The sequence below is a fragment of the Miniopterus natalensis genome, chromosome 4 (assembly GCF_054644295.1).
Source record: "Miniopterus natalensis isolate mMinNat1 chromosome 4, mMinNat1.hap1, whole genome shotgun sequence".
Classification (NCBI taxonomy): Eukaryota; Metazoa; Chordata; class Mammalia; order Chiroptera; family Miniopteridae; genus Miniopterus; species Miniopterus natalensis.
The window spans coordinates 80,727,185-80,853,735 of record NC_142084.1 but is presented as its reverse complement, the minus strand read 5'-3'; the positions used below and the strand labels follow the sequence as shown (position 1 = coordinate 80,853,735).

Sequence of the window (126,551 nt, the reverse complement as noted above, 5' to 3'; positions counted from 1 at the left end):
ACCAGCAGGTTAATGAAAGGCCGGGACAAGGCTTCAGGGCTGCTGAACCCAGCTAGCACCCTCTGCACCACACAGCCCTGATTGGGGAGAGGGGCTTACTATCCTAGGTCTTGGGAAGCCAGGCACCGCCCACCCACCCCCAGCCTGAGTCAGACTGTGGTCACTGAGGCCCCACTGGATGTGAATGTCACCAGGCAACCGTGGTCCACGTAACCTTTGCAGAAACACTGAGACTGGAAAACCTGGTACCTGCCCTCAGGCTCCCACTGCAGACTATGGCTCTGGGGTCATGCAGGCTCGGTTCCAAACCCGTTCTGCCACATACTAACTCTGGCAGGTATGACTTAGTCTCTCATTTTTCAGTAAAACTAAGACAGTAAATAACAGCTACATCATAATACTGTTCTGGGGAATAAACATAAAGAGCTTACCACATAAACAATAAATCGTGATAATTATGCTAAGAAATAATACCAGGTAGTATACAGGTAGAATTAACTTATCAGAACTGTTATGGAAATCACAAATAATCTAGTTCAGTGTTGCCTAAATTTCTGTTGTGCTTACCAATTTTATGATTTTTGCTCTGATAGAATACCACCTGTGCTATTATTTAATATTTTTCTTTTAGTGTATTTAGATTTTTAAATTTCTTACTCACCTTAAAATGATAATATCCATAAGCTAAAGGATTTGAAAGTTACTATTTCTTCTCGCACACTTGAAAATACATAACCATTCAGGTTTTTAAAAAATGACTGTCCAGGGACCCCCTAAATCATCTTTGGGAAACACTGATCTAGTCCATCTCCATTCCCAATATTACTCACCCCGAGGCCCACAGAGGAAGACATTTTTGTCCCAGGTCCCATGGCTAGAATTTCACGGGGATGAGACCCATATTCAGGTCTGACACGCAGCCTGGGGATCTCCCTACAAAAGCACTCACTCAGCCTCTGTCCACCCAGCCATCCCTCCATGAAGCAGGCCCCTTCTTCCCTTAAGCCTCCGGAGCCTGCACCTTCATGTTTGAGTCACCAGAGGGCTCTCTGAGATCAAGACCCAGCCCACTAGGCTGCCGAAGACCCAAAGATTTTCAGGGAAATCATCCCACCAGGCCACTGGGGCTCCAAACGCCCTGAGAATGACACAGCATAACAGTGGCAGAGAAAGGCATAGGCCCAGGTCTCCTGACTTCCAGGCTGGGCTTTTTTACAGTTTACCATAATCATCCTCACTACCACCTCTTACTGACACTTGCTATATGTCAGGCACTGTACAAGCACTTGGCATATCTTGTTTTATTCAATCTTCACAAAAACCCCAGGAGGTAAGTACTATCATCTCTATTTTACAGATGGAGGTACAGAAACACACAGAAATGAAATAGCTTGTAACTTATGTTGGTAACTTAAAGTGAAGTCACCAGTTGATGAGTGACAGGGCCAGGACTCAATACAGACAGGGCTGTCTGACTCCAGACCCATACCTTACATTTGGGTTCATAAAACAAATGATAATAGTAGCAAGAAGGACTGACAGGGTTTAGTCCAGTGATCCAACTGAGTGCAGAGGCCAAGAACGTCCCTAAAATTCTAGGAGGTATTCACAACCAGGGTGTCAGGATTAGGGAAGGTGGAGTCTGCTCTAACCTAGGGTCCAACTCCAGGCTACTCCTATAATCCTGGTTCCAGTTCTGAGGCTGGCCTTAAGAGCCACACAGCAACCTTGAGCACTGCTAGAGAAGGGCAGCCAGGAAGAGGTGGGGGTCGGACGCAGGACTTACAACCAAGTCCTGTAAGGAAGGGCAGTGGAATTCACCAGGACAGACGGCAAAGGGACCTGAGACGCTCCTCCAGGCGGCAGTGGAGTGAGGGTGGCCTGTACAACTGTGCCATCACATAGGGTTTCTCAAGGCCTTATACAGAAGGCAATGTATCTTCCAGAAACCAGAGCACTGCTGGAGGGAGACACGTGAGGTCATAGGGGAAGACCTGTGAACCTTGAAAAATGAGTAAGAAGGGCAGAGCCTAAGGCCTTGGGAGAAAAACCACTCTCTTTTAGATGAAGATTATGGAGATTCTAAAAGATGGGGGAGGGGAGTATACCGTATGTAAAACTTGCAGACATGGAGTGACTTGTCAAGGGCCCACAACGAATTCAATATAGAACAGCCGGCCAACCTTCCTTACAGTACATAATTGGTGAGATGCCACCTTTGAGGGTGCTAGGCCCAGGTGCTCAAAAATAAGCCACATTGCAGTGCCGAAGGACAGATTCTGGAAGTCCTCAGATGTCCTCTGCCAGCTCCAGCCTGAGGAGAGGCACAGGCTGTCTCACTGAATGAAGAACAGGAACTTTCTCAGGGACCGGGCTGGAGAAAGACAAGCTTTAGAATTTTCTCAAGATTCCTCAACAAATCTGCAGGGTCCAACCAAGGAAAGTACTCAGTGAGACTGGTACAAAACTCAAAATGAATTACACTGATGTCAACTCCTTATAGGCCAGGGCACCACACTCCCTACTGAAGGAAACTACACTGAATTTGGTAACCAACCAATTCCAGATACATCATGAGTCCCAGGGACAGGCACTGGGCAATCAAGCCTGATCGGATCAATGTTTCATGCAGCTCATGATCTCAGGAAGTGGCCAATTTGTCACATCTCTCTAGCATAAGTAGGGATGAGGCTAGCCAGAGAAGGGACATTACAGCATTGCTGGGGAGGGAACCATAAATTCTGACTGAGAAGGCCAGGGAAGGTTCTAGAGAGGAGCCGCCATCTGAGCTGGGTCTCAAAGTTGAACTTCAGATTAAGCACTAAGAAAAGCCAGAGAGGCCAAGAGAACAACTTAAAGTGAAGGCCTAAATGTTTTGAGTGGGCAATGGTGGGTTTTCTGATGGGCTGGGTTGGAATATGGGAGGACTTAGGTGCCCAGATTAGGTCTGAAAATGTGCTGTGTTCACTGGGGGGTTGGAGGGGAGGGGTGACAGAATCAGGAGCTGCGAAGCAGAGCTCAGGGGCAGAGACATGAGGTCTGGAGTCAGACAGGCCTGGCTCCACTTAGAAAACGTGATCTTGGGCAAGTTAATCAACTTTTTGTCTGAGTTTGCAAACTAGGACTATTACCAGTACCTTCCTTCCCTGGATCTGAGCACTAAAGGAGATAGTACAGGTAAAGTGCTTAACATAGTTGGCAGAGTAAAATGCTCAAGAGATATTAGATATTTTACCATGACTATTAAAAAGGAAGATGTTTTTGTAGTATATATGACCACACACCTACCTTTGTCCCCCAGACAAGATGAAAGGACCTCTCTCCCCCCCGCTAGGGGTAGGTAGAGGTTCTCAATGGGAGTGGGGGGGAGATTTCCACCCCCCATCCCCACCCCACCCCCATATACAAGGAGACCTTTGGCAATATCTGGAGACATTTTTGGTTGTCCCAACTGGCAGGGTGCATCTCGCATCTAGTGGGTAGGGGCCAGGGGGCTGCTAAACATCCTATAGTGCACAGAAGAGTCCCCACAACAAAAAATTACCTAGCACAAAATGTTCATAATACTGAGGATAGGAAAACCTGACCTAAGGAACCATACTTGGCCTTTATATAGCACCATAGCAGCTGGGAACCTGGCCTGAGGCCAAAGTACACTTATATCAAGAATAGCAGTCATGGCAGATGGTTTTATGCATTTATAAAATGGCACCTTTCTGGATTCTACATTTGTCAGAGTAAATATCAGGGTGAGTAAAAAACAAGACAATCCAACAGTATATAAGAAGAATATACCATGACCAAGTAGGATTTATTCCAGGTAAGCTAGGCTGGTTCAATATTCCAAAATAAATCAATGTAATTAATTCACCATATCAATAGGTAAAGAAAAAAATTGTATTATTTTATTAATTGATGCAGAAAAAGCATTTGAAAAAATTCAACACTCGTTCATGATTTTTTAAAAAATCTCTCAGTACAGGAATAAAGGAGAGCGTCTATAAAAATCCTATAGCTTACATCATACTTAAAGGTGAAAGACTGATGCTCTCCACCTAAGATCAGGGACAAGTCTAGAATGTTCACTGAAACCACTCTTTTTAACATAGTACTAGAAGCTCTAGCCATTGCAATAAGGCCAAAAAAAAAAGTATGTACATTGGAAAGGAGAAATAAAACTATCTATTTGCAGACTACATGATTGTTTACATAGAAAATCCCAAAAAATCTAACCAGAAACCCATAGAACTACTATTGAGTGCAGAAGGGTCAGAAGATATAACATTAACACTCACAAATCAATTTCTATACACTACCAATGAACATGTGGAGACTGAAATTAAAAACACATTACCAATTACAATTGCTTCAAAGAAAATTAAAGACTTCAGCATAAATCTTAACAAAATGTTTACAAGATCTAATAAATGGCCAAAAAGGGAAAATAATGACAACATCAAATGCTGACGAGCATACAGAGAAACTATCATTTCCACATTACTGGTGGAAATGCAAAATGGTACAGTCATTTTGAAAAATGATTTGGAAGTTTCTTCTAAAACTAAAAATGGGCTTACCATACAACTCAGCAATTGCACCCTTGGGTATATATTCCAGAGAAATAAAAACTTATTTTCATGCAGAAACTTGTACATGAATATTCACAGCAGCTTTATTTGTAATAGCCAGACATGGAAACTATGCAGCTTTCTTTGCATGGTGACTGTTTAAACTAACTATGGTATATCCATGTCAGGGAATACAACTCAGCAAAAAAAAGGAACAAATAATTGACACAGGCAACAACTTGAATGATCCTCAAGGAAATTACACCTAGTGAAAAAAAGTAAACCAAATGGATACGAATAGCATAACTCAATTTATGTAACATTCGTGAAATAAGGTAAGAGATAAAGAACAGATTCACAGTTGCCAGGGTTTAGGGATGTGGGAGAGTGCAGGAGGTGAGTGTGTCTATAAAAGGGGTCGAGTTTTGTGGTGATGCTGGAGTTAATCATCTTGATTGTGGTGGAGGAAGTTATACATGTGACAAATTGCTTAGAGCTATACACATATACTTGTAGACACACAAATGCGTGCGTATGTAACTGGGGAAATCTGAATGAGCTCTATGGATTTTGCCAATGTCAATTTCTTAGTTTTAATAATGTGCTATAGTTATGTAATATGTCAACACAGGGAAACTTGGAGAAGGGTGCACTGGACCTCCCTATACATTTCTTCATACCTTCCTGTGAATCTATAATTACTTCAAAATAAGAAGTATAAAATTTCTTAAAAAGACTAAATTTTAAAAGAAGAAAAGTATTTGAATAAATACTTCATTTAAGAAGATAGACCACTGGCAAATAAGCCCAGGAAAAGATGTAGAACATCATTAGTCATTAGGCAAATGCAAGTTAAAACCATAATGAGGTACTACTACACACCCATTAAGACAGCTAAAATCAAAGAGACCACAATATAAAGTACTGGTGAGGATATGGAACTTTTATAAACTGTTGGTAGGAATCCAAAACAGCACAGCCACTTTGGAAAACAACTTTCCAATTTCTTATAAAGCTAGTGTATACTTACCATACAACCCCACAATTCCACTCTTAGGCATTTAACCAAGAGAAATAAAACATATGTTTACCTAAAAAGATCTGTACATGAATATTTATGGCAGCTTTATTCATAACAGCCAAAAGCTAAAAGCAATCCAAACATCCATCAACTGCTCAATAAATAAATTATGGTTCACCGGATGAAAGGTGAAAGAAAGTAAAGGGATTAAACAAAAAGACTACACACACACACACACACACACGCAGAAAGACACAGACAACAGAATGGTGACAGCCAGAGGGAAAGCGGAGTGAGAGGTAGGTGGAGGTTGGCAAAGGCGGGGAGAGGGTATGGGGACAGAAAGGGGCTTTGCTTGGGGTGATGGGGGCACAATGCAGTGTGCAAATGATGTTTATTGAGTTGTACACTTAATACTTGTATGGTTTTATGAACCAATGTCACCCTAATGAATTCAATTTTTAAATAAATAAACTATGGTTCATCCATACAATGGAATATTATTCAGCAAAAGGAAGAAACAAACTACTGATACATGTACCAACAAGGATGAATTGAAAAAGCCTTATGTTAAGTGAAAAAAGCCAGACAGAAAGGACTACATGCTTGATGGTTCAATTTATATGACATTCTAGAAAAGACAAAACTAAAGACAGAAAATCAGATCAAGGACCAAGGGCCAAGGGCCGAGTGGCATGGGGATGGGATTGACTGCAAAGGGGCACTAGCCAAAGGGGCACTAGGGAACTGTTGGGGTAAAGGAAACATTCTGCATCTTGATTAAAGTGGTGGTCAAATGACTGCATGCATTTGTCAAAACTCATCAAACTGTACACTTAAAAAAACAGGTAAATTTTATTATATGTAGATTATACCCTAATTTTTTCCAAAAAATGGTGGAGGGAAACTAATACCCAAGGGTCTAGCAAAGCACACTGATTAAAGACACACAGTTTCTTAGTTCAGGTCTATAACGGGCTGAGTCTAAGGAAGCCGGCCTACATAGTAAAGAGCCCCAGGTGTATCTATGGTCCAAATTCAGTTCACTGTCACTCGAGTTTATGCCTCCAGCAGTGCAGTGGGCTTACCATGATGGCCCTGGTTACCCGGAAGGAAGGGCATGAGCGGAATAAAAACTTGAAGAGGTAAACAATCTAAAAAATGTTTCTCTATACCAAGGAAGTAAGACACAATTATAATATATGCATAATCAAAAACCAAGTAAAACTGCTTCTGAGTCTTGGTTTTCTTCAATTCGGCTAATATTTTTTAAAAATGTTTTATAAGCCCTTCATTCCAGGCACCTTACAACATTGTAACCCTCTCAACAGTCCCTAAAGGAGACCACCCTCCTGAAGCTGCAACAAAGGCGGGGAGGGAGCCAGTACCTTGGGAAGCGTTGGGGATCTGGAATCACAGGGCTTGGGTGTTCTACCACTTGCTGGTTCGTCACTTGGAACAGTCACTGAATCTCTTTGACCGCTCCCCCCAGTTCCAGTAATAATATTGATAAGTGAAAATGATCATACTACATGCCCTACCATCCTCTCTTGGAAATATGTTATACTTTAACAGCGTTCCTTGAGGGCTCTGCTTTTCAACAAGTCTAATTCAGTAGCCAACAAAAATCGGTTTCAAATCATCTCAGAATCAGTAAGATGGTCTTGTTTTTCTTCTTAAATGTGACAAAAAGAAAAGGGAAGTCATCTTTTCCACTGCCTTGAAATCAATCCCCCATTTCAAGAAAATTGGGTGTTACATCAGTCAGGGTTCCTCAGAGAAACAGAACCAGTAAGATGGAGATATACATACACATACATACATGTATACATAGAGGCAGAGAGGAGTCCAAGGAATTAATTGACTTATATGATTGTTGAGGCTGGTAAGTCGAAAATTCATAGGGCAGGCTGGTAAGTTGGAAACTCTTGGGCTGCAGTCTTGAGGCAGAATTTCTTCTTCCTCAGGGAAATCTGTTTTGTTCTTAAAGTCCTTCAACAATTGGATGAGGCTCACCCACATTTTGATGATATGATGATAATCTCTTTTATTTAAAGGAAACTGATTATAGATTTTAGCCATGTCTACAAAATACCTTAACAGAAACACCTACGTTAGTGTTTGAATGAATAACTGTATTATTCAACACTATAGCCTAGTCACACTGATGCATAAAACTAACCATCGCCCGTGGTATGTGTGATCCTCTGATATGCACAGGAGGGTTGAGAATTCCTACTCAAGTTTTCAAGAGAAACAGGAGCAGACAGGAAGGGCAGGACTAACAGAAAAATTACTACCTGGCCCCATTTTTGGGAACTCTCAATTCCATAGATGGTTCTGTTGTTGACACTACTCCTCCAATGAGCTCTGTGAGATAATAAACTAGAAACAGCCCGGCCGGCGTAGCTCAGAGGTTGAGCATCAACCTATGAACCAGGAGGTCACGGTTCGATTCCTGGTCAGGGTACATGCATGGGTTGTAGGTTTAGGGGGTGTGCAGGAGGCAGCCGATCAATGACTCTCTCATCATTGATGTTTCTGTCTCTCTCTCTCTCCCTCTCCCTTCCTTCCTCTGAAATCAATAAAAACATATTAAAAATAAAAATAAATAAACTAGAAATATTTTGACCTAAGATCAAGTAAGGGGATCTGAGTGACATTAAAAAAAAAAAAAAGTAAAGACAAAGATACAGGCCACAACCTTCAAAAATAAAAAATAAAATTCATTTATTGAACAGGAAAAGTTTAACACATGATCCATGTGCAGACCCAAAACAAGATCTTCTATGAGCTCCTGCATCCACATCTCTACACATACCATGTGGAACATACACTCATGCAGGCACACAACATACACACACAGTCCTGTGTGGTTATCAAGATCTGCTGGACGGTAGTTTTTCATACTCCTCTTATTCACACATCCACTGACACGTTTTACAAGTCACATAATTTTATCATTCACTAAAACAAAATAGCTTCCCCAGTATCACCTTGATTTAAACAAAAGAACATAGTTTATGACAGGCATCCTCCACCCTCATTGCCCCACCCCCACTCTGATAACCTCGTATCAGCACCATTTATGTCCCCTGGCCAAGGAATGACCCAGTGGTACAAAGGACAGGGAAGAAATACAACAAACTGATGCTGTCAGAGCAAAGCCTTACAGCCAGCAGAACTAATTGCCTAAAAGTATCGACCATGATTTCAAAGACAAACCACACTGTCTCCTCTTCCCCTAACAGTCTTGGAGATCTGTAATGTACTTGGGAAAATTAAATTCTAAGGCAGCCTTGGAGCCAACTCCCTAATCACCAAGTCATGCCTGCTCTACTCTGTCTCCACTGTGAGGAGCCAGCTTTGCATTCTGACAGGGCCAGTGCTGGGGCCCGCTGACTAGCTACGAAATTAAACTCACTGGTACAACGCCCCCTGCTGTGAATAGTGAATACAGAGAGCTGTAGACAGACATGAACTGAGATGGTGCACTTCCAAAAACACATAAGGAGAACATGTAGTGTTAAACAGAAGTGATATTCTACAATTTTGGGATAAATTGGAGGAGAAAAAAGCAAGACAGGAGTATGGGAGTAGGGGGAAGATTTCCCTAACATACCAGTTTGGTGGGATCATCACTTTAAGACAACTGCTAAAACTGCAAATTTTACCTTTCGTGAGGGTAGAAAGCAAGCAGTGAGCATCAGCCAATGAAGTTGGCTGGGGAGGTGAGGGACCAAGAGGGAGGGCATAAGCAGAAGGTTTTCAGCTGTAACCTGCCATACATTCACATATATCTGGCCAGGGTTTGTACAGATGAAGGTTTCCTAGCAGCTGGACAGCAGCACACTATAAATAATGCCACTTGTGAATGGTGACTTCACAAGTCACCATTCTAGGCAAATTGAATAGAAGATGCCAGGTCATGCTCTTCCCAGCAAGCACCTGCATTTAAGGGGAGGTACACTGCCGACAGGGAGCTGGAAACCAGCTCCCAATAGTGAGTGGCATTTGCAGGACAGAACAAGGGGCTCTGAGTAGCTACTTCTGAGTTAATAAAAATCTGGGGTTACATTGGGGAGGCTAGGGGAGGGACACAGAGCCTAACAGTACTGGGCCAGAAAATACAGGATTTGCCTTTGGTTTGGCAGATGCAGCCTCACACTCCAGAAAGCCTTTGCTTTGCTGCTCCTGATCAGACTCCTACTTATGCTGGAGCTTTTTTTCCAGGAAGGCACAGGAAGGGGCTGGCAGCTGGTTCCTACTGAGTGATGAGGAGAAACCAAGGGCTCCTGACTACAGAAGGCCCACAGGCAGCAGAAGAGGAAGCTTCCCTCAGCTGGCCTGGAGGGCTGGTTCCAGAAGGGGAGGGGCTCCCTCCCACTGCCATCCTCTGGCCAACCCTTTTACTCCACACCTAACTGCGGTGCAACTGCACAACCAGAAAGGCCCGCTGACTGGGTTCGCCTTGCTTGGCCTTCTGAAGCAGCCATGCAATCGGGCTGTTGAAGCAGAAGCACAGGGAAGAGATCAAACAGGGCGAAGGCCATGCCAAATCAGCTTCCAGAAGCCCCAAAGCTAGAGCTGCCTCTCCAATGCATCACATTCTCCGGGTTAAGGACCCTGAAGCAGTAGCCTGCATTTTGCTAAGACCTGGGGCTAGAAGACCTCTGTATTGTGCTATCCAGCCCTCAGGTCCCAAAATCACAGTCCCAGTATCACTGCCTACCTGAACAAGACTGCTTCTAGCAGCTCCCTGCATGCACAGAAGCCTCCACCGCTGAAGCTGCGGGAAGGAAACACGTCTGACCCCCTCAACTGGCACGCACCTTCTCCCTGAAAACAGCTCTCAGGACCACTGTGGGAAGGCTGCAGGAGCCCAGACTTGCAAATAGGAGATGACAATTCCTGAACCTACTTTGGTAATTTCTAAGCCTGAGGCTTCAGAGGGCAGGGCTGCTGCCACCTCCAGCTAGAATCTTGGTCAAATAAGCACCTGTTAGTAACCACCAAAGAGCAGAAACGGTGGATGAAAAGTGTCATTCACTAAGGGAAACCAAATAACCACCAATCACATCTTCCTAAGTTAATAAATTGTTAGGTAGCTTAGGAGTCACCACAATGAGAGAGTTCGGCTTTGGAACAGAAAAGGGAGGAAAAAACTGGGGCTGTAAAGGTGGGTCACAGCCCTTATGAGCTTTGGTATAACACAAAAACAAAACCCGATAAAACTGTGCTGCTCTCCCAACTTTCAGGACGAACCATAGCTCCAGGTAAGTAAGCAAGAGCCTGGTGACAGGAGTGGAGAGCAGGACCCTACCACATATGCATAAACACACACAACATATACACAGCTCAGCTCAAGAAATGGAGAGTTAATGACTACTGCCCCTTTGAAAGACTTCTCGTACCAAGAGGGAAGAAGCGGCAGACAAAAGCAAGGCAATGTGCCGTCCTCTGCCTTCTCTGCGGTCTGTTCCCAAAGCTGAAGGCTGACCTTGAGGTGGGCCAACCCTGAGGCTATTTCTGATACCCAGGGGGAGGGACAGGCATCACAATTAGTGTTTAGAACACAGGAGACCAAAATCCCAAGCAAGTGGTTCCTTCAGAGTCCAGGTCATCTAGGCAGCCAGAAGAGGAGGACACTGTGTCTGCCCTATCACCCGCTGACTGTGAACAGCCAAGCACCACACTTAGTGTCAGACCAGCATCTGTAAATTCTCTGCACTTAATATCACACTCTCTGTGCACAATGACCTCATCGTCGCAGCCATGGCAACAGTGTGGGTGTCTTCCTGGCATGACAACAACTGAATACTGCCATGCTATTTGCATGTCAGAAGCCAAGGCTCAAAAACAGGCCTGAACACACAAAGCAACCATTTTATAAGCCTCCCGTGGGCAGAAACATATCCCACTCGATCATCCTTTCCCTCGGCCTAGTGCACTGGCAAATATTTCCTGAGTCCTTCATATCTTCCCAATATGAAATCAGGCTGGTCGATGGGAGGCAAAGTCCATGCCTCCCCACAGAGGTACACATTTCGATGATCCTGATTAAAATCTTTGGGGTACTCAGCCACACGTGCTGAGGACCTAAGCAGACATTTCCTGCACCAAGTTCCTTTTCAGAAGGAGAAGCTGAGTACAAGTATAGTGATGAAGGGACGATTCACAATACTCCTGATCTAGTGAGTCTAAAAACAAATGCTAACTTTAAATAAATATAAATATTTTCAATTGAGGCAGCACTTGATATCTCTTGGGAGATACAGCAACTAATAATACAGTATTGTGACCCACACAAGGAATCAGAGAGGAGAAGGTGTTGCCCAGAATCACAGCAAGCCAGAGAGAGTAAAGATTAAAAACTCCAGCTTTGGGAGCTGGTTTTACACTACTAGGTAGATCCAGACACTTGCTGGAGCCTTGAATAGGTAGGTAAATATTGAGGTAATATATTTGGGAGAGATATAAGAGATAGAACTAACTTTATAAAGAAGGGAAGTGCTCACTTATTTCATCTAGGCCTGGATCAGGAAAGGAGATGCTAAAAATTTTAAATAAAGTGAGTTGTGCAACAAGAATAATTTTGGAGAGGTGGGTCAGAGGAGAGAGGCAAGTAAGGGAGGAGGCATGATGAGGGAAAACAGTTGTAAAGTTTTGGGTTAAAATAAGTACAAATGAACAATGAAAGCACTGCCATTAAAGGTACCTCCTGCGTATCTGCTACCCACTCTCCCCCCTGCCCTCAGTCCTACCTGGCCCAGGGCACCTAAGCGCCAGGTAGTCGGGTTCCTGAATAGCAACCTTGCTTTTCCCCAGAGCCTGGACCCTCCCTGAGGCTCTGGGGTCAGGTGCTAGGGAACACACGGGGGTCAGGTGGGCAGGTGCAGGGGATGCACCCAGATGGCTATGCAAAGGCACTGGTGGAGTTGATAAAAATGGGAGCAATGCTTGGCTGTATCAGCTCAGCGAGAGCCACATACGTCCCCACTACAAAGCCCACGAAGCCCAGGATGCTGATCAGGGTGTCCTTGGCGATGGTGAGGGGGCTCATGCCCTCTGAGTAGTAGGTGGTGATCTCCAGGAGGGGCGGGATGATGAGGGCCAGGGCACTGCTGCTCACGGAGCCCACTAGGGAGATGACCAGGTCCAGGCGGGGGATGAGGATTGCCAAGATGCCTGTGGGAGAGAGGACACGGATATTCAAGACTGCCCAGAGCTGGAAAAGACTTCTTCCTGTTCTACTGGTTTAGCAAGTGTCCTTCTCATAGAATGGACAGCTCTAGGGAAACTTAGACATTATCTGGCTCAGTCTTTCATTCCACAGATGAGAAAATAAATGCCCAGAGAGGTGGAGTAACCTGGGTCTTGCTGTAAGATTGGCAAACTGGGACTGGGACTGGGACCCATATCTCCTGGCTCCAGTCACCTAGTTTTCAGCTTTCCTGCTACCATACACCACTTCCATCTTCCCGAGGAAAAGGAACCAAATGACATTCCAGGGCAATCTGGTCCTCAAAGGAGACACAGTGTGGAGCAAAAAGGGAAATGGACCATTTCTGAGCAACTGCTCACTCTCTTGCCACTAAGGATACTTCCAACACAACCATCTCTATTTGACTGACAAGAAACAAAATAGGGGAAAAACCCTCCTTCGTCCAAATAATACCATGGTAAATCCCATTTCACAGAACATGGTCATATAGGGAAAGGAGTAGTAGTTTTGTGTGCAGGCTGACTGCATACACAATGACACGTCTCTGTGCCAGGACAAGCTAGTGAATGGCTCCCACACCTGAAACTCAGGCACGGGTGTATGTGAGGAAGGTGGAACTGAGGAGGAAGAACAAGGGCTGCATTAGGAAATGCCATTGGCTTCCATACCACACCAGTGATTACCACTGTCAAGCTGGTCGGACAGTACTGTTTAAAACCAAGGGGAGGCGGCTTCACTGACCACACTGATCCAGTGCCCATTGAACCCACTATTCCCATCTAACTCAGCTTTCCACTGGAGGTGAAGGCCAATGCTTCACAAATCTATAGAAGACTATGGAATTAGGCTCTTGTGTTTGAACCCTGGCTCTACCTGAGTGACGCTGGGGAAGTTCTGGCTCCTTTCTATTCTCCAGTTTTCTTGTGGGCAAAATGAGTATTGTAATAGCTCCTATGTCACAGAGATGCCAAGATGATCAAAGGAGGTTGGTTAAACAACACCTAACAAAAGGCCTGGTATACAACAGGCATGCGATACAGTTAACATTATCATCGTTAGCAGATATTCTGCTGCTCATGAAAAGGACATCCTTAACTCATTAGTAATCAAATGTATTTTCATGGATTGTCTTTCCCATTGCTGGCCAGGGCACATCTATTACCTCCCTGAGCCCTCACGAGAACTACAGTTGCCATGGGGTTTTCAGTTCCAACTTCATAAAGCAAAAATGTAGTCAAAGGCATCACACTGGTGAGAGACTGTCAGAACATCTGTTCAGTGCAGCTGATTTTACCCTTCAGAAGGACTAAATCAATCAATTAATCACTGCCTCTCTGGCTGAGTATCAGACGAAAAGTCCTGGGTTTTATTTAGAGGCCAGGTTTTATGAGAAACCCTTACTTCTAAACTGAATACCACTTCCTACAGTAAGAGGAGAGGCCTGTAGGAACCAAGATTTATCAGGGGAGGAGCAGATTCACATCTCCTGCCTCACACAAACTTTGCAGCAGTGTGGTGGTCCAATACGTAGTCACTATTTAAGTTTAAATGAATTCAGTTCCTCATTCACACTGGCCACATTTCAAGGACTTACCAGCCACCTGTGCCTAGTGGCTACTCTCCTAGACAGCACAGACGGGGAATACTTCCATCATGGCAGAATGTCTACCCTAGTGACTTTCAACCTTGTTACCTCATGGCACACATAAACTAATTACTAAAATTCTGCAGCACACCAAAAAATATATTTTTTGTCCATCTACCAAAAAAATAGGTATAATTTTGATTCTTTCACACCAGATGGCTATTATTGTTTTGGCTGTTGTCATTTTTTATTTGACAACCTAACGGAGAAGAGGTCAGTGCCCCTGACTAAATAGTCAGGTATTGCATGTGTTAAAAATTCTTGCAGCACATAGGTTGAAAATCACTGGTTTAGTGTCTAGTAGACAGCACAGCATCTACTCATTAAGCTGAATTTGCCTCTACTCCAAGGGCATATAACTCCACAACATGATTATTGTCCCCATGGAAAGAGAGGCCCAGAGAGGTCACATTATATAAAGTGACAGAGCTGGGACTAGAATCCAGGACCTCAAGCCCCTGATACAGTCACATCATAGACCTTATGAGAAAGAAAGTACAAACTAATATACAGACCTGCAAAAGGAGGGAGAACAGGGGATCTGTCTGATCAGCAGAAAGATCCTGTCTGTGAAGAACTGGGAGTGTCAGATGTTGGGTTAGCTTTGCCCAGAAGGCACCACAGTGGTTTGGCAGAGAGTCTCACATATGGTCAGCCCTGATCTCTCTCTGCTTTGTGAAGGAAATAACAAAAGGGAGTACAGGAGTCCTGAGTCTCAGATCTGGCCCTGCCAGTGGTTTCATCACCCGGGGCAATCCTGTCCTCTTCTTCTAGCAATCAATCACAGTGGCAATTATCCATCAATATCTCCCCTGTTCTGAAGCCTTCAGAAAGTCTACAAAAAGTAGACTTTTTTAACAGACTATTTAACAATAGTCTGTTTTGGCCCTTAGCTATTTCCAAATAAACAGAGTTGGTGCCCTAGCCAGTTTGGCTCAGTGGTTAGAGCCGGCCGCACTGGGCTGTGGACTGAAGGGTCTCGGGTTAGATTCCCCGAAGGGCACGTGTACCGGTTACAGGCTTGATCCCCAGCTCCAGTCGGGCAGGGCACATGCAGGAGGCAACCAATTGATGTCTCTCTCACATTGATGTTTCTCTCTCTCTCCCCCTTCCACTCTCTCTGAAAAGCAATGGGAAAAATATCCTCAGGTGAGGATTAAAAAACATTCATACACAAAAACCAGAGTTGGTGATATTCCTCAAACTTTCAGGGTTGAATCTGGAGGAAAGTTGAAGGAAAAGTGTCTGTAGGCTGATGACAAAATGGCCTTCTCATCATGGATAACCTAATGCCCAACAAGAGTTGATCTGCTGTGCGCCCTGGAGTAAGACACCTGCCGTCTCTGGGGTCTGGGTTTCCATCTGCCCATACAGGAATGTGGTTGAGAGTTCAGGCTCCTTACCAGGGGTGGGGAACCATTTTTCTGCCTGCAAAATCATTTGGTTTGGCCCTGCCAAGGCAACTGCAGGTGGGACTCAAAATTCAATAAATTCAATTAAATATTTGACCAAATATAGCAGGCTAATTTTTAAGTTGATAACTTTGTATGGCAAGACAAGACCAAATGATTTCATGGGCTGTATATGGCTCACAGGCAGACGTTCCCCACCCCTGCTCTAGACTCAGAATGTAAGCTCCAATCCCAGGTTCACCACAAGCTGGTCAGTTACTTAACCTTTTTAAGACTCATTTTCCCTACTGCTAAATAGAGACGGTCAAATGTAAAGATCTTAGAGGATTAAGCACATAATGAATGCTTCATAAATGTTAGCTAATATAATTACCAGTCCCTGCTCAATAGCAGGCTGTGATCCAGGGTAAACTGGCTCACCATTCTGAGACTCAGTTTGTTTACCCATGAATTGGTGATTGTACTATACTGAATAATTGCTGAAGTCTCATCCAAGTCTGAATTATAAGGAACTATACAGTGCAGATTCAGTAACTTAGGAATGTGTTCTGGGATATGTACCTCAACTCACTGTCAGCTAGGAAGCACCATGTGCTGCTCAAGAGTGGCACAGCAGAGCAAGAGATGGGACTCCTCTCCTCAAACACATGGTTGTGCCAAAACATAGCTTCTAGCCCACCTGGTTTTTGTACTACTTAAGGGAGTGTGAGTAATTCCTCTGGTGCCAGCCCCTGGTCTCCATGGCTATTCCAGCCTGCTCAAGAGAAAGGAGGCCTTTATGAGGGACAGTGAGCCCCAGAAGGAGACAAGACAGATGATCTGCGTGGCCCCTCCCAGCTCCAAAAGTCTGTCATTTCCTCTCCATCTTTCACATTAACCTGAAGGACAGATGGACACTCACGATATGAGTGTGAAGTCAGATGTGCTCCATCTACACTGAGATAAGAATGAAGTGGAAACAGAAACAGAAGCTTGTGTGATTAGAATCTTTTCTCAGATTTGACAGAGATGTTCCACTTCATTATATTTTAAAAGCAATCTAAAAATGTTTTTATTTTTACTACAAAGGGTATACAACATAAGCATACTTAGCAAAAATATCCTTAATAGAGATTTTTTAAACAGGCAACATTTTTCTCTTAAAGCCAGGACCACATGGCTGCAAAAGAAGACCCTCTTCCTAGATGGACCATATACTACATCTGGACCCTAAATAAAGCCTGACATTGGAGAAAGATAATGGGGGGAGACAGCAAAAAGAGCGAGCTTCCCACTAATATGGGGGAAGAAAAAGAGAAGCGGACACAAATTAGCATAAAAGCCCCAAGGGCTCAACAGCAGGGATATCTGTTTTGCCACCATGCAAAATGTGGCAAACTAGTTTTAACTAATTCCAGAGGTAAGAATCAGGTACTCAGGAAAAATATGGGAGCAACTAAAACCTTTAAATGTCTTTATGAGTTAAAGCCCTTTAGAAAGAGAAACACAAGAAGGTAGAGATCTCAGGGAGCAGCCAACTGGGAATATCCTCTCCCCACTCTCTCCACACTCCCTAACAAAAGAACATGCCATAAAAGAGGAAGACAGCAGACTCCCAACTGGCAGGTCCACAGCCCTCTACAGCACCTTAGCTGTGGCATGTACAGAAAGCAGGGGTCGAGGAAAACTCAGCTGGACCACATGATTAGTTAAGAGGCTCCAATGGTATTACAAAACATCTTTCCTTTGGGTTAAAAGAGTACAAACATGATCTTTTAACGGCTGAAGGAACATGAGGCAAATGGCCACGTTCAGAGAAGGAACTGATTAGGATTCTGGAGTCTGTGGTTTTAGACCAGCAACAGAAAGAGCTGACTAATGCACAAGAGAAGAAAGTACTTAAGAGAACAAACACACACTAAACAGAAATATGATATAAACTCATATCCCAACTGGATACTTACAGCTCTGGTGTCTGGAAGCTCTTTCTGCTGTTTTATTATGATTGATGCTGGGAAAGCTCACCTGTGTTACTCTTAAATGTCTAGAAATCTACCTTTAAATTAATTAGACTCTTAGAATATATAATTTCATTTAGTGGGGGTATAAATTTTTAAAAGTACAAAAGCACAGGAAACAACCTACATGTCCAACACTAAAGGAGTAGTTTAGTAAATACAGTCCACCAATATAATGGAATATATCACACAGTCATGAAAATATTTATGAAAGATATGTATATTCATTATATAATATAAAATAAAATGCAAAAGACAAAGTTATGTGTATACTATGATTGAAACTATTTTTAAAATGCACCCATGAGGGTTAACACAGAAGACAAAACACAAAAGAAAATTATTTTGTTAAATCAGTGGGATATTGGAAATTTCTTCTTCAATAACCTCAGGCCTAGACATTCTCCAAATATCTTTACATTAACTTTATTTTTTCAAGCAATATTTTGGTCAAAATCTAAAATCAGGCTCAAAGTAGTTCTGCAGAATCACAGAGGTTTAAACTTGAGAGAAACCTTAGTGATCGGATACCCTTCACATCTTACAGTTGCAGAAACTAAAATCTCATGAGGGTTCCTGGGGCTGGGGCACAGGTACAGCTAATTTATGCTGCTACCCCTCTTCATTTAGCTGCAAGACCGAGAAGTGTGAAAGGCCAAAAGGTGCTAAGAAGCCACTCTGTTTGTACCTGGAAGCTTTGTGCTCTAAAGGGTCTGGCTGCTGGAATGTTTTATAGCATTCTGGTCTGAACAGGCCTCTCAGTCGATGTGGTTTTATGTTATTACATCTTCAACAATAGGTTTCTGAAATTCTCATAGCTAACTGAAGTGAAATGTTTCACATGGCAAATGCCACAATTAGTACCAACCACTGAAGGCCAGGTTAGTGTCTCATGTAATCCTGAGAAACTATTCTTCCTGCAGCCTCTTCCAGCCTCTCCTTCTACACAAGCTCTGGACATAAGGTGACTGCAGAGCTGACATTTCTAAACATATGGGCTGGAAGCAAATACTGTTCCATATGAAATCATAACAAAATGAGCACCATTCTCTGACATGCTTATTTTTCCAGCCCCTCCTCCCCAGAAGTCTGAAATTTAGCATCAAAAGTAGACAGAGCAATCTTTGGAGATAGAGGAGAGCGGTGAGAAAGTTCAATTCCAATTGGGGAGAAAAAATTGAGGCTGGACCAAATTGCCCTGCTCCCTTTGGCGATGAAGAATGAGGAAGAAGAGGAAAAACTGGAGAAAAGACAAGAAAATACCAGAAATAAAAATAAAACAAGCTGCCATTGAAATTTATGGGTATAATTAAAAACAATGAGTTATATCAAAACTCTAAAATCACATACCAATTAACCTTGTGTAAGATCTGAAAGTACAAAGAAACAAAAACAAAATGAACTCACATAAATACATTTAAATTAGTACTACAGTAAAAGGCTTCTCCCGAATCCCACAATTACTTCAGAGTCTCCAGGGAAGGTTAGAGAAGCCAGAGTGCTCAGAGATGAAGGGGCTGCGCCCCTTAATAGGCTGACAATGCAATGCTAAGTCACAAGAGATCAGACGGGGGGAAAAAACAACTGAACCCGCTTAAAAGATCAAAAGCAGCTCGAGTCCTTTGAGCATGATGCTGTAGAAGATAGGTGAGACCCACAGACAGAACCAGGAAAATTTAAGCAAAAACCAAGAGGCATCTAAGGACAGCATGAGGTCTGTGAATCAGAGCTTGGTGGCTCCTGTAGGGGAGCAGCGGAAAGAAAGCTGGCAGGAAGCAAGACATATGCTACTGGAGGCTAAAGCCAGACTTGAGGAGGAAATGAGGCAGAGACAGGAATCAGGTCCAGCATCACTGCCCCAGATCTTCGGTCAGGGAGAAGCTGCTATATAGGCAGTGACAGCACATTTCACCTAGACAGACCTAGTTTTTCTAGAGGAACCACTCTGAAACAAAGCTGATTACATGAACTATCCCCACCCTTTCTCCCAATGCCTGTTGGATCCAAGATTTGGGGCCCTGAGAACTGACATTATAAACACCTGCATGTGGAATCCATGTCCTCAATACTGAAGGCTAATCCATTCACAGAACATCATACATATCTGAATCAAAGCATCCAGAGTTGCTGGCAGAAGACAGGGGTAAAATCTGGAGTCCAACTATCCTATCAGCACGCATTAAGGCAATTTACTAGAAAAGCAAAATATATCACCTTTCTTCCTTTGCAGTAGCTCTGGGCCAGCAGTGACCTGTGGGCTGCCCTGGATTAGCTGCTGAGTATTTATAGAGCTGGACTAGAAAGAGACTGAAGGTCTACCAAATAAAGGCTATAAGGAGAAGTCAGATTCTTGGTTGCCATCAAGTTCTCCTGCGCCTGGAAAAATCAAGGTGTCCACCCTCTGCCCGGCTCCTACCCAGCACCACCTAGATATAAATCCTCAGGAGTGCTGCCCAAGATTAAATCAGAAAGTCATGGAAAGGCCTTTAGTTCCTTACTCCAGTGAGTTCTTTCCACACAGATACCCAGAATGGTAAACTTCCACCCACTATCCTTGAAGTAATATAAAAAAGAACTACAGGTGCCTTGAGGAGGTCCACTCTGGGACAGGCACTAGGCTATTCCCTTGAGGAGGTCCATTCTGGGACAGGCACTACTAGTCTGTTCACTATATTTTGCTTAGGTGGTTGAAGAGGATGGATAGTCTCTTGCCTGCCCTTCTCTTGCTAACAGGCAACCAATAAAATCATTTTTTATTTCCCATACTATGAGTGAAAGCCAGACAACATTCATGTATTTCATCCCTAAATGCTCAATCCTGGTTCAATTAAAAAATCATAGAGACCTGTATTTATTCCAAAGACAGAATGAATAATAAGAAAATTTCTGGGGCAGTCTCAATGTACTAAGAAAGACATCTTGTCCCCAAAGACTAAAAATTTTAAAAATAAAATAAAAAGCCAAACATGGCCTAAAGAGAAATATATGATTCAAGCACTTCAATTTGGAAAGCAATTGCAAATCTCCTAGTAATTTAAATTAAATAGTATAGATCAATTCGTTGGGGTTCTCTTCTGTATCAAACGTTTACCTGTTTCAACCAACAGCAAACAGGGTGACATTTTGTCTCTTAATTCACACCCCTGGGCATGTGGTCCAGGGAAGAGGAATAAAACACAAAGTGATAAACACCTGATTAACTGACAGACCGACATCCAAAAATGTCTAGCAAAGTATCACGCAGCTGAAAGAAATCTAAGGAACACTGCAAAACTGATTATCTGAAAAAACAAATAAACATGTACCCACTATCAAAGTAATGTGTACTCATTACCAATATGGTTAATTGGCTCTCTTTTAGGCTTTTACTGTATTTTATATGGAATAATAATTATACATCTTTACTATGACTTTTGACCACCTCTGTAGCATTTCACGCCATATTGACAAATAAATGACAGTCCCTATTCCCATGACCTGTAGAATACATATGTCATCAATTCACCTCACTATCTGGACACACCTCAACTCTGAAACAGAGAGCGTGCCAAACTTCCTGTTCACCCAGTCCAGCAATTTCACAGCAATGCAAGCTCTCCCTCGTGAAAGCCCTGGAGACTGGGTGCCCTTGGGAAAAAACAAACAAGGGAGTGCTCCTGTGTTCTACTCACATGTCAGGCAGACCAGTATGGTTCGCACTAACAGGTCCACCGCCAGCTCCCAATGCTCTGGCACGCGGGACACAAAGAAGGGGATGATGATCTCGGCTGGGACGAAGAACTGGATGGCGTAGGTGAAGAAGATGCCAATGGAGTACAGCAGCTTCACCGACTGGTACAGCCTGCGGAGAGAGCACAGATACATTCAAAAGCTATTCTGCGCACTCATATGCTAGCAGGAATAGTGCAAAATGGTCCTGTCCCACTGTGATTTGGCCATATCTATCCAAGCTACAAATGGATGTGCCCTTTGGACCCAGCAATTTCACAGCTAACAATTTATCTTGCAGATATATTTGCACATGTGCACAAAAACTTACATTCAAAATGTGTCATTGCAGCATTATTTAAGTATGAAAGACTGAAAACAGCTGAAATGTTAATCAGTGGGGAACTGGTTAAATAAATCATGGTGTCCCCATATAGCAATTAAAAAGTATGAGGCAGAACTCTAAGTGTTGACATGGAATTAGCTTTATGATATTCTATTAAGTGAAAAAATCATGAAGCAGTACAGTGTCTATAGTGTGCTACAATTTGTTTTAAAAAGAGCCCTGGCCGGTTTGGCTCAGTGGGTTGGGTGTCATCCCATGTACTGAAAGGTTGCCAGTTCAATTCCTGGTCAGGACACATGCCCGGGGTTGCATGCTGGATCCCCGGTAAAGTGTGTGCAGGAGGCAGCCAGTCAATTCTCTCTCCCCCTCCCCTCCTCTCTCTCTCAAAATTAAATAAATAAATAAATAAAAAGAGAAAAACCATCCCCCCAACACATACACATATATGTGACACTTACATCCATGAAACATCTCCAGAAGGAAACACAAGAAACTGGTTAGTATGGTTGGTTGTCTCTGAAATGGAAAACTGTAGAACTGGGGACTACAAGTGAGTGGGGATTACACACTTTCTGTATACCCTTCAAACATTTAGAATCTTTACCAGGGGCATATATCCTTTCAAAAATAAAAACAATTAAAAATACAATTAAATGTAACAAGTCTCTTTATTTATATCCTCCCATCCAATTCAGAGCTCCCTAGAATCAAATGGTGACCATGCAGGACCAAGAGGTAGGAGCAGAATCCATCTTTCCACCTGACCACAGCAGTCTTCCTACCACTGCTTCATGTGTAGCTTCTCAAGAAGACCATTAACTCACCATGAGATACCACTATCTATCCCATGCCTAGGACTGTGCAGAGTAGAAAAAGTCTTTAAGTACTTGTGGATCTCACAGGATCATTAAAGGGAAGACCACCCGGCCCCTAAGCAAAATTCCACATCAAACAAGACCCTGATGCAGTAAGCACAGAGAAACACTGACCTCCCTCCCTTGCTGGAAACCTATTTAAAAGTGGTGATTATATTGTGCATAATGTGCAATGAATTTCTTGGTGGTTGAACTTAATACCTAGAAGATGTTCTTATGCTAGAAGCAGGAAAACACTCCGAGAGAGAATGAGTTTGACTAAAGGTCTTACTTGCTCCAAGAATAGATCATAAAAACTCTTTGGAAAAATCAGCTGGTGGCTCTATAATTAAGCTCAGCGCAGCACCAAAGCCTGCTGGAATACAAGGGAAGTCCGTAATCAAGATAGTCACCTGCAGGGATGGCCAAATAAATTGCACCTGAATGGAGGCAGAAAGATTAGAATAGCTGGGTTTGAAATATCAGAAGACAGATGCTCATCTATGGCTTTAGATTATGTGAGCTGAGTCTGCTGCTCCTGATCCATTTATCTTGTTATGCCAAGCTACCATCTGATTCTTGACAGGGCAAGAACATTTGGAAATTTAAAAGCAGGCATCATAGGGCTAGAGAAGGAAAGAGTTTCTAAAAACAGTGACCCATTTCAGGGCTATCACTTGGCTGGACACACAACAAACTTAGCCTCCAGACTGCTGCTGGCTAGGGTGTCCTTTGCTAATCACTGACAACACTACCGAATAAACATTTTCTCAGTTTTCGCAGCTGGTCTTTGCACAATGCTTCACCAATCAGAGATCTAAAAAACACACAGGCAGATCAACCAGCCAGCCCAAAAGGTTATTCTGATCAGAAGCATCTGTGTCTGCTCAGAGCTGCTCTCCACAATGACATTTTAATCTACAAAATAGAATTGTTGCTTAGGACATACCCTGTGACATCTACCTTTTTAGGAAGCATTCAATGTGTTTCAGGGTTTCCCTATAATAAAGCAACCAAGAGTTAAGGAAAATGAGATATAGATGGGCTCCCAACAACCCCTGGTCCACAGTGAGAATCCTCCATGTGCATATCAAGTGAGTGACTGCACAAGAGAGGCACAGCAGAGAGTGGGAGCTAAACAGATGTGCCCTCCCTTCCCCTCTATTTGGCATGGTTTAAGGTAAATGAACTAGATACTTGGCCCTTCTAGGCTCAGATTTCCAGGGAGAAATGATATATCAGTCAGCTGATCAACCAATCCATTCAGGATATGCCTCCATTGGAATTACTCATCCAAACAAAGAATAGAGCTCAGGGCAGCATCCTACTTCTCTATCACACTGGTAAACTATTACAAAGCTTTTTCTCACACATATCATTTGATCTTCATGGGAATTCTGGCAGGAAGAAATGACTACTCCTTGTTGCCAAAAAGTGAGAACCGAGGCAAGAAGCTGTGATTTGCCCAAGGCCACAGAGCTAGGACACGGCAGATGACCTCTGTCCTCTATGCCCCAGTTGCTTCCCGATAACATCTCATTTAGAAAATGCCTGTCTCAGCATTTATTCCTCACTTTTATTCAAAAATCATTCACTGGGTGATGATTACACTGGGAGCTAGGATAGAATGGAGAACTGGATGGTCGTTGTCCTCACAGAGCTTACAGTGCAGGGAGATCACAATACAGGTAAACAAACAATTGCAACACAATGGAATGAAAATTAGTATAGGATCCTAATGGGATCCTATGGGAGCAGAGAAAAGGGGCATCTCGCTGAGACTTGAAGTTGCGGCCAGAAAGATATCGGAGAGTTTCTCAAAAAAAAAGACTCCTAGACCAAGTGGGAATTAGGTGGGAGTGGGACTAGAGCCTAAATGTTCCTGAGGCACATTAAGAGGGCAAAGGGAAGTCTTTAAGGAGTTCTCAACAAGGGAATATATGATTACACTGTTAGGCAGCTCACGCAGGTAACAAGGGGGAGCACATATCTGGAGAAAGATTAAGACTCAGGCAGGGCGATGGGTCAAAAGCCTTGGTGGGCAGCCACAGATGGTTGGTGCTGGACTGGGGGTGGTGGCAGTGGTGGGCTAAAGTGAAGCGAGCTGACTTAAGAGATAAGTAGGAGAAAGAATTGACATTCTAACCTATTACAGTAATTTTAAAAAATATCTAGTACTCCCAGGTTTCAATCCTCCCCCACATACCAGCAGTTGGGCAAGTTGAGGGTGATACTGCCTTGAATATCAGCTCCAAATTGCAGGTACCCCAGACACCCCAGGCTGATGTAGAGGGTAGTAACGATGGCCATTCCCACATACAGAATGACTGAAAATTTCCCGGGATCCTTCATTTTGTTTTCAAGGGGCAGAACCTATGAGAGTAGTGAGAGAGAAGAGAAAGCACAGCGAAGAACAACATTAATGGCCAAGAAAAAAATGTAATACTCTCATAAAAAAGTAATTTCTTTATCCTTAGACTTCCCCAAAGGCACATTCATCCTTTATTAGATAACCAAATAATGCAAGTTGTTTTCTCAGTTCTCCTCGCAGGACTTGAGACCTAGAGCCCACTGTCTCAACCAGGAAGTCCTGAGAGGTTAAGGTGGGAGGACTGGAACCCAGGAGTCCTGGTCCAGGCTAGCACTCTGCCTCCTGCTATGAGATCCCTGTAGGCTGGGAGTTCTCTCTGCCCCTTGAATGCAGCCACCTGGCAACTAGCAGGCCATTTTGCATCATGCACACCTGAACAGCCGGTGGTGGCACAGGTCAGCTGTACCTCACCTGAGATCACAGCTTTGCTAACCCGTCCAAAGAATGCAGCACATAGGTCAGGGAAAACTGCCACTCTAGTCCACAGAAATGGTTTCCTTAACTCAAAAGGGGTAGGCACCAGCAGTGACAAGTCAAACCTCCAAGTTAGAGAAACTGAGGTCCTGGGAGTGGCATGACTTAATTAATAGAGGATCTTGCATATTCAGGATCTCAAAGATGTATAACAAAACCCAGTTTCCAGACTATTTCAAAAACTGACCCTGGCCATCTCCTCCCTCACAGTTGAGGACATTCTTTAACCTTCACTAAAGCAAAGATTAGGAAAATTGGTTCACTTAGGAACAAGGAAGGCAGCAGGTATGACTGACAATCTTCACAATCTGCCATCAACTGCTTCTGGCATGACTATCAAGGAAAAGCAACTCAGGACAATGACAACAAACTATCTTTGACCTTGTCATTATACTCATTTGCTTCCAGTGCCTGTGGCCACGAGGCAGAGCAGGTCTATGCCAGACACACCCCAGCAGAAACAATAAGCCAAAGCCCGGTACTCTGAGGGGAACCACAACTCTGCATTTCCAACTGGCCTTCAGCAACCCCCAGGCCACCAGCTCAAGGGTCTCAAGCTACAGTTGATCCATATCCAATAAGAGTCAGTTTCTAAGCCTTCATTCGGTTTCCTCCCATGGAGAATCTAAAGAGATAGGCAGGGAGCCCCTCTCCTCCATGTCCGCCAGGCCTGGGCCAGCAGTGCAAACACGGAGAGAGCACAGTGAACAGAGAGCAGTGGCACTTTACCCAGATATGCTCAACAACCCACAAATCCAAACTAAGAGCATAATAGCAGTGTTCTCTCTATTGTAAAAATAGAAAACAGAAAAATCTTGAATAGAAGATCATAATTACAATATGACCCCGTATTCAAGCCTTAGCTAATGAAAAGAAGCAAAGAATAACTTCTGCACTGTGGTGTTAGGGAAAACTGATAAAGTCAGTACAATGCTCCTTGAGAAGCAGGATCTCCAGGCATCCTTCAACATTTACTCAGCCTCTTCTATCCAGTCCTGAGTACTTGGGACCTCTTTCTCACTGCTGCAATACGGGTCCATTCAGGCGTCTGCCCCAGCAGCAGAGAAGCCACTGGTGTTTGTGAATCAAGGTGAGACATTCTTCCTGGGTGATGAGAAGCCCCAAGAACACAGGAAAGGTTTAAAACCTCAGGACAACAACCTATACACAATCACTCAAAAAGCCTCCCCCATGATGTAAGAGCCTTCACACAGTCCATCAACACTATGGGGTGGGGACAATTCCTATTTTGACAAAAATCTGTCAGGCTTCTAGGTTTTCTTAAAAGCATATAACATGGTAGGGAAATCAAGTGGGGGCAAAAAAGAAATTCTATAAAAGGAGAAGTGCCTTCTCATTTCCTAAGCCCTTGGCCAGGACAGCTAATAATTTTTTTCAGAGAAGAATTCTGTACCTTTATTATGAAAAATACAAATAAAAATCAAATTAGGTACAAACGAGTGGCAGATTCCTCTCTTTAGGAGAATTTGGTGAAATCATAGCAACGATGAGGAGAAGCTGAGCTAGGTGTGAAAGCTATTCATTCACACAAAGAAAATGCGGCACACCAATGATCCAGAGCAGGGAAATTATTCGTATGTTTATTGATTTAATAATAAATTAATAGTATTATTAATAAAAATAAAAATTATTTAATGCTCATATGTCAGGGACTGTGCGAAGCACTTTACACATATCTTATTTAATCCTAACAATTACTAATTATTAAAATCACTTTTCAGAGGCAAACAGTGAAGGCTCAGAGAGGTTAAGTCCTTGTACAAGGTCACACAGCTACTCTTTGGCAGGAAGACTCACCCAAATCAGTCTGACTCCAGAGCCTGGATTCCTAATTATGATGTACTATTGCTTACTGCACATACAGAAGATGGGTATGCAAAAGAGCTGGTTTGAATGTAAGCATTCTCAAATTACATACAATTTATTTTTAAAAGTTGGAGCTGAATCACCAGCTGGCCATTAAGTCTCAGAAGATCATTTCCAATAGTGCCTCCTCAGCATTCCTTAAAGCAGACCTCAAGGACACCCATGGCACCAGAGAATCACAGTGCATCTCTTACCATCCCGATACCTTCAAATGCAAAAATGGCCGTGCCAAAGAACAGAGGGAAAGTCTTCCAGGATGCCACCAAGGGGAGGCGGCTGGGGTCTGGGATCCTCTGAAAGAGAGAAAACAAAACAAAGTAAAGACTATACATACAGAGCTTCGAGATTTGAATTCAAACATCAGACAGATCATACTTCTCCTAAATCCTAGATTCTCTGAAGGGAGAAAGTCTGACACCTGACAGATGACTGGGGGACATTTAGCCTGTGCACATTTTTCCCTTCAGGCTGAGAAAACCCACTTGATTCGGGAAGGACTAGCCCAACATACCATAAGAAACTCAAATGTTGAAGCTTGCATAAAAATAGTCACGTTTTTCCCTAGGTAATCCCATCCCTAGAAATTTAATCCAAGTAGAAAAAACAATCAGAACATTAAAAAATTTGAGCCCTAGCCGGTTTGGCTCTGGTTAGAGTGGTGGCCCATGGACTGAAGGGTCCCTGGGTTAGATTCCAGTCAAGGGCGCGTACCCCAGTTGCAGGCTGGATCCCCGGCCCCAGTCAGGGTGCATGCAGGAGGGAGGCAACCAATCGATGTGTCTCTATCACATTGATTTTTTTTCTCTCTCTCTCCCTTCCACTCTCTCTAAAAAAATCAATGACAAAAAATATCCTCGGGTGAGGATTAAAAAAAAACATGTTGAACACTATTTATTAGTAACTAAAAACAATCTAAATATTCTCAAACAAATGAACATTTAGTTTACTTACATCAACTATACCCCAGAATATCATGCACTATTTAAAAAGCAAAAACTAAGATAACTAAAAGTAGCACAGGAAAAACTGCCTATGAAATAATAGTAAAAAAATAAAATTTAAATTTATATATTCACTATCATACAACTACATAAACACTCCACAAAGATAAAGCTGGAAGGGAAGATGGTAAATTTTTAAGGTGCATTTTTTTTCTACTTTTCTTCGTTTTTAAAAAAATTCTTATGAATAAGTTTGAGTACTTGGAAAATATTGACAGACACATAACAGGAATGTTGAAACATTTGCGGCAGGGGGAAATAGCAAAAAGAGCATTTAAAAAATAGGCAAATAAAAACCAAGGCAACTGTCAACTGCAGGTACAATGTAAGGATGTACAAGCAAGGAGGTGTAGACACAGAATCCTACTGGCTCACCACTGGACAGTAGTACCCAGTAATAGCACCAAAGGAGCAGGATGCAGAGTGGGGCAAAAGCTGCCATCCTTTTAGAATTTGGCTTTTTAAATCATGTGTGTACATTGCTTAGATTAAAATAAGAATTGACTTTACAACTGCCTTTTACAATGTTTTAAAAATGATTTAATTATATAGGCACTTAGATAAATATGGGGCATGTTCTAACAGTGTAACAGAATAATATTAATCTCTGTAATAGGTTTCTCTTTGAAAGCTTTCAAAGGAAGTATCCTATGGTCTTCCTAAAACATAAAGCATTTTTAAAACTTTTTTTTTTGAGCCACTGCTAAGAAATCAGATGTCTTCACAGGAAGCATTTCAGTAACTAGAATGAATACAAGCAATAAATCTTTTTGCTCTACAATGAGACAAGAGAATGAGAGTGCCCTGTAATTATTCCTGAGTGACAGTGTAACTTAAGTTCCTGGAAACAGGAGCGATCTGTCTGTTAGGGGATGACTACTGCTCAGGTTCATACATCAGATCAGGTTGTATCTGACAGGGAATTTCAGAATTCATGTCTGGGGATACTGGTATGAATGAGACCAGCAAAAGGAATTAAAAATTCTACATACTTAATCATTGCTACTGACTTATAACCCAACCATCTAAATGAAAAAAGTTTAATATGCAAAGAAACATACAAATTAAAATCAGCTCACTATCAACATATTATCTCCTCAATTCTACACTACTATCAATTATAATAACAGCTTTTTGAGAAAGTGCTGTTAAATGTATGTAAGGATTGCAAGATGTACTCCAATTTTGGAAACATTATAAGCGTGAAAAAAATGCACCTCAGAATTAAGGATATGCAATGATAAAATATTTATTGGGAGTCTCATGTGGGCAAGGCATTGTGCTCAGAACCGTGCTGCCATCCATTTGTTCCAGAAAAACCTGCCCAGGTGGAAGACCTCGGTCAGCTTCCTATGATGACATGTGCATGAGGGCAAGAGCACCAGTCACATACATGCTCAGGATTAGGTAAAAATTCAAAACATCAAACAGCAGGGGAATCCTATGGTAAACAGAGCAAAATGCCAAGACAGCAGCAAAAGCAACAAAAACCCAGAGGGAACATCTTTAGCAATGTGCCACATCAAAATGAAGTTGCTCAGCACAGCCGAACCAGCATTCTCCCAGCTGCACCCAGGGCAGATAGCACTACTTGACCACAACACACCTCCTGGCTGAGCCCAGAGGCAGGCTCAGAATTGCTCTCAAGAAATCAGCAGGACTGCCTCACCCAAAAGTGCAGGTTGTACTATGCACAGACTATGCTCTACAGCTAGAAAGACACTTCCTGCAGCTGGGACTGAGATGCTATCACAACTCATATTCCCATCCCAGCCCTCTGATCATGGCAACAACCACAGTCCAACTACCTGCACTGGTTTATAATTAAATGCGGTATGTGTATCACTCGCCTCATCTTTCATGTCCACTACAGTGTTTCCTAGGCACTGATTGAGATCTCTAACTACAAAGTTAAATCAAGAATTTATTTACCCTTCTCTGTTTTAACTTAATTTACCAGAGGGGGGGGGACTCTCTGGAAATGATCCATCCTGCATTCATAGGCCCTCCTTCCAGTTTCATAATAAAATGGGACATAGACAGCTGTTTATGTTTTAAACAATAATTCTGCAGAAGAGCCAGTATCTGCCATCCATCTGACTTACTAGGACAATAAAAAAACAGTAAATGCTCACTAAATACAATCTAAATTCATTGTCATTTCTTCCATACAGGAAGTCCCTACTTTTTATGACACACTGTTTTCCTAGAAACCACACCAGTAGATAACTGTGTGAAAATGAGGTAAAGTTCACCTGTCAGATGACCATAATTAAGAAAATATCAGTGTTGGCTACGATGGGAAACTTATGTACTCCCTTAGAAGAAAGTCTATATGAAATCGGTAAATCATTTTTAGAAAAAGCAACTTGGCAATATAAAAATTTCAAAAGTGCAAGCTCTTCAGCAATTGCACTCCTAGATAAATATCTTGGAAAAGTATATACATGTCCACAAAAAGGAAGGCACAAGAAAATGCATTGTCATACTGAAATAATACTAAAGATTATAAATGACCTGATAGTCCACTAACTGGGGACTGGTTAAATAAATTAAGGCACATTTATTCTCTGAAATACTATGTAGAAATTTAAAAGAATGAGGTAAAACCAGGGGTATCAATGTGGAAAGCTCTATGAGGCACCATGGAGGGAAAAAACCCAAAGCAGACAAAAACTACATATAATGATCTTTTTAATTATGTTAAAAATATACATGTATTTTTTTGTTTTATATATTTCTGTACATGCTTATATAGTGTGTAATGCACTCATAGGACCTATAAGGAGACAGTTAATCACACCCAGGGTACCTGAGTGGAGGAGACTCAGGGTGGGGATGTAATGTTCAACAGGCATTTGTGTTGTCTGCACTTTAATGAGTATGTATTGATGAGTTATTGGGGAAATTAATTTTTTTTAAAAGAATAGTTTATTGTTTTAGAGAGAGAGGAAGGGAGAAGAGAGAAACATCCATGTGAGAGGGTAGCATCGATTAGCTGCCTCCTGCACACCCCCTACTTGGGATTGAGCCCACAACACAGGCATATGCCCTAACTGGGAAGGGAACCTATAACCTCTCAGTGCACAGGACAATGCCCAACCAACTCAGCCACGCCAGCCAGGGGGGGCGGAAATAAATTTTAAATGCTTTTTTTTTAAGTTATGCTTTTATTCCCCTGCTGTCACTCTTTCCCTTTTCGCAAGTTTTGGCAAAATGCAATGTATTGCCCACAAATAGCCAGTGTTTAAGGGCACATTTTTCTCAGCCTGATCTTCTACCCATCTATATACAAATGTCCTCTTGTGTACTACCCCACATGTGGGAGGGGGAACAATAACTGGATTTATAATTTGGACAAATAAATATAAAACTGGAGTGGTAAGGAATTATTTTATCTAAATATAGGTTAGAAGAATTGGTTTTTATTTTTATCTTAATATTTTTCTCTATTTCCCAATCTTAGAAAATGATCCATGTATTAACTGTCTAATTGGGGAAAAGTTTAAATCAGTGATCTCAAGGGGAGCGACTTTGCCCCCCACCCCAAGACGTTTGGCAATATCTGGAGACATTTTTATTGTCACAAATGGGGAGGAGGGGTTGCTACTAGCACGTAGCAGGTAGAGACCAGGGAGGCTGCTAAATATCCCTTGAGGCACCGGACAGCCCCCCATGACAACAATTTATCTGGCCCAAAATGTCAATAGTGCTAAAGTTGAGAAGCCCTAATGTAAATATACCATGCAAAGTAACATATCCCTGTTTACGTTTCACTTTACTTGTTTGTTTCTTCGATTAGTTAATAGGTGGGAGGAGAGATCCTGGACTCGTACCTGAACAATGAACTGGTAGATCATGACCAGGCTGACCAGCATGGTGATGTTGGCCAATAAGGAGAAGACGGACAGGACTCGAAGGTTCCTGATGAAAACCAGCAGCACCAGGAATGGCAGGAAGGTGAGCATGTAGAGTCTCGAGTCCATGGTGGGTATCAGAATCACTGTCTCATTGTTGAAGCAGTTGGAGGTGGTTGCATTGGCTGCTTCTATCACCTAGAATGAGGGAAAGACAAGAAACAGAAAAAGCTTCTCAAATGACAAAGGCCAGTTGACCTCCCACCAAAAGGGGTTCCTGATTAACAGTTCAATGTGTGAAAAAGGCTGTACAGAAGTCGTGGTTGATGAACTGTCTTTGCAGATCTTCATAACTATCATAGCAAACCAATTATTTGAGCTGGGTTTGATCATATTTTACCTAAAGACAGGAAAATGAGTAAGACATTTTCAGCTTCTCAATGCCCTAAGTCTTTAGATGAAATCAAACAAAAGACACTGTTCTGTGTAAAGAATCTTAATTCTTTTGTCAATCAAAACTGGTTTTAAGCCTGGCCGGGCATGGCTCAGCAGGTGAGCATCGGCTTATGATCCAGGGGATCGTGGTTCAGTTCCTGGTCAGGACACATGTCTGGGTTGCAGGCTCAATTCCCAGTGGGGCATGTGAAGGAGGCAGCCATCAAGACTCTCTCATCATTGATGTTACTATCTCTCTCTTTCCCTCTCCTTTCCTCTCCCTGAAATTACAATAAAGATATATTTTAACAAACCAAAAAACCTGGTTTTAATAATAATAATTTAAAAAAACTGGTTTGGAAAAAATCCTACACAGAAAAGTCCACTCATCTCTTGCCAGTCTCTCTCTCTCTCTTTCTCTCTCAACCAGGGTCCTACCTGTTTAAAGTTGTCAGCCAGGAAAACAAAGTAGACACAGCAGAATCCCAGCTGCGTGACAATCAGGAAGAAGTCCACAGTGTGCCTGAAGGTGGAGAAGGAAAGAATACAGAGATCATGATGATAAAAAGCAACACTCCCAGGGAGATGGTGTTTGAACAGTGCTTTTGCCCCAGTCATCACAGACCCTTCCCATCAGGTGACAAGGAGAAGTGTGCCCTGGTGAGAGGAGAAACTGTGCTAAGTGCGACCAGTCTGGAGCTTTGAAGAAAGGTGAAGCAGGTGGTACCTGTGTGGTTTTCAAGATTCCCTTCCTGACTTCTTGTCTGGAATGCTGCACAAGGTCAGGCAATCCCAAGACAGAAATGGCTGGAGAAGAGCACACACACCAGGACCGCTGCCCAGCACCTTGGTTTCCCCCTCCCCATGGCCCGCCTCTCCCATCTCACACCGTTTGTTCTAAAGCTACAGGGAACCCTCCACATAACAGCCCAGGAAGTGTGGACCCCTTCACAGTCTCTTTCTATAACTTAAATCCAAGAAACAATCTACTCTCACATAAGTACACAGAAATAGATGTACCCAAACAGACTGCTGGTTGAAACCTGTTACAACAACAGCTGGCAACAACCTAAAGGGTCGTCAAAAGAAAAATGATTAAATTATAGACCATTCTTAAATGGAACAGTATAAAGCAGGTAAAAAGCATATGTTAAATCTATACAGGCTGATAGAGAAATGACTAAGACCTCTAAGAGGAAAAATAAGTTTCCAAACAGTTTGCATAGTATTGTCAATGTATATTTTAAAAATTTTAAGAAGATGTACATTTGTATATATACCGATATTCCAAAAGGATATCCACGCAACTGTGACCAGTATACATACTTTTACTTTTCACTTTATATCCTTCTATCTTGTGCAAAAAAAAATTTTTTTACCTCAAGTACACATTAATTTTATTAAAGCAAGGAAGAAAGAGAGTGAGAGGGTAAGAAAGGGGGCAGGAGGAGCCATGGGGAGAAAAAGAAAGAGGGAGAGAGAGAGAAAGAAAGAGAGAAGAGGGTGAGGGGGGAGAGGAAAAAGGGAGAGGGAAGGAAGGAGGGAAGACTCATTCAACAACTAACCAACCAACCAACAGTGGTCACTTGGCAACCTGGGTTCTCGCAATCACAGAAAATGATTTTGCTAAAAGAATTACATAAACCTGTATCATAGGAGGAAGCTGACGATGCGTGAAGGTGAAAGTCCCCCTTTAACCCACAAAAAGGAGTTTTTCTGAAGAATATAGTTTTAATGTGGTTCAAAAAAGTATTTTAAAAAAGGACTCAGCCCTTGATGGTATAAATCCCCCACATCTAAATGTACTGTTTCCTCAAATAGAAAACAAAAAGTAGGATATTTCCCTTCAGGCATCTGACAAGTTACCATAAGGAGAAATTTCCAAAATACTCCCCACCTCCTGAAATGTCCCTTTCCTTAATAAACCCATTTGTTCTAGCTCGCCTCACCAGCTCACCTCGCCTCCTCCTTGAAGCCTTCCTTCTCCTGCCCAGTACCATGCTCATAAAGTACCTATCATGTGCACTTCTCATCTGGCACAGCGGGCAAGAGAATCTGGAAGCTTCTCTGAGTGTCTAGGATGTATTTATAGCTCAGGACACTCTTCCTATTAATTTATACTATTTCTGATCTCTTGTTCACAAGCTTCTCACACACCTCTCTCCTTAGAAAAACAAGCCCCCGCAGTGCCGGGACCACATAGTTTACCTCAGAGAATCCCCCCTCCCTATATCTAGAATTGTTTTGTACACTTATGAGAGAGTGCTTATACATATTTGTTGAACAATGAGGGAATTAAATGTAATCCCTGTTCACAGACTGTCAAAACTGGAACAACACCTATAGAGATCTTTCAGGCCAGGCCCCTTGTTTTACCAATGAGGAAACTGAGGCCCAGAGAAGGGAGGGGTCACACAGCCTAAGGTCACAGAGATTATCACTAAAAGTCTGAACTGGAACTCAAGTTCACTGACCCAAACAATGGTCTTTTCACTACGTACACTGTCTCCCACATCTCACCCCCCTATCGGAAGGCCTTACCACTGGGCAGCCACAGCCGCAATGAGAAAGGAAACCAGTTACCTTCCCCAGTGTGCGTGGTTCCGGAGCCAGGAGATAGGGCTGGATTCCAGTCCGTACATCACTGTCTCCCCATAGTCCACAAAGGGCTTGTTCAGTCTGGAAGGAGGGGAGGGAAAGAGGAAGGGCAGAGTGTGTGGGTTAGACAATGACAGAGCCAATGTAGCTCCCTGAGACCTGGGCAAGTTACCCACCTGTCACCCTGGAGATATCACTGAGTCCTGGGTCAAATGCTTTCAAGGATCAAAAGCAGCAAATCAATAGGATTGTTACTTTCACTATAATTAACAACCATCTGGTACAGTAATTTCAATGGGTAAATATTACAAAGCATATAAAATTGACATATGACACATGATGAAAAAGGACACAAAAATAACAGGGCAATGTTACCAGCAGCCACTTTCAGCTAGCATAAAAAATTTAGAGTGATCTGTGTAAGTGCTCACTTTCAGGTAATGAGACCTAAAAGGACAAACTGTCACTCAAGAGGCGGCTCAGAGGGTTCTCACCTGCGGCAGAAGTGGTGAGCACATTTCACCAGGATACTCATGCAGTGCACGGCCACGATGCCTATCACCAGCAGGCTGAGGGGACCCATCTGGGGACAGGTGTTGCAGGCAAGAGAGGGAGAGACAAGCAGGGAGAATTAGGAGTGAGCCAACAGAGACTAGATTTGCAAGTGATCACAACGCTATGCTACTAAGGCACTTTCCAATGACAAAAGTTCTGGCACAGCATTAGAAACAGAAATGTGAGCATGGAGATTAGCTCGGTGAGACAAGCATCATCTGAACCTTAGCATGTCTCCGAGAGAATTAATCTCGTGGAGAATGACACAAGATAAGGCTGTTCCAAGACTGTGGCCAATCAGTAGAACAGGAGGCTATTGTGACCGTTTGGGAAGAGATGGGTTAAGGGGTGTGGGGGGAGGGCAAAAGTTCTTTTAAGAGCAATATCAGCCTGGCTGGGCGTGGCTCAGCGGTTAAGCGTCCACCTAGGATCCAGGCGATCAGGGTTCGATTCCCGGTCAGGGCACATGCCCAGGTTGTGGGCTGCAGCCGATCAATGACTCTCTCATCACTGATGTTTCTATCTCTCTCTCTCCCTCTCCTTTCCTCTCTCTGAAATCAATAAAGATATATTTAAAAGAAAAAAGAAAAAAGAGCAATATCAGATCAAGAAAGAGAGCCCTTAGCTAAGGATAACCCACATCTCTGAGCTCTAACAAAAAACCGAATGGCTTTGGACAGGTAGTCTATGGGGGGCAAATCATAAAAGAAAAATATTCTCAGAGTTGGCCATCTAGAGATGGGGTGTGGAAGCATGAGTAGAAAATGGACAGACTTCTGCTATTAATTCATTAGTTAACATTACTGATAGAAACTGCCTGAGACACTCTAAGTACATTATTCCCACCAGAAAGTAAGCTCCCTGAGGGCAGGAATCTTTTTTTTAGTCACTGGGAGTATCCTAAGAGCCTAGAATAGTGCCTGAAACACAAAAGGCCCTCAATAGATCTCTTTAGATAAATGGACATCTGAATTTTGCTTTCTCTCAGCTGAATTTTTTTAAAGCTTCCCATTACAATGTTTTAAATAAAGTAAAAAACTTTTGCCTAGCCGGGTGTGGCTTAGCAGTTGAGAACTGACCTAGGATCCAGGAGATAGCGGTTCGATTCCCAGTCAGGGCACATGCCCAGGTTGTGGACTCGAGCCACAGTCGGGGCATGCAGGAGGCAGCCAATCAATGACTCTCTCATCATTGATGTTTCTATATCTCTCTCTCCCTCTCCCTTCCTCTCTCTGAAATCAATAAAGATATAGTAAAAAATAAAAATTAAAAAATAAAGTAAAAAAATCTACTATCTTCTGAAATTGTCATGAAACTTCCTTCTACCAATGCAGACCCTTACCAAGATGCCTGCATTTTTCACAGCCAGGGGCAGCCCTAGGAGTCCTGTGCCAATGTTGCCTTTTAACAGGTGGATCAAGGTCTGGAACCATCTGAAGTGGGAAGAAGTAGACAAGGGCATGTTAACAACAAGAGCTAACATTTATTATACACTTAGCACTGTCCTAAGTGCCTTCATGTTTTACTTCATTCAATTTCCCCAACAACCCTATGGGATATGTATTAACTTCATTTTATGGATGAGGAAACAAGTTGCCCAACGTCACACAGCTAGTAAAGAGTTTAACCAGGATTCAAACTCCAGTGGTCTGATCACCAAGTTCACTCTCCTAGCCATTGGGCTACAAGCTCTGCTCCCTGTGGCATCTCCGAGAGCTCCCTCTTTCTTAGAGATGAGACTAGAGGGATGGTAGGGTTCTCTCAAGGCACTCTGTCCTTTCCTAGTGTTTCTGGGCCTGGTTTTTACCACAGACCTGTCTACTGTAAAGAATCAGGTCCTATACTGTAACAGAGGATGACAAGCTTAACTGTGAAGAACAGACACTATTATCAGAGAACAGAGGAAATAAAAAAGAGAAACCCAAAACCCTTAACAGAAAGTTTTATGGAGGAAATTTTCATGCTTATGTGAATTCTCCTTGTGAACATATTCAAGTTTTTCTCCTATTAAAAAAAAAAGTTTTATGGAAAGTGAACAGAGTGTAAGTCATACAGTACCTCAACAAGCCACAGAGTCCTAGGATTGGAGAAGTCCTCTTCAGTCACCTAGTTTATCCTTCTGCCTTGAGGGCAGATTTTTCCCTCACCTACTATACAGACTGTCCCCCTCAGGGTACAACTGTAAGGCCTCTCGCACTTCCTCATTTATTTTTTCACTCAGTAAATTACTATCATGTGTAAAACATTGTGTTAATGTAGTGGCGGAAATAAGTAAGAATCAGATATGGACCTCAGTCTCTAGAAACTAATAATGTCTCAAGATAGAAAGATTCCAATCTGAAGAGGAGCCAGGAAAAATGCCCATGGAGAGGAGGCAAGTGAGGGCTCGGAAGAGAGAGATCTGAGCAGAGCCCAGCAAGACAGGAAGCATTTGTAAGTGCTGGTGAGGAAGGCAGGCCTGGGAACACTAGCCTAGAGAGAAACATGGGGCACCAACATGAAAGAGTGCATCAGTTTCGTGGTCACTCAGGTGGGGGTGAGGATGGGTAAGGAACTTCTACTTTTTCCCTAGGGAATGGGAACTCATCAAAGGCCTGATAGCAGAGGAGTGGCCTCATCTTCAGTATTTTCTAATTTTCGTTACTTCCAGAAGGTCATATACAGACAGTATGGCTTTCACCCAAATCACACACTCAAGATTTGGCCCCTGGCACTGTCTTAAAATTCTTCTGTACAAATAATCTAAATCCCTCCTAAATGATGCTTACACACATTTCTTCAAATCTGCAATTCAGGAGGAACAAAAGGCAAATATCACATATTATTTGACCATATCAGACTCATCTTTACCCTCTGGAAAGGAATTTTACTTTTGGTAACCCTTCTCCTTCTACCTCCAGGAAGAAAACTTCTCCAATTTCTTACTGTCCCCAAGCTTTTCAGGAACAATCAAGGATACTGCTTCAAGTCTAAAAACAAAAGGCTGAGTGCTCTTCAGGATTATTCTGAGGAAACAGCTTAAGGACCAGACGGCAAGGTTCCAGAAGTGACTCCATTATCAGCAGCCAGTGACCAGGAGAGTATGGGCAGGATGATGGGCCAATCAGATTTCTATCTTGGCAAAAGGAAGCACTGTACCAAACCCACTTGCCTCCCAGAGTCCTCCCCTAAATGCCTGAGCCGGGTTTCATGGGAGATTAGGTCTTTCCAGCCCTGGCTCTGCCACTAACTCCATATGATAATTCCCTTCCCTTCTCTGGGCCTGTTGTCTCATCTGTAGAGTGAGGGGATTAGACTAGGACAACATACTGTCCAAGGTCCCTTCAGCTCTGAACCACCAGGATTGTAGGCAACTGACCAAAATTACTCTTTTTACACAATGGTCCCAAACTGGGATTACCCAAAACCATGAGTATCATGAAATCAACTCCAAGGACTGCTAAGTCTTAACTGGGGGTGGGGGGTGGGGGGTGGGGGTGGAGAAGCCAAATAATATCTTAATAAGCCTGGCAAATCTTTGTGGTTCTGTTTATGCTCCAACTCAGTAGTTCTTATACTTTTTGGTCTCAGGATCCCTTAATATGCTTATAAATTATTGAGGATCCCAAATAGCTTTTGCTCATATGGATTATGACTGCTGATATATACTATATTACAAATTCAAGCCAAGAAACTGTACAAATATTTATGAATTTAAAATAAAGCCTATTACATGTTATTATAAATAAATAATAGATTTTTAATGAAAAGTAACTCTATTTTCCAGAAAATAAAATGTGAGAAGAATGGCACTATTTTACTTTTTTGCAACTTTCATGTTTTGCTTAATAGAATGCAGCTGGGTTTATCTACTTCTGCATTCACTCTGCTATGATATGTTGTTTTGGTTGAAGTATACAGAAAATCTGCCCTCACGCAGACATGTAGTTAGAAAAGGAAGGAGCATTTTAATAACCTCTTCAGAAAATTGTGGTAACTTTTCTTTGATACTACACCAAAACCCACCATGTGGTCGTTTCTTGGAAGTTAGTTGTAATGTGGAATCTGAACGTTTCATCCTCTATTACATTAAAACCCACTGGGGATTTTGCTCTTTGAATGATCTTTTACCCATGCACAATTTTCTAACATCATACTTTGTTCATTTGGAAGATATTGGTTCTCTGGGTTACACAGGTCTTCCATATGCTGACGTATTACTTTATATAATGTAAAAAATAATAATGATAACATGTATTAATATCATCATTGATCTCATCAGAAAATCTTTAAGTAGAGGAAAGCTGTCCAGGTCACAGTGCTGGATACAAGGTTTTTTTCTAATTTTGAAAGCTCAAATTTTATTGTGGGCAACAAATACTATTGACTATTTTTCTTAAGGTGACAGTCTCCTTATGATGGGACTGTGATACCTGCCATCACTTAGAGATGGGCTTTTGGGCCACCTACCTTGTATCACAATATGAGGGCAGGATGCCCCTCAGAATAAAGTATACCTTGGAAAATGTCCCAATAAAAAGCCCAAGGAAGGTATCTTCTGACTTGATCAATTTCCAACAAACAAGAGTAAGTAATGTGGGGTTGACTACTAGTTATAACCCAATGTGGAAAAAAAAAAGATACTCAAAATAGCTAACAGGCATGAATTAGCTTCAATACATATAAAACCTATTCTAAAGTTGCTAGCTGGTTGGTACTGAACCACAGAGATGTCCCTTTAAAAATGAAAATCTAGACCATATGGCAAACATTGCATGGACAAGTTAATGCCTGAGAACAAGGAGCAAAAACTGGAAGGGGAACTACAGAGAAAGAAACCTGGAAGAAATATTTCACAATAAGGAGTGTGACTTCTGAAGGGAAGCTATCACATGTCACTGGCTACATAGCTAGCAATGCAAGCAAATGGGGGAATCTATAAAAGCATGTCACACAATAAATACGCTGTAGAGGCTGAAGCTTTGTGAACAGAAATCAGCTAGTGGTGGACAAGGGCTAGTAATATGAACAGTCCAGATCCTCTGGCTCTATCCCAGTTCACCAGAGAAAGTGCCCTACACCAGGAGAGACTGCAGCCAGAGGGACCTTCATTAGTAATGACCTCCAAGAGAAGCTTCCATGGTCTCCTTGGGCAGTCACAGGGGACAGCATAAGTCTAGGACACAAAGGAGCCCTCAGTAAGTCATACCCAACGCACAAAGGAACACAAAAAGAGTGATAGCTCACCTTGAGGAATAAACAGAAGGACTGCAAAAGATGGGATGCTGGGATCCCAAGAAAATGTCAGGGGTCTGCTGAGATTGCAGATCTAGTCAGAGATTTCGATGGAACAGAAAATCCTTCTCTGAATTTTCTCATTTGAGTGGAGGGCACCAGACAGTAAGCATGGCTTCACAGTGAGGTCCTCAATTTTATCTTATTTTTAGGGAAACTGAGGCCCAAAGAGGGCTAAACTCAGCCCAGATGAGCCTTGGGGTTCAGTTTCCAGGGATGAAATGTAAGCCCTTCTTAGGGAATGCAAAGATGATCTCTTCTCTGTTAACCCCTTGATTTTTTTTAAGTGCAGAAGGAGTTATTCCTCCCTCTTCCCACTTTGTCAGCCAAATGAACTGGCTATTTGGTGACAGGGACAGGGGCCTGAGGGAGGCTTTGAAAAGGAGGCTTCCAATTGGGCTCAGAGGTATTTGAGGTTCTAGCATGGATGACCCATGGTTCTAAATCAAGAGAATGTTCTCTCTACAAGTTTTTATGTTCATGCTCTTAGCATGAGTTGGTCCAGCCTTCTAGGACCAACACAGCTGAAATGAACAAAATAAGAAACAGACTATAGAGTGGCAGGCAAGGAGCTCAAATCTCAGTACTATTAATGTCCCAACCTTTTTATATCTTATTTTCATCTATAAAGTGGGGGAACTGGTAAAATGGGGAGCAAAAATAACTCCAAGGAAGACTAAATTACTAATACAGAACTCAGGAACGGGAATCTCCCCCAGGAGGAGGGAAGAAACAGCTACTTACGTTGTGCTGCTGTTTTCCCCAAATCTCTGGTAGGAGCCTGAGGAAGAGAAGTTGTTCAGACCTTCAGATGGGCTCTCATCCGGGCTCACATCAGTGGAGCTGTAGTCAGGGTAGTCCTCATTCCGAAGTCTCTGTGTGGACATGGTAGCTGTGGGGACAGAGTCAGTGTTAAGACGTCCAGTGGCTGGGGCCTTTAGCTCCAAGCCTGGGGTGGGCTCTGAGGTAGAAGCAGCCATTGTCACAGTAGCTCAGTGACGGCTACACTATGGATTAAGTGCAATGTGAGTGATTTTTCATTTATGAAAACGAAAAAGGTGCAAAGTTCACATGGGCAGGCTGAGCTGACTCAGTTTTTACCTCTCAGCCTTCCCAGCTGGTGCCACACTCACATGTTTCTAAATTTGTCACAGCACACCTGGACAGAGCAGAGGTGAGACATACTTGGGAGGGGGAGGGGCAGATGCAAACAGACAATTCCAGGAAGCCTTCCCTGTTTCTTAGGTGGAGATTAACTATCCAACTATCCCTTCCTTTGAGCTAATTTCTTGGACCTTGAACAACAGTTAAATTGTGTCTATTTCCATCTTCCCCAAGAGCAAGTTCTCAGAGGATGGGAACCTGAATATTCTTAACTGTGTCCTATTTTTCCTCTGCATTCAGGAAACACCCTTCAGATCATCCAGTACTGCTCAAACTCCCCACCGGATCACAGAGCCACAAATTACTTTCTCTTTCTCTCTGCTATGACCTCTGGCCTATCCTATACTCTTTGGAGGTCATTAGTGACTCTCACCCCCCCTACCAAAGGACTCTTTTCTTGCAACCAAGCCTGAATACAGAGAAATGGCAGCTGAAAGCAGCACAAGGAAGATCAGGAGCATGAGAGGCGTTCACCACTGGCCCTTGTCTCAGTAGCTCCCCTCCACAATCCTGCTTCCTTTTTATTTTTACAGATTTGGCAATTTTTTAAAGATGGTGAAAGAAGAAACCCTTCCTGTTGTGTGCTGGGGAAGGATGGTGAGGGTGGTATCCCCTGGGTGGACTTCCTCGGTAATGGTACTACAGAAAAGAGAACAAAGGCTTCTCTAAATTACATAATAAGGATACACTTTGGGAGTCATACAGGCTCCAGAATCCTAGAGACTGTTGCTAAAACGGCCTTCGGAGGTCACTCCAACTGCTAATTTTACAGGTGAAGAATCAATCCCCCCAAAAGATGAAGAGGCCTGCTCTGCTACAGCCAGGTAGCAGCAAAACACTAAATGTATCTCCTGACACCTTGCCTGAATCTGAAAAAGACTCAACTTCCTATCCTCCAAGAATCTGCAACCAAGTGAGGAAAAAAAAGGTACATGAACATTAAAAATCCTTCTGATACTTGGTAGACTAGCACAACTGCCTACTTATAAGGGGCTCTCCCCAGCAAGTGGCTGGATGCCCACACTGAGTCTGATGTGCTATCTCAGAGACCTGGTGAGGAGACAGGACCTCTGAAGGCCATCACAACCCGTCATCTACCCGGCACCCAACAATAGCTGCCATAGGCTAGCTTTGTGCTGAGTGCTCCCACAGGTCCAGTCCCAGGGGACTTCTCAGAACTTGCCCCGACCCTGGCACGTGAGCGATGCAGGGTGGCCGTGTTTTCTCCCACCAACTGTAATGGAGATGGGACCCCATGTAATCTCACAAGGAAAGTGCTTGATAGAAAGCCAATAAAGGGCTTGGAAGTCCCTGAGAGGACCCTGCCAAACTTCACACCAGAGCAACTCTGCTAAATATCTAAGAGGGTGTCATTCACTCACATGCTGGAGGAATTCAAGAGAGTCATCTAGCTCTGGGGCAGTTGAGCTCATAAAGGGGCCTGAAAAAAAATTATGAAGTAATTGAAAGCTACTATTCAGGCAAAAGCAAGTAAGCTAGTTCCTATGTAATTTAGAAGACCTGGGTTCTAAGGTTGTCTCTATCACCAGTTTCCTTAGTAACTTGGAATAATTCTCTTTGTATGTTTCCTTTCCAAACCTGCAGAAAGGAAAAGGGGTGAACTAAAATTTCTCTCAGCAACTCTCTAGCTCTAATATTCTGGGGATCAACTAATGTAATTATTTATGCAAACAGCTAATTTCTACTCTCTTTCAATATATCAAAAGTGTCTGAAGAACAGGGCCTCCCAAGTGAATTCTACATGTTACTGAGGGAGAAGAGACAGTATACAATCCTTCCCCATCAACCAAGAAACCACTGTGTTGCTTACTTGGTACAGATGCTTAATTCATTTCAAACACTGTAAAAGTGCCTCTTTATATCGTGTATAAAAACTGAAGTTACCCACAGCAGACTGTTGCTAAGAAAACTGCTCCAAAGGAGGCTGACATCTATAGATCTAAAGTCCAAGAAACAACAGCAGGATGTGGCTTAGCAACTATTTGTTTCACTATGTGAATGTTGAAAAGGAAAAAAAATGCTACGTATGGGTTTTAGTTGATAACAGAAGTCAATGATACAATAATAGATACCAAATAAGCCAATGCACTAGGAGAGTGACCCCCAGGTAGACAATATATAACACTGTTCAGTTTTGTCATGTGTGGTATTCTGTTCCAGGTAGCACACTATAAAAGGCAACAGTGGCAAACTATGGTACAGCCAGGGGTCAGCAGCAGTTTTAAAACTGCTATTAAAAGCTGTCGTGCCCGGCTAGGCATGGCTCAGCAGTTAAGTGTCGACCTAGGATCCAGGTGATCCGGGTTCGATTCCTGGTCGGGGCACATGCCCGGGCTGCGGGCTCAATCAATGACTCTCTCATCATTGATGTTTCTATCTCTCTCCCTCTTCTTTCCTCTCTCTGAAATCAATAAAGATATATTAAAAAATAAATAAATAAATAAAAATTAAAAAAATAAAAGCTGTCGTATGGATAAGACTTGTTCCATGGGGCTTAAAAAATCAGTCAGAAATAGGATCAGTAGATGGAACATAAAGGGAGGCAGGTCTTTGGCTAGACATAAGGAAGAACCCACTATTAAAAGGAGTTATCCAGATGGGATAGTTTGCTCTGGGAAATAGTGTGTTTCCCATACCTGGAAAAGCCCAAGCAGAACCCTTCTCTGAGCTGTTAAGTAGGGAGTTAAGCACCACAGAGGGTGGGTGCTGCCACTCCCTGAAGTTCCTTCTGGCAACTAAGTCCCCCTCCTCTTGCTTTCTAGCTCTCCCCACTGAGTGCTAGCCTCCACCATTCACCGGTCGCTGGGCTCCCTTTGATGAAACCTGGTTTCCAAGTCTACTGCTGCAATTGCCAGTCCCTGCTATGTGAGAGGTTTTAAGAACAGAACCTGTTGACTGTCAAAATGAGGGGTTGTCATATGTGAGAGTTCAAGACAAGCTTGTCCTTCACATTCTTGAGGACAATGAACATTATGTGTGGCCCATTAACACAAAGTAAAAATCTCCATAAGATATTTGGATCCAAAAGAGTGAACTAAATAAGAAAAGGCTGCATGTTTGGTGGCAAATATATGTATGCGTGTGTGTGTATTTCTTCAAGTGTACACATTTAAATATAAACTGTATGTATAACCTTGATAAATTCTTTCTTTTCCTCATATAATTTTTTAGTTATCTATGTTCTCCTTCCTTTAAGTTTTTTCCCCACTTATTTCATGTCTACTCTTCCTTGAATCTACATAGTGCACATAATACTGATGTTTAGTTGTAATACAATGGTCCATCATTACATTAATATAATAATTTGTTTCACTAGCTCCCAATTGTTATATTTTTTTCAAATAGCTAGCTATAGCACAGCTAAAGAGAACTCATATGAATAGTTCTTAATTTACTTTTTTATCCTCACCTGAGGATATTTTTTCCATTGTTTTTCAGAGAGAGTGGAAGAGAGAGAGAAAGAGAGAAACATCGATGTCAGAGAGACACATCAGCTGGCTGCCTCCCCCTCACACACCAACCAGGGCCAGGGGTTGAGCCTGCAACTGAGATACATGCGCGTGGCTGAAATTGAACCCAGGACCCTTCAGTCCGCGGGCCAACGCTCTAACCACTGAGCCAAACTGGCTAGGGCTATAGTTCTTAACTTTTGAGTCATATCTTTGGTGTAGAACTAGGTGAACAGGCTCATATTATAGTTCTTACCATACAAATGACTGAACTCACCTACAGTGTCACATGACTATCATCCTGCCAATGTTGGATTTTATCATTTTTATTTTTGTTCTTTTAGATGAATGGGTGGCTCCTTATATTTGTTTCGTTTTCTATTTCTTTAATTTCCAGTGAAGACCACTGATAATAAAAGCTTTAGGAGCATCTTTCCCCCACCTATCAGATTGATACTTTTGAAAATACTAAAACACTCTCAAGATAGCTACTTAAGAATTTACTCATTGGAGTCTATTCCAAATTCAGTACAATAAACACGGTCAATTCCAACAAGGAGGGAGAATCCATTTATACGTGTTTGTAGATCTCTTTTAGGGAACATGGGAAGGTCGGGGAGGAGAAAGAAGAGGAGGGAGGAAGAGGCAGTACTAAAGTGTTAGCTTCAATACCAAAAGCTAAACAATACTTTTAAAGTAGGCCTGTGAACACAGAGGAAATTATCCTCTAAAAACTATCAGAACCATAGCCAGAAAGCAGGCTGACAGCTATTGGGGGGGCAGGGTGTGGAAGGATTGAGAAAAAACTCATGGACAATAGTGTGGGGACTGTGGGGGGTAGGGGGTGAAGGAGGGTATAGGGGGGATAAATGGTGATGAAAGGAGACTTGACTTGGGGTGGTGAACACACAATACAGTGTACAGATGATGTGTTTTGGAACTGTGTACCTGAAACCTGTATAATTTTGTTAATCAATGTCACCCCAATTATTCAATAAAAAGAAAAAAACTAGTAAGTTCAGCAAAGTTGCAGATACAAGGTCAATATACAAAAATCAGCTGTATGTCTATTCACTTGCAATGAACGATCTTAAAATGAAATTGAAAAAAGTTCCATTTACTATAGCATCAAAAAAAATGAAATACTTAGGAAGAAATTTAGCCAAGTAGGTATAAGACTTTTGCATGAAAACTACAAAACATTGTTGAAAGAAATTAAAGACCTAAATAAATGAAAAGAAGTCCCAATATTCATAGATTAGAAAATTTAATATTATTAAGATGGCAATACTCCCTAAATTGATCTACAGATTAATGGAATCCCTATCAAAATCCCAGCCGCCTTTTTGCAGAAATTGACAAACTGATTCTAAAATTCATACGTAATTCAAAGGACCAAGATCGATCAAAACAATTTCAGTAAAGAAGACAAAATTGGAGGACTTCTCGATTTCAAAACTTAGTACAAAGCTATAGTAACCAAGACAATACAGTACTGGTATAATGATAGACATTATAGATCAGTGAAATAAAACTAAGAGTCTCACATCTGTGGTGTTTTGGCAAGGATGCCAAGACAGTTCAATGGGGAAAGAAGAGCACCTTTTTAACAAATGGAGCTGGGACAACTGAATATTGGCATGCAAAAGAATAAAGTTGGAACTCTACCACACACCATATGCAAAAATTAAGTCAAAATGGATCAAAGACCTACATGTAGGAGCTAATACTATAAAACTCTTGGAAGAAAACAGGCATAAATCTTCATGACACTGGATTAAGTAATGGTTTCTCACATAGGACAGCAAAAGCAAAAAACAAAAATAGGTAGACATCAAAATTGAAAATGTTTGTGTCTCAAAGGACACTATCGAGAAAGTGAAAGATAACCCACAGAATGGGAGAGAGTTTCTGCAGATCATATTTCTGATAAGGGACTTATATAAAGAACTATTATAACTCAGTAATAAACAGACAACCCAATTAAAAAATGGACAAAGGATCTGAATAGGTATTTCACCAAAGATGTGAAAACAGAATAATCAATGAAAAGATACTCAAGCCCGGCTGGGTGTGACTCAGCAGTTGGTTGAGCGTCGACCTAGAATCTAGGAGATAGTGGTTCAATTCCCGGTCAGGGCACATGCCCAGGTTGCGGGCTCAATCCCTGGTGGGGGGTGTGCAGGAGGCAACCAGTCGATGACCCTCTCATCACTGATGTTTCTGTCTCTCTCTCTCCCTCTCCCTTCCTCTCTATGAAATCAATAAAGATATATTTTTAAAAAACAGAAAAGAAAAGGATACTCAACATCATTAGCCATCAGGCAAATGCAAATCAAAAACTACAATGAGATGCCATTTCACACCCATCAGGATGGCTAAAATCAAAGACAGATAATAACAAGCATTGGCAAAGATGTAGAGAAACTGGGACCCTCTTATACTGTTGGTGGGAATGGAAAATGGTGCAGCCACTTTGGAAAACAGTGTGGCAGTTCCTCAAAAGGCTAAACATAGTTACTATATGACCCAGCAATTCTATTCCTAAGCACATATTAAAATGAAAATGTATGTCCACAAAAAAACTTGTACACAAATGTTCATAGCAGCATTGCTCCTAATAGCCAAAAAGCAGAAATAAACCTGATAAATGGATAAATGAAATATGGTGTATCTGTACAATGGAATATTATTCAACAATAAAGAGAAGTGAAATACTGACACATGCTACAACATGAATGAACCTTGAAGAGATTATTCTAACTGAAAGAAGTCAACCACATAGGACCATATTGTATGATTTTGTTTATATGAAAGTCCAGGATACGGAACGCTATAGACAGAAAGTAGATTAGTAGTTGCCCAGAGTTTGGAGTAGGGAGTTGGGAGGTGATGGCTAAGAAGACAGTTTCTTTTGGGGTGATAAAAATGTTCTAAAATTGTTGTGATGGTTACACAACTCTGTGAATATACTAAAAGCCACTGAATTGTACACTTTAAATGGCTGAACTATATGCTATGTGAATTATATCTCAATAAAGATGCTAAAAAAAACCCAAACAGATTTCTGGACCCAATCTGACTCAACCTGAGCATTTTATTTTTAACTAGCCAGACGATCCTGGTTACAGGTAGACTTATATAAAGCACTAAAAACACCTATGTCTCATTATGATGGATACACCTCAGGCCACACCTCCTACCAGAGTTCATGGGTGGTAATATACACAGGTGAAAAGTACCACCCATTATTCTCAAACAATTACACTGGGTTGGACTTTGGAACTCAGAGAAGTGGCACATTCTCCAGATGCATTTTCTCTTCTCTGTTGCTGGAATTCAAAGACTTGGACAAGGACACACACTGTGCTGCTATGTGTAGTCTACAGGGAGAAAAGTGAAAATTTCTGACTGCCACATGATTTGTTTTTAAAGAGCATCAGATAGGACTCCATCTAACCTAACACAGAAGTACACTCCATAAATTGAGACTCCTGCCTGAAAGAGTGTGGTGTGAGGGCAACCACAAAACAGCTGCTGACCTCAGCAGGCTCTGTATAGAAGGAACTGAATAGACGAACACACTTATTTTTTACCCACATTCATTAAAATCACTAAGTGTTAGGACCAGGTGTGACTTATAGAAGATTGAGCTCCAGCTTCCCATTCAGAGGTGAGAAAACCAAAGCCCCAGCTGGTTAAAGATTTGGGATTAGAACCCAGCATACCTGATTCCCAGTCCAGTGTTTTTTTACCATACCATAAATGATCCACTGTCCCTAAAATCTCCCTCAGAACAAAACTGGAACAGGATTAGGTCTGCAGAGGGATTTCTACTTAATAAAAAGCACATGACTTCAGAGCTTAGTTAGGTGACCTTGAACAAATTAATCTCCCTTTGCCTCAGTTTCCTCATCTGAAAAATGTTAATACCTACATCACAGTACTGTTATGAAGATAGAAGGGAAAGATGTTAAATATGTTGTTTGGTCCATAATGGACCCTCATTAATGGTAGCAATTGTAATTATTACTGCAGGGAAGTTCAAGGACAGGAAGTCAGAAAGTTCACTATATAAATTATTTGCTGCAGAACTTCCTCCATCCCATCACTCTGGAGTGGCAAACAAGGTCCCCAACAGGAAAAGGGTGACCTATGTGCCATGAGCATTCCAGTAACCCAGGCTGACAGATTCTTGAGTTTCATGGAAAAGGGAAGCACAGAGGAGTCCTTCCTACTAAAGAGGGTCATTGAGAACTGGCCCTGGGTGTCATGTCTTCCAAGAGAAATGTTTGGGAGATAAAAGAAGAGACAGTACCAAATGCAACATTGTGGTTTCTATTTTGTCCTATTCAGAATGTCCCATCCGCTAGATCCCACACCCATCAAACAGAGGCTAGATTTGTGTGCTCAGACCCAGCCAGTAAGGCCTAGCCAGAGGGAGGTTCAGGGTTCCTCTAAGGCCTGGACTGAGGTAAACAGATTCAATACGAGTTTCCTCCATGAGAAAAAGAGAAAAGCTAGGTGTTAGTAGTAAGTCAGTCACCTACTTCTGGAAGGTATTATCAGGACCGTGCTAGCAAAAGTAGACACCAAAGTCTATTCACTCGACCCAGTTCTAGGATCTTGCTTCAGGTCAAGGTGGGAAGAGGAAATGTATTATTAACAGCAATGACTCTTCATCTTCAGCATCTGATCCTTGAAGACATAAGCATTTAAAGAAGAGATACTCATTGGAAGGGGAAGTGAGGGGTTGAAAAGAAAAAGAAAAAGCAGGAGTAATTAATGTGAGAATAGTTATCTGAAGCAAGGAGAAAAATAAAGTATTCCCCAAAGTGGACATCTATCTATTCTACTTCATACCCCACATGCTAACAAGTCCAGTCCTAGAATGGCACAGAACCTCTGAATTGGAAGAAAACTGAAAACTATACCTAGTCCAACCCTCCACCCAACACTATAATCTAATCTACAACGTCCCCAAAAGTAATTGCCCAGTGACAGTTAGCTCCAGTGACAGGGACTCCCAAGCTCTGTGTTGCAATGTGAGAAAGCATTAATTCTTTGAAAGTTCTTATGCTGACCCAAAAAACCACTTCCTTTATGGCACTTCCATCCACTGGTCCTAGTTGTAATCTCTGGACTATTGCAAAAGAAATGGAATCTGCCTCCTTATACTGCCTTTAAAGTAGACAAGGACAGCTCTGAGCACTTCAAGCTACCACAAGAATGAGGCCGAATGAACGGTCAAGGGAAAATAACCCAAGAGCAGGAGATTATAAATGGCACAATCAGAAAACAAAAGGAGAGAAACTTAATATCATCATCAGAGCAGCCTCTGCTGCATACAGCCTTCAAGCCATACAATCAGTCTCAGACACAAAGCAAATGACCAAACCTTTTGTGTCCCCTTACTTTTTTTAAAAAAACAACACATCTTTATTGATTTCACAGAGAGGAAAGGAGAGGGAGAGAAGAGTTGAAACATCATTGATCGGCTGCCTCCTACATGCCCCCGCTTGGGGATGGAGACCGCAACCCTGTCCGCAACCCCAGCATGTACCCTAGCTGGGAATCGAACCTCGATCTCCTGGATCCTAGGCAGATGCTCAGCTGCTGAGCCACGCCCAGCTGGGCTGTGTCCACTTACTTCTTGACTTCAAGAACATCTTTAAAGAAAATGTGCTCTAGCCCTGGCCAGGTGGGTCAGTTGGTTGGAGTGTCATCCCCTACACCAAAAGGTTTCGGGTTCGATTTCCTAATCAGGGCCCATACCTAGGTTTCGGATTTGATCCCCAGTCAGGGTGAGTACAGGAGGCAACTGACTGGTGTTTCTCTCTCGCATCAATGTTTCTCTCTCTCCCTCTCAAATTGATAAAAATATCCTGGGGCGAGGATTTAAAAAAAGAAGAAGAAAGAAAATGTGCTCTAAATGTGCAAAGTGATTACTGTCGACTAGTCTCTCGACAAGAGTGAAAGAGGGCCTTGATTATATTTAAAGAAAAAAAGACAGTCAAAAATCATTTTCTGCTGTCATCATTTAACTTGGCCATAATACAGAGATAGGAAGAAAGAGGAGAAGGGTTTCATGGCAACCTAGAAATAAATAAATTAAGGAGGGAAACTGCTTCCTGGACAACTGGATTAAGTCTTGTTGCAAGACAGATACTAATCATGAACACTGGGGAGAAAAACCTAATTAGAAAACAGACCTAGATATGCAGAGGATGTCAGAGCAGAAGCAGCCCTTAGGGATTCGGCTCCATCACTGCACAGGCTGGGAAACCTACACCCACGCGAGGACGGGAAGTCACCCGAGGCTGCAACGCAAGTGTCAGAGCCAGAACCCAATCTCCTCATTCCCCAATCTCGGTTCTTTCCATTACACCGCGCGGCTATCTTATTTCAGAAAGCGAGGAGTAACTGCAAAACACCCACCCAAATAACCACTATTCCCCGAATCCGAGGAGCTCCAGAAAAAATAAAAGCGACGATCTTTATGTGCTTCAAGACAATGCAGCGCATTGCCTGGTGCATCCCCCAACCCCCTTGCCTAGGGTCACCCAGAGAGAGTCGCAGCGCTGCGACTGGAATCCAAGTGCCCTGAGCCCCAGCAGCTGTTTGCTGGGGGGGGGAGGGGGGGGAGGGGGGGGGGTTCCTCCATGGCCTCAGAGGGGACGTCACCTGCCCTCCTTTTCTTACTTCATATTTTGGTATGACTTACACAAAACTGCAGGGCGGCTAGAGACAAAAACCTACAGAATGGTGAGTTTGCAGAAGAAAAAAAACACGTGAACACTAAACAGGAAACCACGCCCAGGGCCAATCCAACGGGGGTGATGGAGAACGCAGAGCGGAGAGGGGAGAGGGACAGCAGAGGAGGGGACAGGGGAAGGGCGCCTTTCCACACGTCCAGTTTCTGCAGGAGGCAGGGTGTGGGAAGCAAACAGCTGCTGGGGCTCAGGGCACTTGGGTTCCAGCCGCGGCGCTGCGACTCTCACTGGGTGACCCTAGGCAAGCCCCTACCCCTTCCTGGGCCTCGATTTCCCCGACTGTCCTGGGGGTTGGGGGATGCACCAGATGATTCCCAAGGTCCCTGCGGCTCCGGGATTCCACGACCCAAAGCCCCACTATCAGCAAGTCCGCGCCGCGCAGCTCCCGCAGAGGGCGGGTGACTTGCCGGAGATGGCCGGGCTCCTCCGGGAAGCGTGTTTAGAAGCCCTGGCTGGTCGTCAGGGGGACGTTTCCCATCTCCGCACCTCAGTTTCCCCACCTGTCAACCACGACGGGTAGGTCAGGGGAGGTCGCGCGAGGGACAAGGGAGTCTCCAGGGCGCCTCATCCCAGGAGGGGTGCCCTCAGGGTACCACAGCTGAGGCCGGGGAGCCCGGGAGCCTCGGGCCCGCATCCCAGGCCCGTCGGTGCCTGACCCTGAGGACCGGCTGTAGCCCTGAGGAAGGCGCCGCGGGTCCTGAGGAAGACGCTGACTGGCCTCCAGCCGCAGCCCGTCAGCGCGCGGACTCACCGCTCGGGTTCCGGCTCCGGCTCCGGCTCCGACTCCGACTCCGGTTCGGGCTCGGCTCCGGCTGGGGCTCCCGCTTCAGAGAGGTGCACCCCACCCCGCCTCAGCGCGGAGGTCTCGCCATCCCCCTGGGCTGCCCCGCAGCCGCTTCCGGGCCTCGTCACGTGATCCGGGCGCCCCAGCCGGAGGACCCGGACACAAGCTCCCGCGAGCCGCAGCTCCTCCCCTCTCGCGGTGCTCCAGGACGCGGCTGCGCAGCACCCCCTGGCGGCCGGTTGCTGCCACCGCAGGAAAGCCCGCGGGCTCGGGGGCCGGACCCTGGGAGCGGGAGCTGGGCGGGGCGCCGGCCTCGAAGCATGCGCAGTGGGCCCGAGTGGGCCGCTCCTTGCCCGGGAGTGCGCGCGTGGGAAGGTCGTCCTCGCCTTGCCCGTGGTTTCTTTAACTCGTCCCCGCGAGCGCGCGGTGCTCTTACCGTCGAGAAACGATACACATTGGAAAAGTCATCTAGTCATGCTTTTAGAAGTTTACGCAAACTCCCTGTAGTTGCTACTGGAAGTGGGACTGTGAGGTAAGGCAACCTTCTCTTTTTTAACATATTTAAGATGTTCAGCAGTTTTAAAGGAATGGTAACATTGCGGTGCGTGTGCGTGAGTGTCAGCTGCGCTTCTCTTTCGCCCTTTCTCCGCAGATTTTACTTGTAAAAATGATGAAACTACTGAGCCAAAAACAAAACTATTGGAACAACTACAGAAAAAAACCCCAAAAACCTATTGGAACAACTACAAAATAGATAAATCTCAAAATAATTATGCTGAGTGAAAGAAGTCAGAAAAAATATCCCATTTATATAATGTTCTAGAAAAGGCTTGCTGCCCTGTGGAGACCAAGAGCAAGCACATCGGTGGTTGCTTGGGGATGGGTGGAGGCCAGGAGAGTGACTATAAGAGGGATCAGGGAAACTTTCAAGGAGGGAAATAAGTTCACTGTCTTGACTGTGGTCATGGTTTCGCAGGTAAATATATATGTTGAAACTTATCCAACTTATGCACTTTAAATATGTGCAGCTTATTACATATAAATTATATTTATATACTAAATATAATATATTAAATATATTTATATTTATATATTTATGTTTAAAATACTTAGTAAAATTATACAAGCAATACATTAATATATTCTTATTAGAAACGTCAGGCAATATATAAGTATATTAACAGTGAAAATTCCCCTTCTCCCAAATTCACTCTTCTCTCCAAAGTTGAAGTGACTATCATGTATTGTTCATCAAACCTTTCACTATGTATTTATGAAAATATATATATATACAGAAAGGTGTAGGTTTGTGGTGTTAAAATTCATTGTTTTGCTTAAGACGTGTCCTCTTCACTGTCTATACTGTTTAAGTTCTTTCATAAACATATATTATTTTATATATGTTTAAAACCTAGTTAACTTTTTAAAAAAAATCTCCTCCAGTTGGTTCATTTCACCAGGGAAAGAGAAAAGAATGAGATTGATGCTCAGATCAACATATGAAGGCCAGTGAGTTTATCCCATCCTTGGAAGAACCCACCTGCTTATCAACCGCTCAGTACCAGGAACCACTCTTGGAATACTGGTGAGCCAAGTCAATGAATGAATGCACCCTTTAGGTCTTCCCCACACCTCGAATATCGTTGGTTCTATGGCTCTTCCTAATGCCTTACTCAAGAAAGCCAGGCCTTGTGAGAACCACGCAGTTAGAATTACTGCTGCAAGTGGGAATTTGCCTTCCTTAATCTCTTCCTGGGATGCATGGACTATAAATAAGGATTCTTTCATGTAACTGACCACCACACCCTTATTAGAGATTGCATTAGAGATTGCCATTTTAAAAGATTGCATCATTTTCAGGTACTGTTAGGACTGTTATCAACCTTATTATGCAGTCCTAATTAGAAATTAACATTCAATAATGTCTCCTTATGGTTCCCAGATAACGTTCCCCAAATACTCAAATCTCCACCCCTGCTCCCACTCTTTACTCAGAAATATAAATAAAGATTTCCAGTTCAAAATGGATGTATACGTAAGCGTTTTGACTCTTACTCCTAGAAACTGTGCAAAAGCAAAAAAGGGAAAAAAACACTGCAAATTCTATTTTCAGCAAAGTCAGAAGATCAATAGAATCCACAGATATATGTATGGGTTAACAGAAGCAGCCGAGATCAGACAGAAGCTGTGAAGGAGAAGGGGAAAGAAACCCAGAGAATAGTGAAGGGACCCAGTGGGGGCAGATCCCAGAAAAGCACCGGTAAAAACTTCTGAACATGAAGAGCTCACCCAGAGCTGCACAGCTATATCCCTTTTGTTTGCAGCAATGGGCGTGGAAACAGTTCGGCAAGACGCAAAAGCTCTCTTGAGTCTGGTTTGGATCAGGGAAGGCAAGAAGATGAGAGTCACAGAAAAAAATCACACAGATGAGCCATATTTACAGGAAGCAATCCATCTGTGGCAACAGAGAAGAAAAGGCTGGAAATCCATCAGTTGGTGAAACTGTAGTGCAACTGGAAGTCTCATTGGTGTTGGGAGGACACCAATGGTACAACCACTTTGGAAAACTGGTTGACAGGTTTTTTATAAAGTTACATACATAATTATCCTGTGATCCAGCAATTCCTCTCCTAGGTATTTACCCAAGAAAAATCAAGACGTATATTCACACCAGGGCCTGTCCAGGGTAAGGACTCAGGTGAAAAAATTTAAGGACGTGCTCAGTCTCAGGGTTGGTCGAGTGCAGGACCAGCACTAATACGAACAAGAGAGTGAGTACCTCCTTAAATTTTGTGACCTAAGCTTCCTAGCTTGCCTCACCCTAGTCCTGGCCATGGTCAGCACAAAGAATTGTACTCAAATTGTTCACAGCAGACAGGATAATAAAGCCAAACTAGTAACAAACCAAATATTTATCAATAGGTGAATTGGTAGACAAATAATAGGGGAAAACCACTGAAAAACGCAGAAACATGGCTGAGTCCCATTATGCTAAATGAACGAAACCAGACACAAAGATTATATATTATCCCATTTGATTATATAAATTTATAGAATGAGCAAAAACTAGTCCAGTGACAGAAAGGTAATCAATAGGTGCTTGGAATATGTGGGATGAGGACTGACTACAAAGGAACACAAGAGAATTTTCTGGGGTGATGCTAATATTCTACATCTTACTTGGGGTTATGGTTACATGGTTTTATACATCTGTTAAAAACTATTACCTGGACAGTTAAAAGTATGTGAACTTTATTGTATATAAGTTATACCTCTAAAGGTTAATTTAAAAAAATTTTAAGAGATGACCAGGCATCTGAGGAAAGCCTCTAAGGTAAAAGTTAGGCTAATAATTGAACGCACAAACATATGAAAGCACTTTGGAGGAGACTGTGTGTAAACATCAACACACAAGCGAATTTCCTAGGAGATGCGCGATGCTGCAATCATGAAATAAGAACAGTGTGCATTAAAACACATTTTATAAGAAAAAGAAAGCTCTTGGAAACGAAAGACATAGTAGCAAAAATGAATCAAATAGAAGACTAAGAAGATAAGAGTGAAGAAATATGCTTCTTTTTAAAAATCAATAAATGTGTATTGAGTATCAATGTGCCAGGCACTAGGAATACAACAGTGAACAAAACAGACAAACATCTCTGCCCTCGTAAAGCTTACATTTTAGGGAGGGGAGGTAGACGTCAAAGATAAATAATAATATACTTATCGTGTCAGCAGGTGTATCTGCTATGGAGAAAAATTAATCAGGAAAGTGGGAGAGGGAGTCTGGGAACAGAGGTGAGGCATTGTAATATTTTCAGGTAGTCAAGGGAGGTCCCACTGAGAAGGTGTTACCCACACAAAGACCAAAAGTAGATGAAGAAACAAGCCATGTGGAATTCTCTGGGAAGAGCATTCCGGGCAGAGAGAACAGCACGCGTGAAGGCCCTGGGGTGGGAGTATGCCTCCCCTTTTGAAGAATGACAAGGACGTCAGTGTGGCTGGAGCAGAGTCTGCTGTAGGAAAAGAAGTAGATTAGGTCAGAGCAATGAGTGGGTGAAATTTTCGTAGAGTTCTGTGAGCCGTTTTAAGGACTTTGGCTTTTACTCTGAGTGAGATAGGAAGATATTAGAGGAGTTTGAGCAGAGAAGTGTCATGATCTGACTTGGGTTTTAAAAAGATGCTTTGAATAAGCAGTTTTGGTACATTTATTTTCTCTGTTCTTGTAACTAATATAGTGGGCATAATAAATAAATCCTATATAACATGTATAGTTTTGTAAATAAATAGAAAATATAATATTAAGTAAATAAATTTTTTAAAGGGCGCCTTGACTTTTGGGTTGATGTAGGCAGTGGCAGGAAGGCCAGCTGAGAGGCAGTTGCAGTCCATAATCCAGGATAAGATTATGGTGACTTAAACAAGAGTGGTGGCAATGTTGATGAGAAGTGATCAGTTTCTGAAAATAGTTTTAGGATCGATTGGAAAGCTTTAGCCCCCACCCTCCCTGAAATCTGGTTACAGCTTCCACCCCACCCTCAGACCCTCCCTTAACTTCTTACTCAGCCAACAGCTTCCTCGATCTCAGTGTTGGCACAAGACTGGGCCAACTCATAGATCCTCCTGAAATAAGGCTGGAGAAAGCACCATTGGACGAGGGATATTCCAGGAACTGGGTCTAGGCACTTTATGAGATCTGGACCAAACCCACAAAGGCCATCTGTAGGGAAAGCAGACCTTAGGGATACCTCACAATGCTAACAAAGGGCCCAGCAGGGCTTTGAAGATGGAAGGGCTTCCTGTTGCCACTGAAAAAGCCCTGATGTAGGCACCTGGAGGTAAGGGCTGTGGTCAGCTCTGCCACTTACTAGCAAGTCCCTTTTAACGTGGGCTTCAGTTTTTCACCGATGAAAGGACTAAGGGGAAGAAGTTCATCTCTCAGATCTTCTAGCACTGAGTTCTTCTTTTCTCTGCTTCAGCTATATTCCTCCATCCAAAGATGACTGGGAGGGTCCTAGGTCAGCCACAGAATCATTGTATCTCACACTTTAGAGTCTCTTTGAGATGGTCTGCTGCATCTCATTCCTTTTATATATGGGAAACTGAACCCCAGAGGGACAAAGGTATTTGTTCAAGGTCACACCTGTTACCAAGTGTGAGAACCTCTGGGTTCTCCTATGAGGCCTCACTTAGACCCTAGGGTTCATGTGGTCACAATTTTCCATATGAAGGTGATACTGGAGGAATTAATGGGCCAGGTTTCCCCAGACACAAGTGAAAATGAGGTCCTTGTGATAGCTTCAGAAAATGAATTTTCTAAGACTCGCACAGGGGGGATGAGATGTAGAAAAAGGTTTTATTTGCGTGGAGTTATATTTCTCGGGTTCCAAAGTCCCCTGCCCCTTAAGCTGGTCCTGGGAAAGGTGCAGCCGGGAGTTCAGCAAAGCCAGAAACAGGGCCAATGTCCAGTTTCCATTCCATGTTGCAGCCAGGTATAGTTCAATAATCAGGCCAGATTAAGGCCTATTAGTCCATGTGTGGAGCCCCACGTGGCCATGAGTCATATGGCCGCAGGAGTGCTTGCCTGGGCAATAGGAGTCCCTGGAGTCAGGCGCTCTGGAGACAAGAGAGCTCGAATTTCCTTTATCTAGTTGTTTAGATATTTAGATTTCACGTGCTCACAGTGGCCGCGCCCATCCGGGCCAGTTACCTGCTTCCAGGTGTGATTGCCTGGAAGCATCTTTCACCTCGCTCAGACCTCACTGGGCATGTTTCTAAACTGCCTTTGTCTAGTGCCCTCCCCCGTTAATCAGTGGGAAATGCAGCTTTTCGGCAAAGCTGTGTAAATGGCATGCCTATATATAGTCTTCCCTTTCTTCCTTTTTTGTTAAATAATAGCCAGGTTATTATAACAGTATCAAAGGTGCAGAGTGATATCTGTTTAATAGGCAAATAAATTGTGTCTGAGTTTTCAAAAAATATAAGATGCCATTATGGAAAAAAACATTACATCCACCATATGAAAAAAAAAGATGAATGATAATATTAGTTTTCTATTGCGGTGTAATAAATTGCTACAAACTTAGTGGCTTAAAGTGACACCCGTTTATTGTCTCCCAGGTCCTATGAGTCAGGAGTTCAGGCATGGCTTAACTGGGTCCTCTGCTTAGAGTTGGCCAACTGGATGTGAATGGGCCAATAGGAGTTGATGAGCCACCCGGAGAATGGGATGCTTGAAACAGAGGTGGAAGGTGCTGCCATTTGGGGTAATGACAAGGTCTAGGATATGATGTGGGAGTGGGTGACTCAGGTAGGGTTCAGGACAAACTTTGGAAGCAGAGGTGGTCAAGGATTTTAGAGGCTGGAGTACAGATGACTCATTTACAGTGGCTGAAATCATCACCAATGATCCTAGTGATGTGGTGGAGGGAGGGAGAGAGAGACACAGTACCAAAGAAGCCAGCGTTTTTAGAGAGGAGGGAGGAAAGCAACAAGGAGCAAGGGTCCTAGCCCTAGCCATGTGGTATGAGAGGTGTGAGGAAAACGGCCCCCTCTTCGAGGTCTGCAGAGGGAGCAGTGACCTCAGGGGGGGCCACATTTAGTTAGACAAGAAGGTAAAGAGAACATGGCAGGAGACTTCCCTCTTCCTCTGGAAAACCGTTGCTGACCCCTCTACAAGTGTGACTCCTTTTGTCATACACACGTGAGCCTCTTTTCATTTTCCGTCAGAGCAGTTATCACAGTTGAAATTTTTTACCTATGTGTGGGAAACTGAGTAATATTCATGGTTTCCAGCTGAGCTCCTGGAGGGCAGGGGCTGCACTGCCTGCAACCAGTGGGTCCCCAGCACCCAGCATAGTGCCCAGCTCATGGACACTCAAATCAGCATTTGTGGCAAGAAGAAAGAAAGAAAAGAACACACTGTTAGAGCAACTCTGAGGAGTCTCTGTGTGGGTGGAGGAGAAGCCCATATTTCTATCCACTCATGCTTTTGTTCATTTATTATTAAGGAACAGAGCCTGTGTCACTCCAGGTGAGGGGACTGGAACTGTATTTAAGCTGCTGAGCCACTAAGGCTCAAGCAGCTGAGAGCTGTGTCTTGCAGCTCCTCATGCCAAAGTGATTCCTGCTCAAGTCCCTCCAGAGCCATGGCCACTCACAACCCCTCATCCACCAGTGCACAGAGCTGAAGAGCAAGATATCTTCCTGTCTAGAGCTGGAGGCCTCTCCACCACTGCCAGTTTCTGGATGGTGCACTCCAGTGAATTCCCCAGATGCCCCCCAGGAAGGGCCAGCAACTCCTCCGCCTGGGCTCCTGCTGCCTGGAGGAGGCTAGCAGGATCTTGTAAATGTCCTTTCCTCCCAACAAGAGTTTCTGGGCCTGACATCTTGTACGCAGAGACTGTTGTGGGAATTTTTTCCTTCCTACTGGAAAGTAACTCAAGGAGCTAAGTCTGGGCTCTCCTCCATTCCGGACAAACAGGCAAAGAGAGGTGTAGAGAAGTTGTGTTAGTGGCAAAGATAATGCTCCCTGAAGATAATGCTTTGAATCTTAGGGTTCCATTCAGTCAATTATTGAATACCTGAACAGCGTGAGACTAAAGCAGTGAACAGGAGGCACCATTGCATCCTTGCCTCCTAGGATCTCGCAGCCTAGGGAGCAAGAGATGTACACACGTAACTGAAATTCCAGAAGGGATGGCACCAGTGAAGTCAGGTGTTCTAGAGGGTTCAGAAGAAGAAGGTGTTATTTCTAGATGGTAACAATAAGGAAGGCTTGTGTTAGAGGTGGCATCTGAGCTAGTCCTTGGAGAAATAATGTTGCCAGCCAGAACATCCATAAAGTATTTTCTGCCTCCACTCAAGAAGGTAGATCCAGCTTTTGCCAGCAAAAGAAAAGAATCCCAGGTTTACATTGACCTGGGTCAGTGGAACATCATGAAAATGAGCACTGGTTTTGGAGTGAGTCAGAATTGAGCTCAAATCCCAGCTCTGTTACTTTCTAGCTCTGTAAGCTGGGACATGTTACTGGACCTGTCTTAGCTTCAATTTTCTCATCTGTAAATGGGGATAATAACTATCTGCCTCAGACAATTGTTAAGAATCAGTTGGGATAATCCATGCAAAGCACTTAAAACAATGCCTGGCACATACTAATTGCTCAGTAAAAGGTTAACTAATTCTAGCATAGAACAGACTGGCTGCCCAGACTGTGAGCAGTCTGAGGTCACTGGCTAGGCCTCATTTAATTCTGTATCCTCCCAAGCCTAGCACAGAGCCTGGGCACAAGGAACTCAGTAAAGGATTACAAAACGAATGAATAAACAAAAGAGACTTCCTGTTCTTTAAAAAAATGTTGAGCTTATTTTTCTTTCTTTCTTTTTTAATGTTTTTATTGATTTCAGAGAAAGGAAGGGAGAGGGGGAGAGAGAAACATCAAGGATGAGAGAGAGTCATTGATCAGCTGCCTCCTGCACGCCCCCAACCCAGGCATGTACCCTGACCAGGAATCAAACCTCTATCTCCTGGATCATAGGTTGATGCTCAACTGCTGAGCCACTCCGGCTGGGCGAGGCTTCCTCTTTATCAACCTCTCAAATTACACACCAGGGAAGATTTGGGGGGGAATGAGTATGGTTAAATCTTAGGGGTTCCAAAGAAGGCTGTGTACATGCCAAAGATCTTTTGAGAAGATATTGAAGGTTTAAGGGGCCAATCTGCCTGAGGTTTGTCCCTAGAAGTGGAACGCTGTCTGTAGTAGGAAAAATTCAAGCATTTTGGGGAGGGAAGGCAACGTTGAACTAAATGCTTTCTGGGGTTTCAGGACAACCTGTGGTTAAAACCGCAGGAAAACACACTCATTCCCATCCCGGCTTTGCTACGTACCATTTGTGACCTTGGGCAAAGCTCTCCCATCTCTGAGCCATAGGTAAAATGTGAGAATAATTTGAGAGGGTTAAATGAGGCAATAGATATTCAGTCTCTTGCAGGCAGTACTTATACCCTGGATTTCTCCTCGAATCCTGTGCAGGGCAGACTCTCAGTCTGCTGTTGGCACCCGTGGGTTTTCTGTCACAACTTTACCCATTTCACAAGTAGCTTTCCCCTCAAGAGCTCACAAGGCAGCAGAGGGAGGAAATGTTCTTTACCATTTGTCCCCAGAACACCCCCAAGATAAAGTCAGGCCTCCCATCTGGAACCCTGAGTACATCTGAATCCAGAGTTAGGGTCAGTGCCAAGGGAACAAGAAAGAACAATGGATCTGGAAGGGCCACTGTGACATGTCAAACTCACTTCTGCTCCAGCCAGCCAAGGCCTGGACACGCAGCCAGGGGAGTGAGGTGGGAGCTGATTCCCCCTGCCCCTCCCAGCACTGCCTCATCTCCTAGTAAAAACATCTGGTTTTTTGTGGACTGCTTTTGCAGCGTGGGAAACTATCCTGAGGTCATAAAAATTGAGAGTAGGAAACTACCTTGGAGGTCATTTTGTCCTGTACATCCCTATCTCCTCTCAGTCAGGGTTTAGGGTAGGAAACTTAGTGTTTTAGGCAGAAAAATGCCAGGAATATATTTCATAATGGGAATTTGGGCTCACACAGCCTTAGAAGGGACTGAATCCACTTGGCTGATAGCTCCAGGAGAACGGGGCTCTTTCTGTCTTATTCACTGATACAGATCCTTGTGCATTGCACAAGCTCCAGACACTCAGTAGCCACTCACTAAATATCTAAAATGAGTTAGTGAATGCATTTAGAGGGCTCTTCAGGGAAGAGGCACAGTGGGAATCAGCAGGTGTTGGCCCCCCCATCATTTCTGCCAGGGTTCCTAACATATATCTTTCCATTCAGCCTTGTGTTAGGGAAAGACCTGTCTTGCTCTCTCCCCAGAATATACTTCTGAACCTAACAAAGTCCCATTTCCTGTGCTCTCTCCTGAAGGCTCAACAAGCCCTTTATGGACTGTGGGGATACAGTGATGCAGTGCGGAAGGCCAGCCCTGCACCTGGCTCCAGGACCACACCCACTAGGAGAGGTACCTTGTCCCCTCCTTGCCTGAAGTGGGGTAGGATGGTGGGTCCCAATGAAGTCCCAGGGAGGCTGTGGTCCAGTGTTGATATCTGCCCTTCTGGAAATACAGCCCTCATTAATATCAATATTTTTGTCCTAAGACAATTATTCTCAAAGTTGGTTCCCAGTTCAGCTGCATCAGTATCACCTTGGAACTTTTTAGAAATTCAAACTCTTCAGCCCATAAGTCATAGTTCCTCAGACCCATTTTGATAAAGTGGAAAAAATTGAACTGGTCTTTGTCTTTATTTTTATATTTTTGCTGTTAGCAATGATGTTCAAAATAAATAAAAGATTGCAGCACTACAAAACAAACCAAAACAAAACAAAACAAAAACAACTCTTCACCCCCATCCCAGACCTACTGAATCAAAAACTCTGGGGGTGTATTTTCACCTGTATTTTGACAAAACATCCAGGTGATTCTGATGTATATGAAAGTGTGAGAAACACTGCCCTAAAGAAACAACTGTGCATTGTTGACCATAGAAGCAAATTCACATACAATGGGCATTTTCTGTGCTTAACTGGAGAATTTTTTTAATCATAAAAGGGATACAGCAATGGGACAAGAACCGGACTCAAGACTTGCACATGGGCCCAGATGGACCATCACTGGGTCAGAGCTGGGTGCTTCCGGAATCCAGCCCCCTAAAGTGCAGATGGGAAAATTAAGCCTTCAAGACAGGGAGCAACTTGCCCAAAGGTGAGTCACGACAGGCTGGAAACCACAACTCTGAGTAAAAGTGTTATGTAAATATGGGCGGCTCCTAGTTATCCTGGGGAAAGGATAACTCCTAGTTACTGGGAGTGTGGATTAATTGATTCTGGTGGCTGGAGTTTGGAGCCACCTCTCTGAGCAGTCAGGAGACATTTTGACAGCTGAACTTTATTGTTTTCTTCGGCACCTCTTCTTTCTCCCCCAGCCTGTAGGCATTGGAAATCAATAAAACTGTATTCATACTGCTCTCACAGTGTGAAATAAATCATACGGAATTCAGCAGATCTCATTTACTGGCAATCATTTACAAGAAATACATTTTGACGCTACATTTCCTGTAATTGTGATTTGGAGTACACTATAAACACTTTTACTCACCCCAATTGACTCTGTTCTTTGTGGACCTGCTTAAGCAGAAAGAGCATGTGTCCAAGGAAAGCTGGGGCCAAGCTGTAGGACATGGGTGGTGGAGACTCTCACACCCCAGTAGCTGTTAGCAGCGAGGGCCAAGAAGCTAGAAGGTAAATAAATGTAAGCAAAAATAGACCAGACTAAGGCGGCCCCGGGACCAGTCTGAAATGGCTCATGACCCTGAACATCAGGGAATGCCAGCCAGCATGCGGTGATTCAAAGTCAGATGGATTCTGGACTGTCTAGATCAGTCCATTCACTGAGAAACCAGAGTTCCATTCACTTATTAATTCACTCATCCACTCATTGAACTGTATCAGTTGAGTACCCACTATGGGCCAGGCACCGTACTAGGTGCTAGGGAGATAGGGGTGAATGAAATAGGTATGATCCCTACCATGAATGGAGTCTTACAGCCTAGCAGTGAAGATGGAAAATAAATAAGAGAAGTAAATGCGTAATTACGAATTAGGATAAGAGCTACAGGGGGACAGGGAAAACCTCTCTGAGGAGGTGAAGTTTAAGCCAAGATCCGAAAGACAAGTAAGAGCCAACCACTTGAAGAGGTGTGGGAAGGACTATGTTAATTAAGGAACGTGTCAGCAAAAGGCTGTGAAGTGGAAGAGCTCAGAGACACCCAGAGTCTGGCGAAGCATAATGAGTGAGGAGGAAGAGATATAAAAGGAAAGAATGGAAAGGTAGCAGGAACCAAATCATGGCTTAGAATGTTATTCCAAGAGCAGAGTCCCTTACGGGTTTAAGCAGAGGAAGGGCATGATATCAATAATTTCAAAAAGATCACTCTGGCTGCTATGTGGAGCATAGATTGGAGGGTCAGGAGTGGAAGCAGATTCATTCCATGGGGGAAGGGATGGCCATTTCTGAGCAGCATATTGAGTGTTCAAGGCAAGTCAGTTGGAATTTGCAGGACAGAGCTTGCCTTCTTCAAGCAGATGAGATTGGGCAGCAGGTAAAGGAACAGGGAGGCCAAGGCAGGCCTTCTTGACTCCATAACTATCTGGACATAAAGGGTCTGCCTAGAAACATACCTGGACACAGGCGTAATGAGCCTGCCAGGGTGTTCCTGTCCCTTCTGGAGCTAGAGGAAATCTGAGGCTGCCACAAGGCTTCCTACCTGCAGCTGTGGGTAGCAAAGGCACCCAGGTGAGAGAAGTGAGGCAGGGGCTGATAATACCAGCACATCGGGTGACCCCACCTTCTCTCTGCCTTCCCTCTTTTTACAGCAGTCTTCTCCCAGTGCCCAGGTACATAGTGTTCTTTTTCCTGATTATGGGCCAGCTGGACTTCTGCTGTGTGTTTCATATGTTTCTGGCAGATAACTATAAACAGGCAGAGCAGAGCTCTGGAGCAGCAATACAAGATGGCACAGATAGCCCCGCTTGAGCTCGAGCAGCTCCCGCCAAAGCAGCTGAGTTAATAAAAGCCCGAACAATCCAGCCTTTGCGTTGGAAGCTCCAGGTCCTCATCTCAGAGCAACAACAGAGAAAACTGCACACACCCATTTTCCACTTGAGAATCTCCAAGACCTTCCTATTGAACAAGATATATTCTAAACATCTTACTCTGGCTCAAAAGACTGGGTGGCCTGGCCTCCATCTACCCTCCAGCCTGATGTTCTACTTCCCTCCTGTATGTGTCCTGTGCTCCAACATATCTGAACCATCTCCGTTCCCAAATTTGTCCATCCTTTCCCACCATTGAGCCTCTACTTCTGCTGCTCTTCCCACATGCAGTGTTCCCCCCGCCTCCACTCTCCAACTATCAAATCATGCCCATCCTGAATGCCTGTCTTCTCTGGGTATCGTTCCCTGATACACACAGTGGAATCACCACCTTACTTTTCCCTTCTTAAATATATGTGTGTGTGTGTGTGCGCGCGTATGTGCAGTTTTCCTTGAATATCGTTATGTGTGCATATCTCTTCTCCGTAAATAGCCTGTGAGCTCACTGAGGCTAGAAAAGTTTCTCTGCAATTATTAAAGTAACTGCTCAATAAATATGTTAGGTCATGGATTTTCAGCAAATGGGTCTTCAAACCCTAATGCTGGAAGAAACTCCAATAGTTCACATATGTATAAATATAATGTCTACTCTAAAACGTGAACAGCAGTTGCCTCTCTGAAATGGATCTACAGGTGCGTGTCTTTTATCTTCATTTTCATATCTTTATAAATGATTCTTTTCCCTTTGGAACACAAAAACAGCACAGCTCTCTCTCAGAGAAAATCAAACAATAATATAGACATTATTAAGCTAAAGGTCCCCAGAAATCTCTCCTCCTGCAAAAACATACCACTAAAAGTTATGTGAATAGTTTTTCAGGTTTTTCTTTCCATGAATATTTGAATATGCACATAAAATCATCAGTTAATTTCAAACTATGATATTGATCTGCCACTTAACTTCTCTTCTTGCTTAATGATAAGGCATGGAATCATTGTCCATGATATATTTACCAACTCCTTATTGACAGGCACTTAATGGGTTGTGTCTATTTTATTTTATGTTACTGCTATCATAAACTGCTGAAAAGAGAATCTCCAGAGATAATTTTGCTCTCTTTATATTTTTCTCTTTGTTTCTTTAGTTTTTCTAAATTTTTAACCATAAATATTTTCTATCATCATTAAACAAAATTTCTGTTTAAAAAAAATGAAGTGTCCAGCCATCTTCCTGTCTCTGTTCAGAAGTTCACTAAATGCTGTCTTTCAATCAATGAATTCATTCATTTATTCATTCAGCAAATATAGTCATGCACCGCGCAATGACAGGTCTGTCAACGACAGACCGCGTGTACTACGGTGGTCCCATAATAGTATAATGAAGCTGAAAAATTCCCACCACTTAGTGACTTCATAGAGGGCCACATTATGTGTTTGTGGTGATGTGATGGTCTAAACAAACCTACTGTATAAAAGTGTAGCACATACAATTGTGTAAAGTACTTAAGACTTGATCATGAAAAATGACTGTGCTGTTACTGGTTTATGTATTTCCATACATTTTATCATTATTTTAGAGTGTACCCTTTCTACTTATAAAATAAAGGTTGCCTCATACGTCTGGTGTTTATGTCTCTTGATTGCATCATTTTCTCTTGGGCTTGATTTAATCTCGTGTAGTTTTGTTCCTCGTGGTTTCCTAAGCATACAGAAGCCACCGCAAATGTTGCCAGTTAAAGGTCAAGCTAAGTACCTGAACTGGAAATGACATTAAGGTGGTTAAGGACTACAAAGGGAAAATCTGTGATGGTTATTACTCGCCAGTCAGGCTTGTCCTATTCCACTATAGCTACAGTCCTGACAAATCCAGCAGCATAGTGGCAAAAGTTGTTAAAGGATCAGCTTCGTTGAAGGTGATGAGACTAAAAGAAGTTGAGAAGAGCCTGTATCAGACATGAAGAAGCTTCTGATGGCCTGACTTGAAGACCAAGCCCAGAAGTATAGCCCTCTCTCTGCACCATGGCAATCACAGCCAAAGCAAAAAGTTGGTGATGTTGCAAGAAGAGGCTGGGCCCAACTACAATGTTCAATTTACTGCTAGCTCTGGGTGGTTTAAACAATTCAAGAATTGTTATTTATTACATAATGAGAAAGTAAGTGGTGAGTCTACAAGTGCTGATGTGAAGGCAGCTGAAGAATTTTTGGAAACTCTAGATAAGCTGAGTGGGGAGAAAATTACAGGCCAGAGTGAATATTCAGTATAGATGAAACCTCCCTATTCTGGAAATGGATGCGTCTTGAAAGGACTTTCACCCGTAAGGAGGCCAAGTCAGTGCCAGGTTTCAAGGCTTTTAAGGACAGGAAGACAGTCTTGCTTGGGGGCAATGTTGCAGGCTACAAATTGAAATCCTTTGTGATCTAGCACAAGGAGAACCCCAGGACCTCCAAGCACATCATAAGCACACACTGCCAGTGTACTACAGGAGCAATAAGAAGTCATGGGTGATCCTGCTCCGCTTCCGATATGCCCTCCTGGATTGCTGTGCCAGAAAAATGGAGAAGTACTGTTTGGAAAATAATACACCCTTTAAGCTTGTGTTTATTGTTGATAATGCTCCAGGACATCCTCATTTTATTGGCGATCTTCATCCCAATATCAAAGTGGTTTTTCTCCCTCCAAATACCACCTCTTTGATCTAACCAATGGATGAAGGAGGTGCAGTAGCTTTTAAGACCAACCACCTGAGGAGGGCCTTTACCCAGGCTATTGCTGCTCCTGAGGAAGACACTGAGAAGACACTGATGCAATTCTGGAAGGATTACAACATCTCTGCATGCAGAATCTTGCTTGGGCTTGGGGTAATGTCACCGAAGAGTGTATGAGTGGCACCTGGAAGAAGATACTCGAAAGGTTCCATCCTGAATTCAAGGGATTTGCTAAAGATAAGGAGCTTGCAGGAATCAACAAGGCTGTGGATGAGATGGCAAACAGGTTTAACTTGGGTGTGGATGAAGGTGACATTGACGAGCCCCTGAGGTTGTTCCTAAGGAATTGAATAATGAGGAGCTGTGGGAATTAGAACAGGACCGTGTAACTGAAGGAGAGGCCAAAGGAAAGGAAACTGTAGGAAGAGAAAAAGAAGAACCCACAAGAAAATCCACAGTGAAAGGTTTAGCAGAAGCTTTTGCAGACCTCAACAAGCTCTTTAAAAAGTTTGCTAACTTGGACCCCCACACCAAGAGGTTTTCATGAATAGGGAGGAATGTTCACCGTGAATTATCTGCTTACAAGCAAATCTATGATGAAAGAAGGAAACAAACCAAGCAAACCAGCACCAGACATATTTCTGAAAAGAGTGACACCTTCTCAAGAAGAGCCTCGGGCAGGTCCTTCAGGAGGTATTCCAGAAGAAGGCATTGTTGTTAGAGGAGATGATGGCCCCAAGGCTCCATGCCTGTTATTGCCCCTGAAGGCCTTCCAGTGGGACAAGACGTGGAGGTGGAAGACAGTGATATTGATGATCCTGACCCTGTGGAGGCTTTTGTTAATGTGTGTGTTTGTATCTTAATTTTTAACAAAAGTTTAAAAAGTAAAAACAACAACCAAAGTTAATAGAAAAAATAGCTTATAGACTAAAGATATAAAGAAATATTTTGTACAGCTGTACAGTGTGCTTGTATTTAAAGCTAAGTGTTGTTACAAAAGAGTTGAAAAGTTATAAATCTCAAAGTTTATAAAGTAGAAAAGTTATAGTAAGCTCAGGTTAAGTATTATTGAAGAAAAATATTTTTTCTAAATTTTAGGGTAGCCTGCTTGCCTGAACCATTACTTAGAGCTGATGTTCCCACAGAGCCGATTCTGAGGCACAGAGTCACAGGTCACACACAGCTGGGGCTGGAATAAAGGGTGAGCACATAGAAATGTTCTAGACAATGAAGTCAAACCACAAATAAGGAAACAGGTTTCTTCATCCTGGTCCCAGTACAATTTATATTCCTATTCCATCCTTTGGTTAGGAACTGTTGCATATTCCAGTGTGTAAGATACTCTCCCCTCTAGCTCCCCCGCAACCCCCAAGCAAAAGGAATCCAAGACCCGCACACCTGTGTTACTGCTGGGTCACCTTTCAGACCTGAAATTAGGGGTGGAGCTCCCTCTGATGGTAAGAGCACAAAAGCACAACTCCTTTAAAGCGCAGCCTGTAAAATTAATTGCGATTTTCTGTAACATCAATCAATAATCAGCAGCAGCAGTGTCACCCACCATATGGCCCGCGAAAGCTACTCAGAGGAAGCTTACTTGAGTATCGTACTTCCTGAGCGTGGAATAGGATACTCAAGTATGGATGGCTGGACTAGAGGCCTTTAAAGCCTTTTCAGTAACCGGTATTATTGTAATTCCTATTATTGCTATAATTCATATTATCTATATACTAATATTGGTATAATTCCTTGAACCTAGAGGTGCCATGTTTTGGAGTTTGTTTGTTTGTTTGTTTGTTTCCCTCTCTCAAGCTTTGTGATGGATGAGATGAATGAATTTAAAATAATAAACAATGGGGTCTCACACACAAATGGGGACCACTGTCATTATGGCCCCTCCATTTGCAGATTTTGCCTCTGGAAAACAAGATGCAGGACCCTTCCCAGTTTTCACTCGTCCTATGCAGGAGGATGTTTGTAATCACCACCCTGGACATAAGCTTTGGTATCTTGGGCTACCTTACGTTTTGGGGGCCACCACTTACAAAAGCATCCTCTGAAACCTCTCCAACTACTGGTGAGTGAGTTCAGGCCTCAGAGCCAGAAGATGACATGCAGGTGGGGCTGGCTTAGCTTAAGTTTATGGCCCTAAAGAACAGAAATTCACATTCTTAATCTAATGCATAAACAATAAATATTTAGGAAAAATATAATGGGATAACTTAGATTTACTTTTCTGAGTAACTCACTCATCATGAAGAAAGAGAAGAGCCCTGCCGTTGTGCCTCAGTGGTTGAGTGTCTGTCTACCTATGAACCAAGAAGTCAAGGTTTGGTTCCCGGTCAGGGCACATGCCCAGGTTTCGGGCTCAATCTCCAGTAGGGGGCGTGCAGGAGGCAGCTGATGGATGATTCTCTCTCATCATTGATGTTTCTTTCTCTCCCTCTCCCTTTTTCGCTCTGAAGTCAATTTTAAAAAAAGAAAGAAAAAAGAAAAGAAGAAGAGAAAGAAAAAGAAAGAAAGGAAGGAGAGAAAGAGAGAAGATACCCTGGCCAGTGTTTGCTCAGTTAGAGCATCCGCCAGAGCACCGAAGGGTCGAAAGTTTGATTCCCGGTCACGGGCACATACGTGGGTTGCCGTTTTGATCCTCAGTCCTGGTTGGGGAGTGTGCGGGAGGCAACCAACTGGTTTCTCTCTCACATTGATGTTTCCGTGTGTCTCCTCTCTCCCTCCCTCTCTCCACGTATGTCCTCGGGTGAAGATTAAAAGAAAGATCTGGCTAGGGAGTTCAGGATCTGCCAAAGGATTAGCTGTGACCTCGAACAAGCTCTTTGTCTCTGCGAGCCTCAGTTTCCACATCTGTAAAAGCAAAATAACAATGCTACTCAGAGAAGTAGCCAGACTTTGTGGAGCCGGAAGCATAGACCATTAGAGTGGGAGTGGGAGTAGTGGTAAGGGGTGGAGAGGGCCTCTTTAAAAAAGAGAATGCAGAATTACAAATCCGAAATTGCATACAGGACGTTGGAAAGTGTCCCATGGAAGGGAGGGGACCAGACAAATCTGTCTCAGATGCTACCAGTTAGCTGTGAGATAATTAAGAAAAGCTCTTGCCACATGAGATGGTGACCACGCAGGGAGTGGTGCGGCTTGAGTAAAATGCTATAATTTTGAGGGAGGAGGAAATTTGGGGCCGTTAGTCCGTGACTGAAGCAGAGATGATGACAGGGTGGAACACTAAAGAAACCCCCAGGGGCTTCTCTGTCAGCCGTGTTCCATCCAAAATGACATGGGTGACCTTAGACAAATCACACCCTCTCCTGGCCCAGCGTCCTGCCCAGTGAAATTCGACTGGATTGTACAATCTCTGCCTCTCCCCATTTTCCCAAAAAGAATTTTCACCACTCTCCCCGGAGCCTCGCAGCAGCTAAGACACAGTTAGAGGTAAGTGAGTGATTGCTTCTTTTTTTCCAACTATTTTCCCAGAAAGGGGAGCTCCCCGAAGGACTCCTTCTAGCGGCCCTGCAGCCCTGCCCTGGGATGACTGCGGAGGTGGGAGTGTGTGGGTGCTCTCTCCAAATGCCGGAAATAGGGTGCTGGCCCTGGCAAGCTGGGCTGTGGTCCCTACTCTTTCACTCTCTAGGTATGTGAACTTAAGCAGGTTCCTTTAGTTCAGAGCCTAATTTCCTCATTATTTAATTAATAGGATTAATTAAGAAAATATAGGTAAAACACTTAGCAGAGTATCTATCCCTGAGCGAAGTGCTTAAAAAATATTAAAATGGTCAGTGTCGTGGTCACTGTTGCCGTTACTCCTTATTGTTAGGTAAGGGTGGATGACTCCCATCCCAAATCCCTCCCCTCTCCTCCTCCCTGTTGGCTCCTCTCCCGAAGCTCCTTAGGCCAGGAGGAGCACCCTCTGGGGGAGGTGGGCGGGGCCTCACTCCAGTTTGGCCAGAGCCTGCTAATAAGGGACAGGCCACTGAGTCGGGGTTTGCACCTGACTGGACACCTTTCTCTCTGCCTCCTTCTAACGCAGACCTCCTCATTGCCCAGGGCCCTCTCTTTCTGAAGCAGTCATGCCTGGAACAAAGAGTGCTGGGCGTCCCCAGGGAGCTGTTAACCTCAAACCAGACCTCAAGCCATCTCTCGGAAGTGCCAAGAAGCTGCAGAACAAGGACTCTGAGTTCTTGGATGGAAGTCGTTTGGAGTTGCCGGTCTTGGAGAAGACCAAGGGTATAACGTGAGTGCTCTTTCCTGCCATCCCCCCTGTCTGCCCTCCAGCCTGGATGCTTGCAGTGGCAAAAACCCTGGGGTCAGGGTGGATGGGGGGTGGGGTTATGTCTGACCCCCAACCCATTGTGCAGATGGGGAAACCAAGGTTGCAGAAGGGGCAGTTGTAGGCTGAGTTAGGCTGAGAGCTTACAGGTACAGGTGTAGAGACTGTCCAAAAGCCCTTAGAATATAGTGAACTAGCCTCCAACGAATGCAGGTGGGGAAACTGAGGCCCAGTTATTCCAAGCCATACCCTGGGTCATTGGCAGGACAAGGGCTGGAATCCAGTGCTGGCCCTAAAGTCAGTTTTGCTTCTGGCCAGTTTTGATCATGTTGGGGAGAGGGGCAGAATCCCCCACTTGTTGGAGAAGATGAGACCTGCCTGCAGTGATGACATCGAAAGCACAGTATGTGGGAGAGTCCAGTTGCTTCCACCTCCCTGGGGTGTGTTTTGAGAGGGGGGAAGGGGGAGAGGATCACTCATGAGGCTTTTAAACCATGACAAGGAGGGGTCTACTGAAAGTTTAGGCAGGGAAGACAAGCTACGGGGCTCCAGCTGCCTTGGCCCCCACCACTCAAGCAGAGCAGCTAGTTCACTTAGGAGATGTGGTTGGGGTGGCATGGTGGTGGAGAGCTCTGCTGCTTTAAGAAGAAAGTTCTGGCACCACTGGTGTAGTAGAAAGAACGCCGCATTCAGGTTGTGACTCTGCCCCCTGACTTCTCTAAGCTACAGTTTCCCCATATGCAAAGCAGAGAAACCCGTAGCAGGATCTGTAAGGAGGCTGCCTTGGAAGTTCAGTCTGAAGGAGTGGGGCTGGGGGTTGCAGAAGGAGGGAGAAACTGTGAGGGCCCTTTCCACTGCCACCTTGCAAGGCAATGTGGGGATGGACACAGTAACCTTGACACCTGTCTTAGAGAAAGAGTCTGAGGGTTCTGTTGCCCCAGTGTTTGTTCTGAGGGTTGCTAAGAAAGCCTGATCCCTCCCCTAAGCGAGAGCTCTCTAGGCCTGGGGGGTGGGGGCGTCCACCGCTGAGTTGGGGTATTTCTCAATCAGAGGCCCTGAGGGAACCAACTAGCTCTGTCGTCCTGAGCTGACACATGGTTTATTGGCAATTTCAGTACTTAAGAATCAAAGAAATAAACAAGTGAGAACTAGAGGGATCCCTGTGGCTTGGGGGGAAGTAGTAAAACAGATCTGTCAGCGTGGTACCTATGGGATCAGCTGACTTGAGTTCCAGCTCCCACTCGGCTGCTTACCAGCTTGAGCAAGTGTCGGAACTCCGTGCCTCAGTTGCTCCTCCCAGGAAGGCTGCACAGGTGAATTGCACATAAAGCCCCTAGTGCCATGTCCAGAAGTGTTGGCTGCTCTGAATAGGGTGCTGGTCCAAGGTTGCCAAAGGAGTTAGGGCTTAAACCCGGGTTTCCTGCCTCCTGGCCCACTGCTTTCTTTGCGCAGTGTTTTTAAGCTGGCTGAGTTGCCCAAAGTTAAATTCTGATTTCCCAAGTCCTTTGGTTAGAAATTTCCAAAGAGACCCATTGACTTTTTCCTAGTTGCAAAATAAGGACATCATTGGAGGGCCACAGGGCACTGTGCTCTGTCAGCGATGTTGACACCCACAGAGAGGGAGAAAGGCATCCAGAGACTCTCACTCTCTCTCCCCCAACACTCCCCAAGTGTTCTCTTTAACCCTTAACAAATTAATGGGCAGATCCTTAGGAAGCTAGAGAAGTTAGGGATTAATATAGAGTATGTGTGCTTGGAGCAGTTATTTCAAAATATCATTTCTCCAAATATTTACAGAGATTCAGCAATGTGGACACGTTGTCCAAGACGACACAGCTAGTTGAGTAGTAGCCTTGGGTTTTAATCCCTGATTTGTCCAACCTCAGAGGCCAAGCTCCTTCCAGAATAACTCTGCTGCTCTTTAAAAGTCTCCTCTCTGGAAGGCTCTCCTAGGGCATTCCCAAGGTTTCTAAGTTGTGGATGTAAATTCAATACTCACCTTGGTTCAAACGTGGTCCAGGTGCAAAAAGATATCAAAATAGGTTGTGGTGTAATTCATCACAGAGAGGGTACCTCCCTGGAGCTTTACCTCTAGAGGTGTAGACCTTGTCCTCTGGACAACCAACCTTCACATCTGCCTTAAAGAAAGTGTCTGAGTGTTTGTGTTGGGGTGGGAGGAATCATGCCATTCCTCAGCTTGATGTCCTGGCTGAGTGGGGGGGGGGGATTCTTCAGCTCAATTCCCAAATGACCCTGTCCCAACAGGCTGCATCTGGGGACCCAAGTCACCTGACCTGTTTATTCAGGAGTCACAATGATTTCTTTGCTGCCTGCCTTTTCTCTTTTCTCTGCATTCAATCCTGTCTCTGCTATTAGTTTTATGACCTTGGGCTGTTCTCTTCCCACTCTCTGAGCCTCAGTGTCCTTGGTTGTGAAATGGGGTGTCCCCTTACTCACTGTCTGGGCCTACTTCCAGGAAGCAATCCAGTAGAAATGGGGCGAAGGACAGGGACTCTGAAGGAGTCCTGAGTTCAAATTCTGACTCTCCAGGATATCCTTGGACAAGTCATTAAAAAAACACACCTCTATCTTCAGTTTCCTCACTGACTTCCTTGCCTTGACAAGAGGCTTAAATGAAATAATACATGTAGAATACTTAGCATAATGTCTGTTATATAGTAAGTGTTATAATAGCATATATTGAGTGTCAGCTGCTAAAACCAAGACAGTTCTGGAAAAGCTGGGATGAACTGGGATGATTGGTCACCCTGCAGGAGACTCAGAGGCGCCAGGCAAGACCATGGGGACTTAGAAATGGCCGGGAGCTCACCTATCCACCTGAGTTCAGGTGTTGGCATGCTGGAAGGTATTGTCTGTTGGATCTCCTCAGCTCCGCACACCCAGCCCCTCATGTCATTTTACTCTCCTTTAGAGCGTTCCAGGCCTTAATTCACCTGGTAAAATGCAACATGGGCACAGGGATCCTGGGACTTCCCCTGGCTTTGAAGAACGCAGGCCTCCTGGTAAGAAGGCTGCATGGGTGGGGCCAGTTCAACTGGGTTATAGCAGGGAGGTGGGGGGAGAGGCTCTAAGGGTTTTTAATGACTTGCATTGAGCAGTCTTTCTGGGTTTGGAGTCTAGACATCTAGCCTGAATTTGAGTTCCGGCTCTCCCACAGACTTTGAGTGGCCTTTGCAAGTTATTTGTCTTCTCTCTGGGCGTCCATTTCCTCCCTTGTAGAACGCAAGGCTTGGATTATGACTTTTCAACTGTGCTCTACGGAGCACTCATTCATGGGGATGCCTCAGAGACCACTAAAGGTCAGAATTCTGGCTCCCCTATTCCACCACCACACCCCATTGTCATTGCTTTACATGCTTTAGTGGAGTACTCCTTGAGATTGAATTTGCTAAAAAGGGCTCACAAACCAGTTGGTAGAAAGTTGAGTCCTGAATATCTGCACTACCGAATGCCTCCCCGTAGTATTCTTCACAAATTCATTCTCTTCTGTCTTCCCTGCCCCTTCGCTCCATTCTCCAGATGGGCCCACTGAGTTTGCTGGCGATGGGCCTCATCACCTGCCACTGTATGCACATCCTGGTCAGGTGTGCCCAGCGCTTCTGCCACAGGTGAGGAAAGCAGCTTCCTTGTGTCAATTCCTTTGGTACTTGGTCCTCAGGGACATCCCAGAAACATCCTACACATAACAAGAGTTGATTTCTTAATTTCCTCCAATAATGCCATGAAAGAGAAAAAAACATTTAGGGCAGGGACGTAAGGTGAGGCTCTGCCACTGACTCATTAGGTGTTCTCAATCAGGCCATTGTGTGCATCTTCTTGGCTCACCTGTAAATTGGGCATAAACAATCCATGCCTAACCCTGCCTCAGAGAATTGACATGAGAATCCAGTGGGATCATGGATATGAAAACTGTACTCATGCAAGTTGTGTATTATGTAGTAACTACTCCACGTGACAGGCAGGGAAAGCAAGCCACCAAGGAAATACCACCAGGTGTCAAAGTCCAAACTAGAACTTTGGTCACTGTCCCAATGTTCTTTCCACTTCAGCTGGCTCCGGCTTGCTGTGTGTCTCCTGGCTTTTAGTATATGATCTTAGATTAAATTGCACTTTCTCCTGCAGGCTTAACAAGCCCTTTATGGACTATGGGGAGACAGTGATGCATGGGCTAGAGGCCAGCCCCAACGCCTGGCTCCGGGACCATGCCCACTGGGGAAGGTACCTTGTTCTCGCTTTGCTAGAAGTGGGATAAGATGTAGGAGGAGGAAATATAGACATCAGGCATGCCTTGTTCCCTGGAAAGCTGGCTCATGGAGCACAGAGTGTTAGACTCTCCACATGGAAGAGGTTCATTGGAAACCTTCCTGACCTAGCCCCCTCCTTGTATACCTCCAATAACAGGGTGTTCCTCCTTTGCTATGCAGCTCTAATATTATTCACTTTTTTAATTGATTTTTTTAGAGAGAGAGAGACATCTATTTGTTGTTTTTTATGCATTCCTTGGTTGCTTCTTGTATGTACCTTGACCAGAGATCGAACCTGCAACCTTGGGGTATCAAGACAACGCTCTAACTAACTGAGCTACCCAGCCAGGGCTTCCCTTTTTTATTAAACCACATTTACCCAGTTGCTACAATGTACCAAGCCCTGGAAATACTGTGAGGAACAAGGCAAACAAGGCTTCGCCCCCACAGAACTGGATGCTAAACAGTTTAGGAGGCAGTTAGTTAATAACCACTGGGGTAAGCACAGTGAGGGAAGCAGCAGCTGCTGCCCAGCAGGTAAGGAGATGTGTGCGGGCTTGTGCGGGCCTCCTGGGAGGAAGCAGTGGAGATGAGTTCTGAAGGAAGGGATTTGGAAGGCTGAGGAATCATCTCTGGGAAGATGGGCAGGAGCCTGGGGGGCCTTCCAGGAAGAAGGAAGAGTGAGGTCCGAAGGTCCTGAAGCAGGGAGGGGTACATGGCACTTTCAAGGTATAGAAAGACCAGGTACCTTGAGGGCGGAGAGTCAGGGAAATGAAGCTACAGTAGGATCCAGAGGCCCATCTAGCTGTACATTTTCGACCCTCTTAAAGACTTTATTCTTTTCTTAAAAGCAACCCAGGAAGCCATTGGTTTTAAGAAGGGAAGTAATCATGTCTGCATTGTTTAAAGATCTGTCTGGCCACTGTAGGGAGAATAGCTTACCAAGGAACAAGAAGAGTAGGTTAGTGAGACCCTTGAGGATGCTATTGACAGTGTCCAGGCAGCTGGCAGCGGTGGCTGGGACCAAGCTGAAGGCATTGGGGATGGAGAAAAGTGAACTTGGTCATGGTTTGGGCCCTGGGGTTGTGGAAAGGAAAAAATCAAGGTCGGCTTAGGTTTCTGATTACTTCTGTTTCGGACAAGTTGTGTCTGAGGTGCCTGGGAGAGATTCAAGTGGGGATATCAAGTGGGTAGTTGGAGGTATAGGTTGGAACCTATCTTCATGTGGGAGACACAGAATGGAAGTGATCACCCATGATGCCAGGGGCAGAAGAAGTCTTTCAGGGAGTGAGTTTATAGTGAGAAAAAGACCAAGACATTAATGACCCTTTGGTGAGCTGAAGTCTTCCTCCTGCAGCGCCCACCTTTTAGCTGTCAGGGGTAACACAGAACAAGTCAACCCCCTCTGTCCTCTGGTACTTGGGACTAAATCTACTCTTTTATCTTTGCTTTTGGACCTGTACCCACCCCATGTGCCTACTCTTTTCTGAGTACCATCTCGATTATCAAAGTGTCTCTTGAATTGTGATACCCCAAACCCCAATCTGCAGTATCTGAGGTGTGCCCCGCCCATTTAATGTGTGGTCTAAGAGCATCACAGGCCTGGTACCTCCCTTGGCCCAAAGCCCATTCACATACTGAATTAATACAATTCAGCCTACAGGCAGACTAGGAAGGCTATGAGATGATAACCAGAATTTTCCCAATTGGGTCACCCAAGAGGAGGTTTCTGCCTGTTGCAATCCCTCAAATCCTTCTACTCATTGTTGGGCATATAAAGTAAATTTTCCCGCTCTTTTTAGGAACCTTGCTCCACTAATCATTTCTTCTCCTATAGCCTGAACTTCTATTTTGAACTACAGGCTCTTCCTCTCAACATTTAAATGTGTTAGTGTATCTCCATCTTAAAAATAATAAAATAAATTCATAGAGCTTCCAGGACTTTACACCATTCTCTAGCCACCATCCTATCTCATATTCAACGTCTGGTGATTCAACAGATATCTACTGAATATCTACAATGTGCCAGGAAGTGCTTTAGGCAGTGGATTGGAAATGAACAGAATGGGCACTATCAAGACTGGAGCTCATACTCTAGCTTCAAGAAAGGATAGCCCACCTTCTGACTTTACACCTGAACATCCCATTCATACCTCTTTCACAGGCCACCTGGCTTTTTTGTCCTTATAGGTCTACAGGAGTTCTTTCCACTAAAGCCCTAAAAGACCTCCTTGTTGCACCTTCTTTGCCCTAGAGAATCTCTCAGCAGCATTGGGTCCAATTGACTCTTCTGTTCGTCAAACATTCTCTCCTCTTGGCTTCTATTAGACTCCATTGCATCTTAGTTTCCTGCTCACCTCTCTGCTCATTCCTTTGCATTTGTTGCAGGCTTCTTTGTTTCTATCCTCCCTTTAAATGTTGGTGTTCTCTAGGGGATGGAATGCTGCCTTCTCTTTTTCTCACCCTGCACACTCTTCATTGCTGGTCTGCCTTCTCTAGGCTTTATCCATTACTGACAAATCAATAGTTCCCGACCTTAATACACAGTTGTCTCCTGTAGGAACCTCAAGCCCAACAATTCAGAGGCTAAATGTGTAATTAACTTCTTTTCTTTCCCTCTAAAACCTGTTCTTCCTTCTGAGTAGCCCAGTTCATTTTGTTGTCCAAGCTAAAAACCTGTCAATCACCTTAAGTCATTTTCTTTCCCTTCCCCCAGTTGTAGGTGGTCAACCAAGTTCTGTAAGATCTAGCTTCCTAGTATCTCTTAAAATGCTTTAATTCTCTCATCCTAGTGGTCACGTCTTTGCCCAGGCTGCTGCCTTCTTTCACCTCCATTGTGAAAATCTCCAATCTTACCATCCGTAGTCTTGCCCCCTCCCCCCCATGTGTTCTCCACGTGGAAGCTAGAGAAATCGGTCTAATCCTTCTGCTAAAATGCTCTTTTCTCACTTCTTTCTCTCCATCTCCTCCTCCTTCTGTTTCTTTCACAAGAGACTCTCACTCAGGTATTGGTGTTTCTAAGAAGGCTATCTGCTCTATAATTTGGGTCAAATGGCCTTTTAACCATGGCCATTAATGCCATATTATTTTTGGTCTATCTTGCCCTCTAGTCTATAAACCACTAGAGGAAGGGACCAGGTGTTATTGGTCTGTGTATCTTCAATGTAGAAAGAAATTTAAATTGTTAATAATAGCTAATAAAAACATTATGCCTACTGCCCTACATTAATTAGTATCGGTTACAAGAAATGCCCCAGAGCCAGGTGGGGAGAGGTTCCTGACTGTGAAGAATTTTACCACTTGCTGAGCTGAGAATGTGAGGGTGGTTGAGAAACATATTTATAAAAGAACTATTGTTACCTCACTTCTTACGACTGCCCCATTGTTGATTGTGGTGGCATGACTGAGGGTGCTGGTACAGGGCCACCAACCCCTGGGAGAAGATGACAAGCCAACTCTTTTTTTTTTTATAACAAGTGTTCTTTCTCTCTCTCCTCTCTTCCAGGCATATGGTGAGCTTCTTCCTTATATTCACCCAGATGGGCTTCTGCTGTGTGTACATTGTGTTTCTGGCTGATAATTTAAAACAGGTAGAGTCTTCTAGAGAATATGGGAGGGGAAAGGACTTGGAAAAGTTGTTCAACAAATGGCTTCTTCTTTTAGGTGTCCCAGTGTCCTAATCAATATGAAAAAAGAAAGTTAAACTAGATGCTGTCAAAAAATCCAGACTTCCCCCTGCTCACTTATCTACAGATATCTCAAAGTGGTTACTTTTCCCATAATACCCTTGGACTGGTCCTCAAGGTTGGTCTCTAAAATTAGACTGGAAGAAATCTTGCTTTAGAGCTTAATCATCCTTAACTCTCCTAAAACTGATATTTTCTGGTAATACTTAACCTTCTTTGGGCCATCTTTATCTACCTTTAGTTGCCTAATCTTTATGGATTAACAGTTGTCCCCAGGAAGTTCTTTTAATCTAACCCAGAAGTTATCTTGTAGCAATTTGATCAAAATAATACGAGCAACAACAGAGGCCATCCTTAGTCAATCAATAAGCTTAAAAGTGAAAACCATTCTTTAGGGGTCTTTTCTGTTTATGGTAATATCAGAAATTTAGGAATTTAAAAAAATTAGAAAGCAGGAAAAATATAGTAAGCATTTAGACTTAGCTTCTATTATGTGTCAGGTACAGTGCTGAGCATTTTATATGCTTTCCCTCATTTAAGTCTCTCCATGCCCATATCAAAATAGGTACTGATGAGAAAACGGGTGCTATAAACTCTATTAATGTGTATAAGGTCACAGAGCCACAGTATAAAATGCAGGCCTTTTGCCCTGGCCAGTGTGGTTCAGTTGGTTGGAGTGTCATCTCCTACACCAGAAGATGGTGGGTTTGATTCCTGGTCAGGGCACATACCCACGTTGTGGGTTCAATCCCTGGTCCAGACATATGCCAGAGGCATCGGATCTCTCTCTCTCACATAATTTTTTTTTTAATTGCAGGCCTTTTCACATCAGATCTCAAGTTCTTAAACACTATGCTATTTGCTTCTAAAAACAAAGCAAAATTAGGCTTAAATTTTTTTTAATTGATTTAAGAGAGGGGAAGGGAGAAGGAGAGCGAGATAGAAACATCAATGATGAGCGAGAGTCACTGATCTGCTGCCTCCTGCATGCCCCCTACCAGGCATTGAGCCCAAAACCCGGCCATGTGCCTGGACTGGGAATCAAACTATGATCTCCTGGATCATAGGCCAACGCTCAACCACTGAGCCATACCTACCGGGCCCAAAATTAGTCTTAATGCAATCAACTCATGGTTATTGTTTTAACTTATTATTAACTGGTTAGCATTTTGCAGTTTCCTTACAGTTTTTAATGTAATTTTGAATAGTTTACTAACATTTCATCACACAGATTGACCATGACTTGGTCTTCTATGGTTAGATATATTCTGTTTCCCTTTGTTTTTTGACCATTATCCATACAAGTCTTAGTATACCCCTTTATTTCTTTAGTATATATTTCTAAAAGTAAAATTAATGGGTCAAAGAGTTTGATTGTTTCGAAGGCTTTCAAAACACATTGCCAGACTGCTACTTAGAAATCAATCTGATATCAGCAGAACTTTATTTATCATCTGTCTAGAGACAAGGCAAGCATTGTCTTGAGTTTGCAGGCTCAGTGGAATGTATTCTAAAACATATAAAAAGTTAAATGTCAATATGATATTTTGGTGCCAGGTCAGGACACTAACACCACTGTGAGCTTGAGGTGCTTAATTGTGAACTAAGGGGTAGAAATGTGAGGGTGGCAGGAAGGATCATTAGAGCAAGGGAAGGCTCCCTTGCAAGATGCATCTGAGCAAGATGCTGAAGAGCTTTGGTGGCAGCCAAGGTGGAAGAAAGGAGGAGTGAACACCTGGGGGCAGGAATGCAGGGGACTTACTCAGGAGAGGCAATACAATTGGTTGTAGAAGAGCCTTCAAGGTTGAATGGAGCCCATTTATGGAGGGCCTTGAATGCCTGGCTCAGGTTCCAAGTATTTTTCCTACTGCAGTGAGGAATCAGAAAAAAACAAGACAGTGATTTATTTAAGTATTCATGATATGCTGTTAAATGAGAAGGACTTTTCAAAATAAGAGTGTATGCTATGATTGCAGTCTTGTAAAATAACAAGGATTCATATTATACATGTCATTGTGATATTGTATAGAAAATGTATAGATGCATATATTTCAAGGCATTACCATGGCTACCCATGGGCACTGAGATGGTCATTGCTTTACATTTTCCTCTTGCCTAACTCTAGTTTCTAATTGTTCTGCAGTAGGTGTTTATACTGTGTGGGGGAGAGTGTTTCTTGTTTATCTCAATGATTGAGGGATCCTAATAGATTTTATTGGCGTCCTGGGGTGCTAAATGTCCTTCAATGAATGGTCCAGTCCTCACAAGAAGAGTTCTCTCACTCAAAATGCCACTATTGGTGTATTTAAGAAACAATTAAGCGATGGGGTTTTTTTTGTTTGACGAATATTGGCTAACTTCCACAAAATGACAGAGAAAGCTTAAAAAAAGAGAAAGGTCTCAGAAAAGAACAGGAACCAGGGCCGTTAGGGAGATGTAGATAGAACTGACGCAGCCTCCTCAGGGATCCCTGGTCAGAATTAAACTTTATCCTTTCTTGTTCTGTCCCTGTGTCGTTGCGTCATTTTGCTAGTTGTTTAGATTCAGATTGCAGAGAGAGACGGTGAAAGCCCTAGCTTGAGTCCAAGGCCAGTCCTTTAGTTCTGCCATATGATTGCGACTTATAGTCCTCCAAGGTTGTATTCGGGGGAGAGAGAATTCACCAAAAATAAATCAAAATCAGGAGGAAAGGATGCTGAGTTGCCAGGAGCCAACAAATAGTCAACATAAGTCTAGTTATTTATTTTTTATTTATTTTTATTAAAGTTATTTGTGCTGCCTCTTGAGGAGGTATGGTGCAGATGATTTACAATAAGAAGTTCCTAAATTCACCCTAATTCAAGTGAGACATTCCAGCCCTCTGGGAGGGAGTTTGATTGTGGGACAGGCACTGAGCTAATCATACGGCCAGAAGATGTACTGACTCTTCCGCTCGCTTTTCCCATCCTTTCCGCAGGTGGTGGAAGCTGTTAATGGCACCACCAACAATTGCCATTACAATGACACAGTGATTCCTATGCCCACCGTGGACTCTCGACTCTACATGCTCGCCTTCCTGCCCATCCTGATGTTGCTGGTCCTCGTTGGGAACCTCCGGGTCCTGTCCATCTTCTCCATGTTGGCCAACGTCAGCATGCTGGTCAGCTTAATTATCATCTCCCATTACATTGCCCGGGTGAGTGCACGCTGCACACCTCACTCCTGCAGGGGGCACATAGCGCATTTGCTTCCTAGACTTTTCTCCTCTTCAACGTGTAGCTGATTAAAGAAGAGGAGACTTTCATATTTAATTCCTTTGGGCTCCCTGAAATATCACTGTAACTGTAGTCATAATTTCCGAGATGCATAACCATTGTACACTCAAAGTGTTCTTGGGCACTTCAGGCTGGCGCTGACCTATGGTGTGCAAGACTCTCTTTTGTTGGATTCTGATAAGCCAAACTCCCTTGTGAGATACTGATTCTTCAGTACTTGGACAGTACCTCCATGTTTTTTCCTCTGGCTCTTTGTTAGTGTGCAGTGTTAAAATCAACTTTGATAATTGCCTACTTCCTTTTAAAGCTTTCTAAATTTCTTGATATTTGATTTTTTAAATTTTTTTTTTATTCTGACATTTAATTTTTTTTTTATTCCAATTCTACTTTCAGGATACCCTCTTAATTAAAGGAGCCCAAACATGCTTTGAGGGTTAATGTCTTACCCCATTTCTCTTTCCTATAGGATATTTCAGACTCTAGCCAGTTGCCACTTGTAACAAGTTGGAAGGCCTACTCTCTCTTCTTTGGAACAGCCGTTTTTTCATTCGAAAGCATTGGCTTGGTAAGGCTTGGGTTGGGGTAGAATTTCCCTGGTGCTTTGTGTGTGGCCTTCTGAGCAGGAGCTGGGAGCTCTGGGTTTCTGGGTTTCTGTGCATGTGGGAGAAAGTAACCTCTGGCCTCACTAGGGTCAGTTGTTATCAGCAGGAGAAAAGTAGGTTACAACAGAGAGGCAGTCAGGAGACAGAGTTCTGTTCTTGTCCCAGGACATCCATTAAGCATGTATCTTCCTATCAACATGTGTTTCCTAATCTTTTAAAATCAAGACAAATGGAGGTGTACAAATTTGATGAAACATAAAGGAGTTTTAAACTGGAAAGTACTGTATAGTTATGATGGATTATTATGTAGTCTCTACTTCCACACTTGAGGAAGGATAGTGCTATGTATATAATTTTTAAGTTTACTTTTAACTTATATATAGTACACTTTACTTTTTGAGAGGGATGGAGGAAGGTTGTACGTTTCTGTAAGTTTTGAGAAATGCATAGAGTCATAGATGCACTGCAGTCAGGACACAGAACAGTTCCCTCACCACAAAAAACTACCCCTACCACCATTAACCCCTGGCAGCCACCTTCTGTTCACTGTCTCTGCTGCCTTATCTTTTCCAGAATATACAGGGGAACCTTTTGAGACTGGCTTCTTTCACTTAGTGGCATTTAAGATCATCTGTATTGTTGCACACATCAGTAGCTTATTGCCTTCTATCTCTTGAGCATCCACTGTTGCAGCAATACTACAATTTGTTTACCTGCAGGAGGATATTAAGGTTGTTTCTAGTTTTTGACAATGATGAAGAATGTTGCTGTAAGCATTTGCGTACAGGTTTTTGTGGGAACGTAAGTTTTGATTTCTCCTGGAGTAGGTTTGCTAGCTCACAAACAGAATATAATTGAGTCTTATTTCTTAAGCCAGTCTGACCATCTTTGTCTTTTCATTGATGTGGTTAGACCATTTGCAGTTCATGTTATTATTATTATGGTTAGCAGGTCTGTGTTTTATATTTTAGCTTTCCTTTCACTTTTTCTGTTTTCCCTTTCTTACCTTCTTTTAGATTATTTGAATACTTCTTAGTATTCCACTTCAATTTGCCATATTGGATTTTTGACTAGTATATCTCTTTCTCTAATACTTTTAGTGGTTGCTCTGGGGATTCTAATATACATATGCAGAGTGTCCCAAAAAATGTAAACACACTTTGAATGATTATAAAGTTAGTGTTTGTTAACATACAGTTCATTTTCAAAATTTAAAAGAATCTACAGAAATGAATAATTTTTTTTGTCAACACCTATTTTCAAACTGATGACTTTTCTGGTCCAGGCACTGCTGATAATGCGAAGCAGTGGAATTACAAACATCAAGAGTCATTTTGTTCAGTATTTGTGCGCCCTTAGTTCGTCGACTATTGCCAGTTTTATACCATAAACTTTATCTTTTATGCATCCCATAAAAAAGTCTACTGGATACATTTTCTCTGTTCAAAGCTTAGTATGGCTTCACCTATTATTTCAAATTGGTTAAACCTGAAAAGGAGTGAAAACTAAGTGAGTTATCAGGGTGTCCCCAAAAAATGTATACACACTTTGAATAATTTTAAAGGCAGTGTTTGTATTTCAACTGCGTTTTCAAACTTCCAGTAGCATTTTAGAATGAATTTACTTTGTTCAAAGCTTAGTCTGGCTGAAAAGAAAGAAACACTCATTGAATTATCAGCTGTTAAAGTATGTATACATGTTTTGGGGACACCCTGTATAGCTTTGCACAGTTTACTTATAGTTAACATTTTATCGTTTCTGGTAAACTGTAAAAATCTTACAATCACATAGGACCCTTTTCTTCCCTCCCTTTATGTTGTATTGCCTGTATGTATTATATCCAAATACATTAAAACTCCATCAGACAATGTTATGATTCTTGCTTTCAATAGTCATACATTGTCCTTCATTACAACAAACTTACTAAGAGAAAAATAGTCTATTATATCTACCCAGATAATTACCATTTCTGTTGCTCTTTATTCTTAAATTCACAAGTTTCCCTCCTGTATCATTTTCCTTCAGCATGAACACCCTTCATTAGCATTTCTTTTATTTTTTAATCTTATTACATTTATTGGGGTGGCATTGGTTAATAAAATTAGTGTAGGTTTCAAATGTACAGTGCTATAATACATCATCTGAATATTGCATTGTGTGTTCATCACCCAAAGTCAGGTCTCCTTCCGTCACCATGTATTTGCCCACCTTCTATGGGCCATGGTTCCACTGTTCTGGACTAATAAAATGATTATTTTTAGCCTGGAGAATTTATGCAGCTAAAATGTATTACAGGATGGACTGTCTGCTCTTCACATAGTCCCCATGATGTTTTCCTGAACACCTGCTGCAACTGGGAACCTGCCCCTTACTCAGAAGGAAGTTGAAAAGCTTGGCAATGACCCCTACATAGCACTCCCCCCACGTAGTTCCCATTTGCATGGGGCAGGGGGGAGATGCATGTAGGACAAAAAGTTACTAACAGTACAAGGGCACAGATGCTAAATTCCTACTAAGCAATACACATGCCCAGTGCTGTAGGAGTATAGGCAAGATTGGGTAGACGCAAGCACTTGGACTTTGGAGGACAACCCTAGTCTTGCATCTTCAAAGCCTTGTTTTCCTCATCTGTAAAATTAGAACTGTACAAGAACCAGCTTCATAGAGTTGTGGCCTTCACAGTGTTGGTTCAAAAGACAGAAGTGACCTTTGGATGCCCAGCAGGCTCAAGAGACAGGCTGGTCTCCAGTTGGATCCTCTTAGAGCCAGGGATGCATCTGGGGTGAAAGGATCCTGAGAACATGGTGTGGGGAAAAATGTGCCTCTGGGGGACCAGGAAGCCCTGGTCCCAGCTCTCCCACCAGCCCACTGTGTAACCTGAGTCTCAGGTCCCCATCTGTACAGAGAGGGATGAGTACACTGGAATCGTGAGTAAATTCAGATGCCTTTGGAAGGCAGTGTGGGTGAAGAGGCCAGGTATATGTCAGTGTGAGCAGGAGAGGTGGGCCTGGCGAATGGGGAAAGAATGTTGTGCCTGAAGGTATTCATAGTCCGTTGTCATAAAGACTATGGTGGCCAAAGAAAACGCATCTGGCCAGATCGGGCTGCACCAACGGGCTGAGCTCCTTGGTCTGGCCCTCCCAGCTCTGAATGGTCCAGGGTTTATCTTCTAACTCTTGGCTTTCTTTCCTTTCTTTCTTTTTTCTTTAACTGTGGTAAAGTACACCTAACAAAATTCACCATCTTCACCATTGTAAGCATCCAGTTCACTGACATGAGAGACATTCACATTGTGCAACCCATCACCACCATCCATGTCCAGAATTCTTTTCATCTCGAGAAACTGAACCTCTCTACCCATTAAACAATGACTCCTCATTCCCCTCCTCCCCAGTCCCTGGAAACCACCATTCTACTTTCTGACTCTATGAATTCGACTACTCCAGGCACCTCATATAAATGAAATCACGCAGTATCTGTCCTTTCATGCTTGGCTTGTTTTATTTAGCATTATGTCCTCAAGGTTCACCCATGTTGTGGCATGTATCAGAATTTTCTTCCCTTTTAAGTTCAAATAATATTCCATTGTATGTATATACCACATTTGTTTATCCAATTATCCATTAACAGACACTTCTAAAAAGCTTCCACCTTTCGTTATTGTGAATCATGCTGCTGTGAACGGGTGTGCAAATATCTGTTCAAGTTCACGCTTCCAATTTTTGGGGGGTATATACCCCGAAGTGGCCTTCCTTTCTTCTTTATTTTCATGTCCCCCTTTCTCCTGCTGTCCTCTCACACTGTGATGTTTCTGTAGGTTCTGCCCCTGGAAAACAAGATGAAGGATACCCGCCGCTTCCCAGCTATCCTGTCTTTGGGAATGTCCATCATCACTGCCCTGTACATTGGCTTCGCGGTTCTGGGCTACCTGCGGTTTCAAAATGACATCAAGGCCAGCATAACCCTTAACCTGCCCAACTGCTGGTAACTTTATGGGCCTCCGGTGGTGGGGACTCGGGGCCTCGTGGGAACGTTTAGGTCACTTCCTCCTCCCTGCCACAGATGGCAAACTGAGGTCTAGAGGACCTCTCCAGGGAGAAGCAAAGCTGTTGCTGGAGCCCTGGGCTGTGGGTTCTCTGTTCAGGGAGCTCCTCCAACCACAGCCTCTCATGTTGAGTGAGGCCTTATTAGCTCAGTATGAAGAAGGACATGACTTAGGAAGGAAGGGATGAAGTGAGAGCCCTTGGTCACCTAAGGAGAGAAGGGAAGGGTCTGGGGGAGGGCAAGAGGCAGAGAGAGGAGTCCGTGGGTGGCAATACTTCCATCATGTTTGCCAAGGCTGTGTTACCAAGTCTTGCTTGCCACAGCCAGTGGTGCACATCCCCATGTTAGAGTAGCTACGATGAAAAAGTCATAAAGCAAGAACCAACTTGGGAAGGCCACTGTCAAAATGTTTCATTCACCTGCACTCAGTTCATGCAACAGTTAGGCGAGCCAGATTTCAACAGTGAAATATTTAAATGGACACACAAACCCGTATTGGATTGTGAGTATTTTCTCCACACTGAGGCATATCGTCAATACAGGATGCCTGCCTTTTTAAGGGTCACTTGGAGGCTTAGTTGGCCTTAAATGAGGTACCTTTCCCAAGCTGGTAAATGTCATCCATCAAGCATTCACTGCATGCCAATTATATGCAGATGCCAGACTAGATACGTGGGGGTGCTGATGTGAGTAGATTATGAACTTGAGCTTCACTACCTTCCCTGACTCATAATCCAGTGGGAATGGAAGAGGAATAGATAGTATATACAAACAGTTATAACATAGAATAGGAAAAAAAGCCCTCCAGAGGAGCAGAGAGTCCCTGGGGACTTTCAAGGAAAGAAACTACATTGGACTAGGACAACAGAGAATCTTGTCAAACAGGACAACTCTGGCACTCCTGGGTCCAGGTCTCAGTTGCATACCTCCTAGTTTGTGGTCCGGGATGATTTACTTAACCTCTCTGACCCTCATCTATAAAGCAGAATTGTTATGAGGATTGAATTGGGCATGTCTAAAAGCATCTAGTATGTAGTACCTGCTCAAAAGATGGGAATTTCAATAAACCGGTGGAGTTTGGACAGATGGAAATGGAATAAGTGGTATTCCAGGCACTGGGCCTAGTGTGAGCAAGAAACACAGAAATGTGGAAGTTAGCCTTTTAAGGAATGTCCTAAACACAGACTCAGACATACGCATACACTCACAGGTTTATTAAACATGGGAGATGCATCTACCACATTTGTGGATTCAAGGAGAAATGTCCTATCTCCATAGGTGAAAAAGTCTTTGATAAAACTCAACATCCGCCATCACACACACTCTCTGCCTCTAACCTCATGCCCACAAGTACCCCGACCCCTCCTTTTACCCCCTGCCCCACCAAGCCCTCACACAACCCTATTTATAGACTGCCTCTTCCCCCAAGGATTTTGGATTCTGCAGTTCTCACAACCTACTAGACGCATTTGTTGAACAATTATGTGCCAAGAGCTCTGGGTGGATCCAGGGAATTCCTAAGGACTGTCAGAGATCACAGGGACCAGTGTTTTAGAGTTGGAGTTTTTGGCGTTTGCCACTTATCGCTTGCCTCTCCCTGGGCATGATACCAAGACTGAGGCTCTTTTTTTTTTTTTTTTTTAAATATATCTTTATTGATTTCAGAGAGAGGAAAGGAGAGGGAGAGAGAGAGATAGAAACATCAATGATGATAGAGTCATTGATCGAGCCCGCAACCCGGGCATGTGCCCTGACCAGGAATCAAACCTCGATTGCCTGGATCTTAGGTCGACGCTCAACCGCTGAGCCATGCCCGGCCGGGCGGCTCTTTTCTAAAATCTAAAATTGAGCATCAAGTGATAGTGATTTGTGAAGGTGTTCTATATACCCATGCTCAAGATTCTTTTTATTTAGAGATGACCCTCTCAACTGTTGCCTTTCAAATCCATGAAGCTTCAGTCTATTTTCACTGCGTGCTCTGCTGTGACTCCCTCTTGGCTCTTAGAAGAGCCATCTAGCAGGTACTACATGCTAGATGCTTTTAGACATGCCCATCACTTTCAGACAAGGAAACTGCAGCCAGAAGGACTGTCCTAAGGTCAGAGGTTAATGTTCCATGGAGGCCGGGTGTCAGCGCCCGGTGGTCATAGAAAGCATCACTGTTTTGTCCTGCAGGCTGTACCAGGCAGTCAAGCTTCTCTACATTGCTGGCATCCTGTTCTCCTACGCCCTGCAGTTCTACGTCCCTGCAGAAATCATCATCCCCTTTGCCATCTCCCGGGTGTCTAAGCGCTGGGCGCTGCTTCTGGACTTGTCCATCCGCTTCGCCATGGTCTGCCTGACATGTGAGTAGAAGGCAGAGAGAAATATTGCTCTTCTCCTGAGGGCTATCAGAAATCAGCCAGATGATAAAGGATAGTCGTTAATAATCAGCACCGATTGAGCACTAACTGTATTTCAGGGACCACAAAAGGCTTTGCAAGTAGTAATTCATTCAAGCCTCAGGGACAACCTAATTCAAAATGTACCTCAGGGACATAAAAATTATTTTAAGCTAAAAACGTTTGAACAAGTAGCAGCCGCAGGGATAAAAAAAAAAACACAACACAATTTTATCTAAACTTCCTTTGCTAAATTAAGCAGGACCTCTTGAAAAGTAAAGCCACCATACATTTCCTCTCTGGGAGGTTTTCAGCCAGAAAGGAGACTAACCATCCTTACAAACTAATTACTTAAACTTTATCTGAAACTCTCATACCTTCCACTTTTCTTACGTAGAATCTCTGCCCTCCCCCCTTTCACCTTATGAAATGGGGATATGAGCCCCTATCTTTGGCTGTTCCAGGAGCCAACTCACCTGAAGGCTCCCTATCCCTGAATAAAGTTTGCGTTTTCTCCTGTTAATATGTCTATTGTCAGTTAAACTTGCAGGCCCTCATCATGGAACCTAAGTGGGTAGCTTTTCCTTCCAACAACATGAATCTATATATTTGAAAAATGACTGGAAGGAGACACACACACCAAATTTTTAATGTGTAATGAATTAAAAATTCTCTAGTGAATGCAACCAAGAGTATTACAGGACTTTCAACTTTTTATGTAACTGAATGTATGAGAAACAACTGGTTTATGTTTTGAGAAAAGGATTTTTAAACTTTAAAAGCTTGACTGAGTCTGGCGTGATCTGTCTATCCCGTATCATCTCTCGCAGGCATCTTGGCAGTCCTCATCCCCCGCCTGGACCTGGTCCTCTCCCTGGTGGGCTCCGTGAGCAGCAGTGCCCTGGCCCTGATCATCCCACCCCTCCTGGAGATCACCACCTACTACTCAGAGGGCATGAGCCCCCTCACCATCGCCAAGGACACCCTGATCAGCATCCTGGGCTTCGTGGGCTTTGTGGTGGGGACCTACCAAGCCCTGGATGAGCTGACCCAGCCAGGACACCCTATTGCCTTTTCCAACTCCACCACTTTTATTCAGTGAGAATGGCACAGCTCCTCACCCACCAGCACCTGACTTTTAATGATATGGAACTCTTTTATATATGCATCATCTTTATTTTGCAAGGACTCACCAGCTACAAGGTCCAAATGGTAATTTTTTTTTTTTAATTTTTTATTTATTCCTTTTCTTTTCAACTCTAGCTTTCCACTACACTGAGAGCTCTCCCATGGAAGGTTCTCAATTCCATCCAACTTTTCTGCAACTCACATGGTGAATTTCTCGCCTTGAATGGAGCTATGCAAGAAGCAGCCACCAGGGGCATCCAAGAGGCAGCAACTGGCAGAAGGGGGTGTGGCCAGCTAAGGCTGACCCTGATTTGATAGACAAAGGGTTCCAGCAAGGTGTGCCCATCTTCAGCATCAAGATGGATAAGGCCAAGAGGTCCATGGTGAGCCGCAACTCTCAGACAGAGAAAAGCCATCATATTTGTCAAGGGCAATAAACTTTCTAAACCACGGGTTAAAGTTTTGGCCCAGTTCAAGGATCCCAACATTGGATAGGAAGCTCGGAATCAGATGTGCCAGTGACGGGAAAAGGGGTGGACAATGACTTTATTTGGAATTATTTACTTCTTAAGTCTTACAACACCTTACCTACTGTGTGCTAAGCATAGTTCAAGGCTCTTCGAATGAAAAAATGGCCACAAATTTCTCTTGACAATGTGACTTTTCAGCTCCTCCCATCGCATTGAGAGGGGAAATCTACCCCTTGAATCTCGTCTTAACCTTGGATGTGCTTTAGCCAATGGGACATTAGTAAATGGGATACAAGCAGAGATTTGGTAATAGCTTGTGCATCAGGACTTTCATTTCTACTTCACCACCAGGTGAAGAAGCCTGGACTAGCCTACTGGAGGATGAGAGACCATGTGAAGCAGAAACCAATTACCCCAGTTGAGCCCCACCCCCCAAATCAGCCAACCTGTCAACTTCCAGACACATGAGTGAAGCCATTCTTAGACTGTATTCAGCCCCAGTGAAGCTGAGTCAGGCCATATGAATTGACCAGATAATCCACAGAATTGTGAGAAATAATAAACGTTTGTGGTTTAAGCCATAAAGTATGGGAGTCTTATGCAGCAAAAGTTAACTAATGCATCACTCTAAAAGACATACACCAATGAGTGAAAAAAGAATCCCTGCCCTCAAGAAGCGGTCTACTGTCCACTGGGAGAGAATGACAAGTAAGCAACTAATCATAGGTCCTTATAAGTCCAGGGGAACACTAACTGCTCTGGAGTACTAAGGATGACTTTCCACAGACAGTGCCATTGAGAACTTGGGTCTCTGACATTGAATCTGGCCTTCCTTCTACTCAGTTCTGCTGCCTTGGCATTCCAGTGCCCTCTGTCATGACCCTGTCTGGCAGCCAAAGGCCAGTCAACCTGAGACACCACCTATGCTCTTCCCCCCCTAAAACTTCTAAAATTGGGACAATGCCCCTAGATAACCAAGTAGATGTTATAGGCAGATCTGTAGTCTCAGGGAAGGGAGAGTCTCATCATATTCTCTATGGTTTATGGAGTGACCCATGCTTCTTTCAGCCTTGGTTTTAAGAGAACATTTGAAAAAGGCTTTTCCTGCTTATTTTCAACCGTCGATCTCCCCATGCAGCCTAGGGAAGATTGGGGGTTGGAGCGATGGGGGGAATATGTGTCTGTGCCAATTCCCAAGTCCTGGTGTGCTCCTTTTCTGTTACTGTCTACCTACTGGATTTCCAGAAGGTACTTCAAGAGCACAAGCCCTGTTCAGGTAGGGGAAGGACTGGCCGGCCACACCCAGATCCCATGGTCTGCAGAGTACCTGCCTGGAGATGGGACACTCAGCCTGTGCCCTGGTCCACAGCCCACCTGGCCTGGTAGCGGCTTAGCACTTCCATGCTGCGCGCTCCTGTTTCATCGGGCAGACCCAAAGGACTTCCACCGAGTGATCAGAGCCTTGGCAAAGCCATCTTTCTCTCTCTGAACTTGTCGCTCCCACCCCGGGCGCGTGCTGGGCAGGGGTTCAGCTGGGTGGACTGGGTGTGGGCGTGTGTGTCTCCCGCAGGCTGGCCGTACGCTAGGTGACGCTGCTGTGTAAGCGGTCTGCTGGGGGGGGGGAGAGAAGAGGAGGAGGAGGGGGAGGGGAAGGGTGGCGGAGAACCAGGTGGAAGGGCACGGGCGCTGCCTTCCGCACCCTCCCGACTGTCAGCACGGAGCAACTGCAGTCTCAGCAGCCGCAGCAAGAGGGGGCATCAAAGCAGGGGCCCCTGCAGCTGACTGGAAACCCTGAAGGCGACAGTGTCCCCACCTCGGGGGTCTGACTGCAGAGGCCCGCAACGTGGCGTGGGATGCAGCAGGCCCGCTCACGCACCGCGCGCCGCCAGGCTCGCTTCCAGCCCGCAGCGAGAGACCAAGCCCGCGGGGCTAACGCGCTCTTTTCCCGGTGGGCGGGGCCTAGCCAGGCAGTGGGCGGGGCTCGGTCGTGGGTGGGCGGGGCCTAGCCAGGCAGTGGGCGGGGCTCGCTGGTGGGAAAGCAAAGCGGCCGGGAGGCCGCGCGGAGGGCGGAGCGCTCCTCTCCGGGGCGGGGCCGGCGCGGGAGCGCGGGCGCTTTCCCGTGGACTCCCCCCTTCCTCGGGGTCCTGCGCTCCGAGGCTGCGGGAGAAGGTAACGGGAGGGGCGCACGGAGGTGTGGGGAGTGAGGGGTAGAGTTCCTTAAAGCGCCTCGGGATTGGGGGGCGTTGGAAGAGAGCTGCTCCTGATTTTTCGCAGCGGGCCTCCCCGGGTTTCACCTAGTCTCCGCTTCGGGGCCTGTTCCCAGCGAGCTAGGAGGGAATTTATGCTCTTACCGATGGTAGATTTCCAAGTCCGGGGACTGCAGGCATATCTCAGACGTACTACGGTTTGGTCCCAGACCAGGGTAATAAAGCAAGTATTGCAGTAAAGCAGGTTGTAATCTGTTTGAAGGGGAAGGTCTTGCCTTCAGTTTGTAACAAAAATGAAACACCTGTGAAGCGCAATAAAGCAAAGCACAATAACGGAGAGGGGTTGTTAATGAGGATTGTATTTTCTTCTTTAAAAAAAATCAAATTCTATATTCCAAAACAAAAAACACCATGGAGCTTTCCCTCTGAATGCAAAAATGATTCGACATTAAAAAATCCATTACCATAGAGAACATTTGACATCAGGGAAGAAAAAAGTGGTCATTGATAGGTTCTGGGGAAAAAATATCATTAATTTCATGATCCAGCCCTAACTTTAAGAGAAAGCTCTTAGTGTTCTAAAAATACAAGAAACTGAAATGATCTGAGGAGCAGGAGGAAGGTGATCTCAGACGTAGCATCATAGTTAACAGAAAACAATAAAAGACCTTTCAGCAAAGTATGAAATTAGAAACGGATGTTTGATGTCACTGTTATTAACACTGCCAAAAAAAAAAAAAAAAACCTCAAAAAAAGTCTGGAGGCTTTGCTAGAAATAAATGATAAAGATTTATTCAAGGGTCCTAGGGTTTGCAAACAGACACACAACTAGGCAAAACCCCAGCAGTGTTCTAAAAATGAAAGACAAGAGTTGATAATAATCGGTTCTGCATTCCTAGCCCTAGGATGGTCCAGGACGGTTATCAGTCAGATACCAGGCCGTCTGGATTATGGGTGCCAGAGGGTCTGGAAGATGGGCTCCAGGAAGTCTGGTCAGGACCTGTGATTTGGATAATGGATGTCAGGTGATCTGGATAGTGAGTCCTTCAGGAGATAATCAGAAGGTTATCTGGAGGTTTGACGTGTACCCAGGCATTGATGCAGGGTTGAAAAGATCAAAAATTTAAGTTGCCAGGCTCATTAAAGCAAGAATAGAATTGTTTCCTCATGTCTCGTCCTACTTGATTTTAGTAATTTAACAACTTGACTATAATGACTCCCATTTTATTTCTTTACTCTTTCCTCAACACACACACAAAAAAAGGTATAAATTTTGGAAAGAAAGAAGAAATATTTGCAGTATGATTATCTAGAAAGTTCAGGAGAATAACTGCGTGCTGTTAGACACAAAAGGAATCGGTGAAGTGGGCAGTAACAATAACATTTGCAAAATCATTGTCTTTTCTACACACTAATTATTAGAAAATAAAATTGGGGAGGGAGGTAGAGATCCTGTTTATACACAGCAATAAACAAAAGCACCTAGGAACAAAATTTTAAAATGTGCTATATCCGAAGAAAATCAAAGTCTTCTGAGAGGCATAAGTCAGACTTGCATAAACAGTTATAATGTTTACTTTAGATGAGAAAACTAATGTTGTAAATATGGTCATTTTATCCAATTCAATCTATCATTTTAACTTTATCACAATAAAATGCCCGACTAGATTCACCCTGGATAGTAACTAAAGAAGTAGAAATTAAAGCAACAATGAGTCAGTTTTACTTACCACATTGCTAAACAGCACCTGCCTTCACAGAGCAGGCATTCCCTAGTAAGCATTAAAGCAATGAGTCAGTGCATTGGGGAAGAGAAACTATTTTCAACTCAAGAAAACGGTTTTAGGGAATCAGAGGAGGGATCTCATTTGATATTCAGAGGAAGGAAGAGGCTCATACGGTTGGTTTCGGAGCATTACTAAGGGTTGACATGGGGAGCACTTCGGCCCCCCATAATCTCCATAAGTAACCTGTCCAAACCATCCCAAACAAACATACACAGTACAGTGTGCCTGGGTTTGCTCTGCAAAGGCATTTTCAAGACTAGGCTCTTTGTTCGTGCCAACCCCGTCCTTCCTCTTAACGTCAGAAACAGTGGAGTCGTCTTTTAACCTCTCTTTCCTTTATACCCCACGTCGCGTCCATCAGCACATCCTCTTGGCGTTAGCTTTAAAGATAGCCAGACTTCAGTCACTTCTCACCATCTCTTTAGCTACCACGCTGGACTAAACCACTGTTGACCTGGGTCATTGCAGGAACCTCCTAATTATGTCCCTGCTTTTGCTTTCGCCCCCATTCAATCTGCTGCCAACAAAATGGCCAGAGAGATCCCACTAAAATCCAAGTCATGTCACTTCTCTGCTCAAAACCCTCAGTAAAAACCAAAGGCATTCCAGTGGCCTACAAGTTCCTGCCCACCCCACTCCATTTTTTTGTTTGTTACTTCCACTTACATTAACTGCATCCCTGGTGTGATCCTGTAATTTATCATTCAAGCCAGGATACTTTTGATAGTGAAAAGAGGCAATGTTAATATTCATTGTGCCAGGGCCACAAGCACAGACCAGCACAGCCCTGGGAAAACCAGACCCAGGCCCCCTCCACTCATCCCCCACCCCGTCCTTTGTGCACACTGACCCAGCTACGTGGCCTTATCATTCCTGAACTACCCCGGGCACTCTCCTGCCTCAGGACCTTTGCTCTTACCCCTCCCTCTGCTTTAAGTTTCTTACCCAAAACACACACAGGACATGCCCCCTCACCCATTTAGCCTTTTACCCAAATGTCACTTCCTCAGAGAGCCGCTCTGACCACACAGCCCAAAACTGCAACCTTCCCCCCAGACGGCACTTCCCATTCCCCTTTCCCGCTTTATTTTTCTTTCCAGTACTTAACACATATTTGCCATTTTTTTGTTTATTATCAGTCTCCTTACTAGCTCATAAGTTCCAGGAGGGCAGAGATTATAGTAGATTTTCTACCATAATATTTTCCCAGTTTAGAGAACAGTGCCTAGTATACAGGGATGGGCAAAAATAGGTAAATAATAATAAATAATACAATTATTAATTAATAAATAATACAAGAATAAGCTGTGTTTCACATACAATTGTAAACCTACTTTTGCCCACTTCTATATTAAATGCTCAATCAATATTTTTGTAATAAATAATTCTTTTTAAGTTTACTTACACTCCCTTTCAAATAGGTGGCAGTCCATACGCTCCTCCTGTACAGAAATTCTGAGCAGGTGGCATTTGAACTGGGCCTTAAAAGCCACGCCTCACCCCCACCCAGGGCAGGTGGCAGCTGGATTACCCTCTGTTGGGCCACACCTGCATCCTGGGATTCTGCAGCACCTTATTAGCCGGGCAGCCTCCATTGTGAGGTAGTTCTGGTTTCCCCATTGCCAGGGATAGCAGAGCACTGAGCCTGGCCCCACGCCCAGGCCCCAGGACCTCCTGTCCCATGGTGCCTTCTTCCTCCCAGTCACACTGTTCACTTTAGGGCTAAACTGGGACGGGCTGAAAATCCAGGCGACCCCTGGCATGTGACCAATCAAACACAAGGGACACTGAGGGTCATCCTGAGATGAGACTCTCATAAGTCCCCCAAAAGCCAGGTGAGGCATCATCAACATCAGCTTCCCCTGCCACCAGCGCTTCACTGATTCAAAGCTCGGGCTCCAACCAGGGCCAGGCACCCTCAAGAATTAGGACCTAGCACCACAGGCCTGCAGCCCTGGTTCCTCTGGAGAAAACCCCATGGAAGGCTGGTTTGAGGCTGTTCCAGGATTAACCCTGAGCCACCGCCACACACCCGCCATGTCCACGACGTCATTGCTTGGCAGAAGCGTCGACAGTGAGTCCAGCTCCCTGGATGAGGGATCTAAGTCAGCCTCCGAGAGTAGCAGCAGCACCAGTTCAGAGAGTGTCCATCCTGCTGAGGAAACCAACAGACTGTCGTAAGTGGCTGCGCTGCCCTTCGAGATCCGCGGTCAAGCGCAGAGGCCTGTACAGCTCCGGGCCACGTCTTCCTACTCCTTTCTTCTTTACACACTTACCCCATTGAGCAGGACACGTGTGGATGAAAGACAGAACCTTCAGAGCCTGAGAAGGTTGATCTGTGTGGCTCTGGGCATTACACCTGTTGCCCAGTTTTTGCGAAAACCCCAGCTAGGGTAGCCATCCCCAGCATGAGCTTCTTTATCCTGGGAACAATTTTGTGTCTTAGGCTGGCTGCTCTCCTCTCCTACATCTGCTATTCTTCATTTTCTCTCTGTCTCTTCCTCTCTCTCTCCCTGCCTCCCTCCCTCCCAACAACAAACCCATCCAGGTAACAAAAGGCTACGTCCTAGCCCCATGTCCCTACTTTTACTGCTGTAGACTTGGACACGTGGAAATTTTTCTTAGGACTTTATTATCAATCAGACTATTACCTAATAATCAGATCAGATAATAGCCATGGGGGTAAAGAGATTGTAAATGACAATACCCAGTGTTGATAAAGGTGTCAAGAAATGCCCTCTCTCGTGTCCTTTGGGGGAAAATTGAATTGGCACCTTTGTAGATGGCAATGTTGTAATGTATTGCAAATCCTAAAGTACATTTATATAAACATACAAATACTTTTTGGCATATGCTTTCTTTGAAAATACACACACACATACACACCTGGCAGTAGTGACTGCCTGGGAAAAGAACTGGGAGACAGAGAAGGCAGAGATGGGTTTATATTCACTATATAAGGGTTTTGGGTTCTTATTTTTGTCTAACTTTGAATTTCATACTGTGTTACTTAGGTTTTTTTAAGTATTATTAAATATAAATATGTCTTTTGATCAATAATACCACTTCTTGGAATTTTTCCTAATGAGATAACATAGGTATTCATGATGATTTTATTGAAGCACTGATTATAATATTGACAATTCACAAACAATAAAATTGTTTAATTAAAGTATGATACAGTAGAATATAATACAGCTGTTACAAGTGATGAAGGGCATCTGTGGTTGTGGAAAAATGTAGAGGACATACCACTCATAACGAATATTAGTTTAGGACACAGTGTTGTAATGGTTCTCCTTGTGTAAAATCATGTGCATTTAAAAACAAATAAGGATAACCAGAAGGATGTTAGTCAAAATATTAAAGGTGATTATTCCCATTTGGTGAAATTTTGGTATTTCCTTTAATAATAGCAGTGTAATGTTTTTCAAGGAAAAAATATAAATATAAAGCATTTTAAATTCCCCAGGAGTTCCTCACATGTGTCTTACTCTCCAAGGCCCTGATCTGTGATGCAAAACCTATCTCACCTTCCCAGGAGATCTGATCCAAAGGGGCCAGGACACTGCTGTAGGAAAGAAGTGAGAGCAGGAGGGCAGGAAGTGGGGAGAAAAAGCGCATCTTTTGGAAAAATTGTCAAAAAATTGACAGACTATTTTTTTTTAAATATTTTTGCTTCAAAGCATTTTCCAATAATTCCAGTTGTCAAGAAAGAAACATTACCTCTTAGAAGTGAAGGGACAATGGGTGCCCCCATCCTTAGGTATATTCACTGAACTAACAGATGTGGGAAGTCCCAGAGGACCCAAGGGCCCACCCTGTGCTCTGGGACCCAACCAACCGCCTCCCAGGTCGGTGTTAAAATGTAAAAGCGTGACACAGCCCTGACTCCCTTACCGATGGGACAGAGACTGTCTCTGCAGGACTTGCTGTGTGGCCTTGGTCAGGTTATTTCCACCCTCCCAGCTGCCTCCAGACAGTTCAGAGACTGCACAAAGAGGTGCCCTTTGGTTCCTTGAGGAGGGGGCACCTCTACCTGCTTAAACCAGTCCTTGCCTGCCAAGTTGTGCTTTCTCTTCAAAGACGCTCTTTCTAGACAGGTGAGCACCAGAAGGCCAAACCAAAGGTGGTAGTTACGATGATGTGATGGAACTGGTGCTGGTGCTGGTAATGGTGATGATGGTCACGATGACGGTCATGATGGTGACGGTGCCTCACATCCGTGAAGCACTTCACCGTTCCAAGACTCATCATTTCATTACCTCTTCTGATCCTTACCACGTCCCTGGGAGGTAGGCAGGGCAAGCATCTCTCTCTCTCTCCCCCCCCCCCCACCCAGGTGAAGAAGGAAGGTGTCAGCAGCTAAGGGCCTTCCCCAAGTAGTGACCAAACACAGTACGTTAAAGGCAAAGTTAGAACTCAGAATCCAGTGCTTCTTACCTCTGGGTTCAGGGCTCCTGCACTCGGCTTTTCGTTTCAGTTCCTTTTTGATTCTCTCCTTATGATCCTGTTCCCACCTTCCCTCTCCCCGGTGGTTTGGAGCTGCCAGTCAGGTGAGAACATCTAGAACCCTGGCACTAGCACCCTGCCGGGCACATACTGAGCATTCTACATGCACAGTAGCGATGCTATTAAATTTTATCCAACACATAGCATGGAGTAAGTTCAAAATGAATACTGGTTGGGTAAATGGATAAAAGAGTGACCTAGAACCAGTAAATAACTCCATATGTGATGGGAGATTATATTTTTTCTAGGGAGTGAATTAATCAATGACCAGGCACCAATAATTACTCCATAAATTGAAAAAATTCTTTTTTTCATTGCCTATCTAAATTCCACATCTGGTAAGTCTTAATACATATTATTTGAGTGAATAAATCATGAAAGAAACCACGGATGAGTTAATGAACAAACTGTACTAGGGTGCTATGCAGATGGTAGCAACTGTTAGCGACTTTTTCTTTAACGCTTAGTGCACGTTAAATATTTGTTGAGCTATCTGAACTAGCACCAGCCCTGGATCACCTGCTCCAGGAAGGTCCTGGGACCTAAACCAGAGTCCGCTTCATCGGGTTTTGTCCCTCTTGCGAACAGAGGGTGCTGGAGATGCGGGAAGGAGGCTGAGATTCGGCCCACCCTTCCCTTCCACTAACATGCCCTCTTGTCTCCCTGCTCTCCCCACACAGGATGATGCAAACCTTGGTCCATTTATTGAAATGCAACATTGGCACAGGGCTCCTGGGGCTTCCCCTGGCCATGAAAAATGCTGGCATATTGGTAAGGGGGATCTGGTGATGACAACTAGGTTTACCCATCTGGGGGAGGGGGACGGTGGGTCCCTGAGGCCTTTGAGCTGCTTATCAATGGACAATTCCATACCGTCTGTGAGAGCAAATGTATCTGCCGACATCAATCCACAGGAGCAGGCCTGGGGCCTGGAGCCTGGAGCCTGGAGCCTGGAGCCTGGAGGGGATAGGGCATTATTCTTTTCCTAGCTTTATCGAGATATAATTTTAAAGTGCACCACCTAAGACTTGGCATACAGATATTGTGAAATGATTACCACAGTAAGTTTAGCTAACATCCATCTTCGTATTGTTACAAAAAAAATTTTTTCCCTTGAGACGAGAACTTTTAGGATCTACTCTCTTTGCAACTTTCAAACATGCCCCAGAGCCGCGTTAACCACAGTGCTCATGCTGCACATCCCCCGCAGGCCCCGTTTATCTCATGGCCGCAAGCCTGTACCTTTGGGCCACCTGCATTCACTCCCCCACCACCCCGCCCTCTCCTTCAGCACCCACCGTCCTCACCGGCTGCTCCCCAGGGTTAGTCCAGCCCATTTCCCTGGTTCACACTAGCAGCCCGGTCGCCGCGGTTGTTTGAGTGCGTGGCCTGTTTCAGCCCATTGGATTGATCCTGAGGAAGCGGGTGGAAGGTGAAGATGACATCTTCCCCAGTCCCCGCACTCCCCGCCACCCACCCTCTCCTCTTATGCTGTTCCCTTCTCCCTCCTCTGTAAAACAACCCCTTCCTCTTAACATTAATGCCACCGTCACCTGTTTTTCTAGAACTTCTGTCTACCTCACCTGCAATTTTTACAGCACTTACAAAGATGAGACATACTTATTTTTTAATAGTTCTATCTTCCTCACTTACCTGAAAAGTGTACCACCTAAGACTTGGCATACAGATATTGCGAAACGCTTTGAGGGCAGGAACTCTGATTTATCTTTACCCCTCCCCACAGTACCTACTGTAGAGACTGACACTCAGGGAGTTCCAATTCATGTCTGCTGAGTTGAATTGATGCCAAATAGATGATTTCCATTTAACTGAGGTGAATTTCTGCTTCTCTCCAGGCCTGGGAAGTGGCCCCATGTCTAAAGAAGGCATATTGAGACCGTGGCTTCTGTTATAACTTCCAGTCTGTGGCAGTTCTAACCCGGAGATGGGACTCTCCCCTTTGGAATTCTCAGGGTTCTAGAATTTCTGAAGAGTATTATTACCACATGGCCTTCAGCCAAACTGTCTTTGCCAGCGTGGTATTTGCTGTTTAAGATAGCTCTTTTGTCCTTTGATTTTGCTTTCTAATCCCCCACCAGAACCTTTGACCATAATTCACTTGAGAAATATATATTGAGCACCCATTATGTGCATTCTTAGGCCCTGGGAATATAGAATTAAATAAGACAGAGTCTCTGTTGTAGGGAGGCTACATTCTAGTAGAATCTAGTGGTACTCTCCATCTCTCATTTGCTTCTTTATTATAAATAATGTTACCTCAGGTCATATCTCTCAAGGCATGAGTGTCCAGAACAAAGGAGGTGAGACAGTTCCTCTTTACTCTATGCCCATCTGATCATATTTGGGAGATTATGATTAATAATGAGCCTTGCTTTTTAATTTCTTCCCACATACAAAAAAATGGAAACTGTGAGAAGATATTGTTCATTAGCTTGATTACAGTAATCATTTCACTATGTGTATATCAAATCATCATGTTGTACACCTTCAATATATACAATTTTTATTTAAAAAAGAGAAGAGATATTGACAAATTAGACATTTTAGAGCAGTGATTCTCAACTGAGGACAGTTTTTCACACACACCCCCAAAGACATTGGCAATGTCTAGAGACATTCTTGGTTGTCACAACTTGTTTGGGGAGGGAGCATGCCACTGATACCTGGTGCGTAGAGGCCAAGGAATGCTGCTAAACATCCTAAAGCACACAGGACAGCCCCCACAACAAAGAACCATCTGGCCCAAAATGTCACTAAGTGCCCATGTTGACAGCCCTGTGCAAGAGGGAAAGATCCTAAATCTGGGGAGGTAGTGAGTGCTCTGTCACTGCAAGTGTCCTAGCAGAGGTTGGGCAGCCACTTTGCAGTGATGCTAAGAAGGGCATCTAAGCCAGAGCATCTGGAGGCCCAAGGACGTTCAGGCAGGGGCGCTCACCCCAGAGGCAGCTTTGTTATGAGAGGCTGGGAGAGGGCCGGGGGTGGGAGGGACCAGCGTGTGGCTGACCGCCCGCCTCTCCTCTGCCCTCCAGGTTGGTCCCGTCAGCCTGCTGGTCATCGGGGTCCTCACTGTGCACTGCATGCTCATCCTGGTGAACTGCGCGAATCACCTCAGTCAGAGGTGAGAGTCCTGCTTCTCTCCCACCCCGCTCCAGGCCCTATCTGAGGGTGTGTTGAGTTTCCCTTGACATTGACCCAATTATCTGGCCATTGCTTCAAGCCACCACCCCTGCTGTTCTAGATTCTACAGAGGCGGTGATAAACCTCAACTGGAAGCTCCCAGTTTCAGGCCCAGTTCTGCTGCCGACTAGCTGGGTGGTACTGTCAAGGTCCTGCACCCCATGAACCTGGAAAGGTCAAACTGATCCAAGGTGCAAACGTGCTCTATGAACCGCATCTGTATGCGAGATACTTAGAGATGTCTTTCTTCCTCTAATCCCCCCCCAACCTCCCCCACCTCCAATACACATACCTCGTAAGGGTAATTTGTTCCAGGTAAACCTTTTGGGGGACGATTTAGTTAGCAATGAAATGACTAGTTCACAATGACTTTAGTCATTAATAAAGCACACATCAGATATTCAGTGTTTATATTTTTGAAACTTCAATGCAAAGAAAAGACAAATGCAGTGAAAACAAACAATGCTAAGAGCTTCATATGTGTAAACTATCAGTTCGTGCGTGGTTGGTAATTCCTTACAGCCCACCACCTGGTGGCTCTCTGTCCACAGCTCTGACCTGTTCCTGAGGCATGTAAACGGGTCATCAGGCACAAGAGATAGTAAATGAAACTCCTCATGTCAACTTACCAAACCCAAATAGGTGTATCTGGAGAATATATCAGTCACGCCTAACGTGTGGAGCACTTTCCAGCTCATAAAACACTGGTAAGAGCGCTTACACATTCTGCAATTCAATTTATTGCACAATTACACTGTACCAGGAACACGGCGAGAGCTTTGCAAGCCGCCTTTTATTTACTCCTTACAGTAAACTTGTATAGCACTATAATTACTCCCATTTTACAGACGAGCAAACTGAGACTTAGATCGGAGTTAAGCGCCTTGCTGAGGAGCACACAGCCAGCCAGTGGCGGCGCCTGTATTCCAAGGTCTTCCTGACTCCGCTCTAACTATTTTGCAAACCTTTTCTTCCCTCAAGCCTGCTGGGCCCATTAGATCACCAAGTAGGCTTCTAATACCTGTGCCATTCACGATAGCCTTCTCCTGACTTCTTTTCGATGACTCGTTTTTCATTGTTCTTTCTAACACAGAGGTTACAGACTGATGGCCTAAGAGCTGACTATGGCCTTCGGTTACGTTTTGGGGAAATTCCACAGTTTTTACTTTGTTTTGTTTTAGCCTATGTCTAAAAATGTGGAGACTTCACATTTAAAAAAAGATCTTCATCTTCTTCTTGCCAGTGAGACAATCTGACACCTCTGGGGCTTCATTCCTTTATCATTCGGCGGCAGCCAAGTTCTAGTCAACCCCTTTTAGGACAGGAAGTGCACCAGAGGGTTTGCCACTGTCCCCACTACTCCCCGTTGTCTCACACCCTCTCACCACATTACTAATACTGGTCTGGTCCCCACAGCTTTTGAATTTGTGATCATCAGACTAATATATTTGCCAGTCCTATGCAATGTGACCTCCTTTATATTTGAAATGCCAAGCACAGTGAATAATAATCAAAATAGAAGGATCATGCTGCCTTACCAACACATCTCTATCCATCCCTCACTGTCTCCTTGAGTCTGGGGCAAAAACTGAGGCTCAGAAATCTAAAGAGGCTTGAGGTCTCTCAGCTAGCTGAGAGGGCGTGCTGGGATCTAAACCCTGGCTTCCTGACAAGTCTGGGGACCTTTTCCTCTCCCAGCTACTCCCCTCAGACGTGCAATTAGCACCAGGGATCAGGGCCCTCAGCAAACTGCTGCTGCTCCCACTTACTCACAGAAAGCTCCTCAGCAGGGCCTTCCCCACCCTGAGGAAGGGCCACCTAGGGAAGAGGGACAAGAGAGGCTGGAATGTGGGCGTCACATCCTACAGGGCTGCTGGGCAGGAGCCCGAGTATCACCTTTGCGTGTGATCTGGTCCGGGATAGGCCTCTCAAATGTCCCAACACCCTCGGCCGTGGGAAGGAGGGAATGTAAGCCCGGAAACCCAGACCCCTCTCTGCCTACTTCCTCCTGCCCCCACCAGGCCTGCACAGCTCACCTCCTCTCACATCCCCCCTTTCCTGGTGTGCAGACCTCATCAATTCACGGCTACTGTTTACTTTTTAAAAACCCACTTAAACGTTAGTGCTTAAAACAACTACTATAAAAAAAGAGAAAAGGCGGACTCCAAAAGTTTTTAAAGTATACTGTTATAAAATATTTCAGTAATATTGTTGCTAGAAAACAGCTAGAATGCTCTGTGTTAACACACAAATATATAATAATTACTCACTGTGGGAGTAAATTGTAGTTTTCACAAAAATGTTCTAAGTTACGCGTTTCTTGTCCTTTCTCTAGACTGCAAAAGCCTTTTGTGAACTACGGAGAGGCCATGATGTACAGCCTCGAAACCTGCCCAAACTCCTGGCTGAGGACCCACTCGGTGTGGGGAAGGTAGTAGTTACTGATATTATAGCAGTAATAATAACAACAACAACGGCAATAATAATCCTCACCTGTTCTTCCTTTATTTCCAGTTGCACAGGTTTCAAATGAATATCTTCTTATTGCAAACTGTCAAAAAATATAGAGAATCTCCTCCAATAGCTCCATCCCCCATCCGACTCTTTATTCAAGATGTAATCACTGCTCTCTAGTTCGTCAGTGTTCCCCTAGACTTTTGTTTCTCTGCATGTATGTGGGTATCTGTGTGGTAATGGAAATAGACATTTTCAAAAATATTTTTTAAATTGATTTTTAGAGAGAGGGAAAGGGAGAGGGAGAGGGACAGAGAAACATCAATGTGAGAATGAGACATGGATCAGCCGCCTCCTGCACGCCCCCTACTGGGGATCCAGCCTCCTACCCAGGCATGTGCCCTGACCTGAAATCGAACCCGCAACCTTTCGGTGCATGGGAAAATGCTCAACCAACTGAACCACACTGGCCAGGGCTGGAAATGTACACTTTGTTTTGTATTTTCTTGTACATTAATTAGAATATTTTTGTGAAATCTGCTCTTTTATCTAACAGTATGTTTTGAATTCCTTTCCACATTGAGACGCAGAAATCTCCTGACATTTCAGCTTTCCCAGCAGAGCCCTTCAGGAGGTACTGAGTCAGCACTGTGGCTCCCAAGATCCCTGTGGCAGCTCCTCACTTGGGACTCTCAGTAGGTCATTGATCTCCTGATTAGGAGGTACTCTGATTATCAGACAGGTGAGATCGTGGGCTGTAATAATGGGTGACTCGTGATTGCCCATCCTTTCTCAGCCCATCCTTTCTCACCACGGTTTATCAGTTTCTGATGACACCATGAGTAAAACTTTTGGGTGGAAAAGGTCCCTAGAGATCACCATATCCATGTGTATTCAAATGGGGGGGGGGGGAATGAAGCCCAGATAGGGCAATAAAGCTGCCCAAGTTTACGCAGGAATTTAGTGGCAGAGCAAGGACTGGAATCCAGAACATCTAGCTCCCACCACTCCATTTCTCTGGAGATCCAGTAACTGAGAAAGAGCTGGGAAAATATTTAAACCAAACATTTGTAATTTTTAGTGTGCTAAGGGATACCTGGGGGGCTTGATTAAAATTGCCCAGCCCTGGCCAGTGCGGCTCACCTGGGTTAGCTTTGTTTTGTGCAGCCAAAGGTTGAGGGTTTGATTCCCTTCTGGGTGGGTGCCTGGGTTGTGGGTTCAATCCCCAGTGGGGGTGTGAGTGAGTCAGCAGATCGATGTTTCACTCCTACATCAATGTTTCTCTCTCTCCGTCTCCCTTCCTCTCTGAAATCAATAAAGATATTTTTTTAAAAAAATAAATACATAAAAATTAAAAATAAATTAAAAATATTTTTTAAAAAAACAAAACAACAAAAAACTGCCCATTTCGTGGAGGCAGCAATGATCAGTGGATGCACAAGCCATTAGGTGAAAGGCCGTTGGGAAACTCCATGAAGGAAGAATAAATACACGGACACCACCTGGCCCCAGATACTAATCTTAGCATCTCATGTTTACACTGGTCAGCCAGACATGAGGTACCTTGTAACGGGGTACAGTAGGGAGTACAGAGCTTACCTCGGGAATATCCTCTCCAGGAAGGTAAATGATGGACCTCCGTCTAAGCAGGCTGCGAGATCTAACATCAGTTTACAGTAAACACGGGACAGAGACATAAGAGAACTGGCATTATGAAGTCGTCAACTAAACTCTGGAAAGTGGGCCATACTACAGGACATATTCTCTGGTACCTTCAATACTAACCCAAAAAATTAAAAGTTGCAAAGGAAAAAATAAAACAGGGCAAGGGGAATTTAGCAGTTTAAAAAACTTAAGAGACTTAATAACAAAATGCAATGTATAGACTTGTTAGAAACCAACTGTAAAATAGACATTTGGAGAAATATGAATATGGACTGAATATAAAATAATATAAAGGAATTATTGTTAATTTTGTAAGGGCTGATAATGGCATGATGGTTATATTTTTTTTAAGCCCTTGTCCGTTAGGGCTGCATACTGAGTTATTTACAGGTGAGTGCCACGAGGTCTTTAGTTTGCTACAAATACTCCAACAAAATAAGCATGTGTGTAGTGTAGGGGTGAGGGGATAGATGGTAGAGGATTGGAAACAATCATTGTGGAAGCTGGCATGGGCACACGAGAAGTCACTGAATTCAAAATCATTCAAAATCCACCTAATAAAGAGAAAAATATCTCCATTTTGAAGTCTCACAATGACACCACCCAGCTTCTGACTCAATAGGCTGATCGGAGAGCCGGGAACCTGTGTTGTTGTTTTTTTCATAAACCTCAGATGATTCTGATGCAATTGGAACTACAATCCAATTTTGAAAAACGCCAATCTAAACATTAGAATCTAAGTAGAGGAGCATATTTTTGTTCCCTTAAAAAATAAATGCATCCCCAAATTGGAGACAATTTAAAAATCCAAAAGAATAATAATAATGATGGAGTACAATGTATTAAATTTTAAAATAATGGATGTGAAGGAGTATTTGAGATCTTGCTTCCTGGCAATGTCATCAGTTTGTCTCAAATTTTTAAAAAATTTTTATGTGAGTCTATTGTGATTAAAAAAAAAAAAAAAAAAAAAAAGTGGAGGAGAGACTATACCTTTCTTAAATGTCAGCTAATAAATTTAGAAGAAATTACAGATAGAATTAGAAAACCACCAGCCTGCAACCACTGATGAAATAATTGATTCAGACAAGGGGCATTAATGAATGTTAAACCCCTTGGTTTGAGGGGAGTTAGGGTATTCACGCCATCTCAGAGTCTTACCCCAGGTTACAAAGAAGGAAATGTGCATTTGCAGTGGAAAAGCCTGGCAGTCACCACCAGGTAACCACAGGACATCATGAGCCTCCTGATAGTATGGGGGAAAATGTACAAAATATCACGTATGTGGTTTGCCTGCTGAAGTGCTTATCTGGATCTCTTCATGAGGAAACAACTGTACAAGTCCACCGTCGTGGACAGTCTGCGTGACAGTTGGCCTGGACTCTTCCCAGAAAAACGATGTCATGGAAAACAAAAAAAGATGAATTAGGGGCTGCTCTACATGAAAAAAGACTAAAAAGACACAGCCTTAATGCAATATACAAACCTTGATTAGATCCTGAATAAAAAAATAAAAACAGGTACAAAAGATATTTTGGAGAGAATTGGGTTATTTTTAAATTATGGACTATATGTTTGAGTATATACTGAAGTTGATTTTCTGGACATCATAGTCTTAAGAGTGGTATACTAAGGTATTTAGAGTTGAAGTGTTCTATCTACAATTGACTTTCAAATGGTTCTGAAAAATTGTATGTGTGTGTGTGTGTAATACATACATGATGCCATTAGGGCCAAAAGTTAATAATTGATATGTCTAGTTAAAGGACATATGGATGCTAATTATACTATTCTTTGAACTTTTTCTGTGCACTCGAAAATTTTCAATATACGAGAGTGGGGAAATATGAAAAATAACAGAAATAATTCTTTCAAAAATAAAAATGAATGCATTTTAAAAAAATAATCTTTCTCCCTCTGTCTGCCTCTTCTTTTCCTTCCCAGGTACACTGTCAGCTTCTTATTAATCGTCACCCAACTGGGCTTCTGCAGTGTTTATTTTATGTTTATGGCAGACAATTTACGACAGGTAAAGAGGCCTCTTCTAGGCAGAGTGGGAGAAAAGTAGACATCCTACTGCGAGGGCTGCATTAGCAAAAGCACAGTGTTCAGATCTTGAACAGGAGGAGACAGCTTCATTTCTAACCCCCTATCAGGCTGCTCTTGGGAGTTCTCTCAGTCCTGGGAATCAGCCTTTTAAAGGCTCATAGAGAAACCAAAGCAACACCTGAGGAGCGTAACCAGGATGGAGACAGAGGCTCGCAATCAGGTCCGATCAGAAATAATTGAGACTTTTGAGCCTGAAAAGTGTTGGTAAGATACACTTTAGGTATCTCAGGGTTGTCATGTAGAGATGACTAATTAAATAGAAGGCAAGTAAGCAACAGCCTTGCCCTCATTACATTCCTAACGCGTTAAAAATCAGTCGTAGCCTTCTCTCTGCCCTGCACGGAGTAAAGGGAGCATATTTGTGTTTGTGCCCTCAAACACCCAGGACCGTGACGGGAGATGCAGATGGAATATTCAGGTAGACAGATGTTGCCCAGTATTCAGAGCTTTCTACTTTAAAGGGCTGTCTAAAGTAGAAGAAAATATTTTTGTGTAATCAACTCCCGTTGTCTGGATGTATGAAAGAAAACCGTTTGGTAGGGACAAAGAGGTTGGACTAGATGACAACCTCTTTGACCTTGAGATTTTCTGATTCTAAGAGTTTCTGGTTGTCACAGTCATGGGCACTACAGTTAGAGTAACTGGCAAATAAAAAAATATGACACTCAGTTAAACTGGAATTTCATATAAGCAGCAAATAATTTTTTTTTACTATGATTATGTCCTTTGTAATATTTGGGACAAGCTGTACTAAAAAGTTACCTGTTAATTAAGTGGGTGTCCTGTGTTTAATCTTTAACCCTAACTGCACTCCCTTCTTTCTGCTCTGTCAGATAGTAGAAGAAGCCCATGTGACCTCCAACATCTGCCAACCCAGGGAGAGGCTGGTGCTGACCCCCATCCTGGACATTCGCTTCTACATGCTGACCATCCTGCCCTTCCTGGTCCTGTTGGTGTTAATCCAGAACCTCAACGTGCTGTCCGTCTTCTCAACTCTGGCCAACATCACCACCCTGGGGAGCATGATTCTGATCTTTGAGTATATCATGCAGGTCTGCGCCTGAAACCAGAAGCGGGTCTGGGGTTTCTGAGACACCTGGGGAGGGTTATTATCTTTATGAGCAGGTGCAGGTAAGGAAGGCGACCACCTGCTCTGAGCAGCCCATGCTATGGTGATAGCTGTGAACACTTTTTTTTTTTTTTTAATATATCTTTATTGATTTCAGAGAGAGGAAGGGAAAGGGAGAGAGAGAGATAGAAACATCAATGATGAGAGAGTCATTGATCGGCTGCCCCCTGCACGCCCCCAACTGGGGATCGAGCCCACAACCTGGGCATGTGCCCTGACCGGGAATCGAACTGCGACCTCCTGGATCCTAGGTCGATGCTCATCTGCTGAGCCACACCGGCCAGGCTGTGAACACTTTTTTTAAAAAGATTTTTTATTGAATTTTTTCCTTTAAGGATTTATTTTTTTATTTATTTGTTTGTTTGTTTATTTATTTATTTATTAGAGAGAGGAAGAGAGAGAGAGAGAAACATTGCTGCAAGAGTGACACACTGATCAGCTGCCTCCTGCACGCCCCCCACCAGGGACAGAGCCCACAACCCAGGCATGTGCCCTGACTGGGAATTGAACTGGCAACCCCTCAGTGCCCAGCATGATGCCCAACCAACTGTGCCACACTGGCCGGGGCTTTGTGTTGTTTTTAAGCTCTGAACACTTGTACCACAAGCTATAAAAGCAGTTGTCATCATCATCGTCATCGCCATCGTCACACTAGATAAACAGTTACTGAATACGGTCTGTGATCCAGGGTTTGTGCAAAGGGCTGGGGATTCAGTGATCAAACTGACAGGGTGTCTGCTCTCGCTGAAGTCACATTAAAGTACTTGGGAGAAAAACTGCAATCAGATAATCGACAAGAACTGTAACAGCGGTAGACAAGGGATACGTGGAGAATAAAGTAATTTGATTTACTTTGTGCCAAGTTTTTTCCATATATTAACTCATGTCTTCACAGTGTTACTCTTTTGGAAGTGCTACTTTTATCCTCAATTTACAGACAAGGGAGCTGAGGAACAGAAGGTAGCTTTCCCGCTAATTCCAGTCAGTCTGCCTCTCCAGGCCGTGCTGTGCCGTCATCACAGGCCCTGAAACCCCACCACTGTGGCTTCGGTTCTTTGAAAGTCTTTGTGGGTGTATTAGGTTCCTATTGCTGCTGTAACAAATTACCGCACATTTAGTGGCTTCCAACAGCACAAATTTATCTTACAGTCCTAGAGGTCTCCCTGGGCTAAAATCAAGTTGTCAACAGGGTTCTTTCTTTCTGGAGACTTACGGGGAAAATTTGTCTTATCTTTTTGGGCTTCTAGAGGCTTCCCTGCCCACATGCCTTTGGCTCATCTTCAAAGCCAACAATGATGTCAGGCCGAGGCTTTCTCATGCAACCATCTCTCTCTGGTTCTCCCGACTCATTCCCTCTTCCACTTTTAAAGACCCTGTGATGACACTGGGCCCACCCAGATAATCCCAGATAATCACCTTATTTTAAGGTCAGCTGATCGGCAACCTTAATTCACTCTGAACACTTAATTCTCCCTTACCATGGAGCTTAACACATTCACAGGTTGCAGGGATTAGGACATGGACATCTTTGGGGGGGCCAGGACTCTGCCCACCCCAGGAGTCCATTAAAAATCATTGTTCCCTCTAGATCCGTGATAGCTGCTGTACCAGTCAGCAGACTGCACAGCTGTGAGGGAAGTGATGGGGTAGAGGCATTAGAGAGCCGGGAAACAGGAGGCTGGGATTCTTATCTTAGCTTCGGGCAATTCCCCTCTCCTCCCTGGGTCCCACATTTAAAGATGAGAGGGTTCCCAATAGCCAAAAGGTAGAAACAACCCAAATGCCCATCAATGATGAGTGGATCAAAAATATGGTAAATGCATACAATACAATGAAATGTTATTCAGCCTTAAAAAGGAACGAAATTCTGATCTATGGAACAACATGGATCACCCTTAAAGACATTATGCTAAATGAAATAAGCCATCACAAAAAGACAAATTTGATATGGTTTCACTTACATGAGGTACCTAGAATAGTCAAATTCATAGATAGAAAGTAGAATAGGAGTGGCCAGGGGGCTGGATAATGGGGAGTTATTAACGGGGACAGAGTTTCAGTTTGGGAAGGTGAAAAAGTTTTAGAGATGGATGGTGGTGTTGGGTGCACAACAATGCGAATGTACTTAATGCCACTGAGCTGTACACATAGAAATGGTTAAAACTGTAAAGTTTATGCTATGTGTATTTTACCACAACAAAAATAAATAACTTTTTAAAAAATATATATTTTTATTGATTTCAGAGAAAGGAAGGGAGAGGGAGAGAGAAACATTGACGATGAGAGTCATTGATCGGCTGCCTCCTGCACCACCCCCCACCAGGAATGAGCCCGCAGCCTGGGCATGTGCCCTGACCAGGAACCAAACTGTGATCTCCTGGTTCAGGGGTCAACGTTCAACCCCTGAGCCACACCACGCGGACATAAATAACTTTTTAGAAGATGAGAGGGCTGACCAATTCTAGATATCTCGTGGGTGCGCCTAATACTGTCTCCGTGGATGTCAGGTGTGGCCCAGCTTTCTGTCCGGCCACGATTTTCTGTGCCATGGCAAAGCCAATGCCTTTCTTCTCCTTCCTTTCAGGAGATCCCAGATCCCAGCAACCTACCCCTGATGGCAAGCTGGGAGAACTTCCTGCTGTTCTTCGGTACAGCTGTCTTCACATTTGAAGGCGTCGGCATGGTAAGATTGATGTGGGGTTTGAGTGAAGGGTCCCTAGTGCTCTCGAGGGGAGCCAGTCATTGTCCCAGATGAGCAAATAATAGTACTTATGAAAAGTGCAGAATAGGATTTTCTGTTGGTGGAAGGGAATGTCAGGACCCAATCTCAGGACACCAGCTGCCCCACGCACCGCACTAAGCTTTGAAGATTGAGCGAGAACTCACGCATCAGCCCGGAGGGAGCGAGAGGGCACTGCGGGCCATAGAGAGCATGCAGGAAAAGGGAAGGGGGCATGGCCATGTGCAGAGGGCCCTTCCCTACCTGGGCCACCAGCAAAAGGATGTCTGTGCTTTGTGGGGAACCTGCTTTGTCGCAAGGTGTCACACCTCTTCTTATCTTTCCTTTTACAACCTCCTTTGGCGCCAGGTCCTGCCTCTCCAAAACCAGATGAAGCATCCGCAGTGGTTTTCTTTTGTTCTGTATGTGGGGATGTCCCTTGTCATCCTCCTCTTCATCTGCCTGGGGTCATTCGGCTACATGAAGTTCGGGTCGAACACCCAGGCCAGCATCACCCTCAACTTGCCCAACTGCTGGTACGTCCCTGCCACCCAGGGTGGGGAGGAGAGGGTCATGGGCTCTGAGTCTTAGCAACAGAATGTGGCATTTCCTTGGGTTATTATTAGCAACAAATATTAACTGCTAGCATTTGCCTTATAACAACAGGCAAATTTGATAATCCAGGCACTGTGTGTTATCTCCTTTGATTCTCACGACGGCACTATGAGTTAGCATTCTTATGATCAATTCCATTTAATAGGGGAGAAGTTGATATTTGGAGAGGTAAGTAACTCTCCCAGTTACTTGAAACTAAATCTGCCTGACTCTATGGTTCAAAGGCCCTAAAAACAGGAAAGATCGGGAGTGTTAGGAAAACAGAAACAGCAATGATAAAACGTATAACTCCAGAGTAATCATTCAGGGTTCTGCAGGACAGCTTCTCAGGCCCCCAATTCCAGAAATTGGCCGAGGCTGCCATGGCTGTGCCCCCGTGGAATTCGGTCTGGAGTTCTTACATTCAGTCATTCATTCATTTATGCATTCATTCATGGACATCAGGTGCCATGAGGCCTTCACACCTGCTCTAAACCTGGCTGGTCATGAGATTCTCCAGAGCAGCCTTCAAGAGGGATCAATAAGTACCCCTTCCTAATAAGAAAGAGACCAACAACCTAAGAAAAAATGGCCACGATGACACAGTTCACAGACAAATGCCCCCAAATGGCATTTTATATATTTATTAAAAATGCTATGTCTCCCTCATAACAGAAATGCCAATTTTTTAAAAACCCAATGGCAAAGCCCAGCGTGTGTTCACACACAATTTTGCAAGGTTGTGGAAACCAGCCCTCCAGAGACTAGGACCACACGTGGCCACTATGTCAACAGCTATCACAATAGGAAATCACATATACTTGTGCCCATCATTGTTACTCCCGGCTTGTACTCCATACGCACAGAGATATATGTACAAGGAAGTCTTGGCAGCACTGTTTATTGGCACAAAACCAGGAAGAATCTAAATATCCACTCATTGGAGACTGGTTAAAGAACTACAGTATCTCCATGCAATTGGGATACCAAGCAGCTGTTACACAGAAGAGCCAGATCTGTGTGTAATCATAGGGAGCAACCTCCAAGGAATATTTAATGAATGAAAACGGAGCTCAGTGGTGTGCAGAGGATGCTGCTGCATGTGTGTGTGTGTGTGTGTGTGTGTGTGTACCGACATTCTATATAAGCTTATAGATCCACTGATTTCTGGAAGGGCCACAAGAAAACTGTTAGAGGGATTGGATTGCCTATGGAAAGAGAAACCGGAAACTGCGAATCAAGGCGGGAAGGGGGTTTTTCACTGTATGACTTTAGTGCTATGAATTTTACTCTATGCAGATAGACCTTTTTAAAAATGAAAAGAAAAAAACCCATAGATTTCGAGCCACAGACCTGCTCAAAAAGAATCTCCAGGGATGTGCACTTTTAAAAAATATATATATCTTCATTGATTTCAGAGAGAGGAAGGGAGAGGGAGAGAGACCGAAACATCAATGATGAGAGAGTTGTCATTGACCTGCTGCCTCCTGCATGCCCCCGACTGGGGATCGAGCCCACAACCTTGCATGTGCCCTGACCGGGAATCGAACCGCGATCTCCTGGATCCTAGGTCGACACTCAGCTGCTGAGCCGCGCCTAGCTGGGCTTTTAATAAGCTTCGCAGGTGGCTCTGATGGTGGATCCAGCCTGAGTCGTTGGGAGTTAGGCAGTTCTGTAACTCAGTGACAACGACCAGCTTCTGAGCAGTGAGTGAGTCCTGCATGGCCCTGCCCAGGAGCCATGTCCCATTTCACATCCTATCCGTCCCTCCGCAGGCTGTACCAGTCGGTCAAGCTGATGTACTCCATTGGCATCTTCTTCACCTACGCCCTCCAGTTCCACGTCCCAGCCGAGATCATCATCCCCTTCGTCACCTCCCAGGTGTCAGAGAGCTGGACACTGTGTGCAGACCTGTCTGTCCGCACAGCCATGGTCTGTGTGACCTGTGAGTAGGGCAAAAGGGCACTCATTGCCCAAAGTGGTGACTGGGAGTCACGTTGGCACCTACCCCGCTATTATTGGCTCTGCCACTTTCCTCCTTCGTGAGCTTGTGCAACACACTTTTACCTCCCCGGACCTCAACTTTCCACCTGAAAAATGGGCTTAACAGGACTACCACATTAAAATATCACAGTAATCTCTACTGCCTACCCAGAGAAGGTATACATTAGCTGGTTTACCAGCAAACTAGTAAGGGTGCTTTCCAGAACAGGTTTTCCTTAATTTGTTCACATGCATGAAAGATGGAGATTTGAGTATTTATAGAAGAGGAGATGGGGAGTGAGCAACCTAATGCTGTCTTCATGTTTTATGTCTTCTTTCATTATCCAGATCCTTTTTTATTTTATTTTATTTTATTTTATTTTATTTTATTTTATTTTATTTTATTTTATTTTAATTTTATTTTTAAACATATCTTTATTGATTTCAGAGAGAGGAAAGGAGGGGGAGAGAGAGAGAAACATCAATGATGAGAGAGTCATTGATCGGCTGCCTACCCCCCAACCCGGGCATGTGCCCTGGCCAGGAATCGAACCCTGATCACCTGGATCCTAGGTCAATGCTCAACCGCTGAACCACGCCCGGCCGGGCTCCAGATCCTTTTAAGAGTAAGAAAACAAGTGGTTGAGATTCTGACAGCAGCGAGCTAGCTCTCATTTTTTATATCCTTGCTTCTAGACAGTGGTTATATTATGTAGATTAGTACCTATTCACCATAGATTCAGTGCCCAGGTAAGAGCCAAGCATTTGTTGAGTACCTAAGGTGTACCAAGTTCTTTCTTATAAATGGGAGGCAGCACAGGAGAGTGGATACCTGTTCTGGAAAGCACCCTAGATCTTGAAGAAAATATCACCTCTTTATGAAAATGCTCCAACACATCCGATCAGAGAATGAGAGAGACTGGTAGACTCTCGTGGTTGAAAATCCATCCTCCCTCTGATGGGATGGCTCCCATCCACTCTCTTCGATTGGGCATTTTAATAGGTTCTCATCAAGCTGTGTGACCTCAGGCACGTTCACTTCCCTCTAGAGCTCTAGATTTCCCCATCCCTACAATGAGGTAGGTGGTAGAGGGGCCCTTCCAATAAATATTACATGTGAAAAACCCAGTAAGTTCAAACATAAAAGGAGAGCATCTATATTGGTAGAAACAGAGGTGGAAGTCCGGAGCCGCAGCGCCTGAGCTCCTGCTCAGGTCCACAGTGGGCTCCTTCCCCACCTCTCCAGGTGGCCTATCAGGCATCTGTGGAATTAGAAGGCGCCAAAGAAGTGGTTTGTTTCTGAGCTCCCTTCTCGCCCTTTGGAACCTCGGTGACTAAATTCCTGGTCCCCTGCAGGCGTCTCGGCCATCATCATCCCCCGCCTGGAGCTGTTCATCTCCCTGGCGAGCTCGGTGAGCAGCAGCGCCCTGGCCCTGATCATCCCGCCCCTGCTGGAGCTCATCACCTTCTACCCGGAGGACACGAGCTGCGCCACCATCGCAAAGGACATCCTGATCAGCATCGTGGGCCTTTTGGGGTGTGTATTTGGAACATACCAAGCCCTCTACGAGTTGACCCAACCCGTCAACTATCCCATAACCAACTCCACAGATGTCCACTCACATCATTATTTATTTTTATTCTAATAGCTCTCCCTCCTCCCACCCCCAGCTTGGCTTCCACTCTGGATATTATATATGTTCATCAAACCCCAACATCTCTCTATTTATTGGTGGCCTCTTTATCTTTCCAAGAGAAATGTAGATGATGCAAGTCAGTACTGAGACCTCTCAGGGTGTGGTTTTTGGTTTTTTTTTTTGGCTTTGGATATTTTTGGAGGTCTTTTGTACCTCCTAACCAAAACCACATTCAGCCATTCATATTATCAGCTTCATTTAATGGGAAAAGGGATGCCATTTGCCTGTGATATCCCTGGAAACAGAGACAACACATTATTTGTAAATGCAAAAGCAATTGTCTTCTCTATGGGCAGTAGCTGCCCTCAAAGCATCAGCTTTAGAAAAGTATATGTTGGGGAAGAGAGTTTTCTAGTTAGATGTTCTTCTAAGTAGAAGAGCCACAGACAGAACAAAATAGAACTTAGCAGTAATTTTATCTGACCATTGGCTCTGCCGCTTATTCCTATGGGATCTTGGGCAAATTCCTCCCTCTCTCTGTCTTAGTTTTCCCATCTGTGAAGTTGGGGATTGGACTATAATTGTTAAGGGCTTTTCTTTCTTGGACATTCTGAAAGTGGAAAAAAGAAGATAATTATCCTTTAACCACATGTGTGAAAATTGGTTTTCCATCAGCAAGTTACCCTGTTGCTCTGGAGATGTGGACATACCAGAAGTAGGTTAAAGATAAAAACAAATCTCTTAGTGATCTTTCATCATTATGGTGACTTTCCTACCTAAAAAGACATCATCTATCTATCTATCTATCTATCTATCTATCTATCTATCTATCTATCTATCTATCTAACTATCATCTATCTATCTATCTATCTATCTATCTATCTATCTATCTATCTATCTATCATCATCTATCTATCATCTTTTATTTCCTTCTCAGATATCTTAAAGCCACTTAGAGCTGATTTAGGCTGGAAGGGCTGAGAGGTTTGTGTGGGGGAACAGGATTTTGTCATGTACAAGGACTACTGACCTACTTTTAAAAACAGCACTTAGTTGTGGGAAGGGTTTTGAAAAACAGTCTTATACTCTGCAAATGGGAGTATACATTGTTATGGCTTTACTGAAGGACAATTTTACAATATATGGGTAGCCCTCTGACCCACTAATTTCACTGGGAATTTATCCTAAGAATCTTTGGTGTTTGCAAAAATTTATGCAAAAGGAGAGTTTGTGTTATTTGTAATAGTAAAAAGTTGGAAACAGACAACATTAGGTTGAATTACGATTCATCCTGAATAAAATGCTATAATGCCCCCAAACTTTGCAAAAATGTACCTATGGATATGAAAATATATTTGTGGTTTATCAGTGGAAGAAAGTAGATTAAAAACACTGTATGAACCAAAAGTAGACAAAGACATTATAAGAAAATGAAGCCTCAGACCAAAATGCTTCATGAACATAGATGTAAAAATTCTAAACAAAATCTTATCAAATCAAATTCAACAATATGTTAATAGGATAGTATGTCATGACCAAGTGGGATTCATCCCAGGAATACAAGATTGGCTTAATATTTGAAAATCAACACAACTCACCATATTAACAGACTAAAAAGGAAAAAAATATATGATAGTTTCAATAGACACAGAAAAAGAATTTGGCAAAATCCAATGTCTATTCCTAATATAAAGCTCCCAGCAACTAGGAACAGAAGGGAATTTCCACAGTGGGTAAAGGCACTATGAAAAATCTACAGCAAACATCACACCCGCTGGGTAAGGACTGAATGATTTTCCTGTAACATCAGAAACAACATAGAGATGTCCACTCTCACCACTTCTATTCAATATTGTGCCAGATGTCTAGACAGTGAAATTGGGCAAGAAAAAGAAATAAAAGTCACCCAGACTAAAAAGGAATGAGTGAAACTATCTTCATATGAAGATGTCATTGATTTTCAATGTAGGAAATCCAATAGAATTTACAAAACTGCTGGTAATTGAGCTTACAGAGCCTCAGGACAAGAGTTCTATATACTAAGTACAGTTGTGTTTCTCTATACTAGTGGACACCATTCAGAAATTGCTAGAAGAAATTAAGACCTAAGTAAATGGAGAGATACACCTTGTTCATGGCTCAGAAGACTCATTATGGTAGAAGTGACATTTTACCAAATTCATCGGCTTTCTTTTTTTATAAATTGACCAGCTGATTTTAAAATTCACGCGGAAAGGCAAAGGACCTAGAGTAGCCAAGATATCTTGGAAAAAGAAGAACAAAGTTGGAAGACACTAACACTCTCTGACTCTGAATTCTAACAAAGCTACAGTAATCAAAACTGCATAGTGTTGGTGCCAAGATAGACAAATAGATCAATGGACCAGCACAGAGTCCAGAAATAAACTTTGCCCATATGTGGGCAACTGGTTTTTGACAAAGTTACAGAGGCAAAGTAGTGGAGAAAGGATCACATTTTCAAGAAATGGTCCTGCAAAAGTTTGATATGCATATGGGGGGAAAAAATCAGATCCATACTTTACATCATATTTTTTAAAAAATCAATCCAACGGGAACCTAAAACTATAAAACTTTTAGAAGAAAACATAGTAGAAAAATTTTGACCGTGGGTTAGGCAAAGACTTCTTAGATACACCACCAAAAGCAATGTACTTGTGTGCAGTTCTTTTGTCTTTAGCTTTATAGTATTCCATCAAAATCCTGGAACTTGTTGTATTACTCATTTTGGAATACAGTTAGCTTTTCTGTTACTGTTTGTACTCCACATTGAATTCCCCTCATCTCCTGGTTGATTTTAATCCTATTTTGTATATGAGGAACATTATTATGGGTCTAAGACTCAGTTATACAATGAGGTATACTCAGAAGTGTCCTACCCCCCATCCTTTAGACCCTGTTATCATTTCCCCTTTCTTCCCACTATATTCTTACCTCCCTCTGTAAATAACAAATCTCATTAGTTTCTGGCTCATCTTTCCTTACTTTGTACAAATGAGCAGATACATGTATATTTTCTTAAGCCCTTCTGCTTTCTTACATGCAAAGTAGCCCGTTTTTGCACTCTGCAAACTTTTGCACTTAACAGTATATCCTGGAAATAACTTTAGATTCAGAGATCTTCATTCTTTTTTATAGCTAAATAGCACTCCATGTGGTTATGCCCTGGTTCATTCAGTTGCTCTCTTACAGATGGACATTTACATCGTTTCTGATCCTCTCCCTCAGTGCGGCTATGAATAATCTTGTGTATTTTTGTATTGTTGGAGGTATACTTTCAGAGGAAATTCCCAGGAGTGGAATGGTTGGGTGAAAGGGTGAGCACTTTGGACATTTTGTTAGGTACTGACAAATCCTCCTCAGGAAGGGTTATATACCATTTTGCATTCCCACCAGCTATGTATGAGAGTGCGTTTCCCTGTAGCCGTGCCTGGCACAAGGTAGCATTGTGCTTTTTAGTTTCACCAGTCTGAGAAGTGATGTTATTTCAGCATTGCTTCACATTTCATTTCTCTAATCATGGGTGAGACTGAGCATAGGAATATTAACCCTTTGCCTATGATATATGCAGCAAGTATTTTCTTGAGAGGCTTTTTAAAAATTTTTATATAGCCAAATGTGCCATTCTTTTATTGCCTCTGGATGTTCACCCATGTTTTCTTTTAGTATTTGTATGGTTTCATTTTGTTTTTACATTTAGGCCCTGGATCCATTTGGAGTTTATTCTTGCATATGATGTGAAGTATGGATCCAATTTCAATTTTTTCCAAATGACTTTCCAGTTGACTCAGCACCATTTATTTAAAAAGCCTACTTCGCCCTAGAATTTGAGATTTTTCACTCCCTTCCCCTGAGACCTGGAGGAACATCTGACCCAAAAGCATAGCATGGCATAAAAAGACTGAGCCAGAGATTCCATTCAAGGGTGTGAACTAATAACTGACTATGAGAAGGCCAGGAGATCCAGGAGGGGAACAGAGGCTGGGGAGGTCACGTTGCAATGGGAAAGCAAAGGAGCAGACCAAGGAAGCTAGATGGTGATGAGGCCCGATTAAAGCAGAAATAACAAGCAACTCATGAGAAGGAATCAGAGTCAGTGCCTGGAATCGCCTGGGCTTGTCTGAGCCACGGCAGCAAAGCCTTCCAACAGGAACAGCCCACCCCAAACGCTCCTGAAATCCTGGGATGTGATCAATCCAAAAATATACAGCCGATACAAAAGAGGAACTCTCAGCTAGTTAAAAAGACTTTCGGTCATGCGCCATGAAATGTCGTTTCTGTCAGTGACGGGCCACATGCACAAAGTTGGCCCAGGAAGATTATAATGGAGCTGAAATTCCTATTGTCTGGTGATGTCATAGCCACTGTAAGGTCCAGTGCAAGGCATTCCCAGAAACACGAGTATTTTTACAGTACCTTTTCTGTTTAGATATACAAATACTTGCCACCGCATTACAATTGCCTGCGGCACTCAGTACACTAACACGCTGTACAGGCCTGCAGCTCAGGAGCAATAGGCTGTACCATTCAGCCCGGCTGTGCAGGAGGCCTTACCCTCCAGGGCTGTGTTAAGATACTCTACGATCTCCGCACAATGACAAAATTGCCTAATGACACATTTCTCAGAACGGATCCTCATCATTAAGTGGCGCACAACTATATTGCCAATTCCGGGCTTCAAATGAGCCCAGAATTCAGGATGATGAATCAACCCAGGCACCTGACATGGGTCCCCGTCTTCATTGGATCTCTGCGCCAGAGCAGCTGCTGGTGGGACCAACTCTTCAGCATCTACCCGCCACATTCACCCTGACGGCACTCACAGCTCTGAGAGGCTGCCTCGACCTCCCAGTACTGGAAGGTCCTACTTCTTGGGTCCGACACTACAGATCTGGCCCTCTGGAGGGAAAACCAGGGCCAGAGGAATTCTCTCAAGACTAGAAGGGCAAAGCATGCATGTTCTTACGTCAGAGGTTGCAAATTGGCCACCCTGAGCCAAATTTCCCCACTGACAAGTCTGTTTGGTCCCTGTAGTGTTTTAAAAAATAATTACTTGCCAATATTTAAACGATGTAAGAATTCCTATAAAAGTCTGGATTGCCTGCTTCTCTAAGGGGAAAAAATTTGAAAATATTTGGCAAACTGGGCCCACAACATTCTCATGTGGCACTAACTGGCTATGTCTAGACAGCAGGGGCCCTACAAAAAGTCGTGCCCATTCCAACTCACCCCAGTCACCGTCATCCCTGATCATACCCCCATCTCAAGCCCAGGCACCGGCTGCCTCACAATGTGTGTGTGCTGTTGTAGAGGAAAAAGGGAAGACACGTGTGCCCCTTGGGATCTTCATCCCTCACTTGTGCCTTGTGCTTGGCCCTGCAGGCAGCGGCGCCTGAGCTTGTAAACTATCTTAAATACAAGGAGCATTCTTAAATCTCTCTCCCAAGGAAGCCCTCCAGCCCCCCAACACACTGCCTCTCCAGGATACACAATGCCCCACTGTTAATTGGAAAAATCTAGAAAAGACTGTCCAAACTAATCATAGATGTTGATGGAGGAACAGATGGAGCTCTACTACTTCAGGCCGTTCATTGTACAAAGGGGTTGGAGTAAAATGAAAACTTAATACTTTCACTCTGCTTTTAAGTTAGTGACAAAAAAACAATTTAATGAGAAAATCATTAAAGGTACTTCAGGAGAGCAAGACTGGGTCCGTCTGAACTTGGGGGTCCCAAAACATGTTCGTCCTGTTCCAGGACTGTTTGGAAAATAAGTTAAGTGTTAGAGAGAAAGTCGCAGGGGTGAGGAGGAAGATGAAGTGGCCGGCCCAGTAGATGTCCTGAGCCATCAAGAACCACCAGACTCACCCTACCTTAGGTTAGGGCTGCCTGCCCACGCCTAAAATGTAAGTGGCACAAAATTATTTGCAGCAAGGGTAGTAGGATCATTGTGGAAAGGGGCTTGAAGGGGGACAGAAAATCGGAATTTGGCTTTGACAAACACAAGACAGAGGAAGAGGGACACCTTCCTCACACCCCTTCATTCTGCTCTAGCTGGTGCCATATTAATGTTCTCTAGAGAGACATTGATCTTGAAACAGCCCAGACGTTTCTCGCTGTTGCTTAGGATATTCTGGATGCGGTAGTTTCCGGTACTGAGCCAGCCGGGCAGGTCCAGGCGGGGTAGGGTGAAAACACTCTTGGGCAGTGAGTATTTGCCCTGTGGAAAAGCCAGTGGATCACAGGTCAGTGGGAGCCTACTCATGGGACTCTCTCCTGGAGCCACCTCTAGGATTGCAGCCAGGAACTATCCTTCCTCCCATTCTAAGAGCCACAGGAGATTAGAGATTACCATAGCACTGTAGAGCACTGAAGGTCACCCCAAAGTGCAACTTGCCCATTTCACAGATGGATAAACTGAGGTCCCCAAAAGCAATTCGGGATAGATCACACCAATTTACATCCACCCACAGACATCCAGATCTGCAAGAAGACAAGGCAAGGATCCTTCTCTCTAAACCCCATGTCTTTTCTGCAGCCATGGGGATAATGCTTTCCCTCCCTGAGTACTTACTTGTTTGAAAGGACAGTGGCAGGGAAGCCCATAGGTGTGCAGGGGCTCTGGGCAGGGCTCTCCAGGGGGGAGGAAAATGTCAAATACGTTACAGATGTCTTCGTAGGTACAGCTACCGACTTGTTCCACACATGGGACTTTGACCCAGAAGCCAGCCATTTCCTTCTGCACAGTTAGTTCCGCCTAGTGAAGAGTTTGAAAAAGTGTCAGTTCCAAGGCAAACATGGTAGTTCCTCTGTCTCTTTAAAAGGTCAGCATTTCTTTCAATCACACAGTTTTTAATTGGCTGGGACGTTGGAGATATTTTTTCCTGTGCCCATGATGGACATGAATAATTAAATGTGATTTTCCCCATCACTGAATCTCACAGTCTCAGAATTCTTTAGGTAGTCATCACCATTGGTTGAAGCTAACACTTGAGTTGAAATACATTTGTTGCCTAACTGCTAATTGGCTAACTGTAGCATTGCTTCCTAGACTTTTCCAAAGTAACTACAAAAGGCAAATAAAATTATGAAAGGAAATTTAACCTCATCAGGGATGACATTATAAGACTGAAAGGATTTTTACAAAATGCTCAGTGTTAACAAATGTGTGGGAAAAGCCAAATCTGTTGTTGTCAGTTAGAGGACAAATGGGCTCAAACACTTGGAGAGGCACTTTGGCAATATGTATCCACAGACCTAAAAAGTCTGTGTCTAGATAATCAGAAAGTAAAAAAAAGATGCATTTCAAGAATAATTTCTGCAAAGGTCTTTATAATAGCCAAAACCAAAACAAAACACTACCCTGGAAACTAAATATCTGACATTAGATTTGTTAAGTAAATTATGACAGATCTATACCAGAATATTTCTGCCATTAAAAATGATTAGGCAGATCTATGCCAAATGCCACAGAAAGAGGCATAGAATATATAGTCTGAAGCAAAAAAAAATAAAAAATCCAAGTTTAATAGCACATGTCATATAATCCCACTAGTATAAATGTATATATATACTTACAAATGCAGACAGAAATTCTGACAGGATATATAAATAGCTAACTGACTACCTTCTGAGGAGTTGGATTATAGGA

The 126,551-nt window shown here is 43.7% G+C and overlaps 4 protein-coding genes across 6 annotated transcripts in view; 2 read left to right on the top strand and 2 right to left on the bottom strand.

Moving 5' to 3' along the window:
• Positions 1-8,294: 8,294 nt before the first annotated feature.
• On the bottom strand, positions 8,295-53,435 carry SLC36A1 (solute carrier family 36 member 1). 2 transcript variants are annotated; one of them, XM_016213890.2, is made up of 11 exons: positions 53,387-53,435; positions 41,973-42,120; positions 37,297-37,387; positions 35,894-35,982; positions 35,385-35,480; positions 33,240-33,324; positions 32,346-32,564; positions 27,703-27,801; positions 24,983-25,149; positions 21,540-21,709; positions 8,295-12,777 (listed from the first exon to the last, which is right to left on the bottom strand). In XM_016213890.2, exons 2-11 carry the CDS (start codon positions 42,113-42,115, stop codon positions 12,506-12,508), a joined length of 1,431 nt encoding a protein of 476 aa, XP_016069376.2. In that variant the 5' UTR covers positions 42,116-42,120; positions 53,387-53,435; the 3' UTR covers positions 8,295-12,505. The 2 variants fall into 2 exon arrangements, with proteins under 2 accessions (XP_016069376.2, XP_016069383.2); XM_016213897.2 differs by lacking the exon at positions 24,983-25,149.
• A 361-nt stretch (positions 53,436-53,796) lies between these two features.
• SLC36A2 (solute carrier family 36 member 2) lies at positions 53,797-93,986 on the top strand. Its single transcript, XM_087816935.1, has 14 exons — positions 53,797-53,951; positions 63,357-63,450; positions 64,039-64,191; positions 72,267-72,423; positions 72,837-73,023; positions 75,992-76,082; positions 76,600-76,688; positions 77,203-77,298; positions 80,830-80,914; positions 83,967-84,185; positions 84,731-84,829; positions 88,684-88,850; positions 91,086-91,255; positions 92,122-93,986. Exons 4-14 carry the CDS (start codon positions 72,321-72,323, stop codon positions 92,391-92,393), a joined length of 1,578 nt encoding a protein of 525 aa, XP_087673061.1. The 5' UTR covers positions 53,797-53,951; positions 63,357-63,450; positions 64,039-64,191; positions 72,267-72,320; the 3' UTR covers positions 92,394-93,986.
• Positions 93,987-98,920: 4,934 nt separating this feature from the next.
• On the top strand, positions 98,921-119,310 carry SLC36A3 (solute carrier family 36 member 3). Its single transcript, XM_016214089.2, has 10 exons — positions 98,921-99,060; positions 102,076-102,166; positions 104,446-104,534; positions 106,929-107,024; positions 110,657-110,741; positions 111,655-111,873; positions 114,535-114,633; positions 115,039-115,205; positions 117,039-117,208; positions 118,603-119,310. Exons 1-10 carry the CDS (start codon positions 98,921-98,923, stop codon positions 118,890-118,892), a joined length of 1,446 nt encoding a protein of 481 aa, XP_016069575.1. The 3' UTR covers positions 118,893-119,310.
• Positions 119,311-124,541: 5,231 nt separating this feature from the next.
• Positions 124,542-126,551, bottom strand: part of GM2A (ganglioside GM2 activator) — an 8,048-nt gene continuing 6,038 nt past the window's right edge. Inside the window, exons 3-4 of one of the 2 annotated variants that reach the window (XM_016213928.2) lie at positions 125,471-125,657; positions 124,542-124,929 (exon numbers count right to left, since the gene is read on the bottom strand). In XM_016213928.2, the coding sequence (XP_016069414.2) occupies positions 124,775-124,929; positions 125,471-125,657 (342 nt within the window). In that variant the 3' untranslated portion in view covers positions 124,542-124,774. Of the gene's footprint in view, positions 125,121-125,470; positions 125,658-126,551 lie in introns of both variants that reach the window. The other variant, XM_016213921.2, reaches the window with a different exon arrangement.

Excerpts from the sequence above, each read along its gene's own strand:
- SLC36A1 (XM_016213890.2), bottom strand. The coding sequence starts at position 42,115 with ATGTCCACACAGAGACTTCGGAATGAGGACTACCCTGACTACAGCTCC. Across the intron at positions 37,388-41,972 it reads GGGGAAAACAGCAGCACAAC|ATGGTTCCAGACCTTGATCC; the intron begins GTAAGTAGCTGT and ends TTCCCACTTCAG. Across the intron at positions 35,983-37,296 it reads TGAAAAATGCAGGCATCTTG|ATGGGTCCCCTCAGCCTGCT; the intron begins GTAAGGGTCTGC and ends ACCTGTCCCCAG.
- SLC36A2 (XM_087816935.1), top strand. The coding sequence starts at position 72,321 with ATGACTGCGGAGGTGGGAGTGTGTGGGTGCTCTCTCCAAATGCCGGAA. Across the intron at positions 76,689-77,202 it reads GCCCAGCGCTTCTGCCACAG|GCTTAACAAGCCCTTTATGG; the intron begins GTGAGGAAAGCA and ends TTTCTCCTGCAG. Across the intron at positions 88,851-91,085 it reads CTTAACCTGCCCAACTGCTG|GCTGTACCAGGCAGTCAAGC; the intron begins GTAACTTTATGG and ends TTTGTCCTGCAG.
- SLC36A3 (XM_016214089.2), top strand. The coding sequence starts at position 98,921 with ATGTCCACGACGTCATTGCTTGGCAGAAGCGTCGACAGTGAGTCCAGC. Across the intron at positions 107,025-110,656 it reads ACCCACTCGGTGTGGGGAAG|GTACACTGTCAGCTTCTTAT; the intron begins GTAGTAGTTACT and ends TTTCCTTCCCAG. Across the intron at positions 110,742-111,654 it reads TGGCAGACAATTTACGACAG|ATAGTAGAAGAAGCCCATGT; the intron begins GTAAAGAGGCCT and ends CTGCTCTGTCAG.